Source organism: Mercenaria mercenaria, chromosome 2 (genome assembly GCF_021730395.1).
Source record: "Mercenaria mercenaria strain notata chromosome 2, MADL_Memer_1, whole genome shotgun sequence".
Classification (NCBI taxonomy): Eukaryota; Metazoa; Mollusca; class Bivalvia; order Venerida; family Veneridae; genus Mercenaria; species Mercenaria mercenaria.
The window spans coordinates 36,434,239-36,578,417 of NC_069362.1; the positions used below are offsets into that span (position 1 = coordinate 36,434,239).

A 144,179-nucleotide genomic window follows, 5' to 3' on the forward strand; every position below is an offset into this window, starting at 1 on the left:
AACATTTTAAACGATTTAGAAAATAACTATTGAATCTTTCATCAACTGTAAAGATTATTTTAACACAAAACGAGAAAGGAGGGATACGGCAAAACATAAAGTAAAATCAATTTCTACAGAAGGAAAAGCAAAATACATATTCTAAAAGCAGAACTTATACATTTTAAAATTGAAAATATTTTACCAATAAATAGCGATAGATCTAGATTTTAGAAATGGTAACAAAAACTCAAGTTTTGTTACAGCAAACAGTTAGATGCTAAAATGTATATGTGAAAATAAAAACTTATGTTAACATTTTTTCAGCTGGAGTAATACGAGAAAAGCAAAACTTATGGTCACAGGTTCGCACCGAGATGGGGCAAATAAAGCAGGATATTTATTCGATCTTAAGTGAACTTCTCTTAAAAATTTAAAAACTTACAAATTGTTATTTTCAACGAAAGTTAAAATTTCGGCGAAAAAAAAATAATAAAAAATTAAGCACAAAAATGCAGATTTCTTTAAGTACATGACTAACTTAACGTAAAGATAATATCCTAATACTATTAATAGGTCCTTCCAACTATTATACCACTGGAAAACACTTTGATTAACATTCACTTCTTGATTTCCAGTGGATCTAATTGTAACGTTTGTTTTGGATGTTCAAAGCAATCCGTCTGTTATATCTTTCCACTACAGTTACTATTTGTTGCGGGCCTACTGTCCATTACAGCTACTATTAGTTGCGGGCCTACTGTCCACTACAGTTACTATTTGTTGCGGGCCTACTTTCCACTACAGTTACTATTTGTTACGGGCCTACAGTCCACTACAGTTACTATTTGTTGCGGGCCTACTGTACAATACAGTTACTATTTGTTGCGGGCCTACTGTCCACTACAGTTACTATTTGTTGTGGGCCTACTGTCCACTACAGTTACTTTTTGATGCGGGTCTACCTTCCCCTACAGTTACTTTTTGTTGCTGGCCTACAATCCACTACAGTTACTATTTGTTGCGGGCCTACTGTCCACTACAGTTACTATTTGCTGCGGGCCTACTTTCCACTACAGTTCCTATTTGTTACGGGCCAACCTTCCACTGCAGTTACTATTTGTTGTGGGACTACTTTCCACCACAGTTACTATTTGTTACGGGCCTACTGTCCACTACAGTTACTATTTGTTGCTGACCTACTTTCCACTACAGTTACTATTTGTTGCGGGTCTACTTTCCACTACAGTTACTATTTGTTGCGGGCCTACTGTCCACTACAGTTACTATTTGTTGTGGGCCTCCTTTCCACCACAGTTACTATTTGTTACGGGCCTACTTTCCACTACAGTTACTATTTGTTGTGGGCCTACTGTCCACTACAGTTACTATTTGTTGCGGGCCTACTTTCCACTACAGTTACTATTTGTTGCGGGCCTACTGTCCACTACAGTTACTATTTGTTGCGGACCTACTTTCCACTACAGTTACTATTTGTTGCGGACCTACTGTCCACTACAATTACTGCTTGTTGCGGACCTACTTTCCACGACAGTTACTATTTGTTGCGGGCCTACTTTCCACTACAGTTACTATTTGTTGCAAGCCAACTTTCCACTACAGTTACTATTTGTTGCGGGCCTACTTTCCACTACAGTTATTATTTGTTGCGGGCCTACTGTCCACTACAGTTACTATTTGTTGCGGGCCTATATTCCACTACAGTTACTATTTGTTTCGGGCCTACTGTCCACTACAGTTACTATTTGTTGCGGGCCTACTGTCCACTAAAGTTACTTTTTTGCCGGCCTACCCTCCACTACAGTTACTTTTTGTTGCGGGTCTACCCTCCACTACAGTTACTGTTTGTTACGGGCTACTTTCCACTACAGTCACTGCTTACTTTCCACTACAGTTACTATTTGTTGCTGGCCTACTTTCCACTACAATTACTATTTGTTGCGGGTCTACTTTCCACTACAGTTACTATTTGTTGCGGACCAACTTTCCACTACAGTTACTATTTGTTGTGGACCTACTTTCCACTACAGCAACTATTTGTTGGGACCTACTTTCCACTACAGTTACTATTTGTTGCAGGCCAACTTTCCACTACAGTTACTACTTGTTGCTGGCCAACTTTCCACTACAGTTACTATTTGTTGCGGGCCTACTTTCCACTACAATTACTATTTGTTGCGGGTCTACTTTCCACTACAGTAACTATTTGTTGCGGACCAACATTCCACTACAGTTACTATTTGTTGCGGACCTACTTTCCACTACAGCAACTATTTGTTGGGACTTACTTTCCACTACAGTTACTATTTGTTGCAGGCCAACTTTCCACTACAGTTACTATTTGTTGCTGGCCAACTGTTCACTACAGTTACTATTTGTTGCAGACAAACTTTCCACTACAGCAACTATTTGATGGGACCTACTTTCCACTACAGTTACTATTTGTTGCAGACCAACTTTCCACTACAGTTACTATTTGTTGCAGGCCAACTTTCCACTACAGTTACTATTTGTTGCTGGCCTACTTTCCACTACAATTACTATTTGTTGCTGGCCTACTGTCCACTACAGTTACTATTTGTTGCTGGCCAACTTTCCACTACAGTTACTATTTGTTGCTGGCCTACTGTCCACTACAGTTACTATTTGTTGCGGGCCTACCTTCCACTACAGTTACTATTTGTTACGGGCCTACCTTCCACTACAGTTACTATTTGTTGCGGGCCTACTTTCCACTACAGTTACTACTTGTTGCGGGCCTACTGTCCACTACAGTTATTATTTGTTGCGGGCCAACTGTCCACTACAGTTACTTTTTGTTACGGGCCTACATTCCACTACAGTTACTATTTGTTGCTGACCTACTTTCCACTTCAGTTACTATTTGTTGCGGTCTACTTCCACACAGTTACTATTTGTTGCGGGCCTACTGCCACTACAGTTACTATTTGCTGCGGCCTACTTTCCACTACAGTTCCTATTTGTTACGGGCCAACCTTCCACTGCAGTTACTATTTGTTGTGGGACTACTTTCCACCACAGTTACTATTTGTTACGGGCCTACTGTCCACTACAGTTACTATTTGTTGCTGACCTACTTTCCACTACAGTTACTATTTGTTGCGGGTCTACTTTCCACTACAGTTACTATTTGTTGCGGCCTACTGTCCATACGTTTACATTTGTGTGGCCTCTTCCACCACAGTTACTATTTGTTACGGACCTACTTTCCACTACAGTTACTATTTGTTGTGGCCTACTGTCCACTACAGCTTTACTATTATGTTGCGGCCTACTTTCCATACAGTTATCTAGTTTTGCGGCCTACTGTCCACACATTTACTATTTGTTTGCGACCTACTTTCCATACAGTTATATTTGTTGCGGACCTACTTCCACTACAATTACTGTTGTTGCGACCTACTTCACAAAGTATTTTTTGCGGACAACATTCCACTATACATTTATATTTTTGCGGACCTACTTTCCACTACAGCAACTATTGTTGGACTTACTTTCCACTACAGTTACATATTGTTGCAGGCCAACTTTCCACTACAGTACTATTATTGCTGGCAAACTGTTCACTACAGTTACTATTTGTTGCAGACAAAATTTCACTACAGCAACTATTGATGGACCTACATACCACTACAGTTACTATTGTTTGCAGACCAACTTTTCCACTACAGTTACTATTTGTGCAGCCAACTTCCAATACAGTTACTAATTTTGCTGGGCTACTTTCACTACAATTATATTGTTGCTGGCCTACTGTCCACTACAGTTACTATTTGTTGCTGGCAATTTCCACTACAGTTACTATTTGTTGCTGGCTACTGTCCACTACAGTTACTATTGTTGCGGACCTACTTTCCGACGACTGTTTCTAATTTTGTTGCGGACCTAACTGTCCACTCAATTACTGTTTGTTGGCGGACCTACTTTCCACACAGTTACTATTTGTTGCAGCCCTACTTTCCCTCAGTACTATTGTTGCGGATCCTACTTTCCCACTACAGTAACTATTGTTGCGGACACTCCACTTAGTTACTATTTGTTGCGTGCCAACTTTCCAACATACTATTTTTTTGCTGGCCTACTGTCCACGACAGTTTACATTTGTTGCGGGCCTACTTCCACTACAGTTCTATTTGATGCGGCCTACTTCCATACAGTTACTATTTGATTCGGGTCTACTGTCCACTATAGTTACTATTTGTTGTGGGTCTACTTTCCACTACAGTTACTATTTGTTGTGAGCCTACTTCCCACTACAGTTAGTATTTGATGCGGGCCTACTTTCCACTACAGTTACTATTTGATGCGGGTCTACTGTCAACTACAGTTACTATTTGTTGTGGGTCTACTTTCCACGACAGTTACTATTTGTTGCGGGCCTGCTTTCCACGACAGTTACCATTTGTTGCGGGCCTACTGTCCACTACAGTTACTATTTGTTGCTGACCTACTTTCCACTTCAGTTACTATTTGTTGCGGGTCTACTTTCCACTACAGTTACTATTTGTTGCGGGCCTACTGTCCACTACAGTTACTATTTGTTGCGGGCCTACTTTCCACCACAGTTACTATTTGTTACGGGCCTACTTTCCACTACAGTTACTATTTGTTGTGGGCCTACTGTCCACTACAGTTACTATTTGTTGCGGGCCTATTTTCCACTACAGTTACTATTTTTTGCGGGCCTACTGTCCACTACAGTTACTATTTGTTGCGGGCCTACTTTCCACTACAGTAAGTATTTGATGCGGGCCTACTTTCCACTACAGTTACTTTTTGATGCGGTTCTACTGTCGACTACAGTTACTATTTGTTGTGGGTCTACTTTCCACGACAGTTACTATTTGTTTCGGGCCTACTTTCCACGACAGTTACTATTTGTTGCGGGACTACTGTCCACTACAGTTACTATTTGTTGCTGACCTACTTTCCACTACAGTTACAATTTGTTGCGGGTCTACTTTCCACTACAGTTACTATTTGTTGCGGGCCTACTGTCCACTACAGTTACTATTTGTTGCGGGCCTACTTTCCACCACAGTTACTATTTGTTACGGGCCTACTTTCCACTACAGTTACTATTTATTGTGGGCCTACTGTCCACTACAGTTACTATTTGTTGCGGGCCTATCTTCCACTACAGTTACTATTTGTTTCGGGCCTACTGTCCACTACAGTTACTATTTGTTGTGGGCCTACTGTCCACTAAAGTTACTTTTTTGCGGGCCTACCCTCCACTACAGTTACTATTTGTTGCGGGTCTACTCTCCACTACAGTTACTGTTTGTTACGGGCTACTTTCCACTACAGTCACTGCTTACTTTCCACTGCAGTTATTATTTGTTGCTGGCCTACTTTCCACTACAATTACTATTTGTTGCGGGTCTACTTTCCACTACAGTCACTATTTGTTGCCGGCCAACTTTCCACTACAGTTACTATTTGTTGCTGGCCAACTTTCCACTTCAGTTACTATTTGTTGCGGGCCTACTTTCCACTACAATGACTATTTGTTGCGGGTCTACTTTCCACTACAGTTACTTTTTGTTGCGGACCAACTTTCCACTACAGTTACTATTTGTTGCGGACCTACTTTCCACTACAGCAACTATTTATTTGGACCTACTTTCCACTACAGTTACTATTTGTTGCAGGCCAACTTTCAACTACAATTACTATTTGTTGCTGGCTTACTGTCCACTACAGTTACTATTTGTTGCTGGCCTACTTTCCACTACAGTTACTATTTGTTGCGGGCCTACTTTCCACTACAGTTACTATTTGTTGCGGACCTACTTTCCACTACAGCAACTATTTGTTGGGACCTACTTTCCACTACAGTTACTATTTGTTGCTGGCCAACTTTCCACTACAGTTACTATTTCTTGCTGGCCAACTTTCCACTACAGTTACTATTTGTTACTGGTCTACTTTCCACTACAATTACTATTTGTTGCGGGTCTATGTCTACTACAGTTACTATATGTTGCAGACCAACTTTCCACTACAGCAACTATTTGTTGGGACCTACTTTCCACTACAGTAAATATTTGTTGCAGGCCAACTTTCCACTACAGTTACTATTTGTTGCAAGCCAACTTTCCACTACAGTTACTATTTGTTGCTGGCCTACTGTCCACTACAATTACTATTTGTTGCTGGCCTACTGTCCACTACAGTTACTATTTGTTGCGGGCCAACTTTCCACTACAGTTACTATTTGTTGCTGGCCTACTGTCCACTACAGTTACTATTTGTTGCGGACCTACTTTCCACTACAGTTACTATTTGTTGCGGACCTACTGTCCACTACAATTACTGTTTGTTGCGGACCTACTTTCCACGACAGTTACTATTTGTTGCGGGCCTACTTTCCACTACAGTTACTATTTCTTGCGGACCTACTTTCCACTACAGTTACTATTTGTTGCGGACCTACTTTCCACTATAGTTACTATTTGTTGCGGGCCAACTTTCCACTACAGTTACTATTTGTTGCTGGCGTACTGTCCACGACAGTTATTATTTGTTGCGAGCCTACTTCCCACTACAGTTACTATTTGATGCGGGCCTACTTTCCACTACAGTTACTATTTGATGCGGGTCTACTGTCGACTACAGTTACTATTTGTTGTGGGTCTACTTTCCACTACAGTTACTATTTGTTGTGAGCCTACTTCCCATTACAGTTAGTACTTGATGCGGGCCTACTTTCCACTGCAGTTACTATTTGATACGGGTCTACTGTCGACTGCAGTTACTATTTGTTGTGGGTCTACTTTCCACGACAGTTACTATTTGTTGCGGAGCTACTTTCCACGACAGTTACTATTTGTTGCGGGCCTACTCTCCACTACGGTTACTATTTGATGCGGGTCTACTGTCCACTACAGTTACTATTTCTTGCGGGCCTACTTTCCACAACAGTTACTATTTGATGCAGGTCTACTGTCCACTACAGTTACTATTTGTTGCTGGCCTTCTTTCCACTACAGTTACTATTTGTTGCGGACCTACTTTCCACTACAGTAACTATTTGTTGCTGGCCTACTGTCCACTACAGTTATTTTTTGTTGCGGACCTACTTTCCACGACAGTTACTATTCGTTGCTGGCCTACTTTCCACGACAGTTACTATTTGTTGCTGGCCTACTGTCCACTACAGTTACTATTTGTTGCGGACCTACTTTCCACTACAGTTACTATTTGTTGCGGGCCTACTTTCCACTACAATTACTATTTGTTGCTGGTCTTCTTTCCACTGCAGTTACTTTTTGTTGCGGACCAACTTTCCAGTACAGTTACTATTTGTTGCGGACCTACTTTCCACTACAGCAACTATTTATTGGGACCTACTTTCCACTACAGTTACTATTTGTTGCAGGCAAACTTTCCACTACAGTTACTATTTGTTGCTGGCTTACTGTCCACTACAGTTACTATTTGTTGCTGGCCTACTTTCCACTACAGTTACTATTTTTTTGCGGGCCTACTTTCCACTACAGTTACTATTTGTTGCGGACCTACTTTCCACTACAGCAACTATTTGTTGGGACCTACTTTCCACTACAGTTACCATTTGTTGATGGCCAACTTTCCACTGCAGTTACTATTTGTTGCTGACCAACTTTCCACTACAGTTACTATTTGTTACTGGTCTACTTTCCACTACAGTTACTATTTGTTGCGGGTCTATGTCCACTACAGTTATTATTTGTTGCAGGCCAACTTTCCACTACAGCAACTATTTGTTGGGACCTACTTTCCACTACAGTTACTATTTGTTGCAGGCCAACTTTCCACTACAGTTACTATTTGTTGCTGGCCAACTTTCCACTACAGTTACTATTTGTTGCTGGCCTACTTTCCACTACAATTACTATTTGTTGCTGGCCTACTGTCCACTACAGTTACTATTTGTTGCGGGCCAACTTTCCACTACAGTTACTATTTGTTGCTGGCCTACTGTCCACTACAGTTACTATTTGTTGCGGACCTACTTTCCACGACAGTTACTATTTGTTGCAGACCTACTGTCCACTACAATTACTGCTTGTTGCGGACCTACTTTCCACGACAGTTACTATTTGTTGCGGGCCTACTTTCCACTACAGTTACTATTTCTTGCGGACCTACTTTCCACTACAGTTACTATTTGTTGCGGACCTACTTTCCACTATAGTTACTATTTGTTGCGGGCCAACTTTCCACTACAGTTACTATTTGTTGCTGGCGTACTGTCCACGACAGTTATTATTTGTTGCGGGCCTACTTCCCACTACAGTTACTATTTGATATGGGCCTACTTTCCACTACAGTTACTATTTGATGCGGGTCTACTGTCGACTACAGTTACTATTTGTTGTGGGTCTACTTTCCACTACAGTTACTATTTGTTGTGAGCCTACTTCCCACTACAGTTAGTATTTGATGCGGGCCTACTTTCCACTACAGTTACTATTTGATACGGGTCTACTGTCGACTACAGTTACTATTTGTTGTGGGTCTACTTTCCACGACAGTTACTACTTGTTACGGGGCTACTTTCCACGACAGTTACTATTTGTTGCGGGCCTACTTTCCACTACGGTTACTATTTGATGCGGGTCTACTGTCCACTACAGTTACTATTTGTTGCGGGCCTACTTTCCACTACAGTTACTATTTGATGCAGGTCTACTGTCCACTACAGTTACTATTTTTTGCTGGCCTACTTTCCACTACAGTAACTATTTGTTGCGGACCTACTTTCCACTACAGTTACTATTTGTTGCTGGCCTACTGTCCACTACAGTTATTATTTGTTGCGGACCTACTTTCCACGACAGTTACTATTCGTTGCTGGCCTACTTTCCACGACAGTTACTATTTGTTGTTGGCCTACTGTCCACTACAGTTACTATTTGTTGCGGACCTACTTTCCACTACAGTTACTATTTGTTGCGGACCTACTTTCCACGACAGTTACTATTTGTTGCTGGCCTACTTTCCACGACAGTTACTATTTGTTGCTGGCCTTCTTTCCACTACAGTTACTATTTGTTGCTGGCCTACTGTCCACTACAGTTACTATTTGTTGCGGACCTACTTTCCACTACAGTTACTATTTGTTGCTGGCCTACTGTCCACTACAGTTACTTTTTGTTGCGTCTACTGTCCACTACAGTTACTATTTGTTGCGGGCCTACTTTCCACTACAGTTACTATTTGTTGCGGGTCTACTTTCCACTATAGTTACTATTTGTTGCGGACCTACTTTCCACGACAGTTACTATTTGTTGCTGGCCTACTTTCGGTGCGTGGCTGGGCTCTTTGCTTCCTGGAAATCTACTGTAACGGTTTAATTTTGATATAATCTATGATAGTTTTGGAACTATTCTGGTTCATATATATCATTTAGCATATAGAACTGTTAACAAGGTCTTTTTTATTATTTGACCACGTGACCTTATTTTAGATACAGATGAATCTGTCTTTGACTTAACATGTTATCAAAATTTAACCGAGAGTTCATTCATGAATACTAATATTTGTACCAGGTTTCATTTGAATGAGGACTACACTAGAGATCACATCACCAACGAAGATGTATCAGCATCATCTAAAAGTTTGGTTTTCATTTCTTCCTTATCGTCATAACATTTAAAGTAGGTTTTTCTGTTTTATCAATTCTCAATGATGGGTTAGAGTGTCTACCTCTTACAACACAATGGTGGAAGAAAAAGTATTTCCATGAACAATAAATTAAAATTAGATATGGAAATAAAATAAAAGTATATAAGAGCAAATAAAAATTTAATGTTTCCACTGAAACCAAAAAACGACTACAAGTAACTGTGTCTTTTGGAAAAGTAACACTGTTTGGTCAACACATGCATTTTGATCCCAAGTTCAAGTAAACACGGCAGGTAAGTAACCCTTATTGCTGTTCTTTTATCAACTGCTACTCTTATGTTTTGTCTGTTTTTACACCACATTTTATGTTGATGCAGAAATACGAAACGATTACTCACTAGAATATTATTATGTCTCCACTAAACGCTGTAGAGACTCGGTGTTTTTAATTTTTGTTCTTTGAAGTCCATTCAATGGATATGTTTTATGGAATCATTATCATCATCATCATCATCATCGTCATCAGCCTCCGCATCCGCCATCACAAATAAATCAGTGTCCTATCCGTCATGTGAAGAAAGCAACGTCATAAGCATGGCAGGAAAACAATTTGATTTTCTATGGTCGTTTCCGGACCCAGCGGTAGTGGAAAATAAAATGAGCCAGAAACCAAACAAATGCATTTTTAAAAAAAATCTCGTTAGCATTCTACCTCGGCGTACAGTTGTGTTTTGAAAAATGACAAAATCTGTATGACTAACTTTAGCGTACAATTCTCGTAATTGAATCCTTCTACTCCTTAAACGATATACGTTAGTAATAGGAACGGCAGCTTGATGACCGAAGCTATTTTAAGTCTCTTTGCCATGGGCAATATTTACTTTAAAAACAATTATCGAGAAATAATTGAAGTAAAACAATTAAGTACATTCAGTTTTATGAGAAATGTGTGTCCCTCATTGGAATTGCAGAATTATACCGTACCAGTTCTATAGATTATAGACACATCTGACAGTTTCCTATATGTATATAGGCAAAAGTTTTCCTACAGACATCTAATTTCTTTAAACTTTGTGTACTGACAGAATCAAGTTTAAAACGGAAATATGTATATTAAATATTATAAGTACCGGTGCTTGTTTTTGAATTGTCTGCCCTTCAGTATTTTCCAACTTTCAAGGGCAGACAATTCATGACCACGGCTGGGTACTTATAATTTGCTTTATTTCGTATTTCTGTTTTCGATTTGATTCCCTGTCAAAGAAGTGACGAAGGAGCTACGACTTACCTGAACATTTTAGCAGAAGTGACGAAGGAGCCATGACATTCCTGAACACATTGGAAAGAAGTGACGAAGGAGCTACGACTTACCTGAACACTAGCGGAAGTAACGAAGGAGCTACGGCTTACCAGAACACTTTAGCAGAAGTAACGAAGGAGCTACGACTTACCTGAACATTTTAGCAGAAGTGACGAAGGAGCCATGACATACCTGAACACTTTAGCCGAAGTAACGAAGGAGCTACGACTTACCTGAATATTTTAGCAGACGTTACGAAGGAGCCATGACATACCTGAACACATTGGAAAGAAGTGACGAAGGAGCTACAACATACCTGAACATTTTAGCAGAAGTGACAAAGGAGCCATGACATACCTGAACACATTGGAAAGAAGTGACGAAGGAGCTACGACTTACCTGAATATTTTAGCAGAAGTGACGAAGGAGCAATGACATACCTGAACACATTGGAAAGAAGTGAAGAAGGAGCTACGACTTACCTGAACACTAGCAGATGTAACGAAGGAGCTACGTCTTACCTGAACACTTTAGCAGAAGTAACGAAGGAGCTACGACTTACCTGAACACTTTAGCAGAAGTAACGAAGGAGCTACGACTTACCTGAACACTTTAGCAGAAGTGACGAAGAAGCCATGACATAAGTGAACACTTCGGAAAGAAGTGACGAAGGAGCTACAACTTACCTGAACACTTTAGCAGAAGTGACGAAGGAGCTACGACTTACCTGAACACGCTGGAAAGAAGTGACAAAGGACCCATGACTTACCTGAACACTTCAGAAATAAGTGATAAAGGAACACTGACTACCTCATCATTTCGGAAAGAAGTGCTGAAGGAGCCATGACTTTATTGTTTTAACTGTATATTAATTGTAGAGTAATACCTTGATAAAGGTAACCATTATAGTTATATCCTGGTCATTCAATAAATAAATAATACAAACAAACAACAAAAATAGCACACTTCTGACAGTAATCAAAAGCAGAGCACATGAGGTATTTTATCGTATTTCTTTCGCACACCGCTGTCCGCTAAATTATTAACACATGCTTTTGATTTCCGTATTTCGTTAAATCAGTAAAAGAATAGAAAGTGCATGTACATATATGCGATTATTTAGACGTTACACAAACAATTATAATCGAGCTCATATCAAAGCTTAGTGTTCTTTTTACTATTCTGGTCCTTCAAGAACTCTACAATATGTAGTGAAATAGATCTATAGTGATAAAGTCGAAATGAAAGAAACCAATTATAGTGCTGAGAAATACTCCTGTAATAATTTTTAACGTACCACTTGTATATAGAATAGTATGTGCATGTACGAATGATTCAGACCTTATACCAACAAATATTAATCAGAGCTCATAATCAAGACAGTATTGTATTCATTCTTAAGAATAATGGAATCAATTTTACCTATTCAATCAGTGATGTGGGGTTGAATGGGGCGGTGGGGGTATACTGGTCCTTTGTGATCATTCAATTTTTAAGAATAATGGAATTCCGCTTATCTGGACTGACAAACACATTGAGCTATAATATGCTCCTTCCATTGAACTGAACTGAGTATTCTGTGTACAGATGCCATTCAAGTTATCTATGCACCACTGACTGAAATCTCATAAACTGCTTTGGGAATTTTTGCATGTTCTGTTTCAATTTCTGTTTATCTAGTATCATCTGATTCGATATTGTTCTAGGTATTGTTAAAATAATTTGAAATTCTTAGCATTTTTTTTTCTAATGTGATTTCCTTTTATGTTATGAATTAAATCCCTTTGTTTATTGTCTACGCATTTATACTTGACCACATATCATAGAATTTCATTAAGCTACAATTTTCTGCAAATTTTACGAAAAGCTTCCCTGTAAAAGGAGTTATATTGTCTAATAGCGTACAATGCGAAATTACGTCTGTTGCAACAATTACTAAAATAATTTTGAATAATTATTTTCTGTTCCTTCTACCTGATTCATTTTATATCAGCGAAAAACCTTGGAAGTTAACTTTAATCATTCTTGATGACTGCATTCCAGACCAGCAATCCGGCAAAAATATGGTTGTTCGACTTTTTAATGCCATTCGAACCCGCAACTTAATGTAGTGAGTAGGGCCTTGAAAGCACACATAACAATGCCTTCCTCTTAGAATTTTGTTAAGTTTAATTCTTTAGAATATATGATCTTAACAAGAGGGACCTAAAGATCCGGTACCGCTCACCTAACCGAGTTCTTACCCTTATAACTTTGTATCTTTTTGCAGCTCACCTGAGCACAAAGTGCTCGGGGTGAGCTATTGGGATCACTCTTCGTCCGGCGTCCGACCCTCCGTCCCTTTGTCCACACTTTCCTTTAAACAACATCTTCTCCTAAAACACCAGTCCAATTTTGATGAAACTTCGCAGGAATATTTCTTGGATATTTCTTGGATGTTCCTCTTTAAAAATTGCTCAAAACGTTTACAATGTAATTCAATACAGAACTAAATGGCATCCGAAAGGAAAAACTTTCAAAAATCTTCTTGTCCAAAACCACAGGTCCTAGAGCTTTGATATTTGGTATGTAACATCATCTAGTGGTCCTCTACATAGATTGTTCAAATTATTCTTCTAGGATCAATATGGCCCCGCCCTGGGCGCCACATAGTTTATATAGACTTATATAGGGAAATCTTCGAAAATCTTCTTGTACAAAACACATGGACTAAGGTTTTGATATTTTTATGTAGCATCGTGTAGTAGTCTTATACCAGGATTAATCAAATTATCTTCCATGGGATTAAAACTTGCCCGCCCACGGAGAACATGGATTAGATATACTTGTTTAGGGATTTTTTTTGTTTAAAAAGAAGTATTGTCTTATACCATAAGGACCAGGGATTAGATATTTAGTATGTGGAATGCTCTAGTGGTTCTCTACCAAGTGTTCAAATCATGACCCTGCGGTCGACTGATGCTAAGCCCGCGGGTCCCTTGTTGTACATTGACTTGTATAGGAAAAATCTTTAAAAATCTTCTTATCCATAACTGTAAGAACCGGACCTTAGATATTTCGTATTTAGTATTGTCTAGTGCTTAACTATCAAGTTTGTTCAAATAAGACCCGGGGTCAAAACTGACTGCGTCCCGGGCTCAACAAATTTTTTTATTGGCTTGTATAGTGAAAACCCTTTAAAAATTCTTTTCTGAAACAGTAAGGCCCAGAGCTTAGGTATTTGGTATGTGGTATGCTCTAGTGATCAAATCATGACCCTAGGGTCAATATAGGCCACGCTCGGGTATCCTTCGTTTTACATCGACTTGTTTTTGAAGCAATAGCAAAGAAAGTTGGACCACAAGTATAATGTTCATACAGATTTCAATACTCATCTTGAACAGTCTTAATCGTGACCTATTTTTTCGTTTTTGAAGTTACAGCATAGAAATTTGGACATGTATAATTTTGATACAAATTTCAATACTCATCTTGGTTAGTCCTAAGCATGACCTACTGACCTATTTTCTTGTTTCTGAAGTTACAGAATAGAAATTTGGACATGTATAATTTTTGATACAGATTTCCAAACTCATTTTGAATAGTCTTAATCTTGATATACCGACCTACTTTCGTGTTTCAGAAGGTACAGCAAAGAAATTTGGACCAGTGTGCTTTTGATACAGATTTCAATATCCTTAACTCTGACCTACTTTCTTATTTTTGAAGCTACAGCAAAGAGGTTTGGACCACCTATATAATTTTTTATCTGATTTTAGTAGTTGTTTTGAAATATCTTTACCATGACCTATTACCTTAAATATTTTAAGCTTTAGCAAATAAATTTATTCAAGCAAGCAACTAAACTCAGATGAGCGATAAAGGGCCATCACGGCCGTCTTGTTTTCATGTAAATCAGGTTGATAATTAACCAGGATTTTCAATGATTTGACATAGTAACATGGTTTTATACCTCAGGTATCCCACTTTTGAACTTGACCTACAATCCATAAGACAAAAATTCCGACAAAGATTTATGATGATCAGTTTGAAAAAGTAACCTCTACAGAGTAAACAATTTTTCTATGATTTAACCTAATGACCTAGTTTTTTCTATGTGAACCAGTTATAAATTTACCCTAGATTTTAAACAGACAAACACTCCAACAAGTCTCAAAAAGAGCAGATAGGAAATGTGGCCTTTTGGGTGATAACATTGTCTATAAACTGACCTTGTGACCTAGTTTTTTACCTAGATAATGCAGTTTTTAACTTGACTTAGATACCATAGAGACAAACATACTGACAAACTTATATGAAGATCAAGTAGAAAACTGAGTGTTAACAAGATTGAATCATAGATTTGTCATACTCGCTGGATAGCTTCCTCACATGAATAATTCAACGCCCCGAATGAGGCTTGAACCCACATCAGTCAAGAATATGATGTAGACAATGTGGCCTCTAGAATGTTAACAATGTTTTCCTATTAACTGATCTAGCGACATAGTTTTTTTTCATCCCAGACAAAACATTCATGAATTCATTTGAGATTTTTTAGCGTCTGGTACTGACCAAGTTTCATTAAGATGGGCTAAAACTGTAACCTCTAAAATACTAACAATCAAATTGTTGACAATACACAATAGACACAGGATGATCACAATAGCTCACCTTGAGCACTTTGTGACGAGCTAAAAATGTAAAACAAGAGGGCCATGAAGGCCCTGTATCGCTCACCTGACCTATTGACCTAAAGATCAACAAGATTAACATTCTGACCAAGTTTCATTAAGATATGGTCATAAATGTGGCCTCTAAAGTGTTAACTAGCTATTCCTTTGATTTGACCCCGTGACCTAGTTTTTGACCCGACATGACCCAGATTCGAACTTGACCTAAAGATCATCAAGATTAACATTCTGACTAAGTTTCATGAAGATACAGTCATAAATGTGGCATCTAGAGTGTTAACAAGCTTTTCCTTTGATACGACCTAGTGACCTAGTTTTTGACCCCATCTAACCCAGATTTAAATTTGACCTAAAGATCATTAAGATTAACATTCTGACCAAGTTTCATTGCGATATGGTCATAAATGTGGCCTCTACAGTGTTAACTAGCTTTTCCTTTGATTTGACCTGGTGACCTAGTTTTTGACCCGACATGACCCAGATTCAATTTATCCTAAAGATCATCAGTTTAACTTCTAACTAGTTTCGTAAAGTACAGTCATAAATTGGCCTCTAAGTGTTAACAAGCTTTTTCCTTTGATTTGACCTGGTGACCTAGTTTTTTACCCACCTAACCCTTGATTTGAACTTGAGCTATTAGATCATCAGATTAACATTTTGACCAAGTTTCATTAAATAAGGTCATAAATGTGGCCTCTACAGTGTTAAACTACGTTTTCCTTTGATTTGACCTGTGACCTAGTTTTTATCCTACATGACCCAATTCAAATGGACCTTAGATCATCATATTACAACATTCTGACCAAGTTTCATGAATACAGTATTAATACGGCCTCTACAGCGTTAACAAGCTTTTCTTTCATTTGACCTGGTGACCTAGTTTTTGTCCCAGATAACCAATATCGAACATTCCAAGATTTTATAAGGTAACATCGACCCAAGTTCATTAAGATCGGGCCAAAAATGTGACCTCTAGAGTGTTAAAAAGCTTTTCTTGATTTGACCTGGTGACCTAGTTTTTGACCCAGATGACCCAATATCAACTCGTCCAAGATTATATGAGGGTAAACATTCTGACCAAGTTTCATTAAGATTGGGCAAAATGTGACCTCTAGGTGTTAACAAGCTTTCCTTTGATTTGATCGTGACCTAGTTTTGACCCCAGATGACCCAATTCGAATCGTCCAAGATTTATGAGGTAACATTCCTGACCAAGTTTCATAAAGATTGGGCCAAAATTGTGACTTCTAGAGTGTTAACAACTTTTTCCTTTGATTGAACTGTGACCTAGTTTTTGTCACCCAGATGACCCATATCGAACTCGTCAAGATTTTATTGAGGGTAACATTCTGACCAAGTTTCATTAAGATGGGCCATAATGTGATCTCTAGAGTGTTAACAGTCAAATTGTTGACGACGGACGGACGGATGACGGACACAGGGCGATCACTAAAGCTCACCTTTGAGCACTTCGTGCTCAGGTGAGCTAAAAAAAATCTAAACAAGAGGGTCAAGATGGCCCTTGGTTGCTCACCAGAGTTACACAACATAATAAACGTGTTTGACCTAGTGACCAAGTTTTTAAAACCACGACCCAGTTTCAAACTCGTCTGAGTTTTCAAGGAGATAAACATTCTGACCATGTTTCATAAAGGTTGGAGCAAAAATGTGGCCTCTCGTGTTTTTTCTTCTTCGATTTGGCCTAGTAACCTAGTTTTTTACCCAACCGAAGCTAACATGTCTGAAATTTCATGGAAACAAATATTCTGACCAATTTTCATTATGATTGGTCCAAAAAATATGGCCTGAATGTAAACAAGCATTTTCTTTCATTTGACCTAGTGACCTAGTTTTTGACCCCACATGACCCACATTTAAACTCTTTCATGATTTCATGTAAACAAACATTCTGACAAAGTTTCGTGAAGACTGGAGCAAAAAAGAGGCCTCTATAGTAAAAACAAGCTTTTCATTGACCTAGTTATTGACCCTACATGACCAAGAGTCGAAATCATACAAGACTTCATGATACCAAACATTCTGACCAAGTTTTATGAAGATAGCCTCTAGAGTGTTAACAAGCTTTTCCTTTGACTTGACAGTGTGACCTAGTTTTTCACCCCTAGATCCGAACTTGGCCCAGAGATAATCAAGATAAACATTCTGACCAAGTTTCATGAAGATAGGACCATAAATGTGGTCTCTAGAGTGTTAACAAGCTTTTCCTTTAATTTGACCGAGTGACCTAGTTTTTGACCCCACTAGACCCAAATTCAAACTGGACTTAGAAATCATTAAGGCAAACATTCTGACTAATTCTCGTGAGTTTCAAACTTAAAATATGATCTCTAGAGTGTTAACAAGATTTTTATTTGATCTGGCCTAGTGACCTAGTTTTTGGCCCGACATGACCCAGATTCAAATCTGGCCTAGGAATCATCAAGATAAACACCCTGACCAAGTTTCAAGAAGATAAGGTCATAAATGTGGCCTCTAGAGTGTTAACAAGATTTTCCTTTGATTTGTCCGGGTGACTTAGTTTTTTGATCCAACATAACCGAGATTAAAACTTGGCCTAGAGGTCATCAAGGTAAACATTCTGACCAAGTTTCACGAAGATAGGGTCAAAAATGTGGAATCTAGAGTGTTAACAATCTTTTCCTTTGATTTGACCTGGTGACCTAGTTTTTGACCCCAGGTTTTATTGAGGTTACATTCTGACCAAGTTTCATAAAGATTGGGCCAAAATTGTGACCTCTAATGTTAACAGTCAAATTGTTGACGACGACTGACACAGGGCGATCACATAAGCTCACCTTGAGCACTTTGTGTTCAAGTGAGCAAAAAATATATATATTGCATAGTATGCGACTAAAATTGGAAATAAATTTATATAAGCTCATTTGCAGCTCAAGTGTCGCAACGTTGCATTTAGATTAATATTTTGATTTGCTTTTAATTAACTTTGCTAAACTGATGTAAAGTTTAAAGGTAATGAATAAATAGACAATTATACTTTCATCTGCAGGTGCTAATTAATAATTATCTGATGTCTAGTGATTCTAGATACAATACTTTTTGAATTAGAAGCATTCTTAACTTTGGATGGACACCCAGACAGACAGACAGACAGACAGACGGATGTATATACATTTTTAAACAGGCATTTGTAGGGTATTTCTTTTGTTACCAAGTTCCAAACAAGCAACTGAAAGTACCCAATAAGCAGAACTGTATGGATAGAATTTACTTTGACTTATCTTTGCGTCTGCTCAGACGAACTGCCAGACAATGCCAAATCTATATCCCTCCACCTTTGGTGCGAGGAAATAAATGAATAAAAACAAATAAAATTTTACATTTATCTTTATTTATCTATAAAAAGGGTATACAAAACTTTAAGGCACATAAACAGTGTATGTAAATGTAAAGTACAGTAACATTTATCCAGTGCTTTAGTATTTGGTCAAAGCATTGTTGCTCAATCAATAGAAAATACAAGATACTATTTTATTTGGGTAAACTTGAGGTCAATTGTAAGACTGATATTTATAAAAGTTTTAATATTCTTAACTCACTCATTAATACCACTGTAAGTGTTTAATTCTAAAAGTGTACCAAAGGATTTCACTTATATAAAGAAAAGTGAGTTAGAAAATCCTCCCTAGGGCTGAACAAATGGTTTATCCACCAAACATTGTCTGTGTATAATACACTGGTATACCTATACTATATATATTAATAAATATGACCTTAAAGTAAGCATAACTTCAGAATGAATAAGAATGAAAATACATATTCAAAGGCACGCACCCTGTATGTGACAATCCTCATTCAATTATAACTAGAAAATGCTTTTGTAGAAAAGCCATGTCTCCCCCAATGCATAATCATATAGGCAAGAAGTCAATAGGGGACAGAAGTGAAAGTCCAAGAGACACTGATGGTTGGCTGCAATAGGGATCATCTATTTGGCATTGTCCAATAATCCCACTAAGTTTCAACATTCTCGGCCTACAGGTTCTCAATCTATGAATTGGAAATAGTTTTCCATGTTCAGGCCCCTGTGACCTTGACCTTTGATCAAGTGACCCCAAAATCAGTAGAGGTCACCTACTCGGCATGTCCAATCATCCTATTAAGTTTCAACATTCTGGGTCAAGTGGTTCTCAAGTTATTGACTGGAAAAAGCTTTCTATGTTCAGGCCCCTGTGACCCCGACCTTTGATGTAGTGACCCCAAAAACAAAAGGGGTCATCTACTCTTTAAGTCCTATCACCCTATGAAGTTTGAAGGTTATAGGTAAAACGGTTCTGAAGTTACTGACCAGAAATGGATTTCCATTTCTGTCCGCTGCCACCTTGACCTTTAATAGAGTGACCCCAAAATCAGTAGGGGTAATCTACTCTGTGTGTTCAATCATCCTATGAAGCACGGCTTTTCATCAGGAAATTCTGAAGAGGCCCTGGCCTTTTATTTTGGGAAATTTATACGCGATAATTGTCCATTTTGGGAAAAAAGCTTTTAATTGGAAGGTGGGTACAAGTGTATGAAATTGAATAGTAACAAGTATTTTCAGCTTAATTTAATCTTTACAGCAGTATTTTTCAGAATTCAAAATTCAGTGATTCAAATTTACTGGTATCCTCATTATACGTTTTTTACCCCACAGTCAAACAATGACTCTGATTTTCTTTTGATACTGTAAGCATTTGATAGATTTACTGTAGTATATACACTGTGTGACAAAACATCGACACCAGACAAACCCTTCCTTTGAAAATACTAAAATATAAACAAAATCAAAACCATCTGTTGGCATGATTTTGGGAAATCTTATCTTGCATTTTGGGAAGTGTCTCTGACACAGTTGGGAAAAATATTTTTGGATTGGGCCTTCTTGGGGCTCTGTTTTATAAAGATGAAAAGCCCTGTGAAGTTCCAATATTCTGGGTCAAGTGGTTCTCAAGTTATTGATCGGAAATGGTTTTCCATGTTCAAGCCCCTGTGACCTTGATCTTTAACAGTGACCCCAAAATCGATGGGGGTCATCTTTTTTTTTTTTTTTTTTTTTTTGGATTTAACGTTGCACCGACATATGATAGGTCATATGGTGACTTTCCAGCTTTAATGGTGGAGGAAGACCCCAGGTGCCCCTCTGTGCATTATTTCATCATGAGCGGGCACCTAGGTAGAACCTTCGATCTTCCGTAAGCTGGATGGCTTCCTCACATGAAGAATTCAACGCCCCTAGTGACGCTCGAACCCACATCGATGAGGGGCAAGTGATTTGAAGTCAGCGACCTTAACCACTTGGCCACAGAGGCCCCACATAGGGGTCATCTACTCTGCATAGCCAATCATCCGATGAAGTTTCAACATTCTGGGTCAAGTGGTTCTCAAGTTATTGATCGGAAATGGTTTTCCATGTTCAGGCCCCTGTGACCTTGACCTCTGATGGAGTGACCTCAAAAACAATAGCGGTCGTCTACTCTATAAGCCCTGCCACCCTATGAAGTTTTAAGGTTCTAGGTCAAATGGTTCTCCAGTTACTGATTGGAAATGAAGTGCGACGGACAGACAGGGCAAAAACAATGTCTCCCCCAGTGAGGGGGAGGGTGGCGGGACATAATTAAAAGCATTTATTACCAACCACCAACAATGAAGACACTACTTCAGTGCTTGGATAGAAAGGTTTTTGAGCAATAATGTATAACCTGTTGGAAATTAAAACTCAACACTGTTGTTTTATTTTGTTGACTTATATCTAAATCCATTTTTATCAAAATACTATCCACAAAAGACACTTCTGAGGCAATGTACTGTAAAAAAAATGTCTTCAGTCTGTTCGAAAATTGAAAAAGGAATTCCAAGTAACTTTCCATGTGATATAATTTCATATAATACTCTACCCTACTACATACATACATGTACTTGTTATAGGTCTAAAAAATGCTATTTTGAGGTTTGTCTCATTTTTCAAGGTAAAAAAAATTATGATAGTTAAATCAAAATCAAGTAATTTTGAGATCAAAACAAGGATATGACATCAATATATACTTCGAAAATGACAATATCAATGGATTTAATTTTAATTCCTTTAATAACTGAAACTAAAATTTAGCATCATGTATGTATTACAAAGACAAATATTGCCTGTAATATATAAGCAACAGCATGTTTTAACAATATTTTGGTAAAATGAAAAATCTGATTAATATATATATATCCGTTATGTTTTACAAACACTCTCAAAGCAAAACCAGATAGGTTAGACACAAAAATAAATGTTTTATCTGGTATCTTAGCCTGTAAGGCTCACCTCAAAGGATTTATTTAACACGGATCAAACTTAGAACATAGAGACAATAAGATATCAAACATGTTCACGAGAAAACAATTTCACAAAGTGCTATATTGCAAAGAAATGTGAAAGGACAACTACTGCAAGTCACATTAAAATTCAAACTGTCAACCAAGACAACAAGAAACAAAGAAGGAAGAGTTGGTCAAAATACATATGAGCCGTGCCATGGGAAAACCAACATAGTGGGTTTGCGACCAGCATGGATCCAGACCAGCCTGCGCATCCGCGCAGTCTGGTCAGGCTCCATGCTGTTCGCTTTTAAAGCCTATTGGAATTGGAGAAACTTTTAGCGAACAGCATGGATCCTGACCAGACTGCGCGGATGCGCAGGCTGGTCTGGATCCATGCTGGTCGCACACCCACTATGTTGGTTTTCCCATGGCACGGCTCATATCAGGATTTTGCAAATGTGAATTTTAAAGTAGGAGTAGTACAATTTGTTTATAAAACCATTTTTAACCATATATAACTCTGCTTAACTTGCCAATCCTCTATAAATGCATGTTATTCTAAATTTCAAACATTGATATGACTGCATTTAGAAAAGTTCTGTTAGGACAAACTCTATGAAGTTTTTGGGTGAGCAAAGTGAGATAAGACATGTTGACAATGTTCTGACTTCAACTATTTTAAATAACCTTACAGAAAACTGCCTAGAATTTTTTACAGTTGTATCTACGCATACTTTTCAGTCATATATTTGTTTTACAATCCAACCATACACTTGTTTTGCAATCCAGTCATACATTTGCTTTGCAATCCAACCATACACTTGTTTTGCAATCCAATCATACACTCATTTCTGAGTTTCTGTGATACATTCATTTTACAGTTCAGTAATTAATTCATTTGACAGTCCAGTCATACAGTCATTTTACCATTATAAATACAGCACAGTTGAACACTTTCATTACATTCTACATCCCTTACACCAGCAGATGTAGTTAAAGTTACTTCACTGGCAGTGTTAAAATGTACGCCTCTCTTTCAAACATAAGATGTACATCCACCAATAATTTACCAATTATATACAATAAATTCCAAACCATAAAATGTTTACAATGTGCAAGGCTTTGTATAATAAATAAGAACTTTCACAAAGCTTTCCAACAGACCTGTCTGACAATATTTACCAAATAATTTTATTAAGAATCAACCATCATAAAAATACAATAGCATTTATGAACTACAGTTTTACAGGTTTATCTAGAATTCTTAAGAAATTTCATCAAAAGTGAATAACATAAAATTAGCAGTTCTACCATATTCAATGGTGTTATAAGAGCAGTGCCTCAATTACCTATAGCAAGGATCAGAATATGGAGATAAACTAAACAATTATACTAATCTCACTCATTGCTAAGTTACATTCAGATTTTGAGCTTCACAATTTAATATTCCAAAGGGTTGTGACTCTATAGATAATTGACCCGTTACATGAAAAAACCAACATAGTGGGCTTTTCGACCAGCCTGCACATCTGCGCAGTCTGGTCAGGATCCATGCTGGTTGCAAAGCCACTATGTTGGTTTTCTCATGGTGCGGCTCAAATAATGAAACATAAACATGATGATAATGTACTTTCCAAAATTAATTAAAAATCCCTCAATTTTAATGTCAGGTCTAAGGACTTGTCTATCATCTGTGATGGTTCATTAATGGGGTTTGTTATTGTGACTAAATTCTACATGAATTTGTGCCATCCTGCCAGGTACTGTAGGCGAGTAATTTGTGCTTACAGACAATACTGCCCAACCACATCAGACCTGTGTGATAACCAATTACCTGGATCACCAGAGTATAGAGTATATGGAATGACCAATCACCAGATCTAAGTCGATCAGTAATTATCTTACATGCTTATTATTGTTATTCATAACTGTAGTTCTAAATTTGAGAAATCTGTAGTAGGTGTTGATATATGTAAGTAGGTGAAATGACAACCCTTTCTTGTGATCCCTTACTTATTTTGAGGGGTATGTCTTATGCACAGCCAAGATTTGAATCAATTTCTTACACTTCTTTGTCTAATCTAACTTGGGTTCAAATAAATTCTACAGAAGCAAATTTTTAAGTCTCAATAAAACACACTGGACATGAGCACAAGTATTACACAACTTAGAAAATATTATACACAGTTGTAAAGTTTCATAAAGCATTTACTGAGGAATGCAATGTTTAAACCATAAAATAAAAACACCATTGAATTTTAACATCATCAATCCATAATTCTGTAAAAATTGTTTCAAACCATTAAAACTGTAGGAAATGAGAGTTATGTCTCTTCAGAAAATATGACAAAAAAATTAAAAGGTATTCTCCCTTTGAAAAAATGGCAAACAATATTTATCTCCCTTGCTGTTCCCTGATAAATATGTATAGTATGCTGAATGGTGATGATGTCTGTAGATATCACATAGAAAAACTGGAATTTGAAAAGTCTATCACTGTCTACTCCCTCAAGTGTTGGTCTGAAAATACAAAACAGGATAATTAATTATGTCAGTCAAAAGTTTACAAATATATAAAATGTGCTAAAGGATATTTATGAAAACAGCCTACATAAAGTACGAATTGTAAATCATATCTGTGTTTAAAGAACAGGTTTCTTTCCAACTGAGAGGTCTCGTAAATGGTTTTCACTCTTTTCATTTTTACCAAGAAAATAACTTTTAAGTTATTCATAAAAAACACTTTAGGTAGTTGTAGCATGTGTAAATGTTATGTTGTGCTCAACCCAAGATTAGAGAGCATGCATGGTTGCTTGCATTTAAGCTACTGTCCATGAACAGGCTGAATGAAGCAGAGCCTGCAACATTTTCATTTCTGTTGTGCTTGGCAACCAGTGGTGTTCCACTTTATTGTTTTAAATTTCTGTAACAACCAAATTTGGTATATATACAAGCAAGTAAATTGAGTTCAAGACTAAGTTAAATCATTTTACATGTAATGAAATGCTTAAAAATTATGCATTTATCTCATAATTGTATTCATGTATTCATGAAATATGCAAATGTCTGACGGTTCATTTAGAGTTTTCCTTAAAATATGCACATGTCTGATCTTTATTAACAGGAAATATTGAAATATGCAAATATCCAATAGTTCATTTAGAATTAATTCTGAAATATATAAATATCTGATAGTTTTTTAGGATTTATCCTGAAATATGCAAATATCTGATAGTTAATTTAGAGTTTTCCTTAAAAAATGCACATGTCTGATAGTTCATTTACAGAAATTATTGAAATATGCAACTGTCGAAAAATAATATCTACAATAAGATTCTTTGAAAGCATGGAATGCAGCAAAACAATAGCAGCCTTGGTTTGACTGAGTGCTTAAGCAGAATTTAATAACATAGATATTGTATGGATCCAAACAACCATATAACAACACTGATGGTTCATTCAGAGAAATCCCTGAAATATAGAGATATCCCTGCAATATGCATATTTCTGATAGTTCATCCCTGACCTTGGGTATAACACAATGTTCTTTAAACTGTACAAATCAATACAACTGTACTAATTTGTAATAACAATGTTCAGAGAAGTGCATCATAACTTCCATGTTACAAATATATGTATCCATTCTTGTTACTTATGAAAGTATTACAAAGTATCATTGTGAAAATACACAGTCATATTTATATTTCCTGATAATATCATTTTCTTTCTATTGTGCACACCTACCTTTTTTGATTTAGCAGAATCTTTTGAAGTAATGGACTGAGTAAAAGCTGTAGGATCCACAAATATATCTGGTATCTTGTTACCAAAAAATATTTTTGTATTCTCTGTCAACGCCTTCTGTTTTACCATTTCTAAGTACTCTGGTGTCAATATCATCTGTAAAATTCAAAATATCCATTGAAATTTTCAAAACAAGAGGGCCAATATGGCCCTAGGTCACTCACCTGGGAAACACACCATAACAGTGTAAACATGTTTGACCTAGTGATTTCATGGAAACAAATATTCTGACCAATTTTCATTAAAATTGGGGCAAAAATCTTCAGTGTAATCATGTATTTTGTGTGATTTGACCTAGTGACCTAGTTTTTGACCCCAGATGACCTATATTCGAACTTGATCTAGATTTTATCAAGGCTATCAATCTAACTAAAAGATCAACTGAAAAATATAGCCTCTATCCATACACAAGGTTTTTCTTTGATTTGACCAAGTGAACTTATTTTTGACCCCAGATTACCCATATTCCAACTTGACCTAGATTTCATCAAGGCAACCATTCTGACTAAATTTTATGAATATCAAAAGTAAAATGCAGCCACTATAACATACACATGGTTTTTCCTTGATAGTAACCTAGTTTTTGACCCTCGATGACCCTTTTCGAACTTGGCCAAGATTTCATCAAGGTTATCATTCTGACGAAATTTCATAAAGATCAGTTGAAAAATACAGGCTCTATCACATACATCAGGTTTTTCTTTGATTTGAACTAGCGACCTAGCTTTGGACCCAAGATGTCCCATATTCTAACTTGACCTAGATTTCATCAAGGCTATCATTTTGACCAAATCTTATGAATATCCAGTGTAAAACGCAGCCCCTATTGCATACAAAAGGTTTTTCTTTAATTTGACCGGGTAAACTAGTTTTTGACCCCAGATGACCCACATTAAGCCTTGACCTATGTTTCATCCAGGCAAGCATTCTGATCAAATTTCATGAAGATTCTGTGTAAAATGTAGTCCCTATTGCATACAAAAGGTTTTTCTTTGATATGACCTAGTGACCTAGTTTTTGAACAAAGATGAACAATATTCAAACTTGATCTAGATTTCATCAAGGCAATCATTCTGACCAAAACTAATGAAGATCAATTGAAAAATACAGTGTCAATAACATACACAAGGTTTTTCTTTGATCTGACCTAGTAACCTAGTTTTTGACCCCAGATGACCCATTTTTTGAACTTGGCCTAGATTTCATCAAGGTAATCATTCTGACCAAATTTCATGAAGATCAGTTGAAAAATACAGCCTCTATCGTTTACACAAGCTAAATATTGACAGACGACAGACACTGGACATTAAGCAATTACTAAAGCTCACCTAAGCTAAAAAAAAAACACCTTTGACCTTAATCTTCTTGTAAGACTTTGACAAACATTATCACTGCACTTGATCACTCAACAAATCTCTAATCTCAGTAGTTAGTGCTTAATGGTCCAAGAGAAATGGACTTTGGAATTCAGTAAATGCTGTTTAATACACCTAGTGTTACAATGAAACTGTAATATGATTAACAAGCGAGTTTGCCTACTATTTGGGCACAAGTAGGACAGGCATTGCTATATATTACATACTCATTTATAAACTCTGTTGAGTTTCAATGGTACCTAAAACGTCAATATTTTTCCATACTGACGTTCAAATTTCATACTGGGTGTGTGACATCATTTGTGACGTCAGTTTCATGCATCTCGTCGTGTTTAAAAGTTCTTTAAATAACGACAACATTTACAGTTGTACTCTTGCTTAAGAATAAATTTATATCATTTATATAATAATTTTAAGTATAAATGCGTATGTAATAAAAAGATTATTAGATTTGCATCAAGAAATATGCACTCATTCTTTCGCGGAATAATATTGCACTTCTAAGTCGCACAATATTTCCGCTGCAGAACTTGTGCATACTTCTCAAAATAAATCTAATAACCTATAAATATTAGCTATATTACCTTGCATCAATAGGTTTAATTCCTGAAATTTCATATTTCAATTCACTGAAATGAAGTATGGTAAAATCATTAATACTGATGGGAAATAATTTTCCTGGACTTCGTGTGTGCTTAAATACTAATGAATGAATGAATATTCCAATTACTTTATAGAAGACATTTGAAATAGTTAATTCTATTCCCAATGAAATGGTCTTTTATTTTTAAAACCAGCAACCTTTATGTTCACAAAATTAAACTAGAGCTTTCACAGAAGGTGACTAATACCCCAGATGCCACTAAGATGTTAAGTACGCTATACTTTACAAATCATATTTATGAAGTACACAACTGAGGCTTATTTTATGAAAATCCTTCCTGTGGTTCAGAACAGACTGGATATGAAATAAAGCTTTTAAATATTTGACCTCTGACTCCCAAGTGGAACCATGATTGAACCTAGTGACCTTAATCATTCATGTATCTCAATGTATCATAACAGTGCTCCCTCTCAATTTTCTCCTTGCAACAACACTGATTCCAAAATATGCCTATTGTTCTTTGTTTTACCTCTCCACAACAACTCCATTCGAACAACAACCAAATTTTCCATCTCCCTAGGGGTGTTGTTGTAGAAAAGTACAGTACTCAAATTTCATACGTGTGCCCTAGTTACCTTATTAGCTTCAGCTTCTTTCTGTACACGGTAAAAGTTCGCATCTGCTTTCGCCTTCTCCTTTGCTAGATGGGTTAAATCTGAAAATAACATGGTGAGGTAAGCAATATTCTATACATATGAGTAAAAAACCATTAACTGAACTTCTTTGTTCCATTTAAAGAACACTAATATGATATGTCATTATAATTTTTAATAACACGAGATTATGGTGACATCATGTCGTCTTATATAGAACAGGAAACAGAGCTAACAAATATGTAATAAATCAAATGACATTTATTAGAAGCATGCCTTGATTAGCTTAAAACACAAAGGGTCAGCTTTATGATGCACATTATAATTTCACAAGGGTAGTATATGAAGCCTCTTTGCTGTGTTGGCACTTACTAAAACATCTGGCCCCGTGTTCACAAAACATTTTCGATCTCAGCTGAGTTTGAGTTTGTGTTTTAATATCAATTTTTACTAATTTCAAGGTTTAATTCCATCTGAGACATACCATCAATACTGAATAGCCAGTTGAAAATAATTTTGAGCATAAAATTAAGTTTTAAACATACTGTTTTGATATAAATGACAAAGTTTCATTATCAAACTCAGCTGAGACTGAAAACGTTTTGTGAACACGGGGCCAGGTATACCTGAATTATTTTACTGCATATAGCTATATCAGGGAACAAAAATAGCATTCTCACTAAAAGCTACTGAATAAGGTAGAATATCTTGAGATAAAGATATATCAATTAATACTACCTTCTATCTCTGACATGCGTTTTTCTGATTCTTTTTCCATTACTTTTTGTTCCCATTCTATCTTGGCTACTGAAGCATTCTTTTCGGCCTCTAGAATATAAACAGAATAGATACACAAACAATTAACACAAACTGGTGAAACCAACCTTAAAAATGAATAATAATCAATCCTGCTGGCTGTCATGAATAATAATACAAATATAAACCTAACCACTGCACAGATCTGGGATGAAAAACTCCGACTGTTCAAAAATATTTCTCAATTTGCAGTTACTTGCAGAGAACAAGTTTGTTATTGTACAGAATCCAGGAACACTGGTTAGATCAACTACCTGCCATTACATAGCTGAAATACTGGTGAACAATGGAATTAAACCCAAAACAAACAAGAGCTCGTCGAACACAAAATGCCCCCCTTGGTACATTCAGTAATTGCACAAGGAACAGAAATTATTTGCTCAATGTAAACAAAAATTCTACTGTTCTGGTTCAATGTGACATTGACCTTTGACCTATTGACCTCAAAATCAACGGGTTATCTAATGGTCATGATCAACCTCCCTATAAAGTTTAGTGATCCTAGGCCCAAGCGTTCTCAAGGTATCGTCTAGAAATTGTTTGACTGTTCCGAGTCAGTGCTACTCACCTTTAGCCTGCAAGGCCTCAAAATCTATAGGGGCCATCTACAGGTCATGACCAACCTCCCTATTAAAGGCGTACGCTAGAATTCCCTGCATATGAGATGGGCGAAAATTTTCCCAATAACAGAATTTCTTTAAACTTTGGATATTGAAGGACAATCATCTAAGAAACAAAAGTATGCAATAAAAATCATAGGTCACCGGTATCGAAAAAGAGTTATCTGCCCTTGAAAACGTCATTTTTGGGGGAAATGCTGTTTTCAAGGGCAGATAACTCTTTTTTTGTTTCTTAGATGATTGTCCTTCAATATTCAAAGTTTGAAGAAATTCTGTTATCGAGAAAATTTTCGCACCAAATTCTAGCATACGTCCTTAAGTGCCATGAACCTAGGCCCAAGCGCTCTCAAGTTACTGTCTAGAAACGGTTTAAATGTTCCAGGTCACTGTAACCTTGACCTTTGACCTACTGACCTTAAAATCAATAGGGGTCATCTGCTGGCCATGATGAGCCTCTCTATCATCTTTCATGACTCTTGGCCCAAGCGTTCTCAAGTTATCGTCCAGAAACCATTTAACTGTTCCTGTCCAATCTGACCTTGAACTTTGACCAAATGACCTCAAAATCAACAAAGGTCATCTGCTGGTCATGATCAATCTCCCTATCAATTTTCCTGATCCTAGGCCCAAACATTCTTGAGTTATTGCCGGGAAACCATTTTACTGTTCCTGGTCATTGTGACCTTGACCTTTTAACTACTGACCTCAAAATCAATAGGGGTCATCTGCTGGTCATGACCAACCTACCTATCAACTTTCATGATCCTAAGCCCAACAAATCTTGAGTTATTATCCGGAAACCATTTAACTCTTCTGGGTCACTGAGACCTTGAACGCTGACATACTGATCACAAAATCAGTAGGGGTCATTTGCTGGTCATGACCAACCATCAACTTCCATGATCCTAGGCCCAAGCGTTCTTGAGTTATTATCCGGAAACCATTTAACTGTTAAGGGTCACTGTGACCTTGACCTTTGACATACAAATCTCAAAAATCAATAGGGGTCATCTGCAGGTAATGAGCAACTTTCCTATCAACTTTCATGATCCTAGGCCTAAGTGTTCTTGAGTTATCATCCGAAAGACCGACAGACAGACAGACCGACCGACCGACTGACATCTGCAAAACAATATACCCCTCCTTCTTCAAAGAGTGGCATAATAAACAAAACCTATTTTGTATAAATAGACATATTTTTCTATTTGTTTTAGATATGATTTCATCAATGTTACATACATACATCATACACATTACAATTATCCAGATCCTTTCTTTCATCTAAATGTCAAACTCGCGCAGTAAGTCTGTCCAACTACTATGCTAAATTTACCTGGAACAATTTCAGGTTTTTTTTGAGTTTTTTTTATAGGGAGGTTTCATTGTTTAACATGCAGATCTAGGTAATTAAGTGGTTATTGATAATCAACTTGTCTAAATACAAAATGTATCACTTTTCACACCTGCATGTTGAGAACATTTTTCAGATACCACATGGCTTGCATATACAACCTAAAATAACAGAATTCTTACCTATGATTGCTTTCTTTCTATCTGTCTCTGCCTCTTTTTCTATCACTCTCTGTTTCTGTACAGCAATCAGAAGTTTGGTCTTCTCTGCTTCCCTGAAAATGATAAGGAATTTAAGCAAAACTAATTATATACAGGATTCTGTACACACCCAGCTTCTAACTAGGGCTGCTTTTTAGAAAAGTGAATGTCTCCCACATTTGCCAAATCTTCTGAATAGTTTGTCTTTATATACTGTTATTCACAAACAAGAGGGCCAAGATGGCCCTAGATCGCTCACCTGAGAAACACACCATAATACACCATAATAGTGTACACATAGACCTAGTGATTGCATGGAAAAAAATATTCTGACCAAGTATCATTAAAATTGGAGCAAACACAAGTATTTCTTTTATTTGACCTAGTGACCTAGTTTTTGACCCCAGATGACCCATATTCAAACTTGACCTAGATTTCATCAAAGAAATCATTCTGACCAAATTTCATAAAGATAAACTGAAAAATACAGCCTCTATTGCATACAGAAGGTTTTTCTTTGATTTGATCTAGTGACCTAATTTTTTATCACAGATGACCAATAACCAAACTCTACCTGAATTTTATCAAGGCAATAATTCTGACCAAATTTCATAAAGATCAATTGAAAAATACAGCCTCTATTGCATACACAAGGTTTTTCTTTGATTTGACCTAGTGACCTAATTTTTGACCCAAGATGACCCATATTCAAACTTGACCAAGACTTTATCAAGGCAATCATTCTGACTGAATTTCATGAAGATCAATTGAAAAATATAGTCTCTATCGCATACACAAGGTTTTTCTTTGATTTGACCTAATGACCTACTTTTTGACCCCAGATGACCCATATTCGAAGTTAACCTAGATTTCATCAAGGCAATCATTCTGACCAAAATTCATGAAGATTAATTGAAAAATACAGCCTCTATCGCATACACAAGGTTTTTCTTTAATTTGACCTAGTGACCTAGTTTTTGACCCCAGATGACCCATTTTCAAACTCGGCCTAGATTTTATCAAGGTAATCATTCTGACTAAAATTCATGAAGATTACTTGAAAAATACAGCCTCTATCTCATACACAAGGTTTTTCTTTGATTTGACCTAGTGATCTAGTTTTTGACCCCAGATGACCCATTTTCGAACTCGGCCTAGATTTCATCAGGGTAATCATTCTGACCAAAATTCATGAAGATTAATTGAAAAATACAGCCTCTATTGCATACACAAGGTTTTTCTTTGATTTGACCTAGTGACCTTGTTTTTGACCCCAGATGACCCATTTTCGAACTCGGCCTAGATTTCATCAAGGTAATCATTCTGACCAAATTTCATGAAGATCAGTTGAAAAATACAGCCTCTATCACATACACAAGCTAAATGTTGACGGACAGACAGACAGATGACAGACAGACGCCGGACATTGAGTGATCAGAAAAACTCACCTGAGCATTGCTCAGGTGAGCTAAAAATATACCTTTGATAGTTCTGGAGTAAGTTTTGGAGAGACTGACCTATCTGATAAAAGTTGGACTAAGTGGCCTACAGTAATTCAAGGGCCATAATTTCCAAGTGTCTGGGCCGGTTTGGCTAGTAATCAAACTTAGCTGAGGACTTATTGTCAAACAAATTTTATTCAAATTTGGTAAAGATCCAATGAGAAATGTTCGACTGTGCGCACACAAGATTTGTGACAAACAGGAGTAAATCAATATCTCCCCCACCTCCCCAGATAATGGTGCAGAAGACATAATAATAGATTCTCATGTATAATATGCAGTTTGCACCCTCAGGACCATCCCAAAATCATAGATGGGTAGTAATGGTATATACATGTTTCAATGATTTTCTAGTTTGTTTATGACTGCTTGCCAATATGGAAAAAAGGAAACTACATTTGCTAAAATGTCAATGTTTAAAACTAAATGGCAGTTCCATTTCACAACAGATAAAAATGATTTACTTTTTAAACAAAATCAATTTCATGTAAATTTAATGTTGGGTTAACGCACGTTTTTTTGTTTCACAAAACAAATGTGTGTTATCGCTATTCTTGCATAAAACACAACTAAAGTGCTAGAAATATCGAAAAAACAAGACTATTCAGCTGACATTAGCCAATTGAAGTCGGCTGTTTCGGGTTGTTATGGACACATGTTTTATTTATGCATTTCCAGGGCTTACAGAAACAGTGCATATTTTATACATTTCAAACGGACATTCTTGTTATGGTAATTTCTTTAATATTAAATATATGTAAAATAAGTATGATTCCCCCTTTTCCCGATATATCGGTAGGATCTTTGGCTTTAGATGCTCGGAATTATGAGAAAAGGGCATACACAGCATCCTGTCTTTACACAATTTGCACTTTGCAGGTGAGGTGCCGACAGAACACAATTCTGCTTGGTTTAAATTGATAGTCTGTCCCTTACGCTTTTTAAATGTAAACATTATAGTTTAATAGAAATTGGTATCGATACCTATATTCTTTATATCGTTAAAAATGAAATATCTGGGCCTATAACACCCACCCCATCGCGATCAAAGTTTGATAAACACAAAAATTTGAATTTTTCCAACATCGATATAATCAACTTAGATTGGATTTATAAACTCAATCATGGTTGGTGAGATCTACAAATAAATTGAAAAATATATAATAACTACCTTCTGTTCATCAAATGTTCATTAACTATGGAAAAATCCTTCAAACTTTACGCTTCGTCATGTTTATGCTTTACATTACACACCATCACTACATCAGTAGACTGCATAGATGTGTAAAGTAGACACAAAATATTTTTTAAAGTTTAAGTGTAAGATTTAAAGTTAGCATGTCATTGCTTTCTCGACTCAAATTAATTTGGAAAACGAAATTGTATTTTTGTAAATGTTGTTTGCCTATCATTTTCAGGGATTAAATTGCCGCGGCGTGTAAACTTACTTTGAGTCAAATACGCGTAATAATACAATAATAAAGACCGTCAATGCAGTCGAATATCAAGAGAGGTAGCACTTATTACAAGTTAAAGTAAAGTTAGGTTGAAAAATGATATTTTTAATAAAAATGCAGATGAAAAGATTTCATAAATCTCTGACCTTTCGACTGCGGCCAAAATTGATTCGGGATCCATAATTTGCTTACGTTGGACCCGCAACAGGATATTCAAAACGTTCACCAACAGCATGTGCTCACGAGAATCTCCATGTTTGTACACGTTTTTTCCCTGTTTGTGCATGCCCGAAATTGGCAAAAAACAAAGGTTTTATGCAAGAATGATAATTTTTGAAGAAAGAAATATCAACAAGGGCTGTGACAGGAGGCAGCGGGCTTGACAATTTCAATGCTGGATAGTGAAATAGAGCACATCTGAGAAAGCTAGAGTTGTTAATGAAGTGTTTATTATGACTTTAATGAGAACTAGAAGTTCAGCTGTCACAGGAGTGACCATACGGTCTTGTCACAGAAGAATGGCAACCATAAGAAATCATAAAGCCTGCCCGCTTAGCACAGTAGGTAAGAGCGTTGGTCTACGGATCTCGGGGTCGCGAGTTTGATCCTCGGGCGGGGCTTATGTTCTCTGTGATTATTTGATAAACGACATTGTGTCTGAAATCATTAGTCCTCCACCTCTGATTCATGTGGGGAAGTTGGCAGTTACTTGCAGAGAACAGGTTTGTACTGGTACAGAATCCAGGAATACTGGTTAAGTTAACTGCCCGCTGTTACATGACTGAAATACTGTTGAAAAACGGCGTTAAACCCAAAACAAACAAACAAAAGAAATCTTAAAAATACTTAGAATAATATAAAAATGTCAAAAAAGCTTAATACTTAAAAAAAAGTTTACTTGTCTTTGGAGTACTTCGTTCTGGGCTTCCACATATAAGTAATACTAGTATAATTATGTGCCCTTAATGAGGGATGAGGTAAATATAAAAAAATTCTAATATTAGAGGTACGCTAAAAGTGAATACAAAAAAACAGTGTCTTACCATTAGAAAAATACCTAAAATATTGAAAATCTAAAAATAGAATTTCTAAACACAGACTAATTCCTGGAATTTAAGAGAAAGAAACTCAGTACAAAAGTTAAAAAAAAAGGTTACTTCCCTTTGGCTCTAAGCCTATCAGAATGAGATATAGTGAAAATACATCAAAATTTACCTTAAATTCTAAGTAAAAGGGGACATAATTCAAGAAAAATTGGTGTCAGAGTTATGCACCTTGTGTCACATGATGTAGGTGATCAGGTGGAACATCTATTTTAAGTCTGAATCAAATTCATTCAGCAGTAACTGAGATATAGTGAATATACATCAAAATTAACCTTAAATTCTAAGTAAAAAGGGGCATAATTCATGAAACAAGAGCTGTCTCCATAGGATGACACATGCCCCCGATGGCACTTTGAATGAATAGTTATGGCTGATGTTAGAGTTTAGGACCTTTGACCTACGGAGCTGGGTCTTGCGCGCGACACGTCGTCTTACTGTGTCACACATTCATGCGTAGTTATTTTAAAATCCATGCATGAATGACAAAGATATGGACCGGACACGCCCATCAATGCACTATCATGAAAAATGACCTTTAACGTCTAAGTGTGACCTTGACCTTTGAGCCACCGACCTGGGTCTTGTGCGCAACATGTCGCCTTACTGTGGTACACATTCATGCCAAGTTATTTGAAAATCCATCCATCAATGACAAAGATATGGACCGGACATGCCCATCAATGCACTATCCTTTAATGTCTAAGTGTGACCTTGACCTTTGAGCTACGGACCTGGGTCTTGCGCGCCACACGTCGTCTTACTGTGGTACACATTCATGCCAAGTTATTTGAAAATCCATCCATCGATGACAAAGATATGGACCGGACACGCCCATCAATGCACTATCCTTTAATGTCTAAGTGTGACCTTGACCTTTGAGCTACGGACCTGGGTCTTGCGCACGACACATCATCTTACTGTGGTACACATTCATGCCAAGTTATTTGAAAATCCATCCATCGATGACAAAGATATGGACCAGACACGAAAATTGCGGACAGACTGACAGACCGACAGACTGACAGACCGGCGGACCGACAGACGTACAGACGGTTCAAAAACTATATGCCTCCCTTCGGGGGCATAAAAATGGTGTCAAGAGTTATGCACCTTGTGTCACATGATGTGGGTGATGAGGTGGAACACCTATTTTAAGTTTGAATCAAATCCACTTTGTAACAACCGAGATACAGTGAAAATACATCGCAATCAACTTTAAATTTAAAGTAAAATGGGACATAATTCATAAAAAATTGATGTCAGAGTTAAGCACCTTATGTAACATGATGTGGGTGATGAGGTGGAGCAACTATTTTAAATCTGAATCAAGTTTATTTAGTAATAAGGCCACACCAAATTGATAAGTTGTTTATCAGATTTTTTTTCTGAAAAATTTAAAGCGGCGAGTGAAAAAATAATTTAAATATTTTTTTTTTTTGGTTTTTGAGAAAATCGGAGTGAGCGATGAGCGAAGAAATATATTTGTCATTTGCCTCTTGACTGACTAATAAAAAACTTAAAATAAAATGTATAGCCCTTTTAGAATGCATGCTTTTGAAAATGCTGTTAGAAAATATGTAATAAACAAAAATGCATAACCTTACACCACACTTATCACATACATATGTGACTTGAATATTTACTGCATTCTTGGCTGACATTACAAAGTTTTCTTTTATACATAAAATATCTATATGAGTGTTACTAGATCTATAAACGCTTCTGATTTGAAACTTAGAACAGCTATTTACTGTCAAAGTCTACACCAGGAGAAACGATACACTTAAGTCTGACTCTAGACAGAGTTGCGTCCTTTTTTAACATAGAATATTTTAATTTACCTTTTATATACCGGTAATGACCAATAGCTCTGTAATTTAATAGCTTCTGACTATTACACCCCTTTTACAGGCAAAGCTCTGGTTCAGAAAAGTCAAGCATGATGTCTTATGTACAGCTCTTTTTCTAAATTTAGTTTAAACATTCATAACATAAAGATAGACAAGTTCATTATTCTAATTTAGCATGGTAAGGATTAAGTTTCTTATATCGTGCCTAAATAGAAATATCATATTTGCATGCCTTGAATAAGTACTGCTGACAAATACTACTACCATAGTATACTTTAACTATAACAAGAGCTCGTCGAACACGAAATGCCCCCCTTGATGCATTTAATAATTGCACAAGGAACAGAAATTATATGCTCACTGTAAACAAAAGTTCTACCATTCTGGTTTAATCTCACCTTGACCTTTAACCTAACAAGAGATTACAATGTGATTTTGGTGCCATCCACTGAGCCATTTTTGAATGTTCCAAATTTCAAGACTAGCTCAAGGTCAAAATCAAAGTCAAATTTCATTTCGGTACAAAATAATGTGTACGCAGTCCAAATTTGAAAGCTGTAGCTTGAGAAATGTGAAAGTAGGTCACTACATCAATATCAAGGTAAAAGTTTATTTCGGTAGACGGAAGTATGCATGTGCTTCAAATTTGGAGGCTGTAGCTTGAGAAATGTGAAAGTAGGTACATGTAGTAGGTAAAAATCAATGTCAAATTTCAATTCATAACACAAAAATATGCATGCGGTCCAAATCTGAAGTCTGTACAATCAGAAATGTGAAAGTAGGTCACTAGGTCAATCTTAAGATCAAAGTTCATTTCAGTACACAAAACTATGCATGTGGTCTAAATTTGGAGCCTGTACCTTCGAAAATGTGAAAGTAGGTCACTAGGTCAAAATCAAGATCAAATTTTTTTGGTACACAAAACTATGCATGTGGTCCAAATTTGAAGGCTGCAGCTTGAGAAATGTGAAAGTAGGTCACTAGGTCAAAATCAAGGTCAGTTTTTTTGGTACACAAAACTATGCATGTGGTCCAAATCTGAAGGCTGTAGCTTGAGAAATGTGAAAGTAGGTCACTAGGTCAAAATCAAGGTCAAATTTCATTTCAGAACACATAACTATGCTTGTGGTCCAAATTTGAAGCCTGTACCTTCAAAAATGTGAAAGTACGTCACTAGGTCAATGTCAAGGTCAAATTTTTTTTCGGTGCACAAAACTATGCATGTGGTCCAAATCTGAAGGCTGTAGCTACAGAAATGTGAAAGTAGGTCACAAGGTCAAGGTCAACTCGTGTCAAGGTTCATCTTGCCACTCAAAGTCAAAATTTAAATGTTGTAGGTTATTGACAAGATTTTAAAAGCTTTTCCCTACGTAAGTCTATATAAACCATGCAACCCCCAGGGCGGGGCCATATTTGACCCTAGGGGGATAATTTGAACAAACTTGGTAGAGAATCGCTAGATGATGGTACATGATGCTTCATACTAAATATCAAAGCTCTAGGCTCTGTGGTTTTAGACAAGAAGATCAGAAACCATTTTAACTGTTCCTGGCCAATGTGACCTTGACCTTTAACCTAATAACCTAAAAATCAATAGAGATCATCAGCTGATCATGACCAACATAACTATCAATTTTCCTGACACTAGGCCTATGTGTTCTTGAGTTACTGCCCGGAAACATTTTTACTGTTCCTGGTCATTGTGACCTTTACCCTTGACATACTGACCTCAAAATCAATAGGGGTCATCTGCTGGTCATGACCAACTTCCCTATCAACTTTTGTGACCCTAGGCATATGCGTTCTTGAGTTATTATCCGGAAACCGTTTACTGTTCAGGGTCACTGTGACCTTGACCTTTAACATATTGACCTCAAAATCAATAGGGGTCATCTGCTGGTCATGACCAACCTCCCTATCAACTTTCATGATTCTAGACCCAAGCGTTCTTGAGTTATCATCCGGAAACCATTTTACTATTCAGGGTCACTGTGACCTTGACCTTTGACATACAGACCTCAAAATCAATAGGGGTCATCTGCTGGTGATGACCAACCTCCCTATGGACTTTCATGATCCTAGGCCCAAGCGTTCCTGAGTTATCATCCGGAAATGGATTGGTCTACATTCCTACCAACCGACCGACAGACCGACCGACCAACATCTGCAAAACAATATACCCCACCTTCTTCGAAGGGGGGCATAAATATATTGTTACAGGAAACAAGAGGACCATGATGGTCCTGAATCGCTCACCTGTCCCCACATGACCCAGTTTTGAACTGAGTATGACGTCGTTTTTTTCTATTATTTGACATAGTGACCTAGTATTTGAGCTCATGTGACCCAGTTTTGAACTTGACCTAGATATTGAGATAAAAATTCTGACCATGAAGTTTCATGAAGATCCATTGAAAAATATGGCCTCTAAAGAGGTCACAAGGTTTTTCTATTATCTGACCTAATGACCTAGTTTTTAAAGGCACTTGACCTAGTTTCGACTTGACCTAGATACCATCAAGGTGAACATTCTCACCAATTTTCATGAAGATCTCATGAAAAGTACGGCCTCTAGAGAGGTCACAAGGTTTTTCTATTAATTGATCTAAGGACCTAGTTTTTAAAGGCACGTGACCCAGTTTCGAACTTGACCTAGATATCATCAAGATGAACATTCTGACCAATTTTCATGAAGATCTCATGAAAAGTATGGCCTCTAGAGAGGTCACAAGGTTTTTCTATTTTTAAACCTAATGACCTAGTTTTTGACCACACATCATCCACTTTCGAACTTGACCAAGATATCATCAAGGTGAACATTCTGACTAATTTTCATGAAGATCCATTCAAAAATAAGGCCTCTAGAGAGGTCACAAGGTTTTTCTATTTTTAGACCTAATGACCTAGTTTCTGACTGCATGTGACCCACTTTCGAACTTGACCTAGATATCATCAAAGTGAACATTCAGGCCAACTTTCATGAAGATCCATGGAAAAATATGGCCTCTAGAGAGGTCACAAGGTTTTTCTATTTTTAGACCTAATGACCTAGTTTTGGACCGAACGTGACCCAGTTTCGAACTTGGCCTAGATATCATCAAGATGAACATTCTGACAAATTTTCATGAAGATCCATTGAAAAATATGGCCTCTAGAGAGGTCACAAGGTTTTTCTATTTTTAGAACTACTGACCTAGTTTTGGATGGCACGTGACCCAGTTTCGTACTTGACCTAGATATCATAAAGATGAACATTCAGACCAATTTCATACAGATCCCATGAAAAATATGGCCTCTAGAGAGGTCACAAGGTTTTTCTATTATTTGACCTACTGACCTAGTTTTTGACAGCACGTGACCCAGTTTTGAACTTGACCTAGATATCATCAAGATGAACATTCTGACTAACTTTCATGAAGATCCATTGAAAAATATGGCCTCTAGAGAGGTCACAAGGTTTTTCTATTTTTAGACCTACTGACCTAGTTTTTGACCGCAGTTGACCCAGTTTCGAACTTGACCTAGATATCATCAAGATGAACATTCTGACCAACTTTCAGGAAGATCCCATGAAAAATGTGACCTCTAGAGTGGTCACAAGCAAAAGTTTACGCACGGACGCACGCACGGACGACGGACGCTGCGCGATCACAAAAGCTCATCCTGTCACTGTGTGACATGTGAGCTAAAAAAACAACAACATTGAATAACAACTAGAGCTATCACTAAAGGTGATGAATGTACCCCCCTCATGCACTGACACAGTACATTGCAACTTGACGCACACAAGATTGCATAATTTGTGGACTGTATGTATATAGACTGTATGTATACAGTATAGTAACAAAAAACAAAGTCCCATAACTATGCAGATGTTTATCTAAAAGAATGTAACATGCACCATGCACAACTATGGTTGGTACTGATCAATTGTGTGAAGTTTCATTAAATTGTGTGTAAGGGTTTGGTAGATTAGGCACGCACAAGATTGCATATGCAGACTGTATGTACATAGTATGTTAACAAGAAACAAAGTCCCATAACTCTGCAATTTTTGTCACTGAAAGAACCTAACATGCCCCATGCACAAATACTGTTGTTACTGATCACTTGTGTGAAGTTTCATTAACTTGTGTCAAGGGGATGAGGAGAGATGGTGCGCACAAGATTGTGTATATGTATATAGTATAGTACAAAAAAACAAAGTCCCATAACTCTGCAAATTTTTTTTCTGAAAGAACCTAACATGCCCCATGCACAACTACTGTTGTTACTGATCAATTGCGTGAAGTTTCATTAAATTGTGTCAAGGGGATGAGGAGAGATGGTGCACACAAGATTGTGTCTATTTATATAGTATAGTAACAAAAAAAACAAAGTCCCATAACTCTGCTAATTTTTTTTCTAAAAGAACCTAACATGCCCCATGCACAACTACTGTTGGTACTGATCACTCGTGTGAAGTTTCATTAAATTGTGTCAAGGGGATGAGGAGAGATGGTGCGCACAAGATTGTGTCTATGTATATAGTATAGTAACAGAAAAACAAAGTCCCATAACTCTGCAAATTTTTTTTCTAAAAGAACCTAACATGCCCCATGCACAACTACTGTTGGTACTGATCACTTGTGTGAAGTTTCATTAAATTCTGTCAAGGGGATAAGGAGAGATGGTGCGCACAAGATTGTGTCTACGGACAGATGGACAGACAGACAGACGGACGGACAGACAGACAGACAACCTGAAACCAGTATACATACCCCTCCTTACAACTTTGTTGTCAAGGGGTACAATAACTTCATCAATATCTCAATTTAAGAATAGCAGACTTAACTAAGTAATAATTTAAGATTTTTCGTGAAATGGGCCTGGATCTTTACTCAGTAAATATTTACGGAACAACTCCATTAACGATGTGAATTCCAAATTTGTACTGATTTTTCCTACTGTCATATGATTCATGAAATAACGGTTAAAATCTTTAAAAAAACAACAAAATTCCTGAAAGAAAGAGAAAAGACTATGTAAGAACAGAAGAAAGTGAAAGACATATATTAATACTCAAAACCATAAAAATACCTATCACTTATAGTAAGTGGTGTAACATATCTTTTATGACCCGTCAAAACAACATTTAGCAAGAAAAATATTCTATCAACAAAGTTATATTTAAAATTCTATTTCAGAATGTTTCATACAGCAGATGACTACCATAATATATCCATGAGACTTTCTGAGGTCTTAGACGATATTGGAGTTAATGAAAAGATGACACTGAAGATAAGAAGGTGGGTTTTACTGACAGAACCCAATGAAACAATCATATACAGAGCACTACAATTTCCAACGACTATCTATAATTTTGGCAGTTGGTCAGAGGGTACTACAACAGCTGGACTTAAATCAGATACTGACTGTCTTCTCACTCGGGATGATTCCAATGTGATACAGGACTGGTCTGAATGGACTCCAGGTAAGAACCTCCTGATGATTCAGAATGAAACAACACCTCCTGGATATTGTCTCCTACAAAGGCTTATAGATAATGCTCCACTTCCTCTTACACATGAATATGATAATTACCTTGTTAAGGACACTAGTGGACGGATATTGTTAAAGAATACATGGCTTGATACCGTTATGATCGAAGGACATCAGAGACAAGGACCATCATTAGCAATTACACAACGGCCTGGTATCGTTGATGCTGACTCAGTCATAGCATTTCCATGTACATCATGGCCACAATCAGCTAAAGCCTGCCTAAATAATTTGGATGAAAATAATTGGCCTACAGCAGATATGAAAAGATATATGAAAACAACAAAGTGTTTTGTTGTTGGGGTTGGCTACAAAGTCAGTGAAAGTGCAGATTTTGAATGGAGAATTTCTACCTCATTAGCTGAACGGTGCTTGATGTTCAATTTGAACATTACTCAAATTAGATGTTACATCTTAATGAAAATGATTATGAAAACATACATTAATCTTGACAATGAAAGTTACATTTCCAGTTTCATCTGTAAAACTGTTTTGTTTTACTGTATAGCAAGTAAACCTTTAAATATATGGAAGGAATGTAACATTTTAAACTGTTTAACATACTGCATACTTACACTGAACAGATGTATTTCATGTGGGAACTGTCCACATTTCTTTGATCATGAGAACAACTTGATGGCAGGCAAATTTTCAAATAAAGTACAACAAGAATTACTTCAAACAACAGCAAACCTGGTACCATGTGATGGAATGTCACTTTTTGGAATTCAGATTGACGATGTTGGTGAAAGACTTCTGATCAAGCTTAACATGATAAATGGAGCACATCGTAACATTCCAAGCCCAGATGACTACACTACTGATTGTTCAGTTCATTTTTTAATTAAGACAGCTAAACATTTTTTAACCACCCATAATTTATGTTATGCGGCAAAAGATGAAACTTTAGTTACGGCATTTAGAATTCTGTTACATTTAATGAGACACTACAGGGATGGTGACATGTTAGTAAAGGTATCAAGCAGACTTCAAGTACCTCTAATTTGCAGCACCATAGGTTCCCTGATAGCCTCTCATAACATTGAAATACACAACACAGTTTCTCCTCAAGCACTAGCCTGGCTTGAAGCAGGACTGGACTCGGATGTTGCTTCAAGCAGACTAAAACTTGCTTCTATATTGTATTGTACAGGAGACATGGAAAGAGCAGCATTCATTCTTAATGATGTAGAGCAACAATACAATATAGAAGTTACTGAGCCAGCATGTGGCTGCTACAACTTTTCTACACAAATTGTTAAAAGAAGATTTGGTCAAATTTCCACCCAGTATAATGAAGAAGAACTTAGGTACATTGTTGCTTATTGTGTGATATTTTGTAGCGGGGAACTAGACTGTGTACCACATGAACTTCAGTACGAGATGTTCAGATCAACACAAGAGGACCTGCCATACAGAGATATAGAGTGTGATGAATGGATGGACTGTGCTGTGGTAGACTCACTTCCATACCTTTATTTTCTACAATACAAGACATTTGGCAACCTAGGCAAGCTTGATGAACAGCAACAAGCACTGAACAAACTGATATGGGTGACTGTTACAGCGCTCAACCTAGGACACAGGGAAACAGCATGGAATCTAGTAGGACAGTGCATGGAACAGGAGAACAGACTAGCTGATGCTCTACAGTGTTACATGTTATCTCTACGTATAAGGGAAAGAAACAATGCTGCGAAGATTCTTATCTGTGTATGTTTGGCACGAAGAATAGCAACACACACTGAACAAACTTCTGTGGGTCACTGAAACAGAGTGCAACCTTAGACACAGAAACAGCACTGAATCTACTGGGACGGTGCATGGAACAGGAGAACAGACCAGATGAAGCTCTACAGTGTTACATGTTATCTCTACGTATAAGGGAAAGAAACAATGCTGCGAAAATTCATATCTGTGTCACAGGACTATACTTGTTCTTGTTCTGAGCCAGTATTACATTGTCTATAAAGCTGGCACATACATTTATCATGACTGGATTGGGAATGTGAACATTTTCTTTTGGAATAATTAACAACACATTTTGTTTCTATTTTTTTCATTTATTTTTTAATAACTGCAACTGTAATTTTTATATTAATTTCTAAATTTTCCTTTTTAGCCTAAACAGTCCCAAATCTTATCAAAAACGTGTTTTTATTTTGTTGTGCTTGCACTGACACAATTACAGGTCATTAATGCAGGGTTTTCCCTGATGCACAAATCCTGCGTCATAGTCGCACTTTTCTGATAAATGACCCATAATAATAAAATCTGTGCGTCACAGTGGACGCAATTTCTTGAAAATCTAAATCAGGCCAATTTTGTTTACAAAGAGTGATTTTCTGAAAATGTACTTTCAGTTTCATAATTATATGCAGACTGTGTCACCAATTTTCTATATTTGTGTTGATTCACATTTCACAAATTTAATACCCAGTCCGATACTTTGATTAACACTTTGTAACAGTTGTTTTTGCTGCTCCTTACTACTACTAGTAGTACCAGTCTGCTGTTTACTAAAAAAAATGGCTCAAAAGCAATGCAAGCTGACGATGTTTATGACGTTGTTGGCAGCAAGTACAGTAGGACCCAGTGGTTCAAATTAACTGTTTCTACTGTAATACTGCCTGATAAAAGGTACTAAAACCTATTTTAGAACATTATATAAATAAAAGTCAAACATCAGCTGTTTTTTATCATTTTATTCAGTGACATATATGGGGAAAGACTTCAATCTGTATAATCACTAGTATAAGTAAAACAAAGTTTTATTCAAAATACTGAAAGTATATCTGTATGACCCCCAAAATTTAGAAATGACCCCCAGATGTGAAACACTGGGGGTCACAATCAATGACCCTCATTTCCAAAAGTCAAGGGAAAACATTGTATAAAATGGAGACTTTCCAGCTTTGATGGTGGAGGAAGACCCCTGTTGCCTCTCTGTGCATCATTTCATCATGACATGAGCAGGCACCATGGTAGAACCACCAACCTTCCGTAAGCCAGCTGGATGGCTTCCTCACATGAAGAATTCAATGCCCCACAGGACAGGACTGGTGAGCTAAAATTACGCATTTCAAGAAATAAATGTCAAACATGCCAAATGGTCTTTGGCCTGAAGGTACTTGTTCAAATGGCCATTTTGTGGCCTTGCTCAGTCTGATCTTTATTTCCAGAAAGAAATCTGTCAAAATCTCTCCGCCTCTTTCTCTTTCATCTGCACCCTGCCACACCCCCAAGAAAGTAGCTCAGAACGGTGTGTTTATTTTTAACACATATTTTTGTAACCTTACACCACCCTTAACCATTATTATGCTGGAGACAAGTTTTTCTGCCTTTTCTACCAGTGTAGATCATGATAAGCCTGCACATTTGTGCAGTCAGATCAAGATCTGCAATATTTGCAATTCAGCCAGTATGTTTTTGGTAAGCATCCCTTTTAACACTTAATGGTAATGTTCAAATTGGAACATGGACAAGTTCATTACTGAAATTTAGCAAGGCAGACAGCAAACTCTTATTGTTCTCTAACCAAAGTACCGTGCATAGGCTAGGGAACCAGAAGTTTCTTTCTATGCACATTGGTGCCGAAATTCACTTTGTTTCTTTTGGTAAGTATCAGGAGTGTTATTATCTTAAATAATTTTACCACTTCAGCAAGCCATGCCCTTTCATTTCATTTATCTGTGTTTATACTGTGTCTCAAAAGTGTGTACTGGCCACATACTGTCCGCCATTTTGAAATAATAAAATAAACTAGTACAAACAGATGTGGAAATCATTGGCATTGGAGTAAGCCGAAATAAACTTGAAATTTAAACTTAATGGTACAATAGAGTTAAACAAGAGCTGTCTGTAAGACAGCGCACTCCACTATTTGGTGTTTTGACAGTAAAATGAATATACGTGCACTGGTGATATGTGAGACCTTTAAAAGGAAGGTACACCAAGGGGCATAATTCTGTCAAGAACACAAATTAGGGTTACTGGGATTGTTACAACACATGCAGATGATGACGGTAAAAATATATTTTGAGTTTCAAGTCATTATCTTAAGAAGTACTAAAGTTATGTTCAGAAAACGAAGTTTGTTAAAAAACTGAAGTATAAAAGGGGCATAATTTGGTCAAAAATACAAATCAGACTTATGGGGATTGTTACAACACATGCAGATGATAATGATAAAGATACATTTTAAAGGGAAAGGCAACATTGTTCTAATGTTAATTTCATCAGCTGGGATATCTTAAAACATTTAAAGAAATGAAAGAATTTTTAAAATCAGACTAAAAATGAGGAAGTTATGCGCATTTAAATATTTGGTCAAATTGGTGGCCATTTTGTTTCCATGGCAACAAAAAACAAAATGGCAGATTTATTAAAGTTTTAGATACACATTTGAACTGTATTTACTTTCAGTAAAATAATTTCCCTACTTTTTCCAGCTATAATGAAAGAAAATATCACGTTTTACACCTTACACTAAAAAACATATGAAAATTAATCTATTTAAAAGGTTATTTGCTAAATAAAGTATTCAGCAGTGTGTAAATGAAGTCATAAACACACTAAAATGGCTGCCTCCATAACCAGACATTTTTCTAAATTTCAAACTGCCATATCTTTTTCAATAGTGGTCCGATTTTAAAAGGCTTGAAAATGGCTTTCATATAGAATTAACTTATTGTCAGGTTTTCCTTACCCTTTAGGTTTCAAGTCTTTATCTTATATTATGCATTAAAGTAATATCCAGAAAGCATAGATTGCAAAAAAGTTTAAGTACAAAAGGGGCATAATCCTGTTATACAATTAGAGTTATGGTGTTTGTAAACACACATGCAGACTATGATTATAAAGAAATATTTTAATTTCAAGTCATTATCTTTTAAAGCACCAAAGAAACAAAGCTTTCAAAAAAATTTAACATGAAAATAATTCCAAGTATAACAACTTTGTGACCTTGACCTTGGGTATAATGGGCCAAGCCCCTGCACATAGTTTGTTTGTATGCTGGACAATGTTTATGTGATCTTACAGTAAGACATAAGCAATAGTAACAAAGATATGACAGAAAAACAAAGGTTGCCAAAAAAAAAATCTTTAACCTTAAAATTTAATAACCTAAGTATAACACCTTGGTGACCTTGACCTTGGATAAAATGGGCCCTGATCCTACATACATTTTGTTTGTAAAGTGGACAATGTTTATGTGAAGTTACAATCAAATATAAGCAACTGTAACAAAGATATAACAGAAAAACAAAGGTTGCTAAAAAACTTTAAACAAGAAGGGTAACGCCGCTGCCGAAGCCGGGGCGAGCAGAATAGCCCCCTATTCTCCGAATAGTGGAGCTAAAAAAACAATTTAAACAAATTAAGTAATTTCTGTTAATTAGTATTGATCACATATCTTTGAACGTGAAATGCCGAGGTGTTACAAACCAGTATTTTGAAAGTGATCAAAGAACCCGGATGAAATTTTTATGGCAAATAAATCAGTTTGTACATGTATCAGTAGATGCGGGGCTGTGGGGGGGGGGGGGGGGGGGGGGGACATACAAATGACTATTAGTAGTTTTTACACATTGCGGGGGGCATACAAATGACTAAGTAGTTTTTACACATTCATTCATATTATACAATTATTGACTTTTTCATAGGTTGATATCAGGATTTATCAACCCGAAAAGGGCTATATTCACCTCGCCTTTGGCTTGGTGATTTTAACTTTTTGAGGGTTGATAAATCTTGATATCAACCCATGAAAAAGTCAATAATTGTTTTATTACATGAATAAATGTATAGTCAGTCTTGTTATTACAATTGTATCTTCAATAAAAAAGTAAGGAATAAATTTAGACCAAATCAGGTTGATGTTGGTTTTCCAAGCAACTACTTTAGTCTATTTTTTTCATCGTACTATTTATAGCCCAAGTTGATATGATATGTACTCATTACTTTTTTGAACTGTTTTCAGCCAATCAGAGAAACAATAGAATACAGTCATGTAATAAAAACTATTATTACATGACTGTATTCTATTGTTTCTGACTGGCTGAAAACTGTTTTAAAATGTAAAGAGTACATATCATATCAACTTATCTTGGGTTATAAATAGTACGAAAATAACAAGAGGGCCAAGATGGCCCTAAGTCGCTCACCTGAGAAACACACCATAACCCACCATAACAGTGTAAACATGTTTGACCTAGTGATTTTATGGAAAAAAATATTCTGACAAATTATCATTAAAATTGAGGCAAAAATCTTGAGTATGAATAAGTATTTTCTTTGATTCGACCTGTGACCTAATTTTTGACCCCAGAGTACAAAACCCATATTCAAACTTGACCTAGATTTCATCAAGACTATCATTCTGACCAAATTTCATGAAGATCAATTGAAAAGTACAGCCTCTATCGCAATACACAAGGGTTTTCTTTGATTTGACCTAGTGATCTAGTTTTTGACCCCAGATGACCCATTTTTGAACTCGGTCTAGATTTCATCAAAGTAATCATTCTGATCAAAATTCAGGAAGATTAATTGAAAAATACAGCCTCTATCGCATGCACAAGGTTTTTCTTTGATTTGACCTAGTGACCTAATTTTTGAACCCAGATGACTCACTTTCAAACTCAGCCTAGATTTCATCAAGGTAATCATTCTGACCAAATTTCATGAAGATCAGTTGAAAAAAACAGTCTCTATCGCATACACAAGGTTTTTCTTTGATTTGACCTAGTGACCTAGTTCTTGACCCCGGATGACCCACTTTCAAACCCTGCCTAGATTTCATCAAGGTAATCATTCTGACCAATTTTCATGAAGATTAATGGAAAAATACAGCCTCTATCGCATACACAAGGTTTTTCTTTGATTTGACCTAGTGACCTAGTTTTTGACCCCAGATGACCCATTTTCAAACTCGGCCTAGATTTAATCAACGTTATCATTCTTACCAAATTTCATGAAGATCAGTTGAAAGAAACAGTCTATATAGCATACACAAGGTTTTTCTTTGATTTGACCTAGTGACCTAGTTTTTGACCCCAGATGACCAATTTTCGAACTCGGCCTAGATTTCATCAAGGTTATCATTCTGACCATAATTCAGGAAGATTAATTGAACAAGAGGGCCATGATGGCCCTAGGTCGCTCACCTGAGAAACACACCATAACACAACATTTTAAACAGAGTAAACATGTTTGACCTAGTGATTTCATGGAAAAAAATATTAGTATTTTCTTTGATTTCACCTAGTGACCTAGTTTTTGACCCCAGATGACCCATAATCAAACTTGACCTAGATTTCATCAAAACAATCATTCTGACCAAATTTCATGAAGATCAATTGAAAACAAGTGTGCCCTTGACCTTAGACCTAGGGACCTGGTTTTTGCGCGTGACGTTCCTTCTCATGATGATGAACAAATGTACTTCCATCAAAATCCCTCCATGCATGAAGAAGATATGCTCCGGAAAAAAGTCATTCTTGAATTTGACCTTTGACCTCTAAGTGTGACCTTGACCTTAGACCTAGGAACCTGGTTCTTGCGCACGACACTCTGTCTCATGATGGTGAAAAACTGTGCCAAGTTGTATCAAAATCCCTCAATGCATGAAGAAGAAATGCTCCGGACAAAGTTTTCATTCTTGTATCTTTGACCTCTAAGTGTGACCTTGACCTTACCCCTAGGGACCTGGTTCTTGCGCATGACACTCCGTCTCATGATGGTGAACAATTGTGCCAAGTTACATCAAAGTCCTTTCATGCATGAAGAAGATATACTCCGGACAAAGTTTTCATTCTTGTATCCTTTGACCTCTAAGTGTGACCTTGACCTTAGACCTAGGGACCTAGTTCTTGCACATGACACTCCCTCTCATTATGGTGAACAACTGTGCCAAGCTTCATCAAAATCCTTCCATGCATGAAGAAGATATGCTCTGGACATTGTCATTCTTGAATTTTTCATTCTTGTATCCTTTGGCCTCCAAGTGTGCCCTTGACCTTAGACCTAGGGACCTGGTTTTTGCGCGTGACGTTCCTTCTCATGATGATGAACAAATGTACTTCCATCAAAATCCCTCCATCCATGAAGAAGATATGCTCCGGAAAAAAGTCATTTTTGAATTTGACCTTTGACCTCTAAGTGTGACCTTGACCTTAGACCTAGGGACCTGGTTCTGCGCATGACACTCTGTCTCATGATGGTGAAAACTGTGCCAAGTTGTATCAAAATCCCTCATGCATGAGAAGAATGCTCCGGACAAAATTTCATTCTGGTACTGACCTCTAGTCTCGACCTGACCTTACCCAGGACCAGGTTCTTGCCATGAACTCCCGTCTCATGATGGGGAACAATTGTGCCCTACAATACACAAAGTCTTTCTTGCATGAAGAAGTATACCCGGACAAAGTTTTCATTCTTGTTATCTTTGACCTTAAGTTGGACCGTCACCTTAGACCTAGGACCAAGTTTTGCCATGACACTTCCTATTATGGTGAACCAACTGTGCCAAGTTCAAACTAAAATCTTCATGCATGAAAAAATATGCTCTGGACATGATATTCTGAATTTTATTCTTGTAATCCTTTGGCCTCCAAGGTTTCTTGACTTTAGACCTAGGGACCTGGTTTTTGCGCGTGACGTTCTTCTCATGAGATAAACAAAGTACTCAAAATCCCTCCTTCATGAGATGATTGTCCGTGAAAAAAAGTCATTTTGAATTGACCTTTGACCTCTTTGATTGACCTGACTTTAGACCAGGACCTGTTCTTCGCATTGACACTTGTCATCATGATGGTAACAATCTGAGCCAATTTCATAAATCCTAGCATTGAGAAGATGCTATATGCTCCTACAGTCTTGGACTGCGCACGCCGCATCCAACACCAGGGGGTCCCATATTCGTCCGTTTTTTCAAGACGTTATAAATTACACCTCTATCAAAATCACAAGGTTTTTCTTTGATTTGACCTAGTGACCTACTTTTTGACCCAAGATGACCCATTTAAAAATCAGCCTAGACTTCATTAAGGTTATCATTTTGACTTAGTTTCAGGAAGATCAATTGAAAAATACAGCCTCAATCGCATATTCAAGCTTTTCCTTTGATTTGACCTAGTGACCTAGTTTTTGACCTCAGATGACCCATATTCGAACTTGACCTAAATTTCATCAAAACAATCATTCTGACCAAAATTCATGAAGATTAATTGAAAAATACAGCCTCTATCGTATACACAAGGTTTTTCTTTGATTTGACCTAGTGACCTAGTTTTTGACCCAAGATGACCCATTTTCAGGTCAAATCAAAGAAAAACCTTGTGTATGCGATTGAGGCTGTATAAGACAGTTGAAAAAAAAAACAGTCTCTATCGCATACACAAGGTTTTTCTTTGATGTGACCTAGTTTTTGACCCCAGATGACCCGTTTTCGAATTCGGACTAGATTTCATCAAGGTAATCATTCTGACCAAATTTCATGATGATTAATTGAACAAGAGGGCCAAGATGGCCCTATATCGCTCACCTATTATCATTGCACTTAAGGACAAGAAGATCAAACTAGAGAGGTCACAAGGTTTTGCTATTATTTTACATAATGACCTAGTTTTTAAAGGCATGTGATCCAGTTTTAAAATTGACCTAGATATCATCAAGGTGAACTTTCTCACCAATTTTCATGAAGATCTCATGAAAAATATGGCCTTTAGAGAGGTCACAAGGTTTTTCTATTTTTAGACCTACTGACCTAGTTTTTGACCGCAAATAAACAACTTTCGAATCTGACCTAGATATCATCAGGATGAACATTCTCACCATTTTTCATGAAGATCCATTGAAAAATATGGCCTCTAGAGAGGTCAAAAGGTTTTTCTATGTTTAGACCTAGTGACCTAGATTTTGACCGCAGTTGACCCGGTTTCAAACCTGACCTAGATATCATCAAGATGAACATTTAGACCAACTTTCATACAGATCCCATGAAAAATATGGCCTCTAGAGTGGTCGAAAGGTTTTTCTATTATTTGACCTACTGACCTAGTTTTTGACCGCATGTGACCCAGTTTCAAACTTGACCTAGATATTATCAAGATGAACCTTCTGCCCAATTTTTATGCAGATCACATGAAAAACAGGACCTCTAGAGAGCTCACAAGGTTTTTCTATTATTTGACCTACTGACCTAGTTTTGGACCGAACTTGATTCAGTTTCAAACTTGATCTAGATATTATCAAGATGAACATTCTGATCAATTTTCATGCAGATCCCATGAAAAATACAGCCTCTACATAGGTCACAAGGTTTTGCTATTATTTGGCCTACTGACCTAGTTTTTAAAGGCATGTGACCCAGTTTTGAACTTGACCTAGATATCATCAAGATGAATATTCTGACCAATTTTCATGCAGATCCCATGAAAAATATGGCCTCTAGAGAGGTCACAAGGTTTTTCTATTTTAAGACCTACTGACCTAGTTTTGGACCGAACGTGACCCAGTTTCGAACTTGATTTAGATATTATCAAGATGAACATTCTGATCAATTTTCAGGCAGATCCATTGAAAAAAATGGCCTCTAGAGAGGTCACAAGGTTTTTCTATTTTAAGACCTACTGACCTAGTTTTGGACCGAACGTGACCCAGTTTCGAACTTGATTTAGATATTATCAAGGATTCAAGGATTTTCTATTAGTTGACCTACTGACCTAATTTTTGACCGCAGTTGACTGAGTTTTGAACTTGACCTAGATATTATCAAGGTGAACATTCTTGCCAATTTTCATGAAGATCCATTGAAAAATATGGCCTCTAGAGAGGTCACAAGGTTTTTCTATTTTAAGACCTACTGACCTAGTTTTGGACCGAACGTGACCCAGTTTCGAACCTGATTTAGATATTATCAAGATGAACATTCTGATCAATTTTCAGGCAGATCCCATAAAAAATACGGCCTCTACAGAGGTCACAAGGGATTTCTATTATTTGACCTACTGACCTAGTTTTTGACAGCACGTGATCCAGTTTCTAACTTGACTAGATACTATCAAGGTGAAAATTCTTACCAAATTTCATAAAGTTCCCATGAAAAATGTGACCTCTAGAGTGGTCACAAGCAAAAGTTTACAGATGCACACACGGACGGACGAACGACGGACACCGGGCGATCACAAAAGCTCACCCTGTCACTTTGTGACAGGTGAGCTGAAAATACAGTCTCTATCTCATACACAAGGTTTTTCTTTGATTTGACCTAATGACCTACTTTTTGACCTCAGATGACCAATTTTCGAACTCGGCCTAGATTTCATCAAGTTAATCATTCTAACCAAAATTCAGGAAGATTAATTGAAAACTACAGCCTTTATCACATTCACAAGTTTTTTCTTTGATTTGACCTAGTGACCTAGTTTTTGACCCCAGTTGACCCATTTTCGAACTTGGCCTAGATTTCATCACGGTAATCATTCTGACCAATTTTCATGAGATCAGTTGAAAACAAAGAGATCACAGAGTGATCTTGGCGCCCACCAATGTGCCATTTTTGAGTGTTCCAAATTTCAAGACTTATTGACTAGCTCAAGGTCAAATTTCGTTTCCGTACGCAACACAAATCTATGCATGTGGTCCAAATTTGAAGCCTGTACCTTCAAAAATGTGAAAGTAGGTCACTAGGTCAATGTCAAGGTCAAAGTTTGTTTCGGTACACAAAACTATGTATGTGGTCCTAAATTTGAAGCCTGTAGCTACAGAAATGTGAAAGTAGGTCACTAGGTCAAGGTCAACTAATGTCAAGGTTCATCTTGCCACTCAAAACCATACATATGGTCAAAATTTAATGAAAGTAGGTCACTAGGTCAATCTTAAGGTCAAAGTTCATTTCGTTACACAAAACTATGCAAGTGGTCCAAATTTGAAGGCTGTAGCTTGAGAAATGTTAAAGTAGGTCACTAGGTCAAAATCCAGGTCAAATTTTACTTCGGAATACAAATCTATGCATGTGGTCCAAATTTGAAGCCTGTACCTTCAAAAATGTGAAAGTAGGTCACTAGGTCAATGTAAAGGTCAAAGTTTGTTTCAGTACATAAAACTATGCCTGTGGTCCTAAATTTGAAGCCTGTAGCTACAGAAATGTGAAAGTAGGTCACTAGGTCACTAGGTCAATCTTAAGGTCAAAGTTCATTTCGTTACACAAAACTATGCATGTCGTCCAAATTTGAAGGCTGTAGCTTGAGAAATGTAAAAGTAGGTCACTAGGTCAAAATCAAGGTAAAATTTTATTTCGGAATACAAAACTATGCATGTGGTCCAAATTTGAAGCCTGTACCTTAAAAATGTGAAAGTAGGTCACTAGGTCAATGTAAAGGTCACAGGTCATTTCAGTACACAAAACTATGCAAGTGGTCCAAATTTGAAGGCTGTAGCTTGAGAAATGTAAAAGTAGGTCACTAGGTCAAAATCAAGGTCAAATTTTATTTCAGAATACAAAACTATGCATGTGGTCCAAATTTGAAGCCTGTACCTTCAAAAATGTGAAAGTAGGTCACTAGGTCAATGTCAAGGTCAAAGTTTTTTTCGGTACACAAAACTATGTATGTAGTCCAAATTTGAAGGCTGTAGCTTGAGAAATGTGAAAGTAGGTCACTAGGTCAAAATCAATGTCAAATTTCATTTTGAAACATGAAACTATGCATATGGTTCAAATTTGATGCCTGTACCTTCAAAAATGTGAAAGTAGGTCACTAGGTCAAAATAAAGGTCAAAGTTTTTTCCAGTGCACAAAATTATGCATGTGGTCCAAATCTGAAGGCTGTAGCTACAGAAATGTGAAAGTAGGTCACTAGGTCAAAATCAAGGTCAACTCATGTCAAGGTTCATCTTGCCACTCAAAAATATATATGTGGTCCAAGTTTGAATGTTGTAGTTACTGACAAGAACATTTTAAAAGCTTTTCCCTATATAAGTCTATATGAACCATGTGATCCCCGGGGCGGGGCCATATTTAACCCTAGGAGGATAATTTGAACAAACTTGGTAGAGAACACTAGATGATGCTACATTACAAGTATCAAAGCCCTAGGTTTTGTGGTTTGGACAAGAAGATTTTCAAAGTTTTTCCCTATATAAGTCTATGTAAACCATATGACCCCCAGAGCGGGGCCATATTTGACCCTAAGGGTATAATTTGAACAATCTTAGTTGAAGACCACTAGATGATGTCACATACAAAATATCAAAGCCCTAGGCCCTGTGGTTTTGGACAAGAGGTTATTCAAAGTTTTTCCCTATATAAGTCTATATAAACCAAGTGACCCCCAGGGCGCGGCCATATCTGACCCCAGAGAGATAATTTGAATCATCTTGGTAGAGGACCATCAGATGATGCTTCATACCAAATATCAAAGCCCTAGGCTCTGTGATTTTGAACAAGAAGGTTTTCAAAGTTTTTCCCTATATAAATCTATATAAATTATAGAAATAAACAAAGGGCCATAATTCACTCATAAATTGTTGAACCAGTCTGATTTTCAGGGGGACACAACTAGGGTACCAATACATCATTCTGACAAAGTTTGGTCAAAATCCCCCCAGTAGTTTCTGAGGAGATGCGACAACGAGAAATTGTTAACGGACGGACGGACAGACGGAATGACGGACGGACCACGGACGCAGAGTGATTTTAATAGCCCACCATCTGATGATGGTGGGCTAAAAACAGTCTCTATTGCATACACAAGGTTTTTCTTTGATTTGACCTAGTGACCTAGTTTTTGACCCCGGATGACCCATTTTCGAACTTAGCCTAGATTTCATCAAGGTAATCATTCTGACCAATTTTCATGAAGATCAGTTTAAAAATACAGCCTCTATCGCATACACAAGCTAAATGTTGACAGACAGACGACGGACGCCGGACGACGGACATCGAGCGATTAGTAAAACTGACCTGAGCATTGCTCAGGTGAGCTAAAAATAAATCGAAGTAACCTGATTTGGTCTAAACATATTCCTTATTTCTTTATTAAAGTTACTGCTGTAATAACAAGACTGACTTTACATTTATTCAATTAATAAAACAACTATTGACTTTTTCAAAGGTTGATATCAAGATTTATCAACCCTCAAAAAGTTATATTCACCGAGCCAAAGGCGAGGTGAATATAACCATTTTCCGGTTGATAAACCTCAAAGAGGGTAAACCAAAATTTCTTTTTTCTTTTTCTTTTTTTTTTGCCTTGCAAATCATACACAAGTCCTCCTCATCTTCTCATTCTGCCATACTGTGCTCAAATTGTTTGCGATCCTACAGATTAGATAATGGTGTGAAGTTTTGACCTGAGAACAATGTTCTTGAGCCTTGTTCGTGTCATTAGGGCAGTTCTATCTCAGGTTGGACACAGAAGAACCAGAAGAACTAAGTACCCAAGACACCCCAAAACTGACACAAACTGGGACAGCCTTCACACATAAGGCCAATAATTACTGATCTCAAACAATTAAGAAAGACACCTTTTGTTCTTCAATGGGGTTGGAATTAGCAACTGATATCATCTCAAAATTTTTAGGAGATCTATCAAAGACAACATAACTCACTGACCAACATTGCAACAATCTGACTAAAGTACTTGATCTTCTAAATGAAGATCTGAGAACGACCCATTCACATTCGTCTTCTGTATATTTTGGATTTCCAGTATTACTATTTTTATTTTCGCAAATCTATTTTTGCTTGAACCAATCAGACAACTTGTTTGAATGTCAAAGAGTAAGAAAAATTTGCAGTTAATCCAGGGATCGAACCCGGGACCTCTCGTTTACAAAGCAAGTGCCCTACCGACTGAGCTAATCACCTATCTGACATCTTTCGACATAAAAATTGTTGATATCAAAACCCAAGGTTTTTTAAAGCTTGCAGGATGTTGTAAGGTAGCTTTTGATTGGTTTACGGAAGGGTTGCCAGAACGAGGCCATCAATAGCTCGTTGTCAGATCCTATGTGTAGCGTAATAGGAGATGTACTTTAGTCAGACTGACAGTGCAACAAACTTAAACTGTCACAGGAGTGAAGAATACCCCCACAATATGGTCTAAAAGTTATTGACAGGAAATTGTTTTCCATATTCAAGCCCATGTGACTTTGACCTTAAATAACAGAGTGACCCCAAAATCGTTAGGGGTCATCTCTACTTGTCAAATTATCCTATGAAGTTTCAAAGTTTTGGGTCAAGTGGTTCTCAACTTATTGATCAGAAATGGTTTTCCATGTTCAGGCCCCTGTGACCTTGACCTTTGATGGAGCGACCCTACCCCAAAAATAATAGGTGTTGTCTGCTCAATAACCCTACCACCTTATGAAGTTTGAAGGATCTAGGTGAAATGATTTTCCAGTTACTGGTCTGAAATGAAGTGTGACATACGTACTGATAGACAGATGGACAAATAAATGTAATAAAACAGAATAATAACTTAACCAAAAACTGCCAAATCGAAAAAGGGACATAATTTTGTAAAAATGCAAAGTAGAGTTATGGGACCTTCACAGTGCATGTAAGATTATGACAGTGAACAAGTGTTTATCACAATGAATAAATGTGTAAAGTTTCAATCTGTTCTCACAAGTGGTTACTGAGATACCAGCTTACATTCAAAACCTTAACCAAAAATTTCTAAGTCGAAGAAGGGACATAATTTTGTAAAAAAGCAAAATAGAGAAATGTAAGTCAGTTTATCACAGTGAATAAGTGTATGAAGTTTCAATCCAGTCCCACATGTGGATACTGAGATACCAGTACATACAAAACCTTAACCAAATCGGTACACAGATGCCGACACATGGCCGAGTCCAATATCTCTATTATTCTATGAATAGTTGAACTTAACAAGAGCACCGCCTTGCGGGTGCTGACGCTCATCTGATTTTTTTTGTATAATAGAAATATTGTCCTACCCATGATTTTCTAAGTCTAAAAAGGGCCATCATTCTTGCAAAAAGCAGGATAGAGTTATGTTTCTTGATGTACAGTGTCCACTTATGATTGTGAAAAACTGTTGCAAGTTTTAAAGCAATAGCTTTGATAGTTTATGAGAAAAGTTGCCTTAAACATAATACTCAAGCAAGAAAATGATTTTCTAAGTCCAAAAGGAGCAATAATTATTGCAAAAAGCAGGATGGAGTTATGTTTCTTGCTGTACAGGGTCAGCTTATGATGGTGAACAAGTGTTGCAAGTTTCAAAGCAATAGCTTTGATAGTTTAAGAGAAAAAGTTGACCTAAACATAAAACTTAACCAAGAAATCTGATATTTTCTAAGTCCAAAAGGGGCCATAAATCTTGCAAAAAGCAGGATGGAGTTATGTTTCTTGCTGTACAGGGTCAGCTTATGATGGTGAACAAGTGTTGCAAGTTTTAAAGCAATAGCTTTGATAGTTTAGGATAAAAGCTGACCTAAACATAAAACTTAACCAAGAAAACTGATTTTCTAAGTCCAAAAAGGGCAATAATTCTTGCAAAAAGCAAGATGGAGTTATGTTTCTTGATGTACAGGGTCTGCTTATGATGGTGAACAAGTATTCCAAGTTTCAAAGCAATAACTTTGATAGTTTAGGAGAAAAGTTGACCTAAACATAAAACTTAACCAAGAAATCTGATATTTTCTAAGTACAAAAGGGGCCATAAATCTTGCAAAAAGCAAGATGGAGTTATGTTTCCTGCTATACAGGGTCAGCTTATGATGGTGAACAAGTCTTCCAAGTTTCAAAGCAATAGCTTTGATAGTTTAGGAGAAAAGCTGACCTAAACATAAAACTTAACCAGGCACGCCGACGCCGACGCCGACGCCAACAACCGCTCAAGTGATGACAATAACTCATCATTTTTTTTCAAAAAATCAGATGAGCTAAAAATGGTGTCAGATTTATGCACCTTGTTTCACATGATGTGGGTGATAAGGTGGAACATCTCATTTAATTTGAAAACAAATCTATTTAGTAACAAGAGCTCGTCGAACACGAAATGCCCCCCTTGATGCATTTAGTAATTGCACAAAGAACAGAAATTATATCCTCACTGTAAATTAAAGTTCTACCATTCTGTTTTAATCTGATTTTGACCTTTAACATAACAAGAGATTACAAAGTAATATTGGTGCCATCCACTGAGCCATTTTTGAATGTTCCAAATTCCAAGACCAGCTCAAGGTCAAAATCAAGGTCAAATTCAATTTCGGTACAATATAATGTGTATGTGGTCCAAATTTGAAACCTGTGGCTTCAGAAATGTTAAAGTAGGTCACTAGATCAATATCAAAGACAAAGTTCATTTCGGAAGACAGAAATATGCAAGTGCTTCAAAATTTGGAGGCTGTAGCTTGAGAAATGTGAAAGTAGGTAGCAGGTAAAAATCAATGTCAAACTAGAAAATGCTTCTGTAAAAAAGCGCATGTCTCCCCCAATGCAAAGTCCTATAGGCAAGAAGTCAATAGGGGTCAGGAGCAAAAATCAAAGAGACACTGATGGTTGGCTGCAATAGGGATCATCTACTTGGCATGTCCAGTCATCCCGCTAAATTTCAACACTTTCAACACTAGTGGTTCTCCAGTCACTGTTCAGGCTCCTGTGACCTTGACCTTTGATCAAGTGACCTCAAAATAAATAGGGGTCATCTACTCTGCATGTCCAATCATCCTATTAAGTTTCAACATTGTAGGTCAAGTGGTTCTCAAGTTATTTCCAAAAAATTATTTTACATGAACAGGCCACTGTGACCTTGACCTTTAACAGACTGACCCCAAAATCAATAGGGGTCATCTACTCTGCATGTTCAATCATCCTATGAAGTTTCAACATTCTGGGTCAAGTGGTTCTCAAGTTATTGATCAGAACTGGTTATCAATGTTCAGGCCCCTGTGACCTTGACCTTTAACGGAGTGGCCCCAAAAACAATAGGGGTCATTTACTCTGCATGAACAATCATCCTATGAAGTTTCAACATTCTGGGTCGAGAGGTTCTCAAGTTATTGATTGGAAATGGTTTTCCATGTTCAGGCCCCTGTAGCCTTGACCTTTAACAGAGTGACCCTAAAAACGTTAGGGGTCATCTACTCTGCATGACCAATCATCCTATGAAGTTTCATCATTCTGGGTCAAGTGGTTCTCAAGTTACTGACCGGAAATGGTTTTCAATGTTCGGGCCCCTGTGACCCTGACCTTTCACAGAGTGACCCCATAATCGTTAGGGGTCATCTACTCTGCATGACCAATCATCCTATTAAATTTCAACATTCTGGGTCAAGTGGTTCTCAAGTTATTGACCGGAAATGGTTTTCAATGTTCAGGCCCCTGTGACCTTGACCTTTAATGGAGTGACCCCAAAATTAATAGGGGTCATCTACTTTGCATGTACAATCATCCTATGAAGTTTCAACATTCTGGGTCAAGTGGTTCTCTAGTTATTGATCGGAAACGTTTTCCATATTCAGGCCCCTGTGACCTTGACCTTTGATGGAGTGACCCCAAAATCAATAGGGGTCAATTACTCTTTATGACCAATCATCCTATGAAGTTTCAACACTCTGGGTCAAGTGGTTCTCTAGTTATTGATCAGATGGTTTTCAATGTTCAGGCCCCTGTGACCTTGACCTTTGACGGAGTGAGCCCAAAATCAATAGGGGTCATCTACTCTTCATGACCAATCATCCTATGAAGTTTCAACATTCTGGGTCAAGTGGTTCTCTAGTTATTGATCGGAAATGGTTTTCAATGTTCAGGCCCCTGTGACCTTGACCTTTGACGGAGTGAGCCCAAAATCAATAGGGGTCATCTACTCTTCATGACCAATCGTCCTATGAAGTTTCAACATTCTTGGTCAAGTGGTTCTCTAGTTATTGATCGGAAATGGCTTTCAATGTTCAGGCCCCTGTGACCTTGACCTTTGACGGAGTGACCCCAAAATCAATAGGGGTCATCTACTCTTCATGACCAATCATCCTATGAAGTTTCAACATTCTGGGTCAAGTGGTTCTCTAGTTATTGATCAGAAATGGTTTTCAATGTTCAGGCCCCTGTGACCTTGACCTTTGATGGAGTGACCCCAAAAACAATAGGGGTTGTCTACTCCAGCAGCCCTACAATCCTATGAAGTTTGAAGGTTCTAGGTCAAATGGTTCTCCAGTTATTGCTCGGAAATGAAGTGCGACGTACGGACGGACAGGGCAAAAACAATATGTCTCCTGGGGGAGACATAATTTCAATTCAGAACACAAAAATATGCAAGCAGCCCAAATCTGAAGTCTGTACAATCAGAAATGTGAAAGTAAGTCACTTGGTCAATCTCAAGATCAAAGTTCATTTCGGTACACAAAACTATGCATGTGGTCCAAATTTGAAGCCTGTACCTTCAAAAGTGTGAAAGAAGGTCACTAGGTCAATTTCAAGGTTAAACTTTTTTTCAGTTCACAAAAATATGCATGTGGTCCAAATTTGAAGACTGCAGCTTGAGAAATGTGAAAGTAGGTCACTAGGTCAAAATCAAGGTTAAATTTCATTTCGGAACACAAAACTATGCATGTGGTCCAAATTTGAGGCCTGTACCTTCAAAAATGTGAAAGTAGGTCACTAGGTCAGTGTCAAGGTCAAAAAAAAATTCGGTGCACAAAACTATGCATGTGGTCCAAATTTGAAGGCTGTAGCTACAGAAATGTGAAAGTAGGTCACTAGGTCAAGGTCAACTCATGTCAAGGTTCATCTTGCCACTCAAAACCATACATATGGTCAAAATTTAAATGTTGTAGGTTACTGACAAGAAGATTTTAAAAGCTTTTCCCTATATAAGTCTATATAAACCATGTGACCCCCGGGGCGGGGCCATTTTAGATCCCAGGGCAATAATTTGAATCATCTTGGTAGAGGACCACTAGATGATAATTCATTCTAAATTTCAAAGCCATAGGCCCTGTGGTTTTAGACAAGAAGATCAGAAACTGCTTTAACTGTTCCTGGCCAATGTGACCTTGACCTTTGACCTAATGACCTCAAAATCAATAGGGGTCACCTGCTGATCATGACCAACCTAACGATCAATTTTCCTTAAACTACGCCCAAGCGTTCTTGAGTTACTGCCTGGAAACCCTTTACTGTTCCTGGTCACTGTGACCTTGACCATTAACATACTGACCTCAAAATCAAAAGGGGTCATCTGCTGGTCATGACTAACCTCCCTTTCAACTTTTGTGCCTATGAGTTCTTGAGTTATCATCCGGAAACTGTTTAACTGTTCAGGGTCACTGTGACCTTGACATATTGACCTAAAAATCGATAGGTGTCATCTGCTGGTCATAACCAACCTCCCTATCAACCTTCATGATCCTAGACCCAAGCGTTCTTGAGTTATCATCCGGAAACCGTTTTACTATTCAGGGTCACTGTGACCTTGACTTTTGACATACAGACCTCAAAATCAATAGGGGTCATCTGCTGGTCATGACTAACCTCCCTATCAACTTTCATGATCCTAGGCCCAAGCGTTCTTGAGTTATCATCCGGAAACCGTTTTACTATTCAGGGTCACTTTGACCTTGACCTCTGACATACAGACCTCAAAATCATTAGGGGTCATCTGCTAGTGATGACTAACCTCTCTATCAACTTTCATGATCTTAGGCCCAAGCGTTCTTGAGTTATCATCCGAAAACGGATTGGTCTACATTCTGACCGACCGACATCTGCAAAACAATATACCCCACCTTCTTCCAAGGGGGGCATCATAATGGAGATAGATTTCAGGACGAAATGGGATGCAACAAAACTGACTCCTAAATAGCCCTTTATACCCCTCATTATTGGCATAATAAAGCTTGGTAAACACTAACAGATGATGCCGACATTCACAGCTGCTGTGGTAAACACTATCAGATGATGCTTACACTCACAGCAGCTGTGGTAAACACTATCAGATGATGCTTACACTCACAGCAGCTGTGGTAAACACTAAAAGATGATGCTTACACTCACAGCAGCTGTGGTAAACACTATCAGATGATGCTTACATTCACAGCAGCTGTGGTAAACACTATCAGATGATGCTTACACTCACAGCAGCTGTGGTAAACACTATCAGATGATGCTTAAACTCACAGCAGCTATGGAATAACACTATCAGATGATGCTTACACTCACAGCAGCTGTGGTAAACACTAAAAGATGATGCTTACAATCACAGCAGTGGCAAAAACTTACAAATAATGCTTAGACTTATAGCAGCTGCTGTAGTAAATACTTACAGATTATGCTTAGACTTAAAGCAGCTGTGGTAAACACTAACAGATAATGCTTAAACTCACTATGCCTAGACTTGCAGCAAATCAGCAAACACTAACAGATGATGCTTAGACTTGCAGTAGCTTTGGTCAATAACCGAAAGTTTACATTTCTACGTGTTTTAGTTGGGGTTTTTTTTTTGAACTGACCAAAAAAAAGTTTTGTCTAAGATCTTTGACTAAAGCCGAGGGTGCATATTATATTCTAAATATACTCTGATGTGAGTATTTCCAATAATATCAGATAAATGTGACTAAGATAAAACAAGTACAAAGTACAATGTAATTCTTAATCCATCAAACGATACTGAATTTAATATTTTATCCATTCGGACATCCGGCATAAAAACTGTAGAAATACAACTAAAACACTGTTCATGTTTCTTGTTTCTGTATTATTTCATGTGAGAAATCTCACAAGTCAACAACATACAAAATACAGTTGAACAGAAGAGTATGCCTGTTTCTCGTCGATTCAAGCTTTCTCATTAATTCGAGCCCTTTTGTTTTAGTAAAATTCATGCTCATGTAGCATGTTCTTCCATCAGAAACTTGTGTCATTTATATTTCAAATGCCTTGGAAAATATAAGTCATGAAACCTCTGAAAAAATGAGTAAATACCCGTTTTAATATTTTGCATCAACAAGAGGGCCATGAAGGCCCTGTATCGTTCACCTGACCTTTTGACTTAAGATCATCAAGATTAACATTCTGACCAAGTTTCATTAAGATATGGTCATAAATGTAGCCTCTAAAGTGTTAAATAGCTATTCCTTTGATTTGACCCTGTGACCTAGTTTATGACCCCACATGACCCAGATTCGACCTTGACCTAAAGATCACCAAGATTAACATTCTGACTAAGTTTCATGAAGATATAGTCATAGACGTGGCTTCCAGAGTGTTAACAAGCTTTTCCTTTGAATTGACCAAGTCACCTAGTTTTTAACCCCACCTGACCCAGATTTAAACTTGACCTATAGATAAACAAGCTTAACATTCTGACCATGTTTCATTAAGATATAGTCATAAATGTGGCCTCTACACCGTAAACTAGCTTTTCCTTTGATTTGACCCTGTTACCTAGTATCTGACCCCACATGACCTAGATTCGTACTTGACCTAAAGATCATCAAGATTAACTTTGGATTAAGTTTCATGAAGGTACAGTCATAAATGTGGCCTCTAGAGTGTTAACAAGCTTTTCCTTTGAAATGCTCTTGTGACCTAGTTTTTGACCCCACCAGACTCAGATTTAAACTTGAACTATAGACAATCAAGATTAACATTCTGACCAAGTTTCATGAAGATACAGTCATAAATGTGGCCTCTACAGTGTTAACATGTTTTTCCTTTGATTTGACCTGGTAACCTAGTTTTTGACCCTGGATGACCCAATATCAAACTCTTCCAAGACTTTATTGAGGGTAATATTCTAACCAAGTTTCATTAAGATTAGGCCCTAATTGTGACCTCTAGAGTGTTAACAAGCCTTTCCTTTGATTTGACATGTTGACCTAGTTTTTGACCCCAGATGACCCAATATCGAACTCATCCAAGATTTAATTGAAGGTAACATTCTGACCAAAATTCATTAAGATTGGGCCAGATATGTAACCTCTAGAGTGTTAACAAGCTTTTCCTTTGATCTACCCTGGTGACCTAGTTTTTGACCCCAGATGACCCAATATCAAACTCATCCAAGATTTTTTTAGGGTAACATTCTGACCAAGTTTCATTAATATTGGGCCAAAACTGTGATCTCTAGAGTGTTAACAAGCTTTTCCTTTGATTTGACCTGGTGACCTAGTTTTTAACCCCAGATGACCCAATATCAAACTCGTCCATGATTTCTATAAGGGTAAAATTCTGTCCGAGTTTCATTAAGATTAGGCCAAAATAAATAGTGACCTCTAGAGTGTTAACAGTCAAATTGTTGACTACGGATGGATGACTGATGACGGACACAGGATGATCACAAAAGTTCACCTTGAGCACTTTGTTCAAGTGAGCTAAAACTTTAAATGTAAACAAACAAAAACAGCATAACAAATACCATAATAATCAGTATACATGTGGTACTTGTATCAAAATGCAAAACAAATAGTATCTGCATAGTAATGAACCTGGCAGCCAATCTTCCATAATGATAGTAAATACATGTCCAACCTCTCCAGAGCGGCCCTCTCTACAGCAAAAACCTCTCCACAACACCATCAAAATTTCCCATAGCGGAATTTTACTATCAATTTAACCTCTACAGAGCAACAACCTCTCAACAGAGGTCAATATTTGCATTTTCCAAAGGGTGTTGCTCTGCAGAGGTTGCACTGTAATGACAACTTACATCATTTCGTAGTTTTTCCTGATCTGTTCCGGTATTTTAGGTTTTGTGACTCGTACACCGTGTACTGTAAGACCTGGGGCATTGTCTGTCAGATCCTTCTGTAAGGACTCCTTCAAATTTTCATCAATTTTGTCTGAAAGAGGATTTGAAATAAAACAGTAAGTATATACGACCTACTTTTTGAAACCAGATGACCCATATTCAAACTTGGCCTGTATATTCCAACAAAATTTCATGAAGATCAAATAAACAAGAGCTGTCCGTAAGACAGCCAAGCTCAACTATTCGAAATATGTATTGTCACAGAAGCAGGAAATTATTACCCAAAATGTTAAATATCAAATGAGTTTTAAGTTCGAAACGGGACATAATTTGACCAAAATGCATATGGGACTTGATGCTATCAACTAGTTTTATAACCCCGAAGAAACAAGTTAAGTTTCAATTCCATATCTGCATTAGTTTTGGAGATTGGAACTTGCATGTCAAACTTTAACCATAATTTTCTAAGTCCAAAAGGGGGCATAATTTGCTCAAGATACATGTTAACAGTTATTGAACTTGACCCAGTGAGGTTGGTAACTGACCTAAAAAAAGAATAAACTAGAAAATGCTTTTTGTAAAAAAACGCATGTCTCCCCCAATGCAAAGTCCTATAGGCAAGAAGTCAATAGAGGGTCAGGAGCGAAAGTCAAAGAGACACTGATGGTTGGCTGCAATAGGGATCATCTACTTGGCATGTCCAGTCATTCCACTAAATTTCAACACTCTTGGCCTAGTGGTTCTCAAGTCACTGTTCAGGCTCCTGTGACCTTGACCTTTGATAAAGTGACCTCAAAATAAATAGGGGTCATCTACTCTGCATGTCCAATCATCTTATTAAGTTTCAACATTCTAGGTGAAATGGTTCTCAAGTTATTTAAAAAAAAAAAGATTTTACATAAACAGGTCACTGTGACCTTGACCTTTAATAGACTGACCCCAAAATCAATAAGGGTCATCTACTCTGCATGTTCAATCATCCTATGAAGTTTCAACATTCTGGGTCAAGTGGTTCTCAAGTTATTGATCGGAACTGGTTATCAATGTTCAGGCCCTTGTGACCTTGACCTTTAACAGAGTGACCCCAAAAGCAATAGAGGTCATTTACTCTGCATGAACAATCATCCTATGAAGTTTCAACATTCTGGGTTGAGAGGTTTTTAAGTTATTGATTGGAAATGGTTTTCCATGTTCAGGCCCCTGTGACTTTGACCTTTGACAGAGTGACCCCAAAACCAATAGGGGTCATCTACTCTTCATGACCAATCATCCTATGAAGTTTCAACATTCTGGGTCAAGTGGTTCTCTAGTTATTGATCAGAAATGGTTTTCAATGTTCAGGCCCCTGTGACCTTGACCTTTGACGGAGTGACCCCAAAATCAATAGGGGTCATCTAGTCTTCATGATCAATCATCCTATGAAGTTTCAACATTCTGGGTCAAGTGGTTCTCTAGTTATTGATCGGAAATGATTTTCAATGTTCAGGCCCCTGTGACCTTGACCTTTGACGGAGGCACCCCAAAAACAATAGGGGCTGTCTACTCTAGCAGCCCTACAATCCTATGAAGTTTGAAGGTTCTAGGTCAAATGGTTTTCCAGTTATTGCTTGGAAATGAATTGCGACGTACAGACAGACGGACGGACAGGGCAAAAACAATATGTCTCCCCCAGACATAGGGGGGGGGGGGGGAAGACATAATAAGTTTCAAAGCTACATGCCTTTTGGTAATAGCTGTATGTACATGCATGCAAAACTTTAACCAGTATTTTCTAAGTCCAAAAGGGGGCATAATTTGCCCAAAATACATGTCAGAGTTATGGGACCTGATTCTATCAACTAGTTTTATAACCCCGAAAACACATGTGAAGTTTCGATTTAATATCTGCATTAGTTTTGGAGATAGTAACTTGCATGTTAAACTTTAACCAGGATTTTCAAAGTCCAAAAGTGGGCAAAATTTGCTCAAAATACATGTCAGAGTTATGGGACTTGACTCAGTGAGGTAGGTAATTGATCTAGAAAAAGAAAAAATAAGTTTGATATCTATATGCCTTTTAGTAATAGCTGTATGTACTTGCACGCAAAACTTTAACCAGAATTTTCTAAGTCCAAAAGGGGGCATAATTTGGCCAAAATACATGTCAGAGTTATGGGACTTGACCCAATGAGGTAGGTAATTGATCTAGAAAAAGAAAAAATAAGTTTCAAATCTACCGGTATATGCCTTTTAGTAATAGCTGCATGTACTTGCACACAAAACTTTAACCAGAATTTTCTAAGTCCAAAAGGGGAATAATTTGGCCAAAATGAAAGTCAGAGTTATAGGACTTGGTGCTATCAAAACACATGTTAAGTTTCAATTCAATATCTGTATTAGTTTTGGAGATAGTAACTTGTATGTAAAACTTTAACCAGAATTTTCTAAGTCCAGAAGGGGGGATAATTTGCTCAAAATACATGTTAGAGTTAAGAAACTTGACCCAGTGAGGTTGGTAATTGATCTAGAAAAAGAATAAATAAGTTTCAAAGCTTTATGCCTTTAAATGATAGCTGTATGTACTTGCATGCAAAAACTTAACCAAGGTGTGATGCCGACGCCGAGGCAGAGTGAGTAGAATAGCTAGACTTTGAATAGTCGAGCAAAAAAAATTACAGCCTCTATCGCATACACAAGGTTTTTCTTTGATTTGAACTAGTGACCTACTTTTTGACCCCTGATAAACCATTTTCGAACTTGGACTAGATTTCATCAAGGAAATCATTCTGACAAAATTTCATGAAGAACAGTTGAAAAATAAGCTTCTATCACATACACAAGGTTTTCTTTGATTTGACCTAGTGACCTACATTTTGACCAAGATGACCAATATTCAAATTCAACCTAGACTTCATCAAGGCAATCATTCTGACAAAATTTCAAGAAGATCAACTGAAAAAAAAAAAAATACAGCCTCTATCGCATACACAAGGTTTTCCTTTGATTTAACCTAATGACCTAGTTTTTGACCCCAGATGACCCATATTCAAACTCAGCTTACATCTCATCAATTGAAAAACACAGTTTCTATGGCATGCACAAAGTTTTTCTTTGGTTTGACCTAGTGGCATAGTTTTCAGTCCCAGGCGACCCATATTCAAATTTCATCAAGGTTATCATTCTGACAAAATTTCATGAATATCAATTGCAAAATATGGCCTCTATCGCATACACAAGTTTTTTCTTCGATTTGAACTAGTGACATACTTTTTGACCCAAGATGACCTCTGGCCTAAATTTGATCAAGGTTAACATTCTGACAAAGTTTCATACAGATCAATTGAAAAATACAGCCACTATCACATACACAAATTTTTTCTTTGATTTGACCTAGTGACCTAATTTTTGATCCCATATAACCCATTTTTGAACTTTGCCTGCATTTCATCAAGGTTATCATTCTGACTAACATTCATGAAAATCAATTGAACAAGGAGTGTGTTCAGTAAACGTTTGATGCCCTCAGGTGGTATCATTGTACAGATATAGCATTACAACAAAATACACCTAACATTAAGAGAAACCATCAATGTAGTACTACTGAAAATTGGTCTTGGTTTTTCCCTACCACCAATAATAAACTAGAGTGGTAAAAGGAGTAACGAAAGCCTTGTCACAGAACTAAGCCAATGTCAAAGTTGAACTTGCTTCACCTTTGACCTAATGATCTCAAAATCAATTGAGGTCATCTGCTGGTCATGACCAACCTCCCTATGAAGTTTAATGATCATCAGCCCAAGCCTTCTCACGTTATTGTCTGGGAAACAGGGTTAGACACTAACTTATTTGAACAAGGTTCCCAAAGGAATCTCTACTTTTTAAATCTGGGGGTCCTCCTCAGGCTTTGGGATCCCTCATAATATGATATATAAAAACAATCACAACAGGTGTCTTATGAGAAGTTACGGTCGTGACCCCAGTGGGATTCGAACCCGCAACCTCTGTATTGAGTTGCTGACACCTTTACTACTACAGAAGAATGTATCCAAACTGATATCAATTTACATGTTTGCCAATGTCAAGACAAGGTCTCGATTTTGGAGACACTTGTATCTTATAGATATAATCATTGTCAAGTCTATTGTGACAACCACTAAAAATTATAATAACAAAAAAAAAATTCTTGAAATTCTTGACTTCTCTTCATATATTTTAAAATATAAAATCTTAATATTACCTGGCATATATAATTCCGATGATACAAAATTTATTGTAGTTTCTCTTTGAGGTTGAAGATATAAAGTGTTAAAGTAAGGGAATTATATTTTTAGGGATAAAATTCTGTTTTGGATAACTTTCACATTGAAATTCATATACAATTTCATTTTGATGTTTGAAAGTTTGATTTATAGTTAATAGACTTATCTTCGGAATCGGTAAGTATTTATATAAAAAAAACAACCATCAAACTAAATAACACTACAAAAATAACGGATCGTAAAATTTCTGAAAGTGCAAAAAGATCGCTGAGATCGAGACTCGTAACCGACTACAGTATTCTTGTGCTAAAAATTAAAATATTTTTAGATAATATTACATAATATTTTGATGATCAAACGTCGGTACATCACGGGTGACTTCCGCTGCAATTAACTCTTGGGGTGTCATAAAATATTTGGAAGCCGCGGTCCTTCTGTTTTGATTAACAATTCCCGTTATGTAAGGCCATCAATTCCAAGCCATCGTAAACACAAATTGTTGGCATGTATCACGCGTGACCTTCATGACCTAACACATTTAAAAATACTTAGAGGTGAAATGGTTGTTATTTTTAGAACGAGGAAAGTCCCGCGAACCGGCCAGTTGCAAGCAGTTTTCTCAGTAATTTTCCATGACGTAGCGTCGTGCACATGTAGGAAACAAGAGGACCATGATGGTCCTGATTCGATCACCTGTCCCAACATGACCCAGTTTTGAACTGAGTATGACGTCGTTTTTTTTCTATTATTTGACATAGTGACCTAGTTTTTGAGCTCATGTGACCCAGTTTTGAATCTGACCTAGATATCATCAAGATGAACATTCAGACCAACTTTCATACAGATCCCATGAAAAATATGGCCTCTAGAGAGGTCACAAGGTTTTTTCATTATTTGACCTACTGACCTAGTTATTGATGGCACGTGACCCAGTTTCAAACTTGACCTAGATATCATCAAGATGAACATTCTGACCAATTTTCATGAAGATCCACTCAAAAGTATGGCCTCTAGAGAGGTCACAAGCTTTTTCTATTTTTAGACCTAATGACCTAGTTTTTGACCGCAGCTGACCCAGTTTCGAAATTGATCTAGATATCATCAAGATGAACATTCAGACCAACTTTCATACAGATCCCATGAAAAATATGGCCTCTAGAGAGGTCACAATGTTTTTTCATTATTTGACCTACTGACCTAGTTATTGATGGCACGAGACCCAGTTTCGAACCGACCTAGACATCATCAAAAACATTGACCAATTTTCATGAAGATCATTCAAAGTATGGCTCTAAGAGGTCACAAGGTTTTCTATTATTTGCTCGACCTAGTTTTGAAGCGCGGACCAGTTTTCGAATTACCTAGATAGTCATCAAGGTGAACATCTACCAATTTTGGATCATCAAGTATGACCTCACAGACTACAAGTTTTATCTTTTTAGAAATTTATTAGACAGTATTGCCACGCAGCTGACAGTTTACCTATTTTCCATGACTAGTATCATAGCAAGAGTGACCAGTGTCGTCGTACTGCAACATCAATGATTCGCTTTTCATAGACATGTGAAAAATATGGCCTCTATAGAGGTCACAAGGTATTTCTATTTTAGAAACTACTGACCTAGTTTTTGACCGCACGAGACCCAGTTTCGAATCTGACCTAGATATCATCAAGATGAACATTCTGACCAACTTTCATAAAGATCCCATGAAAAATATGGCTTCTAGAGAGGTCACAAGGTTTTTTATTTTGACCTACTGACCTAGTTATTGATGGCACGTGACCCAGTTTCAAACTTGACCTAGATATCATCAAGGTGAACATTCTGACCAATTTTCATGAAGATCCATTTAAAAGTATGACCTCTACAGAGGTCACAAGGTTTTTCTATTTTTAGACCTAATGACCTAGTTTTTGCCCGCAGCTGACCTAGTTTCGAACTTGACCTAGATATCATCAAGATGAATATTCAGACCAACTTTCATACAGATCCCATGAAAATTATGGCCTCTAGAGAGGTCACAAGGTTTTTCTATTATTTGACCTACTGACCTAGTTTTTGAAGGCACGTGACCCAGTTTCGAACCTGACCTAGATATCATCAAGATGAACATTCTGACCAATTTTCATGAAGATCATGTGAAAAATATGGCCTCTAGAGAGGTCACAAGGTTTTTCTATTTTTAGACCTACTGACCTAGTTTTTGACCGCACGTGACCCAGTTTCGAACTTGACCTAGATATCATCAAGATGAACATTCTGACCAACTTTCATAAAGATCCCATGAAAAATGTGACCTCTAGAGAGGTCACAAGCAAAAGTTTACGCACGGACGCACGACGGACGACGGACGCTGCACGATCACAAAAGCTCACACTGTCACTTTGTGACATGTGAGCTAAAAACCCCGGTGTCTTTCTTTGCAAAGTACTCGATATATTTAAATAGTAACCACATGATCTTGTACGTAAATAATGATGACGAAATCCCATTATTTTGAGTTAGTAAACATCTGAAATTTGTTTCTTTAGGAAACGAACGAAAATAAAGCGATTGATTATGAGACACGGGATCCTCGGGCCCCCGGGACACCGTTAGTGTCGAACCCTGGGAAAGGTTTAAGCGACCTTTGACCTTTAGAACCCTAAATGATTATGGGTCATCTGCTGGTCATGAACAACCTCCCTATTAAATTTCGTGATCCTAGTCCCAAGTGTTCTGAAGTTATTGTCCGAAAAACATTTAAGTGTTCTAGGCCACTGTGACCTTGACCTGTGACCTGCTGACCTCAAAATTATTAGGGGTCATCTGCTGGTCATAACCAACCTTCCAATCATTTTTCATGATCCTAGACCCAAGCATTCTCAAGTTATCATCTGGAAACAGTTAAGCTGTTGCGAGTCACTGTGACCTTGACCTTTGACCTAATGATCCCAAACTTGAATCTGACCTGCATTTTCTGATGTTCCACCTGTAAACAAAAAGTTATTCAAATTCGTCAAGCTTTTCAAAAGTTATCATCCGAAAAACATTTAGCTGTTTTGAGTCTCTGACCTTGACCTTTTACCAACTGACCTACATCTGTGTACCAAAAGTTATTCAAATCGGTCAAACCTTTCAAGAGTTATCATCCGGAAACTGTTTAGCTGTTGTGAGTGACTGTGACCTTGACCATTGACCTACTGGCCCCAACATGGATAAAGACTGATACGATGGTCCTGAATCGCTCACCTGTCCCCACATGACCCAGATTTTAACTGAGTATGATGTCGTTTTTTCTATTATTTGACATAGTGACCTAGTTTTAGAGCTCATGTGACCCAGTTTTGAACTTGACCTACATCATCAAGATAAAAATTCTGACCATTTATACCCACTGACCTAGTTTTTGATTGCATGTGCTCCAGTTTCGAAATTTACCTAGATATCATGACGGTGAACATTCAGACCAATTTTCATGAAGCTCCATTGAAAAATATGGCCTCTAGAGAGGTCAAAAGGTTTTTCTATTTTTAGACCTACTGACCTAGTTTTTGACCGCAGTTGACCCAGTTTCGAATCTGACCTACATATCATCAAGATGAACACTCAGACCAACTTTCAAACAGATCTCATGAAAAATATGGCCTCTGGAGAGGTCACGTTTTCTATTATTTGACCTACTGACCTAGTTTTTTACGATAAGTGGCCCAGTTTTGAGCTTGGCCTAGATATCATCGAGTTGAACATTCTGACCAATTTTCATGAAGATCCATTCATAAGTATGGCCTCTAGAGAGGTCACAAGGTTTTTTCTATTTTTAGATATACTCACATAGTTTTTGATGGCAGTTGATGCAGTTTCGAACTTGACCTAGATATCATCAAGATGAACATTTAGACCAAATTTTATACAGATCCCAAGAAAAATATGGCCTCTAAAGAGGTCACAAGGTTTTTTTTATTATCTGACCTACTGACCTAGTTTTTTATCGCATCTGACCCAGTTTCAAACCTGACCTAGACATCATCAAAGTGAACATTCCGACTAACTTTCATGTAGATCCATTGAAAAGAATGGCCTCTAGAAAAGTCATAAGGTTTTTCTATTTTTAGACCTAGTGACCTAGTTTTGGACCACATGTGACCCAGTTCCAAACTTTATCTAGATATCAGCAAGATGAACATTCTGACCAACTTTCATAAAGATCCCATGAAAAATGGGCAAAAATGCTCTGGAAAAGCTTCAATCTGGCTTTTGTCCTCCAACTGTGACCTTGACCTTTGAGATAGGAACATCGGGTCTGTGTATGATATGCCCCCTCATTGACTTCAACATTCATGCCAAATATAAACAAATTTGGTCCATGCATGTCAAAGTTATGGTCTGCACAAACTGCAATTTCACCTGACCTCAAACTGTCACCTTGACCTTTGAGAAAGGAACATGGGGTTGGTGCATGACATGCCTTCTCATTGAGGTAAACATTCCTGCCAAATATAAACAAGATTGGTCTATGCATGTCAAAATTATGGTCCAGACAAAATTTGATGGACGGACGCTTGCACACATGACGACTATATCAAGCTCACTGCAAGCGGGCTCAATAATGAAAATGTAAAAAATGGATTTGCCACTTTGAAATCAAAAACAGATCTTTCAATGCGTCTCAAAGTTATGGCCTAAGGCTTATATTATCACTGACCCCTAAGTATGACCCTGAGCTTGGCTTTGCAAGTGACATTCTGTCTCAATGAGGCAAACATTTACACCAAATAAAACCAAGGTAGTCTGAATGACAGTTAAATCCCTTGCCATTGATATGGATAGTGAAATAGTAAACCTTTGACCTTGAGCTGTGCTCTTGACCTTGATCTGACATGGCTGACCCATGAATTCTGCACATCATCTTGATGAGGTTATCTTTTAACTCGTGTTTCATGAAAATCCTTTTAGGGGTTTAGAAGATACAGAGCTCATACATTTGACTTTAAGTTGTGACCTTGACCTTGAGTTGACATGGCCGAGTCATGTGTTCTTGATTAGGTGATCACTTGACCCAAGTTTGATGAAAATCCTTCAAGGGGTATAGGAGATACAGAGTGGACACAAAATGGAAGGCTCAAACCGTAGACACCAAGTTGTGATCTTGACCTTGAGCGGGCATGGCTGACTCATATTTTCTAAACATTGTCTTAAATAGGTGATCATTTGACCAAGGTTTTATATGAATCCTTCAAGGGGATTAGGAGATACAGAGCGGACACAATATGGAAGGCTAAAACCTTTTACCTGGAGTTGTGAACTTGACCTTGAGCAAATATAGCTGACTCATGGGTTCAGTTCATTGTCTTGATGAGGTGAGCATTTGAACAAAGTTTCATGAAAATCCTTAAGGGGTTTAGAAGAACAAAATGGAAGGCTCTAACCTTTGACCAAGAGTTATGACCTTGACCTTGAACCAACATGGCTGACTCATGTGTTCTGTACATTGTCTTGATTAGAAGATCATTTGATCAAAGTTTCATGATTATCCTTCTAGGGTTTAGGAGATACAGAGCGCACACGAAATAAAAGACTCAAACCTTTGACCTTGAGTTGTGACCTTGACCTTGAGCCAATATGGCTGACTAAGCAGTTCTGCACATCATCTTGATGAGGTGATCCTTCAAGGGGTTTACAAGAAACAGAGCCGACACAAAATGGAAGGCTCAAACTTTTGACCTTGTGACTGTGACCTTGAACTGACATGGCTGACTTATGGGTTCTGTACATAGTCTTGATGAAGTGATCATTTGACTCAAGGTTCATGAAAATCCTTCAAGGGGTTTAGGAGATACAGAGCAGACACAAAATGTTACGGAAGGACAGAAGGAAGCAAGGATCAACAGAGACCATTCCTATAACCCCCCACCACTCGTGGCGGGGGATTAATCAGATTGTTTTATTTATTTTGTTAGGTTTAACGTCGCACCGACACAATTTTAGGTCATATGGCGACTTTAATACGATTGCTTTATGCATGGTAAAAGTTACAGAATGGTCAAGCATTAAAGTAACCTTTGATTCCTAAGTGTGGCCTTGACATTTGAAGCAGGGACCTGTGGTTTGCAACGAACACTTAGCTTCATGGAGGTGAAAATTTATGCCAAACAGAAAAAGACTGCTCCATACTTATCTAAGCAGAGTTACGAGAAGTTATTTGTATGGACAAACAAAACTGAACAGACACAATAACAGACAAATACAGAACAGTCATCTGGATGACTATGTCTTCGCTTCAGCAGGCAGGTGTGACAAACATCCTTGTCCCCTAGTTTCCATGTTATGTTATTCAAAACAAGAGCTGTCCATAAGACAGCCAATGCTTGACTTTTTAAATTGTTGTCACAATGAAATCTTACACAGTCTAAAGGAATTTGCTTGACAGTAACACAACACTGCTGTGAAGATAGTCCAGTGATTTCTAAGGTGGAGATTTAAAAGTTTTGACATAGTAAGAAGAAACTTCCACCATCCCCTTGCAGCCATATCACTTTAAGAAATTTTGTAGAGTGTAACCAAAGGAACATTGCTGTGAAACTAGAAGATGCTTTTGTAAAAAGTCACATGTCTCCCCCACTGTATAGTCGTATATGCAAGAAGTCAATAGAGGACAAGAGCGAAAGTCAAAGAGACACTGATGGTTGACTGCAATAGGGATCACCTATTTGGCATGTCCAATCATCCACTAAGTTTCAACATTCTGGGCCTAGTGGTTCTCAAGTTATGAACTGGATACGGTTTTCCATGTTTGGGCTGCTGTGACCTTGACCTTTGATCAAATGACCTCAAAATCATTTGGGGGTCATCTACTCTGCATCTCCAATTATCCTATTAAGTTTCAACATTCTGAGTCAAGTGGTTCCCAAGTTATTGATTGGAAAGAGTTTTCTATGTTCAGCCCCTGTGACCTTGACCTTTGAAGGAATGACTTCCAAAAACAAAATGGGTCACCTACTCTGTTATTCCTATCTCTCTATGAAGTTTGAAGGCTCTAGGTCAAATGGTTCTGAAGTTATAAACCAGAAATGATTTTCAATCTTCTATCCGTTGCGACCTTGAACTTTAAAAGAGTTACCTTCAAATCAATAGGGGACAGCTCCTCCGCATGATCAATCATCCTATGAAGTTTCAACATTCTGGGTCAAGTGGTTCTCAAGTTACTGACCAGAAATTATTTTCCTTGATTTCTCTGTGACCTTGACCTTTAACGCAGTGACCCAAAAATCAATATGGGTCATCTACTTTGCATAACCAATCATCGTATGAAGTTGCAACATTCTGGGTCAAGTGGTTCTCAAATGGTTTTCCGTGTTCAGACCCCTGTAACCTTGAACTTTAACTGAGTGACCCTAAAATCAATAGGGATCATCTACTCTGCATGTCCAAACATCCTATTAAATTTCAACATTCTGGGTCAAGTGGTTCTCAAGCTATTGATTGGAAATGGTTTTTCATGTTCAGGCCCCTGTGACCTTGACCTTTTAGAGTGATTCCAAAATCAATAGTGGTCATCTACTATGCATGACCAATCATCTTATGAAGTTTCAACATTCTGGGTAAAGTGGTTCTCAAGTTACTGACTGCAAATTGTTTTCCTTGTTCTGGCCACTGTTATCTTGAAATTTAACACAGTGACCCCAAAATCGATAGGGGTCATCTACTCTGCATGTCCAATCATCCTATGAAGTTTCAACATTCTGGGTCAAGTGGTTCTCAAGTTATTGATTGGAAATGGTTTTCCATGTTCAGGCCTCTGTGACCTTGACCTTTGACAGAGTGACCCCAAAAACAATAGGGGTCATCTACTCCATAAGTCCTGCCACCCTATGAAGTCTGAAGGTTCTATGTCAAATGGTTCCCCAGTTATTGATCGGAAATGAAGTGTGACATACGGATGGATGGACAGGGCAAAAACAATATTCTTCCCCGGAGGGGGGAGACATAACTAGAACTGTCACAGGAGTGACTCATACCCCCACCATACGGTCTTGTCACAGAAGAATGGCAACCATAAGGAATCTTAAAAATACTTTGGAGTACTTCATCCTGGGCTTCCACATATAAGTAATACTTCTATAATACTAGTATAGTAATACTAGTAAATATATTAAATCTCTAATATTAGAGATACACTAAAAGTGAATACAAAAAAGTGTCTTACCGACCCATGTTACCATGGAAAAATGTTTTTACTTTTTACATAGGACTTATAATAAAAAAGTTAGAAAAATACCTAAAATATTGAAAATCTAAAAACAGGATATCTAAAAATAAGACTAATTCCTGGAATTTAAGGGGAAGAAACTCAGTACAAAGGTTAAAAAAGGTTACTTTCCTTTGGCTCTAAGCCAATCAGAATGAGATATAGTGAAAATACATCAAAATTAACCTTAAATTCTAGGTAAAAGGGGACACAATTCAAGAACAAGAGGACCATGATGGTCCTGAATCGCTCACCTCTTCCCACATGACCCAGTTTTGTGTATGACGTCGTTTTTCTATTATTTGACATAGTGACCTAGTTTTTCAGCTTATGTGACCCAGTTTTGAACTTGACCTAGATATTATCAAGATAAAAATTCTGACCAATTTTCATGAAGATCCATTGAAAAATATGGTCTCTAGAGAGGTCACAAGGTTTTTCCATTATTTAACCTATTGACCTAGTTTTCGAAGGTACGTGACCCTGTTTTGACCTTTATCTAGATATCATCAAGGTGAACATTCTCACTATTTTCATGAAGATCTCATGAAAAACATGGCCTCTAGAGAGGTCACAATGTTTTTCTATCTTTATACCTACTGGCCTAGTTTTTGACCGCACATGACCCAGTTTCGAAACTGACCTAGATATCATCAAGGTGAACATTCAGATCAATTTTCATGAAGATCCATTGAAAAATATGGCCTCTAGAGAGGTCAAAAATTTTAATAATTTTAGACCTACTGACCTAGTTTTTGACCGCAGTTGACCCAGTTTCAAACTTGACCTAGATATCATCAAGCTGAACATTCAGACCAACTTTCATACAGATCCTATGAAAAGTATGGCCTTTAGAGAGGTCACAAGGTTTTTTTATTATTTGACCTACTGACCTAGTTTTTTAAGGCACGAGACCCAGTTTCAAACTTGATCTAGATATCATCAAGGTGAACATTCTGACCAATTTTTATGGAGATCCATTCACAAGTATGGCCTCTAGAGAGGTCACAAGGTTTTTCTATTTTTAGACCTACTGACCTAGTTTTTGACCGCACATGACCCTGTTTCGAAATTGACCTAGATATCATCAAGATGAACATTCAGACCAATTTTCATACAGATCCCATGAAAAATATGGCCTTTAGAGAGGTCACAAAGTTTTTCCATTATCTGACCTACTGACCTAGTTTTTGATGGCACGTGACCCACTTTCGAACTTGACCTAGATATCATCAAGACGAACATTCAGACCAACTTTCATACAGATCCCATGAAAAATATGGCCTCTAGAGAGGTCACAAGGTTTTTCTATTATTTGACCTACTGACCTAGTTTTTGAAGGCACGTGACCCACTTTCGAACTTGACCTAGATATCATCAAGGTGAACATTCTGACCAATTTTCATGAAGATCTCATGAAATATATGGCCTCTAGAGAGGTCACAAACTTTTTCTATTTTTAGACCTACTGACCTAGTTTTTGACCGGACGTGACCCAGTTTCAAACTTGACCTAGATATCATCAAGATGAACTTTCAGACCAACTTTCATACAGATCCCATGAAAAATATGGCCTTTAGAGAGGTCACAAGGTTTTTCTATTATTTGACCTACTGACCTAGTTTTTGACGGCATGTGACCCAGTTTCGAACTTGATCTAGATATCATCATGGTGAATGTTCTGATCAATTTTCATGAAGATCCCATGAAAAATATGGCCTCTAGAGAGGTCACAAGGTTTTTCTATTTTTAGACCTACTGACCTAGTTTTTGATGGCACGTGATCCAGTTTCGAACTTGACCTAGATATCATCAAGGTGAATGTTCTGACCAATTTTCATGAAGATCTTGTGAAATATATGGCCTCTAGAGAGGTCACAAGGTTTTTTTATTTTTAGACCTACTGACCTAGTTTTTTATGGCACGTGACCCAGTTTCAAACTTGACCTAGATATCATCAAGGTGAACATTCTGAGCAATTTTCATGAAGATCTTGTGAAATATATGGCCTCTAGAGAGGTCACAAGGTTTTTCTATTTTTAGACCTACTGACCTAGCTTTTGATGGCACGTGACCCAGTTTCGAACTTGACCTAGATATCATCAAGATGAACATTCTGACCAATTTTCATAAAGATCCCATGAAAAATGTGACCTCTAGAGTGGTCACAAGCAAAAGTTTACGGACGGACGGACGGACGACGGACACCGCGCGATCACAAAAGCTCACCTTGTCACTTTGTGACAGGTGAGCTAAAAATAGTGTCAGAGTTATGCACCTTGTGTCACATGATGTGGGTGATGAGGTGGAACATGTATTTTAAGTTTGAATCAAATCCATTTGGTAATAACTGAGATAATAGATTTCGGGACGCGACGGGACAGGATGGGACGCGGCGGGACGCGACAAAACTGACTCCTATATACCCCCCTCAAACATGTTTGGTGGGGGTATAATTATTTTGAAATCAGCTTTATGGTATAGGATGTAATGTTATTTTAAGGACTTTCTTCTGCCAGACAGATGTACTACAGACATTTAATAATCCCAACATCTCTGCATGAGTTCTTCATGCCCAAGTGAGCTAAAAATATATTATTTCTTTCTATGCATTACTAGAGCTATCACAAAAGGGGATTAATACCCCAACAACTACTCTGAAACAGAGAAAGTGAAACTGTATGATTATGAACTTTGATCTACAAGTGTAACCTGGACCTTGAACCTGGCAACCAATGTGCTCTCGGCATGTCCTCTTAATGAGGTTAACAATGCATATTAGTTTAAACAAGTGAATGAAGTATTGCCATGCAATACAAAGTCCCCTACTGGAAGGCACCTAATTTTCTCTACTACAGTATAACATAATGAACTGATATCTGTCAATGTTGTATAAACAATATTGTACTATATATACAATATGCTATAACAAAACACTTGGATTAAAATTTATATATATAAAAACCTATAGTTGTTTTCATATTGAATTTTTTTGGCTGATTATAAAAATGTTATCATGTAAGTTATTTATAGTAACAACAAAGGGAAGAAAAAAAAAAAAAAAAAAAAAAAAAAAAATCTATATAATATAAGTCCACAAGAAACTCTTTACCAGGTAGAGATAGGTCAAAATACACCTAAAAATTGGATGTAACATGCATGCTGTACCACAGAAAAGTGGTCTCGATTTTTCTCTACTGCCAGTAATAAAAAAGTTACAATAAATTCTATTTATAGTAACAACAAAGGGACGTAATTCTAAAAACAAGGGTGCCTCATGGTGGTGAACATTTGGTCCAAGTTACATCAAAATCCCTCCATGCATGAAGAAGAAATGTTCCGTACAAAGTCATTCTTGAATTTGACCTTTGACCTCTAAATATGACCTTGACCTTAGACCTAGGGACCTGGTTCTTGCACATGACATGTTGTCTCATCCAGGGGAATATTTGTGCCAACTGATATCTAAATCCTGCTTTGCATGACAAAGTTATAGACCGGACAGGAAAAAAATCCTCTTGACCTTTGATCTCAAAGTGTGACCTTGACCTTTAAGCTAGGGTACTGGGTGTTGCGCATGACACGTCGTCTCATCATGGGAAACATTTATGCCAAGTAATATTGTAATCCCTTGATGGATGACAGAGTTCTGGATCGGACAGGGAAAAAACCTTATTGACCTTTGACCCCCAATTGTGACCTTGACCTTTGAGCTAGGGGTCTGGGATTTGCGCACGACACGTCATCTCATCATGGGGAACACTTGTGCTAAGTGATATTAAAATTCCTTAATGAATGTCAGAGTTATGGACCGGACACGAAACAGACCCTGTTCATGCTATGTTAACATTTGACTGCTAAGTGTGACCTTGACCTTTGAGCTAGGGGTTTGAAAGTTGTGCATGACACATCATCTTATTATGAGGTACATTTGTGCCAAGTAATATTAAGATCCCTTCATAGATGGGAGAGTTATGGACCGGACAGGAAAAAAGCCTTGTTGACCTTTGACCTCAAATTGTGACCTTGACCTTTAAGCTAGGTGTCTAGGTTTTGCGCATGACACGTCGTCTTCCCATGGGGAACATTTGTGCCAAGTAATATTAAAATCTCTTCATGGATGGGAGAGTTATGGACCGGACAGGAAAAAAGCCCTGTTGACCTTTGACCTCCAACTGTGACCTTGACCTTTGAGCTAGGGGTCCGGGTTTTGCGCATGACACGTCGTCTCATCATGGGGAACATTTATGCCAAGTAATATTAAAATCCCTTCATGGATGGGAGAGTTATGGACCGGACAGGAAAAAAGCCCTGTTGACCTTTGACCTCAAATTGTGACCTTGACCTTTGAGCTAGGGGTCCGGGTTTTGCGCATGACACGTCGTCTCATCATGGGGAACATTTGTGCCAAGTAATATTAAAATCCCTTCATGGATGACAGAGTTATGGACCGGACACGAAATTGCGGACGGACGGACGGACGGACAGACGGACGGACGGACAGACGGACGGACGGAATGACGGAAAAGCGCATTCCTATAGTCCCCGAAACTGGTTTTCAACCAGTAGGGGACTAATAAGAAAAGACAGCTAAATCCCCCCTCATTGCTATGGGTAGTTAAAGGGTAAACATTTGAACCTGAGCTGTGACTTTGACCTTGAACAGACATGGCTGACTCATGAATTCTGCAAATCATCTTCATGAGGTGATCATTTGACCCAAGTTATATAAAATTCTTTCAAGGGGTTTAGGTGATATAGAGCAGACACAAAATGGAAGGCTAAAACATTTGACCTTGAGTTGTGACCTTGATCTTGAGCGACATGGCTGACTGATGAGTTCTGCACATTGTCTTGGATAGGTGATCATTTGACCCAGGTTACATATGAATCCTTTAAGGGGATTAGGAGATACAGAGTGGGGACAAAACAGAAGGCTCAAACCTTTGACCCTCAGTTCTGACCTTGACTTTGAACCAACATTAGTTCTACACATCGCCATGATAAAGTGATTATTTGACCTAGGTTTGATGAAAAATTTTCAAGAGGTTTAGGAAATACAGAGAAGACACAAAATGGAAGGCTAAAACCTTTGACCTTGACCTTGAGCTGTCAAGGCTGACTCATGGGTTCTGCATATAGTCTTAATGAGGTGATCATTTGACCAAAGTTTCATGAAAATCCTTCAAGGAGTTTGAAAGATATGACGTGGTTATGAAAGTGTTACCAACAGACAGACGGAGACCATTCCTATATTACCCCACTGCTTGTGACTGGGGATTAAAAATGTGCACATTGTCTTGATCAGTTTTACAAGCAGAGTGAGTGTAACCGGTTTCGCACTGTACGCGGTTTCGCACACCCAGTAAATTCATGTACTTTGTGAGAATAAAGCAGAAAATTCAACAATTCTTTGTTATTATTTCACGAAACTGAGTTATTCCCTACATAATTTGACACAAGTGGTCCTTCCCCACTGGAGCCTCGTTCTGGTAAGTGTAGATGAAAACAACAATATCAATGGAGACCGGTAGGTCAGCTAAAAACTAGAACTGTCACAGGAGTGACTCATACCCCCACCATACGGTCTTGTCACAGAAGAATGGCAACCATAAGAAATCTTAAAAATACTTAGTCTTTGGAGTACTTCATCCTGGGCTTCCACATATAAGTAATACTAGTATAATACTAGTATAGTAATACTAGTAAATATATTAAATCTCTAATATTAGAGATACACTAAAAGTGAATACAAAAAAGTGTCTTACCGACCCATGTTACCACAGAAAAATGTATTTACTTTTTACATAGGACTTATAATAAACAAGAGGACCATGATGGTCCTGAATCGCTCACCTCTTCCCACATGACCCAGTTTTGAGTATGACATTGTTTTTTCTATTATTTGACATAGTGACCTAGTTTTTGAGCTCATGTGACCCAGTTTTGAACTTGACCAAGATATTATCAAGATAAAAATTCTGACCAATTTTCATGAAGATCCATTGAAAAATATGGTCTCTAGAGAGGTCAAAAGATTTTAATAATTTTAGACCTACTGACCTAGTTTTTGACCGCAGTTGACCCAGTTTCAAACTTAAACTAGAAATCATCAAGATGAACATTCAAACCAACTTTCATACAGATCCCATGTAAAGTATGGCCTCTAGAGAGGTCACAAAGTTTTTTTATTATCTGACCTACTGACCTAGTTTTTTAAGGCACGTGACCCAGTTTCAAACTTGACCTAGATATCATCAAGGTGAACATTCTGACCAATTTTTATGGATATCCATTCACAAGTATGGTCTCTAGAGAGGTCACAAGGTTTTTCTATTTTTAGACCTACTGACCTAGTTTTTGACCGCACATGAACCTCTTTCGAACTTGACCTAGATATCATCAAGATGAACATTCAGACCAATTTTCATACAGATCCCATGAAAAATATGGCCTTTAGAGAGGTCACAAGGTTTTTCTATTATTTGACCTACTGACCTAGTTTTTGACGGCATGTGACCCACTTTCAAACTTGACCTAGATATCATCAAGATGAACATTCAGACCAATTTTCATACAGATCCCATGAAAAATATGGCCTTTAGAGATGTCACAAGGTTTTTCTATTATTTGACCTACTGACCTAGTTTTTGATGGCACGTGACCCACTTTCAAACTTGACCTAGATATCATCAAGATGAACATTCAGACCAATTTTCATACAGATCCCATGAAAAATATGGCCTCTAGAGAGGTCACAAGGTTTTTCTATTATTTGACCTACTGACCTAGTTTTTGAAGGCACGTGACCCACTTTCGAACTGGACCTAGATATCATCAAGGTGAACATTCTGACCAATTTTTATGAAGATCTCATGAAATATATGGCCTCTAGAGAGGTCACAAGGTTTTTCTATTTTTAGACCTACTGACCTAGTTTTTGACCGCACATGACCCTGTTTCGAACTTGACCTAGATATCATCAAGATGAACATTCAGACCAACTTTCAAACAGATCCCATGAAAAATATGGCCTCTAGAGAGGTCACAAGGTTTTTCTATTATTTGACCTACTGACCTAGTTTTTGAAGGCACGTGACCCAGTTTCGAACTTGACCTAGATATTATCAAGGTGAACGTTCTGAGCAATTTTCATGAAGATCCCATGAAAAATATGGCCTCTAGAGAGGTCACAAGGTTTTTCTATTTTTAGACCTACTGACCTAGTTTTTGATGGCACGTGATCCAGTTTCGAACTTAACCTAGATATCATCAAGATAAACATTCTGACCAAGTTTCATGAAGATCTTGTGAAATATATGGCCTCTAGAGAGGTCACAAGGTTTCTCTATTTTTAGACCTACTGACCTAGTTTTTGACGGCACGTGACCCAGTTTCGAACTTGACCTAGATATCATCAAGATGAACATTCTGACCAATTTTCATAAAGATCCCATGAAAAATGTGACCTCTAGAGTGGTCACAAGCAAAAGTTTACGGACGGACGGACGCACGAACGGACGAACGGACGGACGGACGCACGGACGGACGACGGACGACGGACACCGCGCGATCACAAAAGCTCACCTTGTCACTTTGTGACAGGTGAGCTAAAAAGTTTTAAAATACCTAAAATATTGAAAATCTAAAAATAGGATTTCTAAAAATAGACTAATTCCTGGAATTTAAGGGGAAGAAACTCAGTACAAAAGTTAAAAAAAGGTTACTTCCCTTTGGCTCTAAGCCAATCAGAATGAGATATAGTGAAAATACATCAAAATTAACCTTTAATTCTAGGTAAAAGGGGACACAATTCAAGAAAAAATAGAGTCAGAGTTATGCACCTTGTGTCACATGATGTGGGTGATGAGATGGAACATCTATTTTAAGTCTGAATCAAATCCATTCAGTAGTAACTGAGATATAGTGAAAATACATCAAAATTTACCTTAAATTCTAAGTAAAAAGGGGCATAATTCATGAAAAATTGGTGTCAGAGTTATGCACCTTGTGTCACATGATGTGGGTGATGAGGTGGAACATCTATTTTAAGTTTGCATCAAATTCATTTTGTAATAACTGAGATAGAGTGAAAATACATCAAAATCAATCCAAATGTAAAGTAAAAGGGGACATAATTCATAAAAAATTACGTCAGAGTTAAGCACCTTATGTCACATGATCTGGGTGATGAGGTGGAACAACTATTTTAAGTTTGAATCAAATCCATTTAGTAATAACTGAGATATAGTGAAAATACAACAAAATTAACCTTAAATTCTAAGTAAAAGGGGACATAATTCATGAAAACTTGGTGTCAGAGTTATGCACCTTGTGTCACATGATGTTGGCACATGATGTGGGTGATGAAGTGGAACATCTATTTTAAGTTTGAATCAAATCCATTCAGTAGTAACTGAGATATAGTGAAAATACATCAAAATCAACCTTAAATTCTAAGTAAAAAGGGGCATAATTCATAAAAAATTGGTGTCAGAGTTATGCACCTTGTGTCACATGATGTGGGTGATGAGGTGGAACATCTATTTTAAGTTTGAATCAAATCCATTTAGTAATAACTGAGATATAGTGAAAATACAACAAAATTAACCTTAAATTCTAAGTAAAAGGGGACATAATTCATGAAAACTTGGTGTCAAGAGTTATGCACCTTGTGTCAAATGATGTGGATGATTAAGTGGAACATGTATTTTAAGTTTGAATCAAATCCATTTGGTAATAAATGAGATAATAGATTTCGGGACGGGACGGGACGCGACGGGACGCGACAAAACTGACTCCTATATACCCCCCTCAAACATGTTTGGTGGGGGTATAAATATTAAGTTTCATGAAAATAATGACTATGCAAACAACAACAAGGTGCAAAACAAGAGCTGTCGGAGGACAGCAACGCTCGACTATTCAACAGCCTTGTCAATTGAATGAATACAAAAGTTGAAAAAGGGGCATAATTTTGTAAAATGCAAAGTAGAGGTATTGAACCTCTGTACTGCATGTCATATCATGACAGTGAACAAGTGTGTGAAGTTTCAATCCTTTCCAATTTGTGGATACTGAGATACCAGCTTACCTACAAAATCTTAACAAAAAACTGCTAAGTCAAAGGGGCATAATTTTGTAAAAATGCCAAGTAGAGTTATGGGATCTTCACAGTGCATGTTAGATCATGACAGTGAACAAGTGTGTGAAGTTTCAATCCATTCCAATTAGTGGATACTGAGATATCAGATTACATACAAAAATTTAACCAAAAACTGCTTAGTCGAAAAAGGGGCATAATTTTGAAAAAAAAAGAGAGTAGAGTTATGGGACTTGCTTAGTGCATGTCAGATCATGATAGTGAACAAGTATGTGAAGTTTCAATCCATTCCCATTAGTAAGTACTGAGATACCAGCTTACATACAAAACCTTAACCAAAAATTTCTAAGTCGAAAAAGGGGCATAATTTTGTAAAAAAGCAAAATAGAGTTATGGAACCTGTGCAATGTAGATCAGTTCATCACAGTGAATAAGTGTGTGAAGTTTCAATCCATTCCCACAAGTGGTTACTGAGTTACCAGCTTACATACAAAACCTTAACCAAAAATTTCTAAGTCGAAAAAGGGGCATAATTTTGTAAAAAAGCAAAATAGAGTTATGGAACCTGTGCAATGTAAGTCAGTTTGTCACAGTGAATAAGTGTGTGAAGTTTCAATCCATTCCCACAAGTGGTTACTGAGATACCAGCTTACATACAAAACCTTAACCAAAATCGGGACGCAGACGCGGACGTCGACACCGACGCCGACGCATGGGCGAGTGCAATAGCTCACTATTCTATGAATAGTCGAGCTAATAAATTGAAAAATTCACTATTTCATCATACAGGAAAGTATTTACTGACTACTTTACTTAAATGAAAAATATTTCAACAGGAATTGAAGTTCTCCCAACCTGCAAAATGCCTTCAACTTGATTGTTTGCTTTACGTTTTTATTAAAACAGATAACTTAATCGAATAATTAGACTTGTGGGGGTCTTTTGTGATTCAGCAGCTTCTATTGTTTTATTTTTGTTTCATGTATTCAGTTGTTTTAGCCTTTTCTGCTTTTAGAAGTAAAAACCTAGCTTTCACTTTCTTAACAATGTTTTAGAAAATATTAAGTGGACATAAAGTTAAGCTATATCCCATCTGACCTGTGAGACCCTAACCTTGAACCAAGTGACCTGGGCTGTACACTCTGCGCATCGTCTTGATAAGGTAATAATTGATGTTAGATTTTTGGAAATCCTCAAAGCAGTTTAGAAAATACGGAGCAGACACAAATTTAAACTATTTGGTCTTTAACATTTATGTGTGACCTTGACCTTGGAACTAGTGGCCTTGATAACATGAACATCGTCATGATGCAGTTAACAACTGATGCTTGTTTTATTAAAATCTTACAAGCAGTTAAGAGGATATATTGGACAGAAATGTGTGACTCCAATATGCATCCCACACCACCAATGTTGTACTTTATATCTTTGTGAATAATTAGTTGAGCTCACCAAAGAGATCAATGTAGACTTCCTGTAGATTATGTACACTGCAGAACTGATTGAGCTCATGATGTATTTTGTTATAGATGAGAGTTTTGTCATAGTCTGCTGTGTAATTCTTCACCATATCGTGCACTGCACTCTCAGCCAGCTTGTTCACTACCTCAACACGGTCAAAATATATAATAACACCACCGCTGAAAATATGGATAGAATATTTCATCTCCTTTTTGTATATATGAAATAAAAATTGCAATCATTTTCAATACAGACATTTTTGCAAGACATTGACTGAACCGTAACAGACAAACTTACAGATATATACTATGCTTCAGTAACCTACCATTAGTATAAAAATATCTTTTTGCAAGTGTTTCATTATTATCATCCAAAACTGTAAAGGGCACGATGAAAAAAAACAAAAACTATATGATATATCATTTTTATTTTGAGAATCCTATGACTTGTGAGTTATTTACTTATCTAGAAAAAAAACTTGATTTTAAGCATTAACTTCATTCATTACAATCAGTTATATATTCAATTTCATAAATGATCTGTCAACTGAAGGAGTACACCATTTCTAAAGACTTTTCAATTTTACCTTGTTCCACATGGCACATTTTTCACCTCATCTGTCTGTAAAGTTGTCTGAAAAAGTAAGATATAACTAGAAAATGCTTTTGTAAAAAAGCGCATGTCTCCCCCAATGCAAAGTCCTATAGGCAAGAAGTTAATAGGGGTCAGGAGCGAAAGTCAAAGAGACACTGATGGTTGGCTGCAATAGGGATCATCTACTTGGCATGTCCAGTCATCCCGCTAAATTTCAACACTCTTGGCCTAGTGGTTCTCAAGTCACTGTTCAGGCTCCTGTGACCTTGACCTTTGATCAAGTGACCTCAAAATAAGTAGGGGTCATCTACTCTGCATGTCCAATCATCCTATTAAGTTTCAACATTGTAGGTCAAGTGGTTCTCAAGTTATTTCCAAAAAAATGATTTTACATGAACAGGCCACTGTGACCTTGACCTTTAATAGACTGACCCCAAAATCAATAGGGGTCATCTACTCTGCATGTTCAATCATCCTATGAAGTTTCAACATTCTGGGTCAAGTGGTTCTCAAGTTATTGATATGAACTGGTTATCAATGTTCAGGCCTCTGTGACCTTGACCTTTAACGGAGTGACCCCAAAAACATTAGGGGTCATTTACTCTGCATGAACAATCATCCTATGAAGTTTCAACATTCTGGGTCAAGAGGTTCTCAAGTTATTGATTGGAAATGGTTTTCCATGTTCAGGCCCCTGTGGCCTTGACCTTTAACAGAGTCACCCTAAAATCGTTAGGGGTCATCTACTCTGCATGACCAATCATCCTATGAAGTTTCATCATTCTGGGTCAAGTGGTTCTCAAGTTACTGACCGGAAATGGTTTTCAATGTTCAGGCCCCTGTGACCTTGACCTTTCACAGAGTGACCCCAAAATTGTTAGGGGTCATCTACTCTGCATGAGCAATCATCCTATTAAGTTTCAACATTCTGGGTCAAGTGGTTCTCAAGTTACTGACCGGAAATGGTTTTCAATGTTCAGGCCCCTGTGACCTTGACCTTTCACAGAGTGACCCCAAAATTGTTAGGGGTCATCTACTCTGCATGAGCAATCATCCTATTAAGTTTCAACATTCTGGGTCAAGTGGTTCTCAAGTTACTGACCGGAAATGGTTTTCAATGTTCAGGCCCCTGTGACCTTGACCTTTAATGGAGTGACCCCAAAATCAATAGGGGTCATATACTTTGCATGTACAATCATCCTATGAAGTTTCAACATTCTGGGTTAAGTCGTTCTCTAGTTATTGATCGGAATGGTTTTCAATGTTCAGGCCCCTGTGTCCTTGACCTTTGATGGAGTGACCCCAAAATCAATAGGGGTCATGTACTCTTCATTATCAATCATCCTATGAAGTTTCAACATTCTGGGTCAAGTGGTTCTCTAGTTATTGATCGGAAATGGTTTTCAATGTTCAGGCCCCTGTGACCTTGACCTTTGATGGAGTGACCCCAAAATCAATAGGGGTCATCTACTCTTCATGGCCAATCATCCTATGAAGTTTCAACATTCTGGGTCAAGTGGTTCTCTAGTTATTGATCGGAAATGGTTTTCAATGTTCAGGCCCCTGTGACCTTGACCTTTGACAGAGTGACCCCAAAATCAATAGGGGTCGTCTACTACAGCAGCCCTACAACCCTATGAAGTTTGAAGGTTCTAGGTCAAATGGTTCTCCAGTTATTGCTCGGAAATGAAGTGTGACGGACGGAGAGACGGAAGGACGGACGGACAGACAGACGGACGGACGGACGGACAGGGCAAAAACAATATGTCTCCTGGGGGAGACATAATTTCTAATTTTAGCATATATTTTGCAGTACATGAAAGCAGAATAAGTTCTAAATCTTTGTTAAATAGCTCAATTTAGAGACATTTTGTTCTAGGTTATAATTTTACAGAAGACAGAGAGAAGATTTTCAAATTCCATTAGCAAACAAAAGCTGTTTGTAAAACAAAAAATGCCCCCATGACAGCACATTCAATTTTCAGTCCCTAGATCACTATGGTCTTACCCTTTGACCCCAACACAACAAGAGCTATTTGTAAAACATATATGCACCCCATGATTGCCTGTTGGAGGCAAACAGGTACGTAATTTTGTATGACGTGTCCTTGACCTTTGACCAAATGACCTAATAAACATCAGGGGTTACTTACTGACTACAGGCAAAAATCAGAAAATAGACAGCCAAAGTGTTCTTAAATTATAGAGCAAAACCATTTATCAGTCTAGGTCAATGTGGCCTTGACCTTTGACCTACATGCCTCTAAAACAATAGGGTTTATCTTCTGACCAGAGGCAATCAACCTATGAAGTACAGACAACTGTAGACTAATGCATTCTTGAGTTACTGAGCTAAAACCATTTTCAGTTTTGAGGTCACTTTGACCTTAACTTTTTGACATACTGACCTTAAAACTATAGAAATAATCTACAGATCACAGGCAATCATCCTATGAGGTTTGAGCGCTGTAAATCTAAGCACTCTAGACAATGAGCAAAACAAGAAACCTTCTCTTTTTTGAAAGAAGGCTTAATAAAGACAGCTCTCTACTGTACAAATGAAGAAGTCAAAAGACTGCATTGAGATTGCAATGGTGAAAGGAACCATGAAATGTATCTTGGAGAACTCACATTTTTCATACATTTTACTAAACCCTGATAAGTCAACCACAAAGTCATATCCTAGTGACATCACATTGTTTGTACACTGGTACTTTTTGAAATTTTGTGATTATTGGAACCATGACTTACCTGAAAAATTATTAATGTAATAAAGAGAGCTGAATTTAGCTGAACACTTATGAATGCAGTGATGACAGTCACAGCTTATCTGAAAACTTACGAATGTAGTGATGAAGGGAGCCACAATTTACCTGAACACTGTGGAATGTAGTGATGAATGGAGCCACAATTTACCTAAACACTGTGGAATGTAGTGATGAAGGGAGCCACAATTTACCTGAATATTTCTGATGTACTGATGTAGGGAACCATGACTTACCTGAACACTTCTGAATGTAGTGATGATGGAAACCATTATTTACCTGAATATTTCTGATGTACTTATGTAGGGAACCATGACTTTCCTGAACACTTCTGAATGTAGTGATAAAGGGGACCAGGACTTACCTGAACACTTCTGAATGTAGTGATGAAGGGAACCAGGACTTTCCTGAACATTTCTGAATGTAGTGATAAAGGGAACCAGGACTTACCTCAACACTTCTGAATGTAGTGATGAAGGGAACCAGGACTTACCTCAACACTTCTGAATGTAGTGATGAAGGGAACCAGGACTTACCTCAACACTTCTGAATGTAGTGATGAAGGGAACCAGGACTTACCTGAACACTTCTGAATGTAGTGATGAAGGGAACCAGGACTTACCTGAACACTTCTGAATGTAGTAATAAAGGGAACCAGGACTTACCTGAACACTTCTGAATGTAGTGATGAAGGGAACCAGGACTTACCTGAATATTACTGATCTACTGATGAAGGGAACCATGACTTACCTGAACACTTCTGAACGTAGTGATGAAGGGAACCATGAAATGGTATCCTGGGGAACTCACACTGCTCAGCAATGCACCACCCTATTTACAATAAATTATCATAGTCACATAACTATTGCAGTATTACAAACTATATACAACTAAGAAGGCTGTTTTTTTTTGTTCTAGATTTGACCTCTTAGATATTTCATTGCACAGAGCTAAAAATTTTGACTTACTGGATATTTACACTGTATCATACAGACTCCTTCAGCAAAGAGCTAGGTAAGTACTTGCTGTCGAAACATCCAGACAGTCAAAATGTTTCATTCTGAGCAATGGTATATTCTCATCTAAGAATCAAATTACATAATACAGTACACCAGACCTTGATCTACACAGTCTTGAATAAAAGGTCTGTCTATGTTTTTGTCAAATTTAAGTATAGTACAGTAAAGTTCCACTATAAACACACCACTTGGAAGACTGATAAAAAGTCTTACTATCTTGACCCTACCTAATGAAGGTTTACCAAGAGTTGCTTCTCACAGAAATGAAAGAAATATTAATTAAATATACCTACATAGTTCAGTTTAATCATAAAATTGTGACCATTACAAAATTAACATTTCAAAACAAACAACAAAACACAACACAAAACATGTTTCTTTATCTTTCAGAATCTCTTTTTTCATCAAACTATGTAAAACCATGTAAGATGCATAGGAGAAAAAAATCTTAAAAGTTTTATTTCTGAGTAATCAATTTAAGAGATCTTGGTACTGAGCCTTCTACAAAGTTTAGTTGCAATCCCACTTGTAGTTGACTAGCAAAGCAGTCCATACAAACATCTCACAGCACAAATCAGTATCTCTGCTAACATTACTACTGTAAAATAATTTCTTTTCATGGTCGAAATAATTTTGAGGTTTTGGCAACAGCATTTTTATGGGGATATGAATGCCTGGATTTCAAATTTAAGAAAAAAGAATTGTTCTTGTTCATTCGGAATAAATTTCATTGATTTAACTCAACAAACCACAAAATATCATGCATTCACATTTTTAATAATCAAATTAGGCATGTCCTATTTGAATAGCAATTTATCTTTTTCCAAAGATATAGTAGATCTATAGTTGAAACTCAGTATCTCAAACTCAAAGTCCCATCAAATTCCATTCTTTAAATATGTAATTCAACTCCGGTTATGTCAAAATTTGACATTGAGACTCCGAATGTGTCGAAAGGGATTTGCAGTCCCGTCAATAAAATTCAAGCTGTGATGCTGACGAATCAAAGATGCGGCGATTATCAAAGTGAGATGATGCCATACTTGTTTGCATGTGCCATAATGATAATCGTTTGCTGTAAACATTAGATTTCTTTAATCAACGGTCATTTGTTTCTGAGACGTTATAAATGAAAATTGCTTTTAATTTAAACTAATGAATTAATTAGTTTGAACAGTTGGGATCTTTAATATGGATTAATTAGAGGCAATAGCCATAAGACTGTATAACTGAATATTGGTGTGTGACGTTTTTATGATGACTGATGCGCAAATGCCGGAAATGTTACCCGACGTACATGTATGTATATATTGTGTATTTCTGATTATGTTTACATGGAAATAAAATACTTTAAATTTATAATGATTTTGTGTTATGCTATGAAAGATTTATTGCAAGGTATATTGTATTTATAGTGTGCCCAATAGCAGGAGAAGGTGTTGGAACCAACTTTGTTTTCATCATTTCATCCATATATTACGTCCCTCCTCAAAACTTGAATTTCAGTTATCTCGAACCGAAAAGCATCGTCCCTTAAAATTCGAGATACCGAGTTTCGACTGTAATTAAATTTATGAGTCTCATGATGCAAATAAACCAAAATCTTTTGACAAGAATATAAATCAAGAAATTTGAATGGTGACTATCATGTCTGCTAATAAGCATACAACATAACAGTCTTAGAGAGTTTCAAACTTTGATACCAACTTGTATATTCTCCCGGCCTGTTTTGACCAATAACTTGAAAACTGCCTAAAACATTGCTTTATCAACTTTTACAAAAGCACAAATATTCAGAAATTCTTACCAAATCAAGAAAATTGTCAAACCAAATCAAGAAAATTGTCAAAATACAGTGTCGCAAACTTACCCGATAGTATACCCCAACATGACCTAGAAGAAAAGAAAAATATTTCATAGTAAGTTAATTTTGTGGAATCTTAAATGAGTCGTGCCATGAGAAAACCAACATAGTGGGTTTGCGACCAGCATGGATCCAGACCAGCCTGTGCATCTGCGCAGTCTGATCAGGATCCATGCTGTTCGCTTACAGTTTCTCAAATTCCAATAGGCTTTGAAAGCGAACAGCATGGATCCTGGCCAGACTGCGCGGATGCGCAGGCTGGTCTGGATCCATGCTGGTCGCAAACCCACTATGAAGTTTTCTCATGGCGTGGCTCAAATACTGTCAACAATCTAGAAAATAATGTGAATAGTTCTGCATACAACAGGATTATACTTTCAACAACTGATTGACTGGAAACAAGATTTGAGTACAGCCTAACTAGATGAAATAAGAACATGATCTGATCTCTTACAAACTGCATCTTCTGTAATAAATTCTGGTTTATATTTTATTTGATCTTTTTAATTTGAACTATTATCTCCATGGCTAGATAAACCATCAATACATATACAGTTTAACTTTGTTCACAGAAATTTGTCTAAGAGAACCAAAACTAAACATTATGCATTAGAAGTTTGCGTGGACCAAAGAACTAGAAGGCGTAAAAGAAAAATTGTTTGTTTCCGGTATCCCGACCTACCCTAAATTTTTGGCCCAACCTTATATGTTTTTATGGCCTTGAAGAATTTTTTTTTTCAACTTTTTAATAAAACTGCAAAACTGCACTTTTTATGCTTTAAACATGGTCAGTGACGTTAGAATCAACTTACTGATGCTCTAAAGGCATAACCGCCTTATCTGTATTCATTTTTTGACAAAAAAATTATTTCCGAAAAGTCTCACTTAATAAAAACAAGAGTGCCATGATGGCTCTATATCACTCACCAGAGTTGATCTTGCCTACTGACCAAGTTTCTGATCTTCAAACTTGACCTAGAGATGATCAAGACAAACATTCTGGCCAAGTTTCATAGAGATACTGTCATAAATGTGGCCTCTAGAGTGTTAGCAAGCTTTTCCTTTGATTTGACCTGGTGACCTAGTTTTTGACCCAATCTGAACCAGATCTGATCTTGACCTAAAGATCATCAAGATTAAAATTCTGACCAAATTTCATGAGGATATGTTCATAAATGTGGCCTCTAGAATGTTAACTAGCTTTTCCTTTGATTTGACCTGGTGACCTAGTTTTTGATCCTACCTGACCCAGAATTGAACTTGACCTAAAGATCATCAAGATTAACATTCTGACCAAGTTTCATTAAGATATGGTCATAAATGTGCCTCTAGAGTGTTAACTAACTTCTTGTTTGATTTGACCTGGTGACCTAGTTTTTGACCCCACATGACCCAGATTCAAGCCTGACCTAAAGATCATCAAGATTAACATTCTGACCAAGTTTCATGAAGATATAGTCATAAATGTGGCCTCTAGAGTGTTAACAGGCTTTTCCTTTGATTTTTTGACCTGGTGACCTAACTTTTTACCCTACATGACCCAGTTTAGGCCTAAAGATCATCAAAATTAACATTCTGACCAAGTTTCATAGAGATATTGTCATAAATGTGGTCTCTAGAGTGTTAAAAAGCTATTCCTTTGATTTGACCTGGTGACTTAGTTTTTGACCTCAGATGACCCAATATCAAAATCGTCAAAGATTTTATTGAGTGTAACATTCTGACCAAGTTTCATTAAGATTGGGTCAAAATTGTGACCTCTAGAGTGTTAACAGTCAAATTGTTGACAACGGACGACCACGGACAACGGACACAATGCAATCAGAAAAGCTCACCTTGAGCACTTCGTGCTCAGGCAAGCTAAAATGGGACCACCTAGAGTTATGATTCCTTGTCACTACACTTCCTCTCAAAGAGCTCTACCATTGTATAAATTTACAACTCGGTATCTTCAATACTTTTTTAGTTATCCACTTCAGGAGCATAAAAATAGTTCTTGTTTTTGATTGGTTTAAAGTCAGACCATCAAATTTTCTGTAATATGGCGACTTTTCCAGGTTTTGATGGTGGAGGAAGACCACAGGTGCCCCTTCAGGCACTGTTTCAGGCACGGACAGGCATCTGGGTAGAACCGCAGACCTTCTGGAAGGGCGATTCGAAGCAAGAGACCTTAAGCACTCGGCCATGTAGGCCCCTTAAATTGTAACAGAAAACAACATTACCTTCTTGTATCTTATGGATAGAGAAATTTGCAAATACTGCCAGAAAAGCCACAGATATCCCAAAACCAATGAGCGCCTGACTCATTATCACCTGAAATAAAAAGAAGTTTCATGTATTTTTTAACAATAGTTTATAAGACCCTTACATGTCAGTCCTGTAGATTTTTAAATTAGATGAAAGTTTTTCATTTTATTAATTTTTTCCATCCAGATCTCATTTGTGCCAATATTATAACTGCAGCTGACATCTTACGTTTTAATGCAATTTTCTACTTTATGTTTAAATTCGGGTCTTTTCCCTCTTGATTTTCTGGTAAAAATACCAGTAGATTTGTCTTTGTTCACTTTTGCTCCAGATGCTTGATCAAACATACTAAATTTATACAATATTTCAGATTATCGCATAGTGCGGCAATTTTCCTTTGATCTTTGCAGCATGTTATACATAGTAACACACATTATTACTACAAAACTGTGCTGATATCTTACAAAACTGTTGCGATATATATCAACACGGAAATCTCTATGGAGTTTCATAAGAAAAAAAGTGTTCCGATATATATCAGCACAGTAAAACTGTTCCGATATATATCGGAACACTTTTTCTCTATTGAGGTCCTATCAAGGGAGTATAATTTTTTCCTTTCAAAGAAAAGATGATTTTAGCTCAGTCCAATTTACAGTTCACAGAGAAAGAATTGTCACAAACACCTACATTTATAAAGTAAAAGAATAAATAAACTAGAATATTTCAAAAACACATGGAATATATGAAATTCTGAGATTTCTCAAATGTTTCTTTTTCTTTGATTTTTTTTACAAACAAAACAACAAGTTTTACAATATGTCTGGCCAATGAAATGCAAAGATTTAAAACCAATGCAGAAATTTGTTGGGTACTTTTATCTGGGGAACACATTTTCTAAAACAGAAGTTTTAGTGTTTCAGTCAGCGAGGCGCAGAAAGGGAATCAAAATAGTAAAAATAATAATAAACAAATTTAAATGAAAATAATATATAAATTTTAATGATAAACTATGCGATAAAACAGTTATAATATGTAATGCTCGTGTGTTACCAGGATATATCAGAGCTAGGGGTACATCTCGTTATTTTTCTCTTCACATATCTGTCTCGGCCTACCGGCCTCGACGATATGTGCAGAGAAAAATACCCTCGATGTACCCCTAGCTCTGATATATCCTGGTAACACACTCTCACACATACTATAACTATTACAACTGACTCTTCAACTTCACAGAATAATAGTGTATAGTCAATGAACAGCTTTTATGTTGCTTAGTGAATTGTCATTTAATGTATTTAGCTTGAATCAACTGTCAGTATGCCAAGACTTTTACTACACACAAGATCATAATATGTTATGATTTCCAATTTCAAAGGCGCTCACCGACGAGCGTAAATTATGCATGTGATTAAGGAAACCCATTTTTCATTGGTTATTAATTTTCATTCACGCACTGGCAGGAATTTACCTGCAAGTGTGCAAGGAAATCTAAACATCACGCTGGTAATTTTCCATTGCGGCATGCCGGAGCACATTTAACCTAATCTACACTATCATTTCTGTTTGTTACTCTTGGTGATCCGATTACATTTATTTCAGTTTCATTTACATGATTTATCAAAACAATTAGCGACCGGTTTTAATTTGTATATGTTGTGCTTTGAAAGAGAGGTAGCTAACATGTTATTTGACATCTAAATAGAAGAATATCATACGATACTGGTCTTTTTGTATTGTTACTACTATCATATCATATCAATCATTCAAACCAAATTACCAATATATACAGTCCTACTACCGTAAACACTTGAATATATTACGCACTCTATTTATTACTTCTTTTCATTTTCACAAAGGGATGCGTAATATACACCAAAATAGATCTTCAGACATTTTTTCTCAGAGTGACAGCATATAAATATCGCTGAAAATCAGACAATTTTTTTTGTCAGCTGTCTAGTGTTTACATTATTTGATAGGCTTCTCAATTGTCGAAAAGCAAGAAAAAGCTTGGGCACTGCATGTAATACACATTAAACAATGTTGTAAATCATCAGTTTAGTTTTCTTTTCCTTAAGTCACATTCCCTGTTAATTCTAGGGACGTCCGGCACAAGCTGGGATTTCAAACACATAATTAAATCAGCAAGTTACAATACTGACTGACATTGTGGAATGGGCGATGGCTCAAGCCCCATTCATGCACACACAATAATAATATGGACACAGTTGCACATAAGGGAAAGTGTACCAAGTCTTTGAGTATCATGCATGTTTAAACTTTTTCTTTATATATATACTGAAAGTGTTTTCATGATTATTTTGACCAAAACTGCACTTAAACTACCTGAAAAGTACAAAACAAAATTGGATTGTGCAAGTACGTGATGTTTGGCATCTAAGTGCACTATGGAATTACAACTTTTTGTCAACAAGTTTTCAATTCTTTAATCAATGAATACTAATATTTTATGTGTTTTAGAAGGTTTTTACTTAATCGAAACAGACCTTTAATATGCCAGAATTGTCTTGGTACAACAAAAAAAAATCTATTTAAAATATCTGGCCTGTAATATTTCAACATATTCTCGTTCTTTTCAATATTCAAAAAAGTTTAAGACTTTCTCACTTTGATTTGTCAACAATTAGGTCAGTTTATAAAATGTTTTCAAAGATAATTAAATTAGCTTTAATTATAAAATTTAAGTTTTCATCAGGAAACTACCAGTACAAATTGGTTTAATTGTTGTCTGCAGAATGTATGAAAAGAGTTGAAGAAAATTTGTATTGGCATTTTAAAACATTCTCAAAAAGTAGCCCGTCAATTCAATCTGATCTCCTAAAATGTCAGATTGCCTTCCGGCTATAATGGATTAATTGAACATTGTCTGCATCCTACTGCGTTAGGCAATGTTATCAGCATAGTTGACCCATGTTTGTAATATACAAGGTTAAACAAGTGAATGAAGTATTGCCATGCAATCATAGTCCCCTATTGGAAGGCACCTAATTTTCTCTACTGCAGTATAACATAATGATCTGATATCTGTCAATGATGTATAAACAATATGGTACTACATGTATATACAATTTGTTATATAACACAGGGATTAAAATTTGCATATACAAAAATCTACATTTGTTGATTGCTTCATAACATCTATAAATATAAACAAGAGCATCGCAATTCGGAGCAATATATACCCATACACATTTAACCCTTTGTCATGTATTTGCAGAATATATTCTAAATATTTGTTTTCTCAGAAACTATATTCCAAGTGATTGCTAAGTATTTGCATCAGACTTTCGCAAACAGTCTGCAAAACGTATCACACTGAAGCAAAGGGTTTGCAAATAAACACTTTATTCAATTAGCAGACAGCAAAGCATCTGCAAACAAACACTTAGCTCATTTACAAAGGTATTGCAAATAAACACTTTGTACAGAAATGAAAGCGCAAAGCATTTGCAAATAGCTAACATAGATGAATTTGCTTTCCTGGTAGACTCTAGGTACAGGAAGTAATTAACCATTCTGTTTTCTGATTGGTCTGTATTCAAATGGCAGGATTTTTGAAAATATTGTGAGGAAATGTTTACATATCAGTTAGTAGAAACATTTTGGTGATGCAAACTTGTGTTAAACATATTATTTATATAATATTCTAATTATTTTTTCTGGATATAAACTTTGCTGAGTAAGGATAATGCAATATCATGTTGTTAAGCAATAAGACTTCCAAGAACCAGAGAATATTGCAGCATGTTGAAAGGTAATGTTAATCAATGATAGTTATATAAAACACTTTTTACTCAAGCAGTTGTTGAAACTTACATTATTACATGATTTTAGTTATTGTTACTGAATGATCACTGAAATGATTGACTTTTAATATTTATTTAAACTGCAAAATTTTAATGGTTTTGTGAATTTACATCTGTTTTTCAGATATTAAACAAAATCCTTTTCTTTGAACCTCAGAAATTCATTTTATGCTGTTTGTTACGTATTTGCGAATACTTTGCATATTATTTGCATGCAAGTTGCAAATACTTTGCAATCACTTTGCGATTACTTTGCTATCAGTTTGCGATTTATTTGCCGAAGTTTCAGCTGCGAATTGTAAATTGTTTGCGAAGTATTTGCATACTGTGTGCGTTGTGTATATTTGCAAAAGCTTTGCAGAATAGTTGCACGTTTCGTTCCATTTCTACTCGTCTGTTCAATATATTCAGCAATCATGTGCTGCAACTGTTCTGCAAAGGTTATGGCAAATATTTGGCAAAGATAAAAAGTATATTCTGCAAAGGCCCTGTTTTTGCATGGGATACGCCCCAAGGTATGACCTTTGACCCCTAAGTGTAATCTTGCCCTTGATCAAGCCATCCAAAACATGCGCTCTGCATGTCGTCTTGATGTGGTCAACATTTGTGCCAAGTTTCTTTAAAATACAAAAGTTAAAGAGCAGACACAAAACAAAGTCATAATTATGACCTTTAACCCCTAAGTGTGACCTTGACCGTGAAGTGAGCCATCCAAAAGCATGCGCTCTGCACGTCGTTTCCATGTGTTCAACATTTGTGTCAAGTTTCTTCGAAATCCTTCAAGGGGTTCAAGAGTTACAGAGCGGACACAAAATTGCCAACTTAAGGACGGACAGTGGCGTCATAACATAATATGTCCTTTTGGGCATGTAAAAAAGTATTTAACTTCAATTTTGATAACATTTCATTTTGAAATTGGTGGGAAACTCTTTGAGTTTAAACAAGCATTTTCTTTGATTTGACCTTGTGACCTAGTTTTTTACCCCACATGATTCAGAGTCAAACTTGTCCAATATTTCATGAAAACAAACATTCTGACAAAGGAGGGCACTCGTTTGGCCGTTTTTGGGGCCGAATATGGGCCCCATTCCCCTCATACAATAATATGTTTTTTCCCCCTTTCTCAGAAGAAAATTCCCCTGATAATAGGTTGTTTGACACAACTAGATATGAACTCTCTTTCAAATTATATTATAGTGCCTCTAAGGAAGGTTACTGCTGCAATATAGTTACATTAGTTTGAAATTATTGAAAACAGTATTAATATTAATAAGGTATGAAAAGTATTAACATATATATGGCTAAAATCTTCCCCTTTTTGTCTTAAAATGAAAAATTCCCCTTCCTGAGGATATGGGTACCTGTCCCTAAAAGTTGTCTAATGCCCTGCAAAGTTTCGGGAAGATTGGGACCAAAAAAAAAGGCCTCTAGAGTGTATTATACAAGCTTTTCCTAAGATTTGACCTAGAGACCTAGTTTTTTACCCACGTGACCCAGATTTGAAATCATCCAAGACTTCATGATAAACATTCTGACCAAAATTTATGAAGATAGAATCAAAAATGTGCCCCCTAGGGTGTAAACAAGCCTTCTTTGATCTGACCTGGTGACCTAGTTTTTGACCCCACATTACCCAAATAAAAATTCATTCCATATTTCATGCAGACAAACATTTTGACCAAGTTTCATGCACATCAAATGAACAAGAGTGTTAACAAGCTTTTCCTTTGATTTGACTGGGTGACCTAGTTTTTGACCCCATATGACCCAGTTTCAAACTTGGCCTAGGAATCATCAAGATAAACATTCTGACCAAGTTTCATGAAGATAGGGTCATAAATGTGGCCTAGAGTGTTAACAAGCTTTTCCTTTGATCTGACCCCATATGATCCAGTTTCAAACTTGGCCTAGAAATCATCAAGATAAACATTCTGACCAAGTTTCATGAAGATAGGGTCATAAATGGGGCTTCTAGGTTGTTAACAAGCTTTTCCTTTGATCTGACCTGATGACCTAGTTTCTGACCCAACATGATCCAGTTTCGATCCAGACCTAGAGATCATCAAGATAATCATTCTGTGCAAGTTTTATCAATTCAAAGCATAAATGAAACCTCTATATGGCTGAAATGGCCAAAATAGAAAATTTTACCCCCTTTCAGGAGCAGTAACTCTAGAACTCATGATGGAATCTAGCCGGTTTTTGAAAGGAACCAAGATCTTATTGTGACTTAAGTTGTGTGTAAGTGTGGTTAATTAAAATCAAATATAAAATGTCACTTCTATCGTGTTCACTAGGTAAAAATTACCAAATTTTGGCTCTTTTAGGGATCAATCAGGGGCCACAACTCTGGAACCTAAGATTGGATGTGACAAATTCATCATGGAATCCGGGATTTATTGTTGTTGAAGATAATTTGCAATTTTGTTTCAAATCATACCATAAATGAAGTCTCTTATAATATGGCTGCAAAAGCCAAAATAGCAAAATTATAACTCCGGAACCCATGATGAAATGTGGCCATTTTTCAAAAGGAACCAATATATTATGCCAATACAAGTAGTGTGTAAGTTTGATTAAAGTTGACTGCAAAATGTTGTCTCTATCGTGTTCACAAGCCAAAAATAGCAAGTATTTGCCCTTTAAGGGGCCATAACTCTGCAACCCATGAGGGGATCTGGCCAGTTTTCGAAAGGAACCGAGATATTATGCCAATACAAGTTGTGTGCAAGTTTGATTAAAGTTGATTGCAAAATGTGACCTCTACCATGTTCAAAAGCCAACAAGAGGGCCAAGATGGCCCTAAGTCGCTCACCTGAGTAACACACAATAACAGTGTAAACATGTTTTACCTAGTGATTTCATGGAGACATTCTGAAAATTTTTCATAAAGATTGGACCAAAAACGTGGCCTCTTGAGTGTAAACAAGCTTATTCTTTGATTTGACCTGGTGATCTAGTTTTTAACCCTACATGACCCAAATAACAAGAGGACCATGATGGTCCTGAATCGCTCACCTGTCTCCACATGACCCAATTTCATGAAGATCCATTGAAAAATATGGCTTCTAGAGAGGTCACAAGGTTTTTCTATTATTTGACCTAATGACCTAGTTTTTGAAGGCACATGACCAAGTTCTGAACTTGACCTAGATATTATCAAGGTGAACATTCTCACCAATTTTCATGAACATCTCATGAAGAGTATGGCCTCTAGAGAGGTCACAAGGTTTTTCTATCTTTATACCTACTGGCCTAGTTTTGAACACACGTTACCCAGTTTCAAACTTTATCTAGATATTATCAAGATGAACATTCAGACAAATTTTCATGAAGATCCATTGAAAAATATGGCCTCTAAAGTGGTCAAAAGGTTTTTCTATTTTTAGACCTACTGACCTAGTTTTTGACCGCAGTTGACCAAGTTTCGAACTGACCTAGATATTTTCAAGATGAACAATCAGACCAACTTTCATACAGATCCCATGAAAAATATGGCCTATAGGAGGTCACAAAGTTTTCCTATTATTTGACCTATTGACCTAGTTTTTAACAGCACGTGACCCAGTTTCGAACTTGACCTAGATATCATCAAGGTGAACATTCTGACCCATTTTCATGAAGATCCATTGAAAAGTATGGCCTCCAGAGAGGTCACAAGGTTTTTCTATTTTTAGATCTACTGGCCTAGTTTTTGATAGCAGTTGACCCAGTTTCGAACTTGACCTAGATATCATCAAGATGAACAATCAGACCAAATTTCATACAGATCCCATGAAAAATATGGCCTCTAGAGAGGTCACAAGGTTTCTTCGTTATTTGACCTATTGACCTAGTTTTTGAAGGCACGTGACCCAGTTTCGAATTTGACCTAGATATCATCAAGGTGAACATTCTGACCAATTTTCATTGGTCCATTGAAAAGTATGGCCTCTAGGGAGGTCACAAGGTTTTTTCTATTTTTAGACCTACTGACCTAGTTTTCGACTGCACTTGACCCAGTTTCAAACTTGACCTACATGTAGATATCATCAAGATGAACATTCTGACCAACTTTCATAAAGATCCCATGAAAAATGTGACCTCTAGAGTGGTCACAAGCAAAAGTTTACGGACGCACGGACGATGGACGCCACACGATCACAAAAGCTCACCTTGTCACTTTGTGACAGGTGAGCTAAAAATTCATCTGATATTTTATGCACACAAACATTCTGACTAGGGGCGACTATTGAAGCCAATTTGACTATTGCAATTCTATTGATATTGCTGAAAAACTATTCAAAAATTTCCAGGAGAGCCCCCTGACCCCCCATAAAAGTTTTAACAATTAAATAATGACAACATGCACAGTACATTGGAGAATACCCCTCCTGCCCCCCTGCAGGCTAGCACCTCCCTCCCCTCCCCTCCCCCTTAAATGCGTCACTGACATCGATATTTTGTGGCGAAAAAAAATTAGGGCCAGTGGAAACCCTGAAATATAAATGAGCTTCCACTTGGACAGAGCAACTTTGAAGTAAAAGCTCAAAGTTGACTCCTTACTGAAAGGAAAACGAGAGGACCATGATGGTCCTGAATCGCTCACCTGTCCCCACATGACCCAGTTTTGAACTGAGTATGATGTCGTTTTTTCTATTATTTGACATAGTGACCTAGTTTTTGAGCTCATGTGACCCAGTTTTGAATCTGACCTAGATATCATCAAGATAAAAATTCTGACCAATTTTCAAGAAGATCCACTGAAAAATATGGCCTCTAGAGAGGTCAGGTTTTTCTATTATTTGACCTAACGACCTAGTTTTTGAAGGCACATAACCCAGTTTCGAACTTGACCTAGATATCATCAAGATGAACATTCAGACCAATTTTCATGAAGATCCGTGAAAAATATGGCCTCTAGAGAGGTCAAAAGGTTTTTCTATTTTTAGACCTAGTGACCCAGTTTCGAACTTGACCTAGATATCATCAAGATGAACATTCAGACCAACTTTCATACAGATCCCATGAAAAATATGGTCTCTAGAGAGGTCACAAAGTTTTTTTATTATTTGACCTACCGATCTAGTTTTTAACGGCACGTGACCCAGTTTCAAACTTGGCCTAGATTATCATCAAGGTGAACATTCTGATCAATTTTCATGAAGATCCATTCAAAAGTATGGCCTCTAGAGAGGTCAAAAGGTTTTTCTATTTTTAGACCTACTGACCTAGTTTTTGACCGCAGCTGACCCAGTTTCAAACTTGATCTAGATATCATCAAGGTGAACATTCAGACCAACTTTCATACAGATCCCATGAAAACAGGGTTCCCACACTTTTTCGTCTATGAAATTTATTAGACTTTTCCAGGATTTTTCCAGGACCTTGTTGCAATTTTCAAGGACCTCTGTACGACATATCGGGTTGTATGTTCCCGTCAATTTTTCTAGATTCAGTGCAAAAAATATAAGAACAAGAGGGCCAAGATGGCCCGATATTGCTTAAAAATTTCTACTCAATAAATACAGGCTCTGCAAATTTCTTTTTCTTTTTTTTTTTTTATTTTGTTTCCTTACTGTCCTCAAGTTTTGTCTCTCAAGGAAACTATGAATCATTTACTTGTCTAGCATGTTGTGAAGAATTAATCAACTCCTTCATAATAACTATACCTCTGGTGCCACCTACATTATTTATATAATCTTTGATACACTTCTAGCAATTAAATTATTTTTCAGTCAAGTTGATGTTTGTTCACTGAATTCAAGCGTGTCACTAATCACAATTTTCACAATTGTTCTCGAAAAATAATCGGAATTTCACAGGGCTTCTTAAAAATCGACACAAAAATGACCGATAGCCTAAAATTACTGTTTAAAAATTCAAGCATAGCTACCTATATAGGCTCATCAACCACAAAAACATTGGTATTTTCGAAAAAGGAAATTGAAATGACATACATGTCCGCCATTTTGAATCATAAATTACTTCCCTTAGCCAAATGGGATAATTCCCAATATTTTCCTGTACCTTTACCGTTCTCTTGCCAAATTCCCGTTATTTTCATGGCCAGGAGTCAATTTTTGAAATTCACTGACTTTTCACGTTTTCCCCCATAGCGTGGGAACCCTGTGAAAAATATCACCTCTAGAGAGGTCACAAGGTTTTTTATTATTTGACCTACTGACCTAGTTTTTGAGGGCACGTGACCCAGTTTCGAACTTGACCTAGATATCATCAAGATGAACATTCTGACTAACTTTCATGAAGATCCATTGAAAAGTATGGCCTCTAGAGAGGTCACAAGGTTTTTCTATTTTTAGACCTACTGACCTAGTTTTGGACCGCACGTGACCCAGTTTCGAACTTGACCTAGATATCATCAAGATGAACATTCTGACCAACTTTCATAAAGATCCCATGAAAAATGTGACCTCTAGAATGGTCACAAGCAAAAGTTTACGGACGCACGCACGGACGGACGGACGAGGGACGCTGCGCAATCACAAAAGCTCACCTTGTCACTTTGTGACAGGTGAGCTAAAAATGCATGTGGACCCTGCATTCGCTTGCAACTTTCATCAACCTTTTCAGGCACAGAATTCTGAGTTCTGTTAAAAGTGTCTCTGAAAGGAATTGTTTTGTTTATTTACATAGACAAATTGTTCTTACAAATAAACAGATGTTTGCTTTTCAGTGTAATACAGGCTGTCGGCTGATGTAAATCTCATTATAAAAAGAAACAAGAAGCTGCGTTCAATAAACGCTTGATGCCCCCAGTGGCATCCTTATCGGTAGAAAGCAACAAAAGTCCAAAACGAGGTCAAGGTCAAACTGAGGTCAGGTGATGTCTGAAGATGAGGAATGGTCACAGGTTACATCTGCATTAGTATCAAGTCATTCTAGTTAGGGGCACTGATGCTAGATGAAATGGTCCCCATTTGGTTAACCTCGTATGGACGGACGGACAGACGGACAAACGAACGGACGGACGGACAGGACAATCACTATATACCTCCCGCATCAGTAGATGCTAGGGGCATAAAAATCCTATTCATTTTTCGTCAAAATCCCATTGATTCAAGGCAAATGGGATTTAATCTCATAACGGTATGGGGCCTCCGTGGCCGAGTGGTTAGAGTCGTTGACTTCAAACCATTTGCCCCTCATCGATGTGAGTTCGAAACCTCATTTGGGGCGTAGAATTTTTCATGTGAGGAAGCCATCCAGCTGGCTTACGGAAGGTCGGTGGTTCTACCCAGGTGCCAGCTCGTGATGAAATATGCACGGAGGGGCACCTGGGGTCTTCCTCCATCATTAAAGCTGGAAAGTCGCCATATGACCTAAAATTGTGTCGGTGCGACAATAAACCCAACAAAATAAATAAATAAACATAAAGGTATCTACCAAAAGGGATCCCTGTAACTATTAGATTATGTCAGGCGCAGTGAAAAATTAGGGATTTAGTTTGATACATAAAACCATTAGCTTGGAAGTTTTGATTTCCAGGAGAAATAATTGATTTCCATATGTCCGGGAGATGGACCGAAAATCCTTGAGTCTCACGGACGATCCGGGCGACTTGACATGTATGCTACCTTGCTGTTTTTACATGTCTGCCAGAAAACTCTTCCAAAACAGTATGCGGTTATCGATCACGCGACACGAAGCGGAGCCATGTAAAATCTATTTCTGGATATTGCTAACCCCTTTCGCGAGTGTTAAATAAATGTGTTTAAACTTTAGGGTGCGTTGTTTAAAATCAAAGGTTGATTGGCAAGTGGCAGTGTTGAATACACAACCGGACTAACTGGCTTGTTTATTAGGTTGCTTTTATATGTTGTTTCAGCAATTACAGTTAGGGATGTGAAATACACAGCTGAAAGCTGCATTCTCTTGATAATAATGCTTCAAAAAAAAAAACAAGAGCTGTCACTAATGGTGACAAATGCCCCCGCAGCACCTTGACCTTTGACCTGGTGACCTTGACCTGGTGACCCCAAAGTCAGTAGGGGTGGTGTACTCAATAAGTACTATCAGCATGTGAAGTTTGAAGGTCCTGAGTAAAGTGGTTTGCGAGTAAAGTGCCTTCATGCAAAAAGTTAACATTGACCCCTGTGACCGTGACCTTTGACCTGGTGACCCCAAAGTCAGTAAGAGTGGTGTACTCAGTAAGTACTATCAGCATGTGAAGTTTGAAGGTAGTGGGTGCAGTGGTTCGCGAGTAAAGTGACTTCATGCAAAAAGTTAACATTGGCCCCTGTGACCTTGACCTTTGACCTGGTGACCCCAAAGTCAGTAGGGGTGGTGTACTCATTAAGTACTATCAGCATGTGAAGTTTGAAGGTCCTGGGTGAAGTTGTTCGTGAGTAAAGTGCCTTCATGCAAAAAGTTAACGTTGGCCCTCAGCTGTGACCTTGACCTTTGACCTGGTGATCCCAAAGTCAGTAGGGGTGGTGTACTCAATAAGTACTACTGTGTGTCTACATGTATCAGCATGTGAAGTTTGAAGGTCCAGGGTGTAGTGGTTCGCGAGTAAAGTGTCTTCATGCAAAAAGTCAACGTTGGCCTTTGTGACCTTGACCTTTGACCTGGTGACCCCATAGTCAGTAGGGGTGGTGTAATTAATAAGTACTATCAGCATGTGAAGATTGAATGTCCTGGGTGCAGTGGTTCGCGAGTAAAGTGCCTTCATGCAAAAAGTTAACGTTGGCCCCTGTGACCTAGACCTTTGACCTGGTGACCACAAAGTCAGTAGGGGTAATGCAGGGGTGTGGAAATCCTACCATTTTTCACTTGTCCATGGACAAATGATCTTATGAATCTACTTGTCCGCTGTCAAAACTTACTTGTCCAGAATTTTAACATTTAAGCATGCAAATAATTCTTTTTTTTAGACAATAATCTAGGTAGTAACAAAAGCAAACATAATAAAGTGTGATGCTGTAGCTGTTTCAAACAAGAGGGCCAAGATGGCCCTAGGCCGCTCACCTAAGAAACACACCATAACACAACATATTAAACAGTGTAAACATGTTTGACCTAGTGATTTCATGGAAAAAAATATCCTGATCAATTATCATTAAAATTGGAGCAAAAATCTTGAGTATAAGTAAGCATTTTCTTTGATTTGACCTAGTGACCTAGTTTTTGACCCCAGATGACCCATATTCGAACCTGACCTAGATTTTATCAAGGCTATCATTCTGACCAAATTTCATGAAGACCAATTGAAAAATACAGCCTCTATCGCATACACAAGGTTTTTCTTTGATTTGACCTAGTGACCTACTTTTTGACCCAAGATGACCCATATTCAAACTTGACCTAGATTACATCAAGGCAACCATTCTGACTTAATTTCAGGAAGATCAACTGAAAAATATAGCCTCTATCGCATACACAAAGTTTTTCTTTGATTTGACCTAGTGACCCAATTTTTGTTCCCAGATGACCCATATTCAAACTTGATCTAGACTCCATCAATGCAATCATTCGGACCAAATTTCATGAAGATCAATTGAAAAATACAGCCTCTATCGCATACACAAGGTTTTTCTTTGATTTGACCTAGTGACCTAGTTTTTGACCCAAGATGACCCATTTTCATATTCAGCCTACATTTCATTAAGGTTATCATTTTGACTTAATTTCAGGAAAATCAATTGAAAAATACAGCCTCTATCGCATATACAAGCTTTTCCTTTGATTTGACCAAGTGACCTAGTTTTTGACCCCAGATAACCAATATTCTAAACCGACCTAGATTTTATCAAGGCAATCATTCTGACCAAAATTCATGAAGATTAATTGAAAAATACAACCTCTACTGCATACACAAGGTTTTTCTTTGATTTGACCTAGTGACCTAGTTTTTGACCCCAGATGATCCATATTCAAACTTGATCTAGATTTCATCAAGGTAATCATTCTGACCATAATTCATGAAGAATAATTGAAAAATACAGCCTCTATCACATACACAAGGTTTTTCTTTAATTTGAACTAGTGACCTAGTTTTTGATCCCAGATGACCCACTTTCGAACTCGGCCTAGATGTCATCAAGGTTATCATTCTGACCAAAATTCATGAAGATTAATTGAAAAATACAGCCTCTATCGCATACACAAGGTTTTTCTTTGATTTGACCTAGTGACGTAGTTTTTGATCCCGTATAACCCATTTTCGAACTTGGCCTAGATTTCATCAAGGTTATCATTCTGACCAAAATTCATGAAGATTAATTGAAAAATACAGCCTCTATCGCATACACAAGGTTTTTCTTTGATTTGATCTAGTGACCTAGTTTTTGACCCCAGATGACCCATTTTCGAACTCGACCTAGATTTCATCAAGGTAATCATTCTGACCAAATTTCATGAATCAGTTGAAAAATACAGCCTCTATCGCATACACAAGCTAAATGTTGACAGACGACAGACAGAAGACGGATGCCGGACATAGAGCGATCAGAAAAACTATGAGCTAAAACTAAGCTTCAGACACTTTTGCTTGTGTTTGTCCGCGAGGCAGTCGAACATTTAGCAGAAAGACTGCCCATCATGCCATGCAAAGCCATGTGAGAAAACATAAAAGTTTCTGTTAGAAAACATGAAACCTCCTGACTTGTACGAGCGAGCTCTTTGTGCTTCGACTTTTGACTTCCATTTTTGTTGGCAGACAAAGTTGTAACAACGAATTTGTCCAAAACTTTGAGATAATTGTTTACCTTTCCGGTTTCTATTTGCCGAGTTACCTTGTACAAAATCACACGAGCCAGCAACAAGGAACCAATCAGAACGCAGAAAAAGAGATGTTAAATTTAGACACAGTATGGTTTTCCCAAAACTGCAAAAATCAAGAGGCCCTAGGTGGATGAAACATCCATTTCGTACGTCAAATTTGTTTATAAACTCCATAAATTTGAAGCAATGTTCAGCGTTTCTAAATTATTCTTTCCTTTTTCATTTCAAACAAGAAAGTTTGTGCTTGTCCATGGACAAACAGAATGCAAAAAGGCACTTGTCCGCCATCAAAAAGTCCCGAGTCAGACAAGTCGGACATTGGAATTCCACACCCCTGTTTAATGTACTCAATAAGTACTATCAGCATATGAAGTTTGAAGGTCCAGGGTGCAGTGGTTCGCGAGTAAAGTGCCTTCACGCAAAAAGTTAACGTTGGCCCCTGTGACCTTGACCTTTGACCTGGTGACCCCAAAGTCAGTAGGGGTGGTGTACTCAATAAGTACTATCAGCATGTAAAGTTTAAAGCTTCTGGGTGCAGTGGTTCGCGAGTAAAGTGCCTTCATGCAAAAAGTTAACGTTGGCCTTTGTGACCTTGACCTTTGACCTGGTGATCCCAAAGTCAGTAGGGGTGGTGTACTCAATAAGTACTATCAGCAAGTGAAGTTTAAAGGTCCTGGGTGCAGTGGTTCGCGAGTAAAGTGCCTTCATGCAAAAAGTTAACGTTGTGACGAACTAACGAACGGACGGACAGTTGAAAACTAATATACCTCCCTACGGCAGGGCATAAAAAACTGACCTACCAACCCTACTTTTTTTGGCCATGCCACCAGAAACACAACTATTTTTTTTTTGGCCTAAGGATTCATTCTAATTCTGAAGTGTTGCACCCTGCATGACATAGCGCTTCCTTTGAGTGTGTAAAGTTTATTCGACTCCCATATTTCTTTACATATTTTCATGAATAAGACATGAACAAAGTGCAAAATAAATTATCATTCTCGCAAAAATCAAATAGCCCGAGACCGGTAATGCAAAAGTGAGTGGCTAGGGGTCTGGTAGTGGTAACCAGACCTCTAAACCGGCTCGAGTTCTGGAGTCTAGAAGACTGGTTAGCTCTGTTGGTAGAGCACCTGGCTTGTAAGAAAAGGGTGGTAGGTCCAATCTTACACTGGGTGAATGATAATACGGTTGAAATAGGGATACAAAATCGAGTCCATCTATCGAAGGCACCTTGTCATACCGGTATCCGGAAAATCCAAATTTTAGTATGGATCCGATGTACCTCATTTAGGAGACGCAAGTCGTTAGACTCTTGCAATAGGTCAGTTTTATAGGTAAAATCTATTTTCTAGCTATTCTTGTTCACTTGTTGTCGTAATTATATGGGCGCCGCCAAACTGTCTTCTTCGCCGAATGTATTTTAATATATATCATTTCATTGTTTAATAATATTGTTTAGAGTATTTTCATTTGTTTATGTTAAGTCCAATTATTAATTGTTCATATCTGTCATGTGACTGTGCGCAGGAAATTTCATTTATATAGCTGTGTATGGCAGTTTATTATTTAGATAGGCTGTACCAGGCAACTGGTACATCATCGAAGCCTAAGTGCTTCACTTATTTAATTGAGAACATTCTCATATAATTTCTTGCTTCTAGCAAAACTAAAACTTCAATACATTTCACTTCTTCTCTTTTTAAAAATAATTAATAATTCTAGTTTTGTTCTTAAAGTTTCTTTATTTATTTAAATTAAATAAATACTGGAATAATTAAATAAATATATATATATATATAGATATTTTCTATAAATAAAACAGTAGCACCGAGTTGTTGACTCTCCTCTTCATTGTAGTGTAGTAAATTCCCCAGAAATATATCGGCCATAGATTAATCAGTTCTACCACCTGACACTATATGATCACCTAGATTAGGAATTTATGTATAGATCTATTCCCAAGCTGAGATTCGAGCCAGTCCGACTAGAGCCTGGTACACTCTTATGCATGCCCCGGTTGCGTATCCAGCCCCTAGTTCCAGTCACAGACACTTGGGGGTCAGCACTCCTCCCCCTCCCAGGCCGCCCCTGACAACCCTCAGTCAATATATTTTCACTTTTCTAAAACAAACTGAGCAAATGTCTCGATCATCCAACAACTTCTGTTACCATTTCAACATGTTTAAAAAATTCCCATACTCTATCAATGCTCAAAAAAACACAAGATAACTTACTTCACAATGTAAACACAATTTTCTTGTCCAAGGAATAGAAGAATAGATCCCAGCTTGATGTTGAGCAGTCAAATTTTCCTTCACAGAGCCAGGACACAGACGATATCGGTAGCGGTTAAAATAAAAATACTTGCTAAGAAAGTCAACCGCCGCGATTGCCGAGATAGTACAGACGCTGGTTCTGAAAATTATTTTTTTGGCAGGGCCCCTGAGGTTCGCTCTGCACTTTGGGTATTCTTTTTTTTTCTTTTTTTAATATAATATTTTCATTTTCTTTTTAACAATATGTTCTCAAGATAAAAAAAAAATATTTAAAAACAGAAAAAAAGATTGTCCATAGCGCGGAGCGAACCCACGACCCTGCCCAAATATAAGCTCAAAGAACCAGCGTCTGTACTCTCTCGGCCATCGCGGCAGTTGACGTTGTGAGCGAGTATTTTTATTACAACCACTAACAATATCGTCTGTGTCCCGGCTCTGTGTAGTAAATTTGACTGCGCAACATCAAGCGGGGATCTTTTCTCCTATTCCTTGGAGAAGCTATTTTGTGTTGAAAACGCTCGGAGTAAGTTGTCTTTAGTTTTTCTGAGCATCGATAGTATCCCCACACAACCTATTTTCGACCACAACCTATTTTCGACAGCCTAGGACTTTGTATGTTAAAGTCTTTACAAGCCAAATTTATCAGTTGTGATTGTTTCACTGTTTACAGCAGAGACAGAACATGTTAGGAACCTATTCTCCTTCAGTTTTGGTACTTGGAAGTTTATACAAATTCCAATTATGTAGCAGTACCATGTTTTCATGAGGTTTTCCTTATTACAAAAAACCTGCACGTTTCCTTGTCTACTATATATTCTTACTTAAACCAATATCTGTATTCAGGGCCCTCTTTTGTCGATTTTTGGGGCGGAAATTCGGTCCCGTTCCCCCCTCGAAATAGTATGTTTCCCCCCCCCACCAAGTATAGAAAAATTCCCCCTCGAAAGAAAAAAAAAATCAAGAAAAAAATCGATACCCGATAGTCTTAGGAGCGTCTCGTAACTTAATGGGCCTGATAAAGTTTTACTGATCCGTATAATATGCGCGTTTTTCAGTTCCCCGGATGCGTGTATGCAAAGTTATTTCCCTTTGAAAAAAAATGTCACATAATGCAAAATCATACCGTAAAAAGATCTTGGATGCAACAGGGGCGAAATGCGCAAAGATAGATTTGCTTTTTAAGCAGCATGCCCTCAAAAAACAAACTACTGTCACGGACACCGCTGTTTCACCAGGGCCAGACATGCACGATCAGGTAGATACGATGAAGGGAAGCCCTGCTCCGGCTGCTGCTGAGACAATGTTCGTGGATACTGCTAGTGCTACCGATAATCGATTGGATGTCACATAATTGATTTAATAAAAGAAAATAAAAAGTTGCCTGTTTTCAATAGATTATGTTCTGTACAATACTTCAGATATATTCACATTAGTTTGATATCTGTAATACTCAATTGACCTTAATTTAAGGGGTTATGTCATATCTCCAGAATGAATTCCCCCCTCCCTTGAAAACGACGCGAAATTCCCCCCTCCAAGGGCCCCGGCCCCAATCCCCCAAAATGTAGAGAGGGCCCTGGTATTTATATATCTTTTGTACTAAATGTATATTGCTTAACACATGTTTGCTGCCAGAATTGTGAAGCATACTGTAATTAAATTATTTTGACAATGCAATCATGATGCCTGTCCTTGCAACAGTTTTCTTCATTTTCTAAGCAATCTGAAATATTCGGAGTGTCAAAAGCTTAGCAATAATATGATACATTGTCATCTGTGACAGCTATCAATGTAGCAGATGTGACACCTTGGTTCTCTGGAGTAATTGAGCACATGATATAGTTCTTTAGATAATGCACTAACTTTTGTCTGCCATTTACTCAGACATCCCAACTTTTTCTGAATGCCAAGTGGGAGTTTTTGCTTTCCAAAGTGGGAGATTGAGGTGTCCAAGTGGGAGATTTTATACCGCGGTAATTATGTTCATGATAACGAAGCTTTTAACAAATCTAATGATAATATAAACTTATTTGCCCATATAAAATCACTAGTCTTAAAACATTCACTTGTCTATATTTTGGAACAATAATACATGAAGCCTTCTGTGCAAAATTAAATAGTTATGGCACTTTAAGCACTATGTCTTAATTCAAAACACCACTGAGAATTAAACCTGCACTTTTATTTCTTTTTGTTGGAAAGAAGACTCCCCAGGTGAATTTTACATGACAAACAGTGCAGCTGTTAGAACTGTAAAAACAAAATGTATATAGCTAAAAGAATAAAAGTTCAAGCAATAGAAAATTTACTGTTTGATTCTCATCCCTGTCAACCAGTATTTAAAACCCCTCGCTCAAATACTTTTATTGATCAAAATCCTGTTATCCAAAATTGAATGTCCGGGTATTGTTACACTTTCGTAGATTTGCCTAAATCTCCAGTTAAAAGGATGTGTTTGACAAATTGTTTTGATGCAAAGACAGTTTAACAGCATTTGATAGTAAGTGATATTAAAATTTACCATGACATTTCCTCTTCTCAAAATGAATTTAAGAGAAATGTTTTAAAACCTAGCAGGTTGACTCGGCGACCATCTACTTTCGATTTCAAAAAGTTACAGAAAAAGGTAAAGCCAGTATAATTTCTAATCTAAATTTGATTGAATTTAATTAGATATCTAATGTCTGGATTTTAATTTCAATTGTGACACATTAATCAACACCTGGCTTTGTTGAATCGTGTAATAAACAATAATCAGCACGGGTAGAATAAGGTGCGAAAATATCCGAAAGGTGTTGTTTACAGACTCGATCAGTAATGATACATACAGTATCAGATAGGCGCAAAGAAGTGGATTATTTCATAATTTTTGTTTTTTTCATTGTTGTTTATGTTGTTTTGTTGTTGTTTTTTTTAATCGGGAGTTTGAGACTTCTGATCGGGGTGATCGGGTTTTACAACCAGAATCGGGAGAAACCCGATCGGATCGGGAGAGTTGGGATGTCTGTTTACTTTACCCTACCCAATGTAATCTAGGTGCCAATTTAGGCAAGTGTACCTACAGTACATTGATCTGCCATGTTGGTTTGGTGTTTGTTGCCAGACTTGATTCGTGTGTGTTCTTTGTTTGCCATGTTGTAATTAAACTACTGTAAAAGTTTAGTGCGGTTTCTTTTTGCTGAAATGAAAATAACACCTGTGGTCGGATTTAGGTTGTAAATTTTCAGCAGGACTTCCTACTGATGGCTTTCAAAATTATCATGCCAATGATCCAATCAGTAAGAAACTTGAATGGTATGCTTTTTAGCACTTATGCTGATAGAAAGTGTGAGACAATAAACCAAAGATTTGGACGTGCATTTGTACAAAACTGGACAGAAACCGGTTAAGCAGTCGAAAACTGGTTGTGCCGGGATATCATATATGGGAGATTTTTTAAACAGATTGAAATGGTAACAGAAGTTGTTGTATGATCGAGACATGTGCTCAGTTTGATTTAAAAGGCGAACATTTATTGGCTGGCAGGGGCGAATTGGAAGGGGGACAGTTTCTGACGAATGTGTCACCTTATGTACCAGACACTTTATGTACCAGCACTTTATGTACCACTTTGGACACCTTATGTACCACATATATGGTATATAGTGGATGATCATTTTTGTATTGATTTGATGAAAATGTTATATTTTATGTTACTTGAAATGTATTTTACTAAATTTAAAAGTTATAATTTTCATAATTAATCAGGTAAAATTTAACACTTTCTCATAGAAATGATAACAACATTCTATGGACTTGAGCTGATTAAATCAAAGTTGTTTTCACAGGTTATTATCACATATTCACAGTGCTACACAATGATATACAATTACTATATGATATATAGGTGGTACACTAAGTGTCAAAGTGGTACATAAAGTGTCTGGTACATAAAGTGACTGGTACATAAGGTGTCGCACCCGTTTCTGACCCCCACAAGTGTCTGTGGTTCCGGGATGATTTTCAAAACAATGTTTAAAAAGAAGTTTTGTGGTATTTCGACATTCTATGCATGTCAGTTATGTTTACCTCTATCAGTCAGTAACTTATCAATGAATGTCGTCTTTACGAAGGTGTAAAAAGAAACTACAGAATAAATTGCTGAATTTGACGCTGAACTCGATGAGGCGGTGTTCGAAAATTATATCTTTGTGTGATAAAAATATTACACTAACAGGTAAAAAACTACCAAATATTGGGCGTCACAATTGGTCCCAATTTCGTCCCAATGTGACCAATTTTCATCTGATATGCATGTGGTAATATCATTCTCATTACTTTGTAAGTGAAACTTACAAAATGAAAAAGAGAGAAAATTCAACAAGGAAAGTAAAGACTACTCCCCTTACAGCAGTGTCACAAACATGCTATGTCAGCTGAGATGGCGTACCCTTAAGATAGGAGATCTGATTCACGCCTCCTTATGTTCTACAAGATAGTGAATGGTTTGGTTGCTGTGCCACTTCACCCCCCCCCCCCCCCCACCCTCCTATGTCAGCCCCCCATCCCGTCTAACAAGACATATGCATTCCAACTCCTATACTCAGATCCTCACTCCCTGTAATTACTATAAGTACTCTTCCTTTCCAGCCACCATAGTGCTTTGGAATTCCCTTCCAGTACAACTGGTGCAAGCCCCCACCCTGAATCAGTTTAAGCAGGGTGTGACCAAACTTGTACACAATGCTTAACATGATAGACCTGTTTTTAAACTGCTTTTATCTGTAAATCATTCTTGTTTTTAACACTATCAACTGTATTCATACTTGCAATACACACCGTGTATTACTTTTATTCTCCTATCCAATCTACTTTTAACTTCTTGTACAGGCGCGCAGCTGCACAAAATACTCGCAGAGAGGAGTGTTGCAGTATAAATAGATAGATAGATATTAAGCTAGGCTGTTTTTCACTTATGATGAATAAGTCTTTTGAAACATCAGTATACCCAGAAAATTTGAAAATAGCGCAAGTAACACCAGTTTACATACCGTATTACATTCAGCATTATTTGTTAAATTGCATAGAATTGGTCTGTCGGGCAATTATCTTAACATGATACAAACTATCTATAGTGACTCTCTTTTTTGTGTAAAATCCGAAAACCGTATATCAGAAACTGTAGCACTTAAAGTCGAAGTTAAGCAAGGGGATAATTTGAGCCCAAATTTGTTCAAATTGTATATAAATGACTTTCCAGACATCTTTGATATTTCAGTAGATTTGAATCATACCAAAGTAAATTGCCTTTTATACGCAGATGATTTAATTTTGTTGTCAACAAGTAAAACAGGGCTTCAGCATTGTTTAAATAAACTATATATCAACTTACTGTGAACAGAAGGTCTAACGCGCAATTTAAATAAAACCAAAGTAATTGTATTTTGTAATGGAAAACCTCCTAAAATTGATATGTATTATGGATCACAGATAATAGAACAAGTAAATAGTTACAAATACATAGGAATCTTGTTTTCAGCTAATGGTAATTTTAGAGAGTGTCAGGATGATCTTTACAAGAGAGCTTTAAGAGCCTATTTCAAATTACTTAAATGCTGTGATGGTAATTCAGTAAAACCTATTCATGATTTTACTTGTCACATTTTATTTTATGATGGTATTCTCGTATAATAACTTAGCTGTTCACTATTGTTAAGGGTTTTGTAAATAAATTTGAAAACTGTTATTCAGCTTGGTTTTTATTTGGTCTAACTTTAGAGTAAACTTGATATACCCAGTGTACGAACCTAGGGTAGTAACCACCCTGCTGAAATATCTGCTCTTTGGAGCTACAGCATGGCTGGAAAGTTGCATGCTTAGTGAAACTTGAGTGAACTTGAGGGTTGCTAGTTAAGTGCATCATACGGGCACTATTTTAAGTCTGAGCAGATGGAACGGTTACAGAAAATTGATGCTGCTTTATTAGTACATGATGCTTATATTGAAAGTTGTTCAATACACAGAGGTAACAAAACAGCTGGATATAAAGTTGAACAAGTTAAACATATCTGCACATTGTTACTCTTCTAAAGGGCTAATGTCATCAATAAAAAGTAAGCTTTTATTGAATTTTAAACAACAGTGGCAAAATAGATTAGTGAAATGTAAAAATGAAAACTCAGGTAAACTGCGTACTTACGCAAAATTTAAGAACATTTTTGAGCTAGAAAATTACCCAAGTGTCATAAATGATGGAAAAATCAGATCCTGTTTTGCCAAATATAGAATTAGTACTCATAAACTGGAAATAGAATTAGGCAGATACAGTAAAACTCCTTTGGAAAACAGGCGATGTAGGTACTGCGACTCTGGGGAGGTCGAAGATGAACAACATTTACTCTTAAACTGCTCTAAGCATTCTGCTCTCAGAGCTTATTTCATCAAAAAAGTTTCTGAAAAGTGTAAAAACTTTTCACTACTATCTGATATGAACAAACTAATATTTCTTCTATGTAATGACGACGTGTCCATTTTAAACCTGTTAGCCAGATTTATATATGACTGTTTTGTCTTAGATATAGCAATGAACCCAATAGTGGTGTAGGCTCTTTAAATAATTCATTTTCATAGTTTTTATCATGTCACATGTATATGAGTTCTTGATATTACTAGTCATACTATTATATTATATTATTAGTCATAATATTATAATATAATTTACTGTTAGTATTACATTATTGTTTTTATAACTTTTATATATATTTTCTGTTGATTTGTAGTGTTAGTGATATATCTTTTTAAACTTTGTGTATATGTCAAAATTGTCGTGCCCGAGAGGGCCCGAAATTGGAAATAAAAGATATTCTATTCTATTCTATTCATAAGAAAAAAGGGAAATTACCTCCCTGTCAGTATACTACCTGCTGTATCTAAAATACTAAAATATTTGAAAGAGCAATAAATATACAATTAACCCATTTTTCTATCAACATTTCAATAAATATATCTGTCAGCATTAGATCAGGTTACGGCTGTCAGAAAACCCTATTTAGACTAATTAAGGACTGGAAACAGGCATTAGACGAAAATAAATATATGGCATCCGTTTTAATGGACCTCTCTAAAGCGTTCGACTGTTTGCCACACGGCTTTCTCACTCTCAAGTTGATTGTCAGTTATTTAAGTGAACGAAAACATTGTATCAAATTAGGTCAGTTCAATGTGATTTCCAAGAAATATATAAAGGGGTTTCAAAAGGCTCAATATTAGGTCTTATGGTTTTTAACATTTTCCTTAATGACATAGAGCTATTTCATTTTGTTTAAGATAGTCGGCTTTACAAGTATGCTGATGATAATACCTTATCCTTTGCAAATCTTGATATAGACACAGTTAAATCTACCTTAGAACGTGATAGCATATCTTTGATAAAATGGTTTTCAGATAATAAAATGCAAGCCAATCCAGACAAGCTTTAAGCAGTCACCTAGAACATAAAACTAAAAATGTTACATTACTTTTGATTTGTCTGGTAATAAAATAAACTGTGATGATGAAGTAAATCTGCTGGGTGTTACTATTGATTTTAGGTTAAAGTTTGAGACTCATATTTCAAATATTTGTAAGAAAGCCTCCAGACAACTAAATGTTTTAAAACGTATTTGTAGGCATTTATGTAAACTAGGAAAACTAAATATATGCCATTCTTTCATTCTATCAAACTTCAATTTCTGTCCATCAACATGGCATTTCTGTGGAGAAGTTAATACCAAAAAGAAAGAAAATATACAGAAAAGAGCTTTACGATTCATCTACAACGATTACTAGTCAGATTACGAAGGGCTGTTAAATAAATCTCAACCTCCAACCTTAAAAATTAGAAGACTGATATATATGGCAATAGAAACTTTCAAGATAATTAATAAGCAGTCGCCATCTCCACGACTTAGATAAAATAAAAACAAAATCTTATTCTTTTAGATACACCAACACAGCTGAAGTCCCACAGATAGAAGCACAAGATAGGTCTCAAATCTTGATGATTCAGCCAAATGCTTGTTGAAACGAGTCGTCTGATTGGTTCAAATGAAAATAGATTTACGAAAACAAGAGGGTCATTGACCTTAAGCGTTCACCTGAGTATAAGGCTTTAAGTGAGTTTGCAAAACGTAATGTTACAAGTATTATTGGTTTCTTCTATGTTAGCCGTGCACACGTACTTCCGTACGCGCATGCGTGTACTGTTACTTTTATCCCATGTGCCAAAAACAAACAACATATATCACACATTCTTTAGCCTTAGGGCATAGATAGACAGTACAACTCTGACATCACACACCAATACTCAAGGCTCTAACTATTATTGATTCAGAGAAGATGCATATGGTCCCAAGTTTTAAGCATGCATCTTCAAAAATGTGAAAGTAGGTCACCAGGTCAATGTCAAGGTCAAAGTTTATTTCGGTACACAAACCTATGCATGTGGTCCAAATTTGAAGGCTGTAGCTACAGAAATGTGAAAGTAGGTCACTAAGTAAAGATTAAGGTCAAAGTTCATTTCGGTACATGAAACAATGCATGCGGTCCAAATTTGAAGGCTGTAGCTTGAAAAATGTGGAAGTAGGTCACTAGGTCAAAATCAAGGTCAAATTTCATTTCGGAACACAAAACTATGCATGTGGTCCAAATTTGAAGTCTGAACCTTCAAAAATGTGGCAGTAGGTCACTAGGTCAGTGTCAAAGTCAAAGTTGATTTCGGTACACAAATCTATGCATGTGGTCCAAATTTGATGGCTGTAGCTACAAATATACGAAAGTAGGTCACTAGGTCAAGATCAAGGTCAACTCATGTCAAGGTTCATCTAGCCACTCAAAACTATAGACGTGGTCCAGATTTGAATCTTGTAGGATAAGGACAAGAAGGTTTTTAAAGCTTTTCTCTATATAAGTCTATATAAACCATGTGACCCCGGGGCGGGGTCATAATTGACCTTAGGGGGATAATTTGAACAAACTGTGGTAAAGAACCACTAGATGATGCTGCATATATTTATACACGAGCATTTTTGTGTTTTACATGTCATGCCTTTTTGTTTCCATTACGTGTGTTAGAGATTCACCTGGAGGGGATTACTTTTATTTACACTGTCCCGTGTCTTTGAAACATGGTGGGGGTAAGAGTGAGTTTGGGTGCGCACTGTAAACCGGTTTAAGCTCCCCAGTGTTTTTGCCACTGACCGTTCCAAGGCGGTGCCCCACTGTGTTCCTTTGTTTGTTCGTTTTGTCCTCTTGTGTTGGCTTTGTGTGTGTATGTATGTGTGTGTGTGTTTGTGGTGCGCACGTCTGCGTGCTGTGGGTTTCGTTGTGGGGAGGCTGCATTTTTGGTACGTGGCATTACCTGTTTGATATTTATCTTTGTTTTTTGTGGTTTTGGAGAAGAAGATTTTTAAGGTTTTCCCTATATATTAAAGTCTATGTAAACCATGTGACCTGCAGGGCGGGGCCATATTTGACCCTAGGGGAATAATTTAAACAATCAGAGTAGAGATCTACTAGATGACGTCACAAACAAAATATCAAAGCCCTTTGCCCTGTGGTTTTGGACAAAAAGATTTTCAAAGTTTTTCCCTATATAAGTCTATATAAACCATGTGACCCCCGGGGCGGGGCCACATTTGACCCTGGTAGAGGACCACTATATGATTCTACATACCAAATATCAAAGCCCTAGGCCCTGAGCTTTTGGACAAGAAGATTTTCGGGCCAGCAGTTTTTTTGTTTTTTTTTATTTAACGTCGCACCGACACATGTTAGGTCATATGGCGACTTTCCAGCTTTAATGGCGGAGGAAGACCCCAGGTGCCCCTCCGTGCATTATTTCATCACGTGCGGGCACCTGGGTAGAACCACCAACCTTCCGTAAGCCAGCTGGATGGTCGGGCCAGCAGTTTCACACAAGAAGATTTTTAAAGTGTCCAATATATACATATAGGGAAAAGTGACCACGCCCTCTGGCGGCCATGTTTTTTGACGAATCAAAATAATTTGAACAATCTTGGTAGAGGGTCACACAAGGACCATTTGTGTAAAATTATCCTAAAATCAGGCAAGCAGTTTCACACAAGATTTTTAAAGATTCCACTATATACATATAGGGAAAAGTGACCACGTCCTCCAGCGGCCATGTTTTCAAAATAATTTGAACAATCTTGGTTTAGGGTGACATAAGGACCATTTGTGTGAAATTATTTAAAAATCGGACCATCGGTTTAGGCGGAGTCGTTTGAAGTTTTTTTCTATTTTTAGTTCTGGCAGCCCCTATATGCAACCAAGCGGGACCGTTCGAACAACTTTGGACGGACGCACGACGGAAGCCGGGCACAACGTGATCACAATACCTCACCATGATCACTTCGTGCTCAGGTGAGCTAATAAAAATAGCAATATCGGAAATCCAAATATACATAAAAGATGAATGTGAATGGGTCATCCTCGGATCTTCGTTTAGAAGATCAAGTACTTTAGTCAGGTTGTCTGAAATGCAGCTGTTTATCAGTCCATAACAAATCTGATTTGATGTAGTAGATATCTTAAACCATTTTCTAAAACACATTAGTGTTCGTTTTCAAGTTCAGTGTTTTAACCTCTATTTGCTTTCAACTAGTTTTTAGACCTAGGCCAAGATTAACAGATTTATTTCAGATTTAATCAAACTTGTATGCATTACTCATTAATTGTGATTTGCTAATGTTGTAACTCTATTTAATAGTGTAATTTTATTATTAAATATACTTTTGTTATTTGTCGGTAAATAGCTATACATATATGTAACCATATGAGATAGCCACCTTACTAACTAAAGTCGACAAGGTAGGTCTCTCTACATACTGGCACTGTTCCAGAGACTGAATTGCCATTGTCTCTCCTGTGTACAAAAGGGTCCGAAGTACAAGGCTTTCAGCAACTAGATGCAGCACATTCTTGTTTCGAACATCATGAGTCACCTTGATAATAAAAATGTTCTTACTCCTTTTCAACATGGTTTCCGCTCCAAACATAACTGAGACACAACTCCTTTCTTTCACTCAAGATATCTTCTGGAAAACAGACCGATTTGATTGTCATAGACTTCAATTAAGTTTTTGAAAAAGTCGATTACCATGCAACTTCATATATGTAAGTTCAAGAACCTTGGAATTAAGTGTCGTTTCATAGATCAGATCTTTTCTGAAAAGTCGTATACAAACAGTTGTGCTCTCATTCAGATTCTGTAGCAGTCATGTCTGAGGTACCTCAAGGTTCTGTCCTGGGTCCCTGCCTTTTCTCTGTTATATAAACGATCTTCCCGATTCAGTTAAAAGTCCGGCTCTTTGCCGATGACACCATAGTATATTCAACAATTGATTCCCCTGTAGATAATTTAAAACTCCAAATTAGAACAATGGGAATCTCAATGATCAATGAAATTTAATCCTAATGAATGTGAAGACATCAGAATTTTCAAACAAGAAACATACTGTCAGCTTTCCATATAAATTACATGCATCACAAAAAAGGAAACAAGAGGACCAAGATGGCCCTAGGTCGCTCACCTGAGAAACACACCATAACAGTGTAGACATGTTTGACGTAGTGATTTCATGGAAAAAAAATTCTGACCAATTATCATTAAAATTGGAGCAAAACAAGTATGTTCTTTGATTTGACCTAGTAACCTAGTTTTTGACCCCAGATATTCAAACTTGACCTAGATTTCATCAAGGCTATCATTCTGACCAAATTTCATGAAGATCCATTGAAAAATCCAGCCTCTATCTCATACACAAGGTTTTTCTTTGATTTCACCTAGTGACCTAGTGTTTGAACCCAGATGACCCATATTCGAAACTGACCTAGATTTTATCAAGGCTATCATTCTGACAAAATTTCATGAAGATCAGTTGAAAAATACAGCCTCTATCACATACACGAGGTTTTTCTTTGATTTAACCTAGTGACCTAATTTTTGACTACAGATGACCCATATTCAAATTCTACCTAGATTTCATCGTGCTTATCATTCTGACTTACTTTCAGAAAGATCAATTGAAAAAAAACAGCCTCTATCGCATACAAAAGGTTTTCCTTTGATTTTACCTAGTGACCTACTTTTTGACTCCAGATGACCCATATTCGAATTTAACCTAGATTTCATCAAGGCAATTATTCTGACCAAACTTCATGAAGATCAATTGAAAAATACAGCCTCTATTGCATACACAAGGTTTTTCTTTGATTTGACCTAGTGACCTAGTTTTTGACCCAAGATGACCAATAATCAATCTCAATCTAGATTTTATCAAGGCAATCATTCTGACCAAATTTCATAAAGGTCAATTGAACAAGAGCTGTCCATAAGACAGCCAAGCTCGACTATTCGAAATATTGTCACAGAAGCTGGAAATTATTACCCAAAATGTTAAATATCAAAAGAGTTTTAAGTTCAAAAGGGGACATATCAGAGTTATGGGACTTGATGCTATCAACTAGTTTTATAACCCCGAAGAAACATGTTAAGTTTCAATTCAATATCTGCATTAGTTTTGGGGATAGTAACTTGCATGTAAAACTTTAACCAGAATTTTCTAAGTCCAAAAGGGGGCATAATTTGCTCAAAATACATGTTAAGAGTTATGGAACTTGACCCAGTGAGGTAGGTAATTGATCTAGAAAAAGAATAAATAAGTTCCAAATCTATATGCCTTTTAGTAATAGCTGTATGTACTTGCACGCAAAACTTTAACCAGAATTTTCTAAGTCCAAAAGGGGGCATAATTTGGCCAAAATACATGCCAGAGTTATGGGACTTGACCCAGTGAGGTAGGTAATTGATCTAGAAAAAGAAAAAATAAGTTTCAAATCTATATGCCTTTTAGTAATAGCTGTATGTACTTGCACGCAAAACTTTAACCAGAATTTTCTAAGTCCAAAAGGGGGCATAATTTGGCCAAAATACATGCCAGAGTTATGGGACTTGACCCAGTGAGGTAGGTAATTGATCTAGAAAAAGAAAAAATAAGTTTCAAATCTATATGCCTTTTAGTAATAGCTGTATGTACTTGCACGCAAAACTTTAACCAGAATTTTCTAAGTCCAAAAGGGGGCATAATTTGGCCAAAATGAAGGTCAGAGTTATGGGACTTGGTGCTATCAACTAGTTTTATAACCCCGAAGACACATGTGAAGTTTCAATTCAATATCTGCATTAGTTTTGGAGATAGTAACTTGCATGTAAAACTTTAACCAGAATTTTCTAAGTCCAAAAGGGGGCATAATTTGCTCAAAATACATGTTAGAGTTATGGAACTTGACCCAGTGAGGTTGGTAATTGACCTAGAAAAAGAATAAATAAGTTTCAAAGCTATATGCCTTTAAATGATAGCTGTATGTACTTGCATGCAAAAACTTAACCAAGGTGTGACGCCGACGCCGACGCCGACGCCGACGCCAGGGTGAGTAGAATAGCTAGACTATTCTTCGAATAGTCGAGCTAAAAATAAAGCCTCAATCACATACACAAGGTTTTTCTTTGATTTGACCTAGTGGCTTAATTTTTGACCCAAGATAACCCATAATCAAACTTGACTTAGATTTCATCAAGGCAATCATTCTGACCAAATTCCATGAAGATCAATTGAAAAATATAGCCTCTATCGCAAACACAAAGTTTTTCTTTGATTTGACCTAATGACCTATTTTTTGATCCAAGATGACCCATATTCGAACTTGACCTAGATTTTATTAAGGCAATCATTCTGACCAAAATTCATGAAGAATAATTGAAAAACACAGCCTCTATCGCATACACACGGTTTTTCTTTGAATTGACCTAGTGACCTACATTTTGACTCCAAATGACCCATTTTCGAAATCGGCCTAGATATCATCAATGTAATCATTCTGACCAAAATTCATGAAGATTAATTGAAAAATACAGCCTCTATCGCATACACAAGGTTTTTCTTTGATTTCACCTAGTGACCTACTTTTTGACCCCATTTTTGAACTCGGCCTAGAATTCACCAAGGTAATCATTCTGACGAAATTTCATGAAGATCAGTTGAAAAATACAGCCTCTATCGCATACACAAGGTTTTTCTTTGATTTGACCTCGTGACCTAGTTTTTAACCCCAGATGACCCGTATTTGAACTCCTCCTAGATTTCATCAAGGTAATCATTCTTTTCAAAATTCATGAAGAGTAATTGAAAAATGCAGCCTCTATCGCATACACAAGGTTTTTCTTTGATTTGACCTAGTGACCTAGTTTTTGACCCAAGATGACCCATTTTCAAACTCGGCCTACATTTTATCAAGATAATCATTCTGACCAAATTTCATGAAGATCAGTTGAAAATACAGCCTCTATCGCATACACAAGGATTTTCTTTGCTTTGATCTAGTGACCTAGTTTTTGACCCCAGATGACCCATATTCGAACTTGGCCTAGATTTCATTAAAGTAATCATTCTGACCAAAATTCACGAAGATTAATTGAAAAATACACCCTCCAACGCATACACAAGGTTTTTCTTTGATTTGACCTAGTGACCTAGTTTTTGACCCAAGATGACCCATTTTCGGACTCGGCCTAGATTTCATCAAGGCAATCATTCTGACCAAATGCCATGAAGATCAGTTGAAAAATACAGCCTCTATCGCATACACAAGCTAAATGTTGACAGACGACAGACAGGCAGACAGACGCCGGACACCGAGTGATCACAAAAACTCACCTGAGCATTGCTCAGGTGAGCTAAAAATACTTTGGGGTAACAATCAGTGAATATTTCCCACTACCGTCATGAACAGACTCAATGAAACCGAGTCTGTACTGTTTTCATTTTTGTCGTGTTGGGAGTAGAGTTTCCACTTTTTCAAACTAAATCATCTCAAGCTAAAACCACATTCGCATTTATTAAAAGAAATATCCAAAGTAATAAATAAACATCAAAGAAAAATCCTAAAAAACGCGTGTAAGAGCAAAGCTCGAATATTATAACATAGTACGACACCCATGGCAAAAACACACAGTATCATATGAAATAGAAAGAGTGCAAAGAGCCGCAGTATGTTATGTACTTAACGACTACTCCAATTACAGTAGTGTAACATCAATGCTGGAACAGCTCAAATGGCTTACACTCTAAATTATGCTGAATAAAATCGCGAACAACATATAAACTGTAGATCACAGATATTTCATACCATCTAGAAAGCTAAATTATATCATCCCTTTTGCTTTCAAAGTGCAATCAGACACAGAAATGACATGGAACATACGATCACAATCAGTAACAGTCTGCAAGGCTTCACTTCTAGCCTGATTTCGCAAAAGTATTAGTTTAAACATATTTATTTGCCAATAATTTCAACACACATTCAGTTCACAACAGGTGATACAATAGATTGGCAAGCGGAGATAGAACCGGAAGCAAATTGCTTATTGAAAGGTTCGTTCCACTATACAAAATCACGGTATTCGGGTCATGACATAACAATCTGACTAAAGTACATCTCCTATATTACGCTACGCATAGGATCTGAAAACGACCTATTCATTGCCTCGTTCTGACGGCTCTTTCGCTAACCAATCAGAGCCTAGCTTGCAACATCTTGCAAATCTACATGTAGCATTGACTTTTGATATTTACAATTCTTATGTCATAATGTATGCCGGTTAGCTCAGTCGGTAGGCCACTTGCTTTGTAAGCGAGGGGTTCTGGGTTCGAGTCCTGGACTAACCGCATATTTTTCTTATCCTTTGACAATCGAACAAGTCGTCTGATTGGATAACATAAAAATAGCAATAATGGAAATCCAAAATATACAAAAGACGAATGTGAATAGGTCGTTCTCAGATCTTCGTTTAGAAGATCAAGTACTTTAGTCAGATTGGAATAGTGTCAGTGATACAGTTTAGCAGTTCAGCTTGTGTGGTTCTAATACTCCCGCTTTCATAGTTTTATGTACATTTTGTATTGTTTAATCATCGTTTGGATATGTTGCTTGCTTTATTGTTTTGTCTCTTTACTGTTTCTGTGACATGCAGGCGTCATAACCTCGTATGTTTTCTTTAAATTCTAGTGTGTTTAGATTTGCCTCGTTTAGGGCTATTTCATTATTCTAACTTGGATCCATACGCCGTTTTTCGTGGAATACAATCTAATGTTTCAATGAAGGTTCTATGTACACAGCCTTATGAACACATCTGTGGATATCTGATATTGTTCTTAAACCGGGGCTAAAGGGCATTGGCGCGATAGGCTCCGCTTCCAATATCGTCATTGACCAGGTTCAATCAGACAGAGCCTGTGACATTTTCATTTTTGTCGTGTTGGGCTATCTTTGAAGTATCCACTTTTTTCTATCTTTTTTAATTTCTGTAAAGTAAATAGGGCCTCCGTGGCCAAGTGGTTAAGGTCGCTGACTTCAGATCACTTGCCCCTCATCGATGTGGGTCCGAGCCTCACTCGGATTGTTGAATTCTTCATGTGAGGAAGCCATCCAGCTGGCTTACGGAAGGTCGGTGGTTCTACCCAGGTGCCCGCTCGTGATGAAATAATGCACGGAGGGGCACCTGGGGTCTTCCTCTACCATTAAAGCTTGAAAGTCGTCATATGGCCTATCATGTGTCGGTGCGACGTTAAATCCAACCAAAAAAAAATAGTATGTTCTGGTCTGATGCACAGTCCCAATGAGACTATCCAGCTAAGATGTTGTCACACAAAGAACAAACTTTTCTGTTTTAATTTGATCGTATACCTGCCGTTCAGTGACTAATGAATTTAACACAATGTTATAATCTGGAACAGAACCGGTGTCAGAATCAGTAAAAGCTTCCTAAATATTTTCATTTAATATACTAAACTGTTCAAAAACATCTGAAGTTTTCTAAGAGACAATCTTTGTCAGGTTTATTTTTCGTTTTGGTATCTGCATGACGAACATTTGTATGTTTTATTGTACTTGAAATTTTGAATATTGTTGAAATTTCCTTTTTATATACTTGTAAAACTCAATATTTCTTTTTACAGAATTGAGGCTTATAGACACATTTGCGGATGCCTCTTGATTGCTTCTGATACTTGTAAAATGGGCAAATGTTGAGTTTCACTAGGCGTGGACGGTGCTATACACAATACCATCCATGAACAGGCCCAATGAAAGTGAGCCTACAATATTTTCATTTTATGTCGCGTTTGGTGACTGTAGAGTTTCCGCTGTTCTAAAATATTTTTAAACAGTTATTTCTTCTGCATGCCTTTACTCTTACTGGCCTACATTCTTACATACCATGGACTTTACATGGCTTTAATTTTTATGGCTAATGGATACTCATCCTTGTTTTGATGTGTCTTAGTATTGTAATAATGTTGGTGGATATAAAGGAGACACAACTGTTTTCTAAGCTTTAATCTATAGGAATGAATATTCTATGTACAACAAACATACTAGTAAGAGAGTGGTCAGTGGGCGGTGCTTATCAGTAGACCTGATAGCTGTGATTGGCCAGTGGACTAGCCTATAATGTAACAAGTATTACAATTGTTATTCAGCTGTACTTCTACTTATACGAGAATACTCTCAAAAATCAATTTCTTATAAAGGTTGAGATGTCGGGGATAGTATCAAAAACATTGTTAAAATATGTTAAAAATAAAAGAATGCTATGCTGTTTCTAATACATATATGAAGCTAGGCTAGTAGTGAAGCCTTGCAGACTGTAACTGACCTTGATTGCATATGGCATGCCATTCTTACTGTTGCATGTACATGTACTTCATTATGTCATCAATCTGACTAAAGTACATCTCCTATTACGCTACGCATAGGATCTGAAAAGGACCTATTCATTGCCTCGTTCTGACGGCCCTTTCACTAGCCAATCAGAGCCTAGCTTACAACATCTTGCAAATCTACCTCTAGCATTGACTTTTGATATTTACAATTCTTATGTCGTAATGTATCAGATAGCCGGTTAGCTCAGTCGGTAGGCCACTTGCTTTGTAAGCGAGGGGTCCCGGGTTCGAGTCCTGGAATAACTGCATATTTTTCTTACTCTTTGACAATCGAACAAGTCGCCTGAATGGATAACATAAAAATAGCAATAATGGAAATCCAAAATATACAGAAGACGAATGTGAATGGGTCGTTCTCAGATCTTCGTTTAGAAGATCAAGTACTTTAGTCAGATTGGAACGTAATTTATGTTTGTTTTTTGTCGGTTATTTCTATCTTCTTTTTAGAGAGCGCTACATGATGTTGCAGTTACTTCCCTTACCTTGCTTGACTGCATGTTATGTGAATATACATCAACACTAATATAAAACAAATGTGAAAATTTTATTACAAAAATGTTAAATTAGACTACCCATCTAAATTTAAAAGTAGGGTGTTTATGACATACAGTGCATTACGAATAGACAACGGCATCATACATACGGATTAAAGTGTAAATTATACCTATACTTTTGCTATTGTCCATTTTAGCACCTGCTATAATTTTTATAATTGGAAATTTGGTAAACTGGACTGCTTGCCATTGTTAATCACGTGTAATTAGCACTTTTATTTAGGATATTATGACCGTGACCGTGAATGATTTTCGTTCACTATTGTTAACATGAAATACATAATACATGTAGCTTTCAAACATAATCTTGAGTATATATAAGTCTACTATCGTCTAGTATTTGGTAATTTGATGATATTATATATTTTCTTTTTACCGTATCCGTGAATTAACAAACTAAAGATCATTGAAATGAAATAATTTGTGTTTATTCTTGTGCATGAAAGCTCGTGAAAGTGCCGAGGTTACTCTGACGTCATCAGCGATTCTCCTGTTTATTTCCGGTTTTACATAATTTTTATTTCTTTATGTCTGTTCGCAATAACCGAGGGATTTTCCATTGAATTTCGTACTTTGGGACTGGAAAAAGTGTTCCTTATAACCGAGTGTTCCTTATAACCGAGTTCCCTATAACCGAGGATTTTTACATTGAATAAAGAAGGAGTTAGATTGGGGAATTGAAAATTGTTCATTATAACCGTGTGTTCCTTATATCCGAGTTCCTTATAAGTGAGGTTTACTGTAATACACTATTAATATTAGTAAGTACAAAATATATATGTCTTCTTCAAACAATCCGACTCAATCTGGCTTATGTTCTAGATCTTCCTCAAAATCAGATCTGATGTCAGCCCATCCGTATTATCATATTTTTTATTTCTACCAATCTATTTTTATTCAATCAGCCGACTCGTTTCAACAAGCGTTCAGCTGAAAGGGACTGGACAAAATAATGTTGTTGTTTTTTTGTGTCATATTGTTAACAAAAGAACGTGAGAATTCGTTTCTAAACTATCTTTAAAAATATGAAATCAAGAAAAAAAATCAATCCTTGTATTTTTGTAGGGCCCCCGTGGCCGAGTGGTTAAGGTCACTGATTTCAAATCACTTGCCCCTCATTAATGTGGGTTCGAGCCTCACTCGGGGCGTTGAATTCTTCATGTAAGGAAGCCATTCAGCTGGCTTTCGGAAGGTCGGTGGTTTTACCCAGCTGCCCACTCGTGATGAAATAATGCACGGAGGGGCACCTGTGGTCTTCCTCCACCATCAAAGCTGGAAAGTTGCCACAAGACCTATAATTGTGTCGGTGCAACGTTAACCAAACAAAATAAATAAATAAACAAATAAATTGTATTTTTGTTGCTTCATAACGAAAATTATAGCAACTGCCTATTGTTTTTGAATAAGATTATTCAAGACTGGTGGAGATAATCCATGATTTTTATGCCCCCGAAGGGAGGCATATTGTTTTTGAACCGTCTGTCTGTCGGTCTGTCAGTCTGTCGGTCTGTCAGCAATTTTCGTGTCCGGTCCATATCTTTGTCACCGATGGATGGATTTTCAAATAACTTGGCATGAATGTGTACCACAGTAAGACGACGTGTCGCGCGCAAGACCCAGGTCCGTAGTTCAAAGGTCAAGGTCACACTTAGACATTAAAGGATAGTACATCGATGGGCGTGTCCGGTCCATATCTTTGTCATCGATGGATGAATTTTCAAATAACTTGGCACGAATGTGTACCACAGTAAGACGAGGTGTCGCGCGCAAGACCCAGGTCCATAGCTCAAAGGTCAAGGTCACACTTAGACGTTAAAGGATAGTGCATTGATGGGCGTGTCCGGTCCATATCTTTGTCATCGATGGATGGATTTTCAAATAACTTGGCTTGAATGTGTACCACAGTAAGACGAGGTGTCGCGCGCAAGACCCAGGTCCGTAGCTCAAAGGTCAAGGTCACACTTAGACGTTAAAGGATAGTGCATTGATGGGCGTGTCCGGTCCATATCTTTGTCATCGATGGATGGATTTTCAAATAACTTGGCATGAATGTGTACCACAGTAAGACGATGTGTCACACACAAGACCCAGGTCCGTAACTCAAAGGTCAAGGTCACACTTAGACGTTTAAGGTCATTTTTCATGATAGTGCATTGATGGGCGTGTCCGGTCCATATCTTTGTCATTCATGCATGGATTTTAAAATAACTATGCATGAATGTGTGACACAGTAAGACGACGTGTCGCGCGCAAGACTCAGCTCCGTAGGTCAAAGGTCCTAAACTCTAACATTGGCCATAACTATTCATTCAAAGTGCCATCGGGGGCATGTGTCATCCTATGGAGACAGCTCTTGTTTTTATAAGTTTCCAGTGCCATTGTTCTCATACGCCTTGTGTGTAGAGAAGGTAATTTGGCTTTCATTAAGAGTTCTGTATAGGATGACGAGTAGTCTTCATAAACAAATCTAAGTGCTCTTTCTTGAATGTTTTTTTTTTTGTGTATTATTTTCTGAGCAGAAATGCCTTGATAATAGACAAAAATTGACAGAACAAAAGAGAGAGAAAAAAATAGTCAGTCTATTTAATTTACCTAAATTATTTCCAATACGTTTCACAATGTTCATTTTTTGCAGCTTTCTCACATGTAATACTTGTATTCCCAAGCTGAAAAACTGGTGATTTTTTTCTAGTTTGATTACCAACGGCAATAGCCTAGCTGAAATTTATCTGGGTTTGCCTGCATGCAGTTGAAATAAAACCACATAATAAAAATTAAAAAACTTGACTTTCTTCCTGCAGAACATATCATATTGTCATAATCTGGAGAGGAAAAGGAAAGTGTACTGTCGTCAGCATAGTTGTAAAGTTCACCTTTATTCATGAAGTAAAATATAACGTTTATAAAAATGTTAAAGAGCAAAGGCTCAAAAATTGAACCCTGTGGAACACCTTTTTAATGATTACCAAAGTACTAACTGTATTTCCAATTTTGACCTGTTGTTTGCGATTGCTTGAATAACATTCTAGAAGAGTGACAGAATTTTCTGACAGTCCATGTATTAGTAACTTACTAAGGAGAATGTCATGCAGAAGGCAGTCAAAAGCATTGGATAAATCCATTAAGATAGCTGCAACATATTCATTACTATCAATGGCATATTTCCAGTCTTCCAGAAGTCTTAGTAATGTTGTTTGACATCAGTGACCTTTCCTGTATGCACGTAAAAAAGTGTCGAAGATCTTATCAAAATAGTCTGATAGCTGGGTAGAGAGTAAGTACCTTTTGAAATACTTTAGAAGGAACTGGGAGGATACTGGCAGGTCTGTAATTGGATTTTACCATATTACCATTTTTCTTATGGCGAGGAGTTAATTGTGCCTCTGTAAACCTGTTTGGGAATTTGCAGTTTTAAATGAAAAAAAAAATGTTAAGTCTGTTAAAGCGACTAACCCACACATCATGACGTCCGATTTTAAAAAATCAAACGTTTGCTTTATTCACCTATATGCTGCATAATCGATGTTCGTACAATGTATTTTTCATCAAATTCTGTTGAAAATCGTTGTTTTGCTAATACATGTACATTCAAAATAAAAATATTCGTCTACAATTTCTACAATTTCTGATAAGGGTTTCCCGGTTTATAAATCAAAGCCCTGAGAGGACTGTAGTGAAGCGTAGCTGAACCGGTATGCATTTTAATAGAGAAGCCTGGCAAGAAAAGATTCCATCATTTTGCAATATTTCACTAAATGCTACTAGTTTTTTGTAATTATTGAACCAAAAAAGGAACCCACATCCAGACCAAAGTCGGTAAAGGTTACTCAAATCATAATCTTTGACTCGACTCTAGACCCGCCCGCTTAGCTCAGTAGGTAGAGCGTTGGTCTACGGATCGCGGGGTCGTGAGTTCGATCCTCGGGCGGGGCGTATATTCTCCGTCACTATTTGATAAACGACATTGTGTCTGAAATCATTAGTCCTCCACCTCTGATTCATGTGGGGAAGTTGGCAGTTACTTGCGGAGAACAGGTTTTTACTGGTACAGAATCCAGGAACACTGGTTAGGTTAACTGCCCGCCGTTACATGACTGAAATACTGTTGAAAAACGGCGTTAAACCCAAAACAAACAAACAAAATTGACTTGACTTTAGATCTAATAGGGAACCAATACCTGTACGTATGAAATCTGATCATCAGTAAAAGCAGACTAAGGCTTTAGAGGTCGCATTGACCTCGACACAAAAATCGATAGAGATTGTTTATGTCTTTGGCAAGGTTCTAAGAAAATCAAATGGACTAGACTGAAAGCAGGTTCGACAGACAGTCATGACAGGATCTCTTCCAAAGTGAGATGCCAATTCATAAAGCCAAGAGAACAAACTGAAAAAAAAATCAAAATATTTATCTTAACTGTGTAACATTTTTTTTAAATCGTACAAACCTGTGTAACATTTTTTTTTAATCTTTCATAACTGTGTAACATTTTTTATATGCCCGAAGGGACGTATTATGTTATGGTCCCGGTGTCCGTCTGTCTGTCTGTCCGTCCGTCCGTCTGTCCGTCCGTTAGCAATTTCGTGCCCGCTTTGTAACTCTTGAACCCTTAAAGAATTTCAATGAAACTTGCCACAAATGTTCGCCACACCAAGACGACGTCCGGAGCGCATGTTTTGGATGTCTCATTTCAAGGTCAAGGTCACACTTAGGATTCAAAGGTCATATGAGTGTGTTTCGTGTCCGCTCTGTAACTCTTGATCTGCTTGAAGGATTTCAAAGGAACTTGGCACGAATGTTCATCACACTGTGACAACGTGCAGAGCGCTTGTTTCGGATGACTAGCTTCAAGGTCAAGGTCACACTTAGGAGTGAACGGTCATATATGACTTTGCGGTGTCCGCTCTGTAACTCTTGAACTGCTTGAAGGATTTCAAAGAAACTTGGCCCAAATGGCGACGTGCAGAGCGCATGTTTCGGATGACTCCCTTTAAGGTCAATGTCACACTTATAGATCAAAGGTCATATATGTCTTTGCTTTGTGTATATTGCTCTGCATTGCAGTGCCTTTGTTTTTATTTGGTAATACACCTGTTTGTTTTCTTACAATATCTTTTTAATTGCTTCCCTTTTTGTTACTATAAATAGCTTATTTTGAAGTTGTTTTTTTATTGGCAGTAGGGAAAAGCTGAGACCACTTTTCTGTGGTACAACATGGATGGTACATCCAATTTTTAGATGTATTTTGACGTAACTTTACCTAGTAAGAATTTTTTCTTGGACTTGGACATTTTTTTTCTTTTGGAATTTCTTCTTTTTGTTGTTCCTGATCTTTCGGCTTCAACAGTCAAGTTCTTTAAATTTTGCTCCCATCCTCTGATGTAACCCTTCGGGCGTATAATACCCCGCTTGGCGGCGCTCTTGTTTAAAAATCTTGCAAAAAAAAAAACAAAGTGAGATTAAACATTCAGTATGTAGTAGGTCCTATATTTTCTAAATGTCAAGAAATTCAACTGATTCACTTAAGAGTATTGTGTGCGCGCTTGAAATTAATTTGGCCAGACTTGCAGCATACCAACAAAATACCACAAGAGGGTTGAGAAGACTAACATCTTATCAGTAATATATAAGAAAGGGGCCCTAATTGGCATATTTAATTATGAATGACTACCATTTTTCTTTTCTTTTTTTGCAAGTACTTCATAAAAAAATCTATATCTGTGATTCTCACGTTATAAAGATTGGTATTACTGACAACTTGTATGTTTAGCGGATAAATATAGTTTTCTGTGTGCCATTCGCCTTTCTCACATGACAAATATTTACCGCGTAATTAAGGTAGTTCAACACGTAGACAAAAATCAATACATTTATAAAATTTACAAGTGCCTTTTTGAGCTCACCAGAGCACAAAGTGCTCAAGGTGAGCTATTGTGACCGGTCATTGCCAGGCATCCGTTGGCGTCCGTCATGCGTCGTGCGTCAACATTTGCCTTGTGAACACTCTAGAGGCCACATTTATGACCCAATCTTTATGAAACTTTGTCAGAATGTTAGTCTTGATGATCTCTAGGTCAAGTTCGAAACTGGGTTATGTGGAGTCAAAAACTAGGTCAGTAGTCAGATCAAAGGAAAAGCTTGTGAACACTCTAGAGACCACATTTGTGACCCAATCTTTATGAAACTTAATCAGAATGTTAGACTTGATGATTTCTAGGCAAAGTTGGAAACTGCATCATGTGGGGTCAAAAACTAGGTCAGTAGTTCAGATCAAAGAAAAAGCTTGTAAACACTCTAGAGACCACATTTGTAACCCAATCGTTATGAAACTTGGTCAGAATATTAGTCTTGATAGTCTCTAGGAAAGGTTTGAATCTGGATGATGTTGGTTAAAAACTAGGTCAGTAGGTCAGATCAATAGAAACGCTTGTGAACACTCTAAAGGCCACAGTTGTGAACCAATATTTATGTCACTTAGTCAGAAAGTTTGTCATGATGATCATTAGGTCAAGTTAGAATCTGGGTCATTTGGGGTCAAAGACTAGGTCACCTGGTCAAATCAAAGGAAAAGCTTGTGAACACTTTAGAGGCCACAGTTGTAACTCAGTCTTTATGAAACTGGGTCAGAATGTTTTTCTTAATCATTTCTAGGTCAAATTTGAATCTAGGTCATGTGGGGTCAAAAACTAGGTCACTAGGCCAGATCAAAGGAAAACCTTTTCAACATTCTAGAGCCCACAATTTAAGTTAGAAACTAATTAGAATTAGTCAGAATGTTTGTTTTGATAATCTATAGGTCAAATTCGAATCTGGATCATTTTGGGTCAAAAACTAGGTCACCCGGTCAGATCAAAGGAAAAGCTTATGAACACTCTAGAGGCCACAGTTGTAACCAAATCTTTATGAAATTTAGTCAGAATGTTTGTCTTGATGATCTTTAGGTCAAGTTCAACTCTTGGTCATGTGGGGTCAAAAACTAGGACAGTAGGTAATATCAACTCTGGTGAGCGATATATAGGGCCATCATGGCCCTCTTGTTTACTTAGTGCCTTGAAGCACTGATGGGGCAATTTTTTTTGTCGGTATGAGAGAAATTTTTCGCTCGAACCCCGCTACCAACCGAACTGTAAATGATTATGGTGTAGTGTTTTTCCTTCAAAAATACGATGGTTAGGAAAATTAACGGACCCGTAATAGTGTACCTCCTTTTTTGAAGAGTATTCAATTTCCACCATAAACCTAATTTAACTACTTTTTCAGGAGGGCGTAGGTTCGAACCCCACTAGGACCAAACTTTTATTGATTATATTTCTTTTATCTAGTAAGATAAACTGATTTTTTTTTCAAGACTTATTGATTTGTTGTCCCTCATCGATGTGGGTTCGAGCCTCACTCGGGGCGTTGAATTCGTCATGTGAGGAAGCAATCCAGCTGGCTTACGGAAGGTCGGTGGTTCTACCCAGGTGCCCGCTCGTGATAAAATAATGCACGAAAAGGCACCTGGGGTCTTCCTCCACCATTAAAGCTGGAAAGTCGCCAAATGACTTATCATGTGTCGGTGCGACGTTAAATCCAAAGACAAATGATTTGTTGTATAAAAGCGGAAAAAATTTCATTTGATTAGCCATTTCATGTTTAAAGTGAAGTTAACCTCTGATACAGATAGATGATGGTTTAGACGCCTTTGAAAGTACAGAGCATCTGGTAAAAGTTCTTTATTTTGCATTTATTATGTGGAAGAAATGTAGGTAGGTTTTACTTCTGTCCTTTTGTTATTTTTGAATGCAGAGAGAAAGGTAATATTTTTTCAGTGTTGGAGCTTCATTTCTGTTCGATTATATACTAGTCTCCTACTTTAGGCTCTACAGAAAATGATCAACAGATTTCTGCTATGTTATATAGCAGTTGCGCAAAACTGTGATGTTTCTTTTATAAAAAAATTTTGGTATAATGAATTCTCTGCGATTGTTTTGCGCAGTGGTTGTCACTTTGAAATTTGTCTGTGATTTAGCTTAAGGAAATAACATAAATTATACAAAATTTAAAAAGAAAGACGCGGTAAAAGTTGTTTAAAAAATGCAACACAGTGCGAAACAATGTTAACTTCAAGACTGCATCAAGTTTATGCTATTGTTAAACATTACCATTACGGGTCCACAATGTTAATATAACCTGAAATACAATTGAAAATGGGTGTTTAAACAAAAACCGCTTATATCTACCCGCCCCCCGAAGCAAATTCGACACAAAGCACTTTTTACAATATCGATAGATATATGATAGATTTATTCAGTATATACAATATTACTTCCAGCATTTGTGAGAATGTTTCTAAAACGAACTTGTTAAGTATAAAAATGCTAAAAAAAGTGCCGTTAAATCGAATTCCGTTGTAAGTATATACATTTTTATGTAGCATAATATAACATGTAAGCTATTTCGGTATACAAATCACTGCAAATAAACAATATTTATGTAGCAAAATATAATATGCAAGCTGTTTCGGTATACAAATCATAGAATGTGGTAATTTGTTTCTTCTCGCGTAACTGTGGCAATTCCACGCAGCGCTTACCTTCCCTGGAACCTTTAGCAACTGATCTGGAAGAATTAAGTTTTAAAACTTCATGAAGCTTCCATTTTACATTACTGTGAAATCATTAATATTCGTGGGGGACTAATTTTCGTAGTTGAGTCAATCCACGAAATATTATCCCAACGAACAAGTAAAATTCCCATTCATTTCATGTTCAAAATCTGAAATCCACGAATTAATATCCCCACGAAAAGCTGTTTTGACCAAAACCACGAAATTTCATGTCCACGAAATTTAATGATTTTACAGTATTCATATTTTGTGCTCATTATTTTTTGTATTATATGCAAAAATCATACCTAGCAAAAGTAATACTTTTATTAAACATATAATCAATAATTCGCAGTATAATTCATATCGACGTTTATTAAGAATGAATCTGTGCTCGGAACCAGTATTTGTTTAATGATCTATTTATAGACCGAGGTCATAAGCTATAACGAACTGGTCGCTGGAATCCAGTTTCTATTTAAACAACATATATGACTGACTAAGTGCCGTTAAATCAAATTCCACTGTAAATATAAACATTATTTATGTAGCAAAATATAACATGTAAGCTGTTTCGGTATACATATCATAAAATATGGTCACTTGTCTCTTCTCGCGTAACTGTGGTAATTCCACGCAGCACTTACCTTCCCTAGAACTTAGAGCAACTGATCTGGAAGTAAACAATATTTATGTAGAAAAATATAATATGTAAGCTGTTTCGGTATACAAATCATAGAATGTGGTCATTTGTTTCTTCTCGCGTAACTGTGGCAATTCCACGCAGCACTTACCTTCCCTAGAACTTATAGCAACTGATCTGGAAGAATTAAGTTTTAAAACTTCATGAAGCTTCCCTTTTACATTATTCATATTTTATGCTCATTATTAATTGTATTATATGCAAAAATCATACCTAGCAAAAGTAATACTTTTTTAAACATATAATCAATAATGCACAGTATAATTCATATCGAAGTTTGTGAAGAATTAATTTGTGCTCGGAACCGGTGCTTGTTTAATGACCTATTTATAGACCGAGGTCATAAGCTATAACGAAGTGGTCGCTGGAATCCAGTTTCCATTTAAACAACATAAATGATTGTCTAAGTGTTTCGATTTAATTTTAATTCGATATGTTGCATATATTTATGATAAATACGTCTTACACTTCGTAGGGTTTGTTAGCTTTATCTCTGCATATTACACATTCCCAGCTAGCAAGCATACATGGGACCCATGTGGGACCCATATGGGTTCCCATATGGGACCTATATGGGCTACCCATATGGGACCCAGATGGGTTTTGCAAACCATTTTGGCATGGGTCCCATATGGGATGTACTATATGGGACCAATGTGGGCCCCTTATGGGTCCCAGATCTTATAACCCATGTGGGACCTTTCTGGGTCCCATGTCGTATATATAGTATGGGCCATTTAGGGGCGTTCTGGAATTGTATGGGTCTTATTGATTGATTGATATTGTCAAATGTCCGAAACATTGTAGCTGCCCATGTAGTTGTTTCAGAATCATTGTGGACCTTTTTATCTTGATCTATTGCATTTCCAACTCACTTCATCAGATTCTTTGTAAAGGCATTCTGTAAAGTAGAAAAAATAATGTCAGTCTGAGCATTTGTCCATGAAAATTAAGACTATTTGCAAAAAAGTAAGTCGTAATTTATAGCTTTAATATTACCTGAAATATATTAAATTCGAGTTTTTTTTTATAATTATCATTCATCATTTTCCCACAAATTAAATAGAAACGCAAAAACAGTTTTGATAAATAAGGTACTGATTAAACATTTAATGGAAACATTTAAACTATTATCAACATTTTCTGAGATGTCCTCTCTAAGTTTATAGTATGAGATATTTTTAAGGAAATAGAATGCAGATTAAAAAAAAAGCTAATGATGTTAAAGTAGATATCTTATAAGTACGTCAAGTTATTGACGAATAATAATACAATTATTATGTTATAATAATGTTTAAAGTATTGCACTCACTTTTTCTGCATCGGTCCCTTCTGTACATAATGAATAAACTTGTTCTGTATTGCAGCTTAAACCTCCATCAAATTAACTGAATAGTGTGTAAACCATTGGCATGACTAATAGATAACATGTGTAGAGAGAGATGGACCCTTAGTTACCATGGTTACAAACATGTATTATAAATGTTCCCAATGTCCAGTATAGCTTTCCTGAATATTTTAAAATGAATGAATGTTATTATTAAAAAGTTACACAATTCTGAAATAGCTTAGACAACAGTCGAATTTTAATAACAATTAGGAATAATTTCGGAAGTGCAAAAAAATCATTTACTAGT

At 37.1% G+C, this 144,179-nt stretch overlaps 2 protein-coding genes across 2 annotated transcripts; one reads left to right on the plus strand and one right to left on the minus strand.

Annotated features, from left to right (window-relative positions):
* Window positions 1-9,792: 9,792 nt before the first annotated feature.
* Window positions 9,793-45,663, plus strand: LOC123563727 (uncharacterized). Its single transcript, XM_045356693.2, has 2 exons — window positions 9,793-9,929; window positions 42,453-45,663. Exon 2 carries the CDS (start codon window positions 42,454-42,456, stop codon window positions 44,575-44,577), a length of 2,124 nt encoding a protein of 707 aa, XP_045212628.2. The 5' UTR covers window positions 9,793-9,929; window position 42,453; the 3' UTR covers window positions 44,578-45,663.
* On the minus strand, window positions 18,958-119,099 carry LOC123563729 (erlin-1-like). Its single transcript, XM_045356694.2, has 12 exons — window positions 118,947-119,099; window positions 98,023-98,113; window positions 95,807-95,829; window positions 93,668-93,748; window positions 90,145-90,191; window positions 89,550-89,737; window positions 66,486-66,618; window positions 31,334-31,425; window positions 29,103-29,192; window positions 28,347-28,426; window positions 25,672-25,827; window positions 18,958-24,447 (listed from the first exon to the last, which is right to left on the minus strand). Exons 2-12 carry the CDS (start codon window positions 98,105-98,107, stop codon window positions 24,436-24,438), a joined length of 987 nt encoding a protein of 328 aa, XP_045212629.1. The 5' UTR covers window positions 98,108-98,113; window positions 118,947-119,099; the 3' UTR covers window positions 18,958-24,435.
* Between the last annotated feature and the right edge of the window lie 25,080 nt (window positions 119,100-144,179).

Bases quoted from the DNA above. Each gene is read 5' to 3' on its own strand.
- LOC123563727 (XM_045356693.2), top strand. From the start codon at position 42,454: ATGTTTCATACAGCAGATGACTACCATAATATATCCATGAGACTTTCT.
- LOC123563729 (XM_045356694.2), bottom strand. From the start codon at position 98,107: ATGAGTCAGGCGCTCATTGGTTTTGGGATATCTGTGGCTTTTCTGGCA. The intron at 95,830-98,022 runs GTAATGTTGTTT...CTTTTCTTCTAG, and splicing joins TATCCATAAGATACAAGAAG to GTCATGTTGGGGTATACTAT. The intron at 89,738-90,144 runs GTAAAATTGAAA...CCATATTTTCAG, and splicing joins AATGTGCCATGTGGAACAAG to CGGTGGTGTTATTATATATT.